This window comes from Homarus americanus, unplaced genomic scaffold (assembly GCF_018991925.1).
Source record: "Homarus americanus isolate GMGI-L3 unplaced genomic scaffold, GMGI_Hamer_2.0 scaffold30535, whole genome shotgun sequence".
Lineage (NCBI taxonomy): Eukaryota > Metazoa > Arthropoda > Malacostraca > Decapoda > Nephropidae > Homarus > Homarus americanus.
In genome coordinates, this window is record NW_024732440.1 from 1527924 (window position 1) to 1649819 (window position 121896).

General features: G+C 38.5%; 9 protein-coding genes across 9 annotated transcripts in view; 6 read left to right on the forward strand and 3 right to left on the reverse strand.

Moving 5' to 3' along the window:
* The window catches only part of LOC121868683, a 2190-nt gene extending 1602 nt beyond the window's left edge, over positions 1-588 (forward strand). The window contains exon 3 of the mRNA XM_042369518.1: positions 222-588. Within this exon, the coding sequence (XP_042225452.1) occupies positions 222-462 (241 nt within the window). The 3' untranslated portion in view covers positions 463-588. The remainder of the gene's footprint in view (positions 1-221) is intronic.
* Positions 589-4732: 4144 nt separating this feature from the next.
* Positions 4733-6911, forward strand: LOC121868684. The gene is made up of 3 exons (XM_042369520.1): positions 4733-4835; positions 5327-5418; positions 6545-6911. The coding sequence occupies exons 1-3, from the start codon at positions 4827-4829 to the stop codon at positions 6783-6785; spliced, it is 342 nt and encodes a 113-aa protein (XP_042225454.1). The 5' UTR covers positions 4733-4826; the 3' UTR covers positions 6786-6911.
* Positions 6912-11135: 4224 nt separating this feature from the next.
* LOC121868746 lies at positions 11136-15464 on the forward strand. Its single transcript, XM_042369623.1, has 3 exons — positions 11136-11238; positions 11739-11830; positions 15098-15464. The coding sequence occupies exons 1-3, from the start codon at positions 11230-11232 to the stop codon at positions 15336-15338; spliced, it is 342 nt and encodes a 113-aa protein (XP_042225557.1). The 5' UTR covers positions 11136-11229; the 3' UTR covers positions 15339-15464.
* Positions 15465-18451: 2987 nt separating this feature from the next.
* Positions 18452-22738, reverse strand: LOC121868745 (proline-rich receptor-like protein kinase PERK9). The gene is made up of 3 exons (XM_042369621.1): positions 22632-22738; positions 21457-21545; positions 18452-19119 (listed from the first exon to the last, which is right to left on the reverse strand). Exons 1-3 carry the CDS (start codon positions 22638-22640, stop codon positions 18642-18644), a joined length of 576 nt encoding a protein of 191 aa, XP_042225555.1. The 5' UTR covers positions 22641-22738; the 3' UTR covers positions 18452-18641.
* A 7626-nt stretch (positions 22739-30364) lies between these two features.
* Positions 30365-31804, forward strand: LOC121868744 (proline-rich protein 36-like). The gene is made up of 3 exons (XM_042369620.1): positions 30365-30430; positions 30959-31047; positions 31192-31804. Exons 1-3 carry the CDS (start codon positions 30422-30424, stop codon positions 31709-31711), a joined length of 618 nt encoding a protein of 205 aa, XP_042225554.1. The 5' UTR covers positions 30365-30421; the 3' UTR covers positions 31712-31804.
* Positions 31805-33723: 1919 nt separating this feature from the next.
* LOC121868685 (translation initiation factor IF-2-like) lies at positions 33724-35570 on the reverse strand. The gene is made up of 3 exons (XM_042369521.1): positions 35506-35570; positions 34646-34734; positions 33724-34455 (listed from the first exon to the last, which is right to left on the reverse strand). Exons 1-3 carry the CDS (start codon positions 35512-35514, stop codon positions 33831-33833), a joined length of 723 nt encoding a protein of 240 aa, XP_042225455.1. The 5' UTR covers positions 35515-35570; the 3' UTR covers positions 33724-33830.
* Positions 35571-37382: 1812 nt separating this feature from the next.
* On the forward strand, positions 37383-39702 carry LOC121868686 (actin cytoskeleton-regulatory complex protein PAN1-like). Its single transcript, XM_042369522.1, has 3 exons — positions 37383-37443; positions 38703-38791; positions 38955-39702. The coding sequence occupies exons 1-3, from the start codon at positions 37435-37437 to the stop codon at positions 39595-39597; spliced, it is 741 nt and encodes a 246-aa protein (XP_042225456.1). The 5' UTR covers positions 37383-37434; the 3' UTR covers positions 39598-39702.
* Positions 39703-41126: 1424 nt separating this feature from the next.
* LOC121868747 lies at positions 41127-89565 on the reverse strand. Its single transcript, XM_042369624.1, has 10 exons — positions 89417-89565; positions 87191-88310; positions 51643-51923; positions 49419-49676; positions 47523-48464; positions 46990-47186; positions 45164-45370; positions 43593-43818; positions 43139-43319; positions 41127-42249 (listed from the first exon to the last, which is right to left on the reverse strand). Exons 1-10 carry the CDS (start codon positions 89477-89479, stop codon positions 42137-42139), a joined length of 3588 nt encoding a protein of 1195 aa, XP_042225558.1. The 5' UTR covers positions 89480-89565; the 3' UTR covers positions 41127-42136.
* Positions 89566-89919: 354 nt separating this feature from the next.
* Positions 89920-114038, forward strand: LOC121868748 (UPF0047 protein YjbQ-like). The gene is made up of 6 exons (XM_042369625.1): positions 89920-90293; positions 96051-96145; positions 96817-96858; positions 105452-105535; positions 111174-111327; positions 111859-114038. The coding sequence occupies exons 1-5, from the start codon at positions 90119-90121 to the stop codon at positions 111300-111302; spliced, it is 525 nt and encodes a 174-aa protein (XP_042225559.1). The 5' UTR covers positions 89920-90118; the 3' UTR covers positions 111303-111327; positions 111859-114038.
* Positions 114039-121896: the final 7858 nt, after the last annotated feature.

The following is a 121896-nucleotide window of genomic DNA, read 5'->3' on the forward strand; positions in this document are numbered from 1 at the left end:
GGTTAGGAATTGAAATAGACAGAAGTTTTGTGTGAGTTATCTTATGTGGTATTTTGTGGGTTGATAAAGTTAAACGTTATATTTTCTAACCAACGGAAATCTCCCAACGGAAGAAAATGTCTTATAATTGTGATATATCATATCTTGCCTTCATTTATTATTTCTGTGTCGAACCAAGGTAATTTCACAAGTTTTTATGACCTGTTCTTATATCATTCAAGGACTTCGGCGGAAGAGACAGATACTCCAAAGTTAAGGTCGTCTTTCCTCGAGAAGGGATCCCCGCTGTCCCCAGAGTCTGCCACTGCCCTGGTCCTGCCTACAGCATATAGGAAAGTAGATCTCTCTGAGTCTGAGATACCCGAGCTAAGGTCTTCTTTTCTTGAGAAAGGCTCCCCGCTGTCTCCCGAGTCTGCTACAGCTCTGGTCCTCCCTACTGCATACGAAAAGGTGGATATATAGCGAGAAAGATAAATGACCTTACGGCAACGAAAATTTTGTACATTCCGAATCTTAGATGTTTAAGAACAAAGAAACATATGAGCAGCATTGTAATATAAAGAGTTTTGTAATAAAGTCTCATTAAAACTAAATTGTTTGATTGATATTCTTTTAAGTTTCATTTCAAACAAATTTACAATAAATTTGGATGAATGTTTTTGATTGGTTAGTCAGAGGCGTAGCCATTTTTTTATTTCTGGTTTAATATATATATATATATATATATATATATATATATATATATATATATATATATATATATATATATTATATATATATATATATATATATATATATATATATATATATATATATATATATATATATATATATATATATATATATATATATATTTCATCTAGAATTGTTTTAATGGATAAGATAAATTTTGATAACAATCACACAGGAAAAAGGGAATTCATAGGGGCACCTTAGCTTTATCGTTATTCAAGACATCTTCACTGTTTAACTTAATTACAAGGAAAAGAGAGGCTTATGTACTACCTTACAAAACACTAATCCATAACCACCACCACCGCATAATAAGAGGAGCTTATAAGAAAGGGCGAGGGTTAGGTCATGTTAAGTCAGGTAAAAAATATGCACACCACTAATCATCTATCCTCAAGGGTTCAAAATGACAAAAAGTATTTTTAACCTTGGACATTTGAAAAATTGAATTTGTGTACCAGTTAAAGAAATTTAACACCAACATTATACTTTATGGAATAATTAACTGGGGGACTTGATTCAACCATAGCCTTTCTGTGACACACGATGATTTATACACTTCGTTTTTGTTTTCCAATCAATCACTGATTATTGTTCCTTTTAGACGAAAGTGCACTGGTGGTAGATCGGTACTAATATTGTATCCTGGCTGTTTAATTGTTGACCTCTGACCCAGCTTGGAGAAGGTCGTGCCCGATCGTGCTCCCGTTAGAGACCAAGGAAAATGGCCGCTTTGGATCGTTGTGTCGTGGGGGAAGAGGAGGGGAGTGTGGGGAAAGACGACCTCCTTGCCACTCTGTTAAGGCAGCTGGGGCAGTTGAGGAGTGAGGTTGACACTCTAAAGGGGGAAAATGAAGCCCTCAGGACGGAACTCCTTCAGGTAGGTGTCCTGCCTAGCAGGACACCTGCGAAGGAGGAGCAGGCGTGGAGAGTGGTTGTCTCCAAGGGGACTAGGGTCAGGCTCAGGAAAGCTGACCAGGGTGTGGAGTGTAGTAACCCTTACCAGGTGCTGCAGGAAGCTGGCGAGGAAGAGAAGAGGCAGGACGGTATGGATCAAGGAGAGGAAAGGGCAGTTGTACAAACCCTGCCCACAGGTAAGGTCGTGGTAGTTGGTGACAGCCAGGTGAGGTTTATGGATAGGGCTTTTTGTGCGAGAGATAGGAAACGTAGGACTAGGGTGTGTTTTCCTGGGGCTGGGATAGGGCATGTAGCCGAGAGGTTAGACAGGGTTTTGTCAGGGGAGGGTACCAATCCAGTAGTGTGTCTTAGTGTGGGAGGAAACGACATAGGTAAGGTTAGGAGTGAGGAACTTTTCAAGAGGTATAGGGAGGCGCTGGGGAAGATTAGAGATAGGGGAGGGATCCCGATAGTATGTGGTGTCTTGCCTAGAAGAGGGGTTGGTCGTGAATGGCTGTCCAGGGCAATTGCTATAAATTGCCGACTGGAAAAACATTGTGCAAACAATGGTTGGGCATTCATTGATAACTGGCAACGATTCTATGGCAACGACTACCTGTACTGTCGCGACGGAGTACACTTGTCTCGTGAGGGGGTAAAGACGTTGTCTGCATCCCTGGAGCGTGAAATTGTCACTCCGAAGGGGGGGTTTCGCCAGTAGAGAGGGGTCGGGGAAAGTGGGAGTCAAAAAACAAGCAGGTCCTGGGAAGTAAAATTAGTTGCTCAGGACAAGGGGTAAAACAGGACCAGGGAAGAGTAGGTTTAAATGTATACTATACAAACAGTAGGAGCGTTAGAAATAAAATAGACTTGCTGAGAGCGGTTGTATGTACCGAGAATGTAGACGTCATAGCAATCACCGAAACTTGGATGAATCTGGCGAGCAAAATTTTTTTTATCAGAGTACCACATAGAAGGGTACAACCTTTTTCACAAGGACAGGGAAGGTAGGAAGGGGGGAGGGGTCGCACTCTTCGTCAAGGATACATTAAAATGTTGTACTAATAATTCAATAAAGGGTGAAATAGGAACCGAGTCTGTGTGGGTAGAAATCACGGAAGGAAGAGAAAAACTAATTATGGGAGTGATTTACAGGCCCCCAAGTCTTGGCAAAGAAGCAGCTCAGCCCATATGGCAGGAAATGAGTAGGGCAGCAAAATATAACAACCTATGCATTATGGGGGATTTCAACTTCAGAAATATTGACTGGGACAACATTGTAGGCGACTATGAATCTGAAGACTTCCTAGACGCAGTACAGGACAATTTTTTGAAACAACTAATTACAGAACCTACTAGAGGTGACAATATATTAGACCTAGTATTAACAAATAAAGAAAATATTATCAGAGATATCACAGTAGGGGAAGAACTAGGTAACAGTGATCACAGAGAAATCAGGTTCACCCTAAATTGGGAAACGAAAAACAATGACAATATGGTCAGAGTCCCAAACTTTCGGTTGGCGGATTATCAGGGGTTAAGAAGGTACCTAGGTGAGGTCACCTGGGAACAGTCACGTCAGTTCCCAGTAGGAAGGGGTGAGGTCATAGATGACACAACAATTGATCATGACTATAATATATTCACTAGTATACTACATAAAGCACAAGAACAAAATATACCACACAGAAAAATTAGGTCAAATAAGAATGAGCCAAGGTGGATGACCAGAAAACTTAAACATGACATAGGAATAAAGAAAGGAATATATAAGAAATTAAAGGGAGGGGAGGAGCAGCTCAGAAACAGGTATAATGAACTATCTAAAAAAAAAAAAAGTTTTGAGAAGACTACAGGAAATCAACATTTCATCATGAAATAAAGCGGTAAATTAAAATTTGTTTGTATCCGGGAATTCAGCCAAAAGCGCTTCAGCCTAGTCCCAAACTCAAAAATATGTTTGCTCAGTAATTCGTGGCATCCATTTTAAATTACCTATCTACATCATATTTTAACGCCAAAAGACTACAATGAGTAGGTGGATGAAAAAAGTTTTGCATGCATTCTAATAATCATAAATCTTGGAAATGATTACATCAGCTTTGAGAGTTACGTTACTAGCGAGTTAATATGGAGTGGCATTTGTATGGTTGTACGTGATATTGTACATAAAACATTTATAAACAACATCACATTACCTTAATCCTACTACTTTCTTTACGGAAGAAATCCTTTCATCGATAAGAATATCGTTATCACTTCATAAAATAAATTTAAGTTAGGAAAATAATTATTCAAGCATAACCAAAAATGCTCAAATGTCAACCCAAAAGAAATTGCAAAGTCTGTCATTCGTATCCATGTAATACGACGTTATTTTACATATTTAAATGAACTCGTAATTAGAAAAATTAGTGACGTGAAGCAGCGCCCAAAAAAGTACACCGGTGATGGACGAATTTTAAGTAAACTTTTGTCGTTTAAAATTTTTAATTGTTTGGTGTAACTGTAGCAACTGGCAGAGATATGTAAAGTTTGCTTAATTTAATTTCAGAATAAAATCGACTCAGCACTTGTACTTGGTTTCAATAATTTACATGACTTAATGGAGTCAGCTTATCACCTGTACTAAGATTAGACAATGAAGTTCACAACAAAGACCACCCGAACTACAAATAAGATGTTAATTGGTGAAATTATACTATATAGATTTAAACATTAAATAAAAAACATGGATTTAAATTGACTATTTCAGTTAATCCACCAATCTATTTTTATTAGTAACTTTAAATACTGGGCAAAACATTTGATATAGTCGCGGCAGCCACAAATTCAAACATCCCTTGTCACTTGCAAAACAAAAGAGAAGCAGTTAGTTCAAGGATGTAATGGAAGGCCAAGGCTTCTGTCTCTCTTCTTGGAACTACACCTGCCGCTGAGGCTTCTGTCTCTCTTCTTGGAATTCCACATGCCACTCCGCCCAAGTCCCGCCCCCACCTCCAACATCGCCAATACGGACTCTTGAAAGGTGGCCTTGAATGGATCCCTCCCTAACCAGCCATAGTAACGATCGTCTCCCATTTCCTTGTTGCCACACACAGGTACAGTATATAAGGACGGATGGAAGGCAGCTGAAGGCATTACGATCCTTCGTTTTACTCTTTGTGAGGTATTCTCTTAACCAGATCTCCACCATGAAGTTTGTAAGTAACATACCAGTTTTAAGATTTTTACAGTTTTCATCATTTATGAGAAAAACTTTCTATTTTTACATTAAGGCTTTGTATGTGTATATGTCATGGTAAATAGAAATAATCACCGATTAAGGATAACTCTTTTGTTTCTTTATATAACTTAATGGAGATTAAAATAAATGTGATATTTTTAGTTTCATTTAAGAAGCCGTTTACTATCATAAGACAGCCAAATTATACCTAAAAAAAATACTAGGTTTATTTAAGCTTTGTACAAAAATATTCATTTATATGTATTTTTATGATCTACAGTACAGTACATGATCGTTAACGGCCAGTCAAGAGTTTCCAAATAAAGATAATAAATATATAGAAGTTATAGCTAATAGGTAATTATCACTAATTGTTGGTATTTCCATAGCAAAACAGATCACTATTTGCAGTATTTAGAAATCGTATTGTTAAATGGTGGTACAATACTATGAGGTGTGTGTTGTCAGGTGTTGATGCTGGCGCTGCTGAGTGTAGCGAGCTGCCGCAACTTGTACCATTGTGGAGAGGATGACGACAACGATGACGCACAGTTCAGGATGTAAGTCACAAACACAACCGTTTTCCTGTGCATTATCAACTCTTTCTTATTTTTCATATAGATCAATATAATACGCATAAATATAGAAAATCTAACCTACCTTTCTTTCCCTCTACAAATCCACCGACTATCCTTTCTATGTCACCTTGGCTTCTATTTTCCGTCTCCTGCTATATAATCACAAACACCGGATGGATTATGCTGATGTGGACTATAGCCCCCCTACCACAGACCTGCAGTCCCTCACTCTGTCTCTGGTAACATTAAACAATTAGCAAAGCATCTCAGTCTTGCACGATTCCCTGTTTTGGCAAGTGCCAATCCATTTTCCCCCACAAGCTGTCTCATTCTCACACTGGCATTCCACACCTCTGTATATATCCAAATAATTCCCAGATACTACCTCCAATAACACTCTACTGTCTCCTTATGAGTTCTTCTGTAAACCTGACTATATACACATAACCTTAAACGTTGTTACTATGATCCTTCTTTTCCATCTCTCTGCCTTGATTACTTTTTACTGACGTGTCAATTAACATATACTCTCTCTTCATATGTTGTTCCATCTCTTCCTGCCTGCTACATCTTATATCCCTCATCAGCTTCCCCCCACCACCGTCTCCACTTCTGCACACACAGCAACATCTCTTCTCATCTCTGTTCTCCTTTTCGTCATCGACCCTAAACTGAGTGAGGCTATAATTATACTGTACACTGCAGGATGGCCGAGCTGATGTTGATCTGATTCTTATCATTCAGTAGCTAGTGGGGTTACTTCTTAGACAGGATGCTGGTCCACCTAAGATTTATTCAACTGTTGACAAGTGAACCCGATAGTGAACTCATTTATCGTTTAATGCACAAAAGTTAGTGCACAGGGAGAGAACTCGGTCCTCCACTCCGGTTAGGAATTGAAATAGACAGAAGTTTTGTGTGAGTTATCTTATGTGGTATTTTGTGGGTTGATAAAGTTAAACGTTATATTTTCTAACCAACGGAAATCTCCCAACGGAAGAAAATGTCTTATAATTGTGATATATCATATCTTGCCTTCATTTATTATTTCTGTGTCGAACCAAGGTAATTTCACAAGTTTTTATGACCTGTTCTTATATCATTCAAGGACTTCGGCGGAAGAGACAGATACTCCAAAGTTAAGGTCGTCTTTCCTCGAGAAGGGATCCCCGCTGTCCCCAGAGTCTGCCACTGCCCTGGTCCTGCCTACAGCATATAGGAAAGTAGATCTCTCTGAGTCTGAGATACCCGAGCTAAGGTCTTCTTTTCTTGAGAAAGGCTCCCCGCTGTCTCCCGAGTCTGCTACAGCTCTGGTCCTCCCTACTGCATACGAAAAGGTGGATATATAGCGAGAAAGATAAATGACCTTACGGCAACGAAAATTTTGTACATTCCGAATCTTAGATGTTTAAGAACAAAGAAACATATGAGCAGCATTGTAATATAAAGAGTTTTGTAATAAAGTCTCATTAAAACTAAATTGTTTGATTGATATTCTTTTAAGTTTCATTTCAAACAAATTTACAATAAATTTGGATGAATGTTTTTGATTGGTTAGTCAGAGGCGTAGCCATTTTTTTATTTCTGGTTTAATATATATATATATATATATATATATATATATATATATATATATATATATATATATATATATATTATATATATATATATATATATATATATATATATATATATATATATATATATATATATAAGTCTTCTGAATTGTTTTAATCAATTAGAGCCTAAAACTATTAAGGTTACATAACCTAACCTAACTTAAACATACCTAATCTAACCATATATTCTAGACTACCTCTGACACAAAATTACCCCACTAGAATGCAGGACATGATAACTCCTTCAGTTCTGTTGAGGCATTCATAGTTTTTGGTTCTGAATATATGTTAGTTCTTGTGTTTCACTGTTTAAAGTGCATAGTAATAAAAATAGTTACCATATTTCTAGTGATAAAATGTTTTTTGTGTTAAGTGATTTTTTATGCATAATAACATACAGATTTTGTATGTTATATTTGGTTAGGTTATATTAGGGTGTGGTTTTGAATATGCACATCCAAATTTATGATTTTTCTCAAGGGTTCAAATTTGACAAAAAATTTACTAAAACAAAATTTAAAGTTTCTTTGAAATAAATGTGGAGTTAAAGAAATTTAACAATTAGTAATACTTAGGCTTCATATTATAACGTGGGGGAATAATGAGCCTTGCTCTGCCTGGAAGCATGCTTTATTTGTATGTTTTTATTACTGCATGCATCTCACTAACACTGCTGTCCTACCAGTACTAGAAACCTCGCATTGGTAATGTCAGATACTGAGGTGAATCAAGGCTTATAACAATGTTGACCTCTGACCCAGCTTGGAGAAGGTCGTGCCCGATCGTGCTCCCGTTAGAGACCAAGGAAAATGGCCGCTTTGGATCGTTGTGTCGTGGGGGAAGAGGAGGGGAGCGTGAGGAAAGACGACCTCCTTGCCACTCTGTTAAGGCAGCTGGGGCAGTTGAGGAGTGAGGTTGACACTCTAAAGGGGGAAAATGAAGCCCTCAGGACGGAACTCCTTCAGGTAGGTGTCCTGCCTTGCAGGACACCTGCGAAGGAGGAGCAGGCGTGGAGAGTGGTTGTCTCCAAGGGGACTAGGGTCAGGCTCAGGAAAGCTGACCAGGGTGTGGAGTGTAGTAACCCTTACCAGGTGCTGCAGGAAGCTGGCGAGGAAGAGAAGAGGCAGGACGGTATGGATCAAGGAGAGGAAAGGGCAGTTGTACAAACCCTGCCCACAGGTAAGGTCGTGGTAGTTGGTGACAGCCAGGTGAGGTTTATGGATAGGGCTTTTTGTGCGAGAGATAGGAAACGTAGGACTAGGGTGTGTTTTCCTGGGGCTGGGATAGGGCATGTAGCCGAGAGGTTAGACAGGGTTTTGTCAGGGGAGGGTACCAATCCAGTAGTGTGTCTTAGTGTGGGAGGAAACGACATAGGTAAGGTTAGGAGTGAGGAACTTTTCAAGAGGTATAGGGAGGCGCTGGGGAAGATTAGAGATAGGGGAGGGATCCCGATAGTATGTGGTGTCTTGCCTAGAAGAGGGGTTGGTCGTGAATGGCTGTCCAGGGCAATTGCTATAAATTGCCGACTGGAAAAACATTGTGCAAACAATGGTTGGGCATTCATTGATAACTGGCAACGATTCTATGGCAACGACTACCTGTACTGTCGCGACGGAGTACACTTGTCTCGTGAGGGGGTAAAGACGTTGTCTGCATCCCTGGAGCGTGAAATTGTCACTCCGAAGGGGGGGTTTCGCCAGTAGAGAGGGGTCGGGGAAAGTGGGAGTCAAAAAACAAGCAGGTCCTGGGAAGTAAAATTAGTTGCTCAGGACAAGGGGTAAAACAGGACCAGGGAAGAGTAGGTTTAAATGTATACTATACAAACAGTAGGAGCGTTAGAAATAAAATAGACTTGCTGAGAGCGGTTGTATGTACCGAGAATGTAGACGTCATAGCAATCACCGAAACTTGGATGAATCTGGCGAGCAAAATTTTTTTATCAGAGTACCACATAGAAGGGTACAACCTTTTTCACAAGGACAGGGAAGGTAGGAAGGGGGGAGGGGTCGCACTCTTCGTCAAGGATACATTAAAATGTTGTACTAATAATTCAATAAAGGGTGAAATAGGAACCGAGTCTGTGTGGGTAGAAATCACGGAAGGAAGAGAAAAACTAATTATGGGAGTGATTTACAGGCCCCCAAGTCTTGGCAAAGAAGCAGCTCAGCCCATATGGCAGGAAATGAGTAGGGCAGCAAAATATAACAACCTATGCATTATGGGGGATTTCAACTTCAGAAATATTGACTGGGACAACATTGTAGGCGACTATGAATCTGAAGACTTCCTAGACGCAGTACAGGACAATTTTTTGAAACAACTAATTACAGAACCTACTAGAGGTGACAATATATTAGACCTAGTATTAACAAATAAAGAAAATATTATCAGAGATATCACAGTAGGGGAAGAACTAGGTAACAGTGATCACAGAGAAATCAGGTTCACCCTAAATTGGGAAACGAAAAACAATGACAATATGGTCAGAGTCCCAAACTTTCGGTTGGCGGATTATCAGGGGTTAAGAAGGTACCTAGGTGAGGTCACCTGGGAACAGTCACGTCAGTTCCCAGTAGGAAGGGGTGAGGTCATAGATGACACAACAATTGATCATGACTATAATATATTCACTAGTATACTACATAAAGCACAAGAACAAAATATACCACACAGAAAAATTAGGTCAAATAAGAATGAGCCAAGGTGGATGACCAGAAAACTTAAACATGACATAGGAATAAAGAAAGGAATATATAAGAAATTAAAGGGAGGGGAGGAGCAGCTCAGAAACAGGTATAATGAACTATCTAAAAAAAAAAAAGTTTTGAGAAGACTACAGGAAATCAACATTTCATCATGAAATAAAGCGGTAAATTAAAATTTGTTTGTATCCGGGAATTCAGCCAAAAGCGCTTCAGCCTAGTCCCAAACTCAAAAATATGTTTGCTCAGTAATTCGTGGCATCCATTTTAAATTACCTATCTACATCATATTTTAACGCCAAAAAACTACAATGAGTAGGTGGATGAAAAAAGTTTTGCATGCATTCTAATAATCATAAATCTTGGAAATGATTACATCAGCTTTGAGAGTTACGTTACTAGCGAGTTAATATGGAGTGGCATTTGTATGGTTGTACGTGATATTGTACATAAAACATTTATAAACAACATCACATTACCTTAATCCTACTACTTTCTTTACGGAAGAAATCCTTTCATCGATAAGAATATCGTTATCACTTCATAAAATAAATTTAAGTTAGGAAAATAATTATTCAAGCATAACCAAAAATGCTCAAATGTCAACCCAAAAGAAATTGCAAAGTCTGTCATTCGTATCCATGTAATACGACGTTATTTTACATATTTAAATGAACTCGTAATTAGAAAAATTAGTGACGTGAAGCAGCGCCCAAAAAAGTACACCGGTGATGGACGAATTTTAAGTAAACTTTTATCGTTTAAAATTTTTAATTGTTTGGTGTAACTGTAACAACTGGCAGAGATATGTAAAGTTTGCTTAATTTAATTTCAGAATAAAATCGACTCAGCACTTGCACTTGGTTTCAATAATTTACATGACTTAATGGAGTCAGCTTATCACCTGTACTAAGATTAGACAATGAAGTTCACAACAAAGACCACCCGAACTACAATAAGATGTTAAGTGGTGAAATTATACTATATACATTAAACATTAAAAAAAAACATGGATTTAAATTGACTATTTCAGTTAAGCCATCACTCTATTTTTATTAGTAACTTTAAATACTGCGCAAAACATTTGATATAGTCGCGGCAGCCACAAATTCAAACATCCCTTGTCACTTGCAAAACAAAAGAGAAGCAGTTAGTTCAAGGATGTTATGGAAGGCCAAGGCTTCTGTCTCTCTTCTTGGAACTACACCTGCCGCTGAGGCTTCTGTCTCTCTTCTTGGAATTCCACATGCCGCTCCGCTCAAATCCCGCCCCCACCTCCAACATCGCCAATACGGACTCTTGAAAGGTGGCCTTGAATGGATCCCTCCCTAACCAGCCATAGTAACGATCGTCTCCCATTTCCTTGTTGCCACACACAGGTACAGTATATAAGGACGGATGGAAGGCAGCTGAAGGCATTACGATCCTTCGTTTTACTCTTTGTGAGGTATTCTCTTAACCAGATCTCCACCATGAAGTTTGTAAGTAACATACCAGTTTTAAGATTTTTACAGTTTTCATTATTTATGAGAAAAGTTTTCTATTTTTACATTAAGGCTTTGTATGTGTATATGTGTATATTTCATGGTAAATAGAAATAATCACCGATTAAGGATAACTCTTTTGTTTCTTTATATAACTTAATGGAGATTAAAATGAATGTGATATTTTTTGTTTCATTTAAGAAGCCGTTTACTATCATAAGACAGCCAAATTATACCTAAAAAAAAATACTAGGTTTATTTAAGCTTTGTACAAAAATATTCATTTATATGTATTTTTATGATCTACAGTACAGTACATGATCGTTAACGGCCAGTCAAGAGTTTCCAAATAAAGATAATAAATATATAGAAGTTATAGCTAATAGGTAATTATCACTAATTGTTGGTATTTCCATAGCAAAACAGATCACTATTTGCAGTATTTAGAAATCGTATTGTTAAATGGTGGTACAATACTATGAGGTGTGTGTTGTCAGGTGTTGATGCTGGCGCTGCTGAGTGTAGCGAGCTGCCGCAACTTGTACCATAGTGGAGAGGATGACGACAACGATGACGCACAGTTCAGGATGTAAGTCACAAACACAACCGTTTTTCTGTGCATCATCAACTCTTTCTTATTTTTCATATAGGTCATTATAATACGCATAAATATAGAAAATCTAACCTACCTTTCTTTCCCTCTACAAATCCACCGACTATCCTTTCTATGTCACCTTGGCTTCTATTTTCCGTCTCCTGCTATATAATCACAAACACCGGATGGATTATGCTGATGTGGACTATAGCCCTCCTACCACAGACCTGCAGTCCCTCACTCTGTCTCTGGTAACATTAAACAATTAGCAAAGCATCTCAGTCTTGCACGATTCCCTGTTTTGCAAGTGCCAATCCATTTTCCCCCACATAAGAACATAAGATTGGAGGAAACTGCAGCGGGCCTATTGGCCCATACTGGGCAGTCCCTTTTACACCCAACCCCTATTGCTCATATGAGCATCCAACCTATATTTGAAGCAATTCAGCGTATTCGAGTTAATGATGATATTTGGTAACCTGTTCCATTCATCCACTACTCTGTTTCCAAACCAGTGTTTACCTATTTCACGCCTAAATCTAAATTTGTCTAATTTAAAACCATTGTTACGAGTTCGCTCCTGGTTGGATAGTTTGAGTACCTTTGTAATGTCCCCTTTGTTTAGCCCTGCCTTCCACTTATACACCTCTATCAGGTCGCCCCTCGCTCTACGTCTCTCAAGGAGTGCAAATTAAGATGCTTTAACCTGTCTCTATACTCAAGGTTCCTAATGCCCGGGATTAGTCTTGTCATTCTCCTCTGAATTCTTTCCAAGGATTCTATATCCATTCTGTAATACGGTGACCAGAACTGAACTGCGTAATCCAGGTGTGGTCTCACAAGAGCAAGATACAGTTTTAGGATGACCTCGCTAGTCTTGTAACTAACACCCCTTTGTATGAACCCAAGTACTTTAATAGCCTTGTTACGAGCAAAAACACATTGTTTACTTGGCTTAAGGTTCCTACTTATCATTACTCCTAAATCTCTCTCGCAGTCGGATTTCTCTATGGCATCGTTGTTCATCTGGTATCTGGTTTCCCTGTTTACATCTCCTATACTGAGTACTTTACATTTGTCGACGTTGAATTTCATCTGCCATTTTTCAGACCCTTCGAAAAATTTGTTTAGATCTTCCTGTAGTTTTGCCGAGTCCTCGTCAGATTTGATAACACGTCCTATTTTATTGTCATCAGCAAATTTACTTATGTTGCTGTCGATGCCGATATCTATGTCGTTTATGTATATAATAAATAATAATGGTCCAAGTACTGAGCCTTGGGGAACTCCACTTGTGACGTTGCTCCAATGGGACTTAGTGCCATTAATGCTCACTCGCTGTTTCCTGTCCTGTAACCACGCCCTAATCCATTTAAGGATGTCACCTTTGATGCCATGAGCTTCTACCTTTTTAATTAGTCTTTCGTGGGGGACTCTGTCGAAGGCTTTGCTAAAGTCGAGATATACCACATCATAATTGTGCCCCTCGTCCACCGATTCGAAAACTGATGAAAAGAATGTTAATAGATTAGTTAGACAAGAACGTCCGCTTGTGAAGCCATGCTGGGAATCATTGATCAATCTGTGCTTCTCCAGGTGATTTCGAATAGAGTTTGAAATGATTGCTTCCAGTAATTTGCCTACTATTGATGTTAGACTGATTGGGCGGTAGTTAGAGGATAGTGATCTATCCCCCTTCTTGAAAATCGGTATTACATTCGCTATCCTCCAGGATTCTGGTACTACACCTGTTTTTAAGGACATGTTAAACAACTTTGCTAAGGGCATACTAAGCTCTTCCTTACATTCCTTTAATACTCTGGCAAATATCTCATCGGGACCAGGTGACTTATTAGGCTTTAGTTTGTCTATTTGCTTACTAACATCGTTACTAGTCACTACTATCTCACTTAATTTGTTTTCTTCACTATCTCTGAATAGAGTCGGTGCCTCGGGTATCATGTTTAAATTTTCGGTGGTGAAAACTGTTGAAAAATATTTATTCAAATTATTGCTCATTTCTCCGTCGTTATCAGTGAGCTCGCCGAAGTCTGACCGTATTGGTCCAATCTTTTCTCGTGTTTTAATTTGATACATTTGGTAGAATCCTTTGGGGTTTGTCTTCGCCTCCCTTGCTATCCTTACCTCATTATTCCTCTTTGCTTTCCTTATCTCGGTTTTAACCCTACTCGCCAATACCCTATAATAGTCCCGGAGGTGAATTTCGCCACGATTTATCCTTCTACCTATAGCCTTCCTTTGGCCAATGATGTTCTTTAAATAATTATTTATCCATTTAGGGTCATTGTTGTCTGATCTGAGTTTTTTGTATGGTATGTTCTGCCTTTGTGCATTAAGTAACTCACTATTTAAATTGTCGTGGAACTCGGCAATCTCAGATCTCGTTATCAGGTCGGTGTCATCTGTCAGGTTCACAGCCAAGCGCGACATCCCCTCTCTCAGCTGCCTCTTAAAACTGTCTCATTCTCATACTGGCATTCCACACCTCTGTATATATCCAAATAATTCCCAGATACCACCTCCAATAACACTCTACTGTCTCCTTATGAGTTCTTCTGTAAACCTGACTATATACACATAACCTTAAACGTTGTTACTATGATCCTTCTTTTCCATCTCTCTGCCTTGATTACTTTTTACTGACGTGTCAATTAACATATACTCTCTCTTCATATGTTGTTCCATCTCTTCCTGCCTGCAACATCTTATATCCCTCATCAGCTTCCCCCACCACCGTCTCCACTTCTGCACACACAGCAACATCTCTTCTCATCTCTGTTCTCCTTTTCGTCATCGACCCCAAACTGAGTGAGGCTATAATTATACTGTACACTGCAGGATGGCCGAGCTGATGTTGATCTGATTCTTATCATTCAGTAGCTAGTGGGGTTACTTCTTAGACAGGATGCTGGTCCACCTAAGATTTATTCAACTGTTGACAAGTGAACCCGATAGTGAACTCATTTATCGTTTAATGCACAAAAGTTAGTGCACAGGGAAAGAACTCGGTCCTCCACTCCGGTTATGAATTGAAATAGACAGAAGTTTGTGTGAGTTATCTTATGTGGTATTTTGTGGGTTGATAAAGTTAAACGTTATATTTTCTAACCAACGGAAATCTCCCAACGGAAGAAAATGTCTTACAATTGTGATATATCATATCTTGCCTTCATTTATTATTTCTGTGTCGAACCAAGGTAATTTCACAAGTTTTTATGACTTGTTCTTATATCATTCAAGGACTTCGTCGGAAGAGACAGATACTCCAAAGTTAAGGTCGTCTTTCCTCGAGAAGGGATCCCCGCTGTCCCCAGAGTCTGCCACTGCCCTGGTCCTGCCTACAGCATATAGGAAAGTAGATCTCTCTGAGTCTGAGATACCCGAGCTAAGGTCTTCTTTTCTTGAGAAAGGCTCCCCGCTGTCTCCCGAGTCTGCTACAGCTCTGGTCCTCCCTACTGCATACGAAAAGGTGGATATATAGCGAGAAAGATAACTGGCCTTACGGCAACGAAAATTTTGTACATTCCGAATCTTAGATGTTTAAGAAAAAAGAAACATATGAGCAGCATTGTAATATAACGAGTTCTATAATAAAGTCTCATTAAAACTAAATTGTTTGATTGATATTCTTTTAAGTTTCATTTCATACAAATTTACAATAAATTTGGATGAATGTTTTGATTGGTTAGTCAGAGGAGTAGCCATTTATTTTATTTCAGGTTCCCAAGCGCTTTCATGTAATTCACATCTTCAGGGGTGAGTATAAACTAAGTAGAAGTTCAGAACAATTTATATATATATATATATATATATATATATATATATATATATGACCTACCAGCAGGAATCGAACCTCGACCTACTGGGTGGGACTAGGGAACGCTTACCTAGTCCCACCCAGTAGGTCGAGTTCGATTCCTGCTGTTATTAGGTCCGCGTGTTATATGGACTAAAAATGAAGTGTATATATATATATATATATATATATATATATATATATATATATATATATATATATATATATATATATATATATATATATATATATATATTGTTACGAGTTGGGGATTTAGAATATAGTTAAAAGTCTACCCAGATCCCAACAGGCAACGACAAAAAAAAACAAAGACAATCGGACTATAAAAGGGTAGACAAAGGATGCGAGTTTTTGTTGTGTATAATAAAGTACCATAAATTCCTTAAATTATTCAGCTATCTATAAATTACCCTTAACCATACTTAACCTAAACATTAACAGTATATACATATTTATACAACATACAATAATTTGAAGCAAGGTGGAGGTGGGAGAGGCAATACAAGATTACAAATACTTAAGTGCAGAGCTGAGATGGCTGACGAGCAAGGCTGAGTATTGTAGAAGACGGTAGGTAGTCACTGTGCCGTAGGTTTAGAGGATAGGTGATCCTGTGGTCACTTCCCAGAGTGAAGTCAACTCTCCTCGAACTCGAGCTGACAAAGAAGACTTGGAGGAAGTGACGCAACAACCAGGATATGGAGAAGGGAATCCCCGGAGTGGTAACTAAGACGAGTCATACTCGTGTCTCGTCCCTAGATGGCGTTGCTCGTGGTGCTGGGTAGGTAGATCAAGACAATAGATGGCGTGGTTCGTAGTGCTGGGTAGGTAGATCATGACAATTGGTGGCGGGGTTCGTAACAATATATATATATATATATATATATATATATATATATATATATATATATATATATATATATATATATATATATATATATATATATATATATATATATATATATAATCAACGACCTCACCAGCAAGGACTCGAACCCTCGACCTACTGGGGAACGCTTACCGGCTTACTGGCCTAGCCGGTAAGCGTTCCCTAGTCACACCCAGTAGGTCGAGGGTTCGAGTCCTTGCTGGTGAGGTCGTTGATTATATGTTCAAAGTCCGCGTGTTATATGGACTAAAAATGAAGTATATATATATATATATATATATATATACATACAAAGGAGGGTGAGATCAAGTCCATAGAGGTATAGGTAATGACTCTACTAATCTTCACAAAGGCACCGCAGCGGTCGGTAGTCAGGTCAGAGGGAGAGACTGGCCCAACCTTCTCACCTGGTTACAAATCTTCTGAATCACAAAATTGTCCAATTTGTACATACCATTACTCAAATTCACGTTAACGGATTCGGTATGTTTAATGAGACTAGATTCTATAATGTTGGATGCAAATTTTAAAATTTTATAGGTGAATGTGTACAAACCATATGTAATTCTTTCTTTTTAACAAACGCAAAGTTCAGATGAAGGTAAAGTTCATGTACTGTATATATTTTAGCGAACAGAAAAGTACAGCTATTTCCAGGCAGTTTAATTTTACTGGTATATAGTACATGTGCCTTTAATTGCAATAGTTGTGCAACCTTCACAGGTGAAGAAAGAGAATAATGTATATCTTCCTGTTCAGTACAAATACAAGTTTTCTTATTCATAGGAAGAATGAGTAGAAACATAACAGTTTGTTTAAAACACTCAAAAGTCGCCACTCTTACAGTTAGATGGTGTATCCACTGGTATTGTACCAGCGGAATACATTGCTAAGAATTTAAGCCTAGATTACAAAGTTGAAATTAGTATACTAGACACAAGATTGTCTGATTCCTCCTTGATTGAAAAGTCTGTTCATGTCTTACACTTCGATTGCTTTCTCCGATTTGATGAAAAACATAACTGCGATAACTTCGTTTAGGTTGTCTTTTGACTGTTGCGTTACCTTTCTGGTGCAGATTTGGTGACGACTGGTGGATGGTGGGTTTGGAACGAGGCTGGCGATGAGTGTCGGGCGATGGCTGATGTTCTCCCACTGGCGCTGGCGTTGGGTTGCGAGGATATTCATGCTTTTGCTATGATTTTGGGAGGGCGGGTGGCAGCTGGTGGTTACCCATATTGAAGTTGGTGTGGTGGTTGTATGCTAGAGGCCTCCGAAAATGCCGTTTTAGTGGTCTGTTTTACAATGTAGTAATGTAAGCACTGTGAGGTGTTATGCTTATTAGTGTAATATTCATTATTGGGGTATATGTTATCATTAGAACTGTTAGCTAGTAATTTCGGTACAACCCTACAAGATCAATAAGCAGTTATATTGTTTGGACTGTTAGTATTTCTGTAACGGTTCCATTAGGTGTGCCCTTTGTGGATATACTTGTTGATAATAGTCATAGTTGGTTCAGTTATATTTTATTATTGACATATTCAAGATGTATTTCACACCCTGTATCTGATTTACCTGGGACGTCTCCAACTTTGCCCTGGTGGTGAATCAGTAATTTTCAAGTGATCGAGCAATTTCGTGTGGCTTTTACTTTACAGATTTATTTTTATGATTTAGTTAATAAAAAAAATGATTATCTGGTATAGATGATGTCCTTTGGCCATTGTGATTTTATTTTCTATCAGTCTATCAGAATCGAAGATAGCATTTAATTTACTACACGTTGCAACAAATCTCATTTTTCTGTTTTTTCTTAGATTTTCTCTATTGAACATCTATTTTTGTATCTGAGAAAAAAATATAGGAATTAAAAGAAATGTGGTGATTGATTTGTTATACAATTCTGTATTTTTTTGAAGAAGTAAGCAATGCTAATGCGGAGTTTTGTCAAATTTGCCATTTTGATGCAAATAAAAACAACAATGTATGATGTCTTCAAAATATATATATGACATTGCCTCCACACAAATTGTTTTGCACTGGAAGAAACGGAGATGGCTCAGCGTAAGACGAATCTAGTCTTCATCGCTGTCATCAGAAATCATAAAAGTGGGTTTTGCTGGAATAGGATTAATGGCTGCCATGGTCTTGCGGACGGCAGCAAGAGGCTGAGCATGGGGTGCAGCGACAGGGACGATGTCCAGGGTCTCCTCACTTGAGTCATCATCGTCAAGAGAGATGTAGGGGGTGATCACCTTTGGCTTCGAAGCAGGGACAGGGTTGGGCATTATCTGAGAGTAACGGTTTGCTACTGGAGGCTGGGGTTCTGGGATGGTGGCCACTTGAACAATGGCGGGTGGTGCTTCGAAAGTGGGATTATACATGGCCGCTGCAGGTGCCAACTTGGGAAGCTGTGGGAGCGGGGCCGTCTGCATGTAGAGGGTGTTGACGGGTGAGGCTGGAGCTGTGATGGGGGCAGCATTTTGGATGGCCAGGTTCAAATAATCAGCTTCAAACTTTGCCTCAATTTCTTCTCCATACTCATCTATATACCTGGAATGGAATATGTGAAAATTATTGTTTACTCAAGCTGAACCAGTGTGAAATACTGAGATGTTTTATTTGGAACTAAATTTGATAATGTTTCTTAATAATTACACATATCCTGTTTAGCATACCCATGATCTTATTTGCGTAATGAAGAAGGGTTTAACCCTTCTATAAACAAAAGCAAATACGTCTGAAAACAAATCCATGTTGATAACTGAAGTATTAATTAGGTGAGAGAATATTTAGTCCGAATGTTTGAATAAGTAATTGGCAGCTCTAGTGGTGGTATATCTTTTGAATCCCTCAGTATGATAAGACAGGGGGACACTTCAAGCAGGACTTGGAAACGTCTTCGAGTATAGTGAGTGTTGGTTGATAAATATGTGGAAATAATCACCTGGCAGTTTTGTCGGCTATCCTTGGTCAAGTTGCCAAATTGTTTACCAGTGTCGTTTACCTGCTCTGTCTCGGCACATAGGAAAATGTATACTCGAACAGAATCGATGAATGAAGTAAAGTGTGAAGAGGTCTTGGTCCGCTGGTGTGTACATTGGTGGTACGGGAACTGGACTTGAAGATTGGTGGCGGACTTGGGGGGACTTGGGGGTTGGTGGACAGTACAAGAATAATGGTGGAGAAATTTGAAAATACTCGTAGATTATTAGATCTTGCGGGTCAACCTAAGTGCTTCTCTTGTTTCATGTTTGTGTTTCAGCTAAGTTTCGTCGGAAAGTGTATACTCCCACGTGCGCCGTACACCCATTGTGTCTATAGTCATACTAAACTGTATAACTGCATACAGTAGTTTATAAACATGCTTATCCAATTATAAACCTGCATGGCTGCTTCACTGAATATTTATTATTATTATTATTATTTTTATTATTATTATTATTATTATTATTATTATTATTATTAATATTATTATTATTATTATTATTATTATTATATCACAATGAGATTAGGTTAATTTTATAACTAAATAAAAGTATCCCATAAATAACGTCTCGTAATACAAAACTAGATAATGTTCTCAAAGAAAATTAAACGGTTACAGTTTTGATCGGTAACTTTAAAAATCTTAAATTTTCAAAACATCATCTTATATTCCGGTTTGACGGGAAAAGGAAGCAAGTGACTTGTTTAATTCTATAACGTTCCCGAAGAGTTCGTCCATCTGACACAAGGTAACCAGATATAACATGCTCGTAGGCCGTAGGGAAGAGCTAAAACTTTTGGTGTGTGTGGAGCATGGGGGGATACATAGCCCTGTAGTACTTCATAAAATACATGGGGGAAGTTATAGCTTAATTTGGTCACTATCTGGTATTATCAGCAATAAGATATATCGACAACTGAAGAAATACCTCGTGTCTACCGAGATTTCTGATGAATCGAGTTAATATATTGGACTAAATATCAATAAGAACTTGTATTATACCTCCTGTAAATGATACAATATATAACTACACAGAAATTCTTGGGGGTGTACCCACCAGCCAAAAGTTTGTGGGCTTCAGCCCTTCAGCTCCTACGCCTCTTTATAACATAAATATCTTCACCTAACCTGATCTACGTTAATTTTAATAGAGTATAGTTAACCACGGCTCGTTCGTGTCTGTTGTCGTGGCTCCAAAGACTAAAATTGTAGAACAAGCTGTGACTGTCCTTGTACATGCACTCTTCGTGAAATCACATTCGTTTTTTTCCTGCCACCATCAAATGTTTATTATTATATGACTTCTAATACAGCTCAGCGCGCCTGCGCACTACTGCCATTAGCTTTGTTGGTGTGAATTGCGCCGTTAAGCTCTAGTACGGCAACTTTAGGTGAAGGTGGAGAGGACGAAGTACTGTAGTGTTCCATCAGTAAAGGCAATAGATGACCTAACAGAACAAAACTGTGCTTACATTAAAGTACGGCCCGTTCATACACTGGTGTCCAATCTATCCCCTTTCGAAAATGTAATGTTACTCTAGTTAGGGCTTGAACATACTTTGTTGTGTCGACAATAAACAACGCCAAAATTAAAAGTAAATTTGCATGCTATCGGAAACTAGACTCCCCATTTACAAATATTCTCAATTTGTCATTGCGTCCATTCAATTGATGTACATCATGGGTAGTAGGCAGACACACATGCAGGGTCACTATTGTCTGGAGTACTGTGTATAATACTTTTGTTGAGTTACGTTCAAAATGAATACAAGTCTTTTCAGAGAGTTTATAATATTGCTTTACAGACGTACATAAAATTATATCCTAACATGCTTATAAGTATAAATAAATGAATCAATATTATAGTAACAGTAAAACAAGTGTGTTTTTTTATAACTTACGTGTATAAGATGGTAACGTCACGAGCGTTGTCCCCTCCGATAAGAGCGATGCGGCAGCTCGCCAGACCAACCAGCGCCAACAGCACCAACTGTATACATACACCCATACAGTATATTGGTTAAAATATATACTCATAGGAACGCGAGACTAAAACACCAGCATAAATAATAAATTGTATAAAATTTGAGTTATACCGGTTTGTAGATTTTGTTATTGAATCACATAGGAAACATTTTGGCAGATATGTTAAACGATTGTGTATTTGAGTAGTTAATTATAATCTTATTTAAAAAAAAACTACGCGTGGTAAAGTGGTGCGTACAAATATATTTTAAAGTTATGAAGAGTTACACAAAAGTAATAAAGCAATGCTTATAATTATAAAAGTGTACAGCAGCAACATTCATAAAGAAATCATTATTATAATAAAATTCGTGAAAATCTATCCTACTCATATGTGTAAACTCCCCAAATTGTTAAGATTTTGAATGTTAGTGAAAAGTTGCTGTAACACCAACAATATTTGGCAGCGATTATTTAGAGTAAGTAATAATTCATTGTTACCCACCACTGGAAAAATATGTTTTGCGAGATTCTTAGATAACTAATAGATATTCATACTTCTGTATAGAGATACAATATTGACATTCAAGTCCATGACACAGACACCTGTAATCAGCGAGTATTGAAAGCGGGGTGTTATGGGAAATACGTCACACGTCAATTTATGATAAAAAATTAATTATGTTCAGATTAATCTACATGAATAGCCAAATTGAATATGATTGCGAAGTACATTATTTTTTTGTATGATAATGTATTACGATAACCGATAAAAAAAAATATATATATATATTATAGTTAATGGTGGAATTCCCCAGCAATTCTTTTGTCAATCGATAATGGACATCAATTTATTTGGTTTTGGTATCTATGACAAAATAAAAAAGACGTTTGAAATACGACAATAATCCACATAGAAAATGAAATCATTTTGTAAGCAAAACCCCCACCAACATGCCAAAGTTCGTCAAAACTGGGTAACTTGTTTCGAAGATATTGTGTTTCTGCACACACACACACAGGTAACCCAAAACAATAACCTCGTGCCTCATGACAAGTAAAGATTAATAACACCCGCGTTCTATCATGGCTCACATGCTCACATACTTACACTCTTCATGGTTGAGGGTCAGTATAGGGGAGTGGACACAGCGGTGAACGGGAGAGTCGAGTCAACTGATAACCCAACTTCCTCCCGCCTCTTTATATACCAATAGCAGAGGGTCAAGAGCAGACAGGAGTATAGGGTCGTGTGGGTGTGACGTAAGAAGTGGGTGATCAAGTTTTTGTTTTTGTAGATGTGTGTTGCTAGGCTCGTGGTCCTTACCTTAAATACTGTAGGTGAAGGATGTTAGTCCTGCAACTGTTTGTATGGTTTTGTGTTGCATGTGTGTGTTTATGAGTATTTTTTATTTTTGTGTATTTCATGTGTCTGTGGATGTATTTATATATACCTGGTATAATAATAATAATAATAATAATAATAATAATAATAATAATAATAATAATAATAATAATAATAATAATAATAATTAATGGTTTATTGAAAGAGCATGGCAACCAGAAGGCTGAAAATATAGTTATATAATTGGGGAATGAGTCACTTGATTGACAAATAATATACATGTAACATAAGTGATACAAATATGATATATATTAACAAGGCTGGGAGAAGGTCATACTACAGGGCATTTCAACATAAGGACAGTGCAAAAAGGTAAGATTGACTGGAAGTTAATACACTGGTTGACTAAGAGTTGTTGATAATTTTTACAATCGTTGGAACTGAGCTGTTCTTTTAACGATCAGTACGTGCTCGTATGGGCTGGATGCGGTTGTGGTGTCGAACAGCAATTCGTGTGTGTGTGTGTGTGTGTGTGTGTGTGTGTGTGTATGTGTAAAGATACATTCAATTAAATATATAAAATCTTTAAAAGTTGGGAATCGAAACCTGGACTCTGAGTCTGAACTGGGATCGCACCACCGAGTCACCGAGTCACAAAAGCACCGACCGCTGCGGTGCTTTTGTGAAGATTAGTAGGGTCATTACCTATACTTGACCTCTGTGGACTTGATCTCACCCTCCTCTGTATATATATATATATATATATATATATATATATATATATATATATATATATATATATATATATATATATATATATATATATATATATACAGACGAGGGTGAGATCAAGTCCACAGAGGTATACAGTAGGTAATGACCTTACTAATCTGTGGACTTCATCTCACCCTCCTCTGTATACATAAATGGATAAATAATTATTTAAAAGACATTATTGGCCAAAGGAAGGCTATAGGTAGAAGGATAAATCGTGGCGAATTTTACCTCCGGGAGTATTATAAGGTATTGGCCAGTGGGGTTAAGACCGAGACAAGAAAAGCCAAGAGGAACTATGAACTGAAGGTAGCAGGGGAGGCGAAAACAAACCCCAAAGGATTCTACCAAATGTATCAAACTAAAACACGAGATAAGATTGGACCAATACGTTCAGATACCGGCGAGCTAACTGATAACGACGGAGAAATGAGCAATAATCTGAATAAATATTTTTCAACAGTTTTCACCACCGAAAATTTAAACATAATACCCGAGGCACCGACTCTATTCAGAGATAGTGAAGAAAACAAATTAAGCGAGATAGTAGTGACTAGTAACGATGTTAATAAGCAAATAGACAAACTAAAGCCTAATAAGTCACCTGGTCCCGATGAGATATTTGCCAGAGTATTAAAGGAATGTAAGGAAGAGCTTAGTATGCCCTTAGCAAAGTTGTTTAACATGTCATTAAAAACAGGTGTCATACCAGAATCCTGGAGGATAGCGAATGTAATACCGATTTTCAAGAAGGGGGATAGATCACTATCCTCTAACTACCGCCCAATCAGTTTAACATCCATAGTAGGTAAATTACAAGAATCAATAATTTCAAACTCTATTCGAAACCACCTGGAGAAGCACAAGTTGATCAATGATTCCCAACATGGCTTCACAAGCGGGCGTTCATGTCTAACTAATCTATTAACATTCTTTTCATCAGTTTTCGAATCGGTGGACGAGGGGCACAGTTATGATGTGGTATATCTCGACTTTAGCAAAGCCTTCGAGAGTCCCCCACGAAAGACTAATTAGAAAGGTAGAAGCGCATGGCATCAAAGGTAATATCCTTAAATGGATTAGGGCGTGGTTAAGGGACAGGAAACAGTGAGTGAGCATAAACGGCACTAAATCTCATTGGAGCAACGTCACTAGTGGAGTTCCCCAAGGCTCAGTACTTGGACCATTATTATTTATTATATCCATAAACGACATAGATATCGGCATAGACAGCAACATAAGTAAATTTGCTGATGACACTAAAATAGGACGTGTAATTAAATCTGACGAGGACTCTGCAAAACTACAGGAAGATCTAAACAAATTTTTCGAATGGTCGAAAAATGGCAGATGAAATTCAATGTGGACAAATGTAAAGTACTCAGTATAGGAGATGTAAACAGGGAAACCAGTTACCAGATGAACAACGATGCCATTGTGGAATCCAACTGTGAGAGAGATTTAGGAGTAATGATAAGTAGGAATCGTAAGCCAAGTAAACAATGTGTTTTTGCTCGTAACATGGCTAATAAAGTACTTGGGTTCATACAAAGGAGTGTTAGTTACAAGACTAGCGAGGTCATCTTAAAATTATATCTAGCGCTTGTGAGACCTCACCTGGATTACGCAGTTCAGTTCTGGTCACCGTATTACAGAATGGATATAGAATCATTGGAAAGAATCCAGAGGAAAATGACAAGACTAATCCCGGGCATTAGGAACCTTGATTACAGAGACAGGTTAAAGCATCTTAATTTGCACTCCCTCGAGAGACGTAGAGTGAGGGGCGACATGATAGAGGTGTATAAATGGAAGTCAGGGCTAAACAAAGGGGACATTACAAAGGTACTCAAACTATCCAACCAGGAGCGAACTCGAAACAATGGTTTTAAATTAGACAAATTTAGATTTCTGCGTGAACTTGGTAAACACTGGTTTGGAAACAGAGTAGTGGATGAGTGGAACAAGTTACCAAATATCATCATTAACTCGAATACGCTGAATAGCTTCAAACATAGGTTGGATGCTTATATGAGCAATAGGGGTTGGGTATAAACGGGACTGCCCAGTATGGGTTAATAGGCCTGCTGCAGTTTCCTCCATTCTTATGTTCTTATGTTCTTATAACTTGTTCTGAACTTCTACTTAGTTTGTACTCACCCCTGAAGATGTGAATTACACGAAAGCGCTTGGGAACTTCGTGTTTTCTTTTTCCTTGTGGTTATCAGCATATACCTGGATCACGCGCACCTACAGTGATTTATTTGCATATATATATATATATATGTATATATATATATATATATATATATATATATATATATATATATATATATATATATATATATATATATACTTCCTTCGGTTGGTTGTATTTAGGGCAAGGTCTATGTATTTAGGGGATCCTTCACTTCGAGAAGAGAAGGGTCGTTCACGAAAAATTGTGAGGATTTTCCCTAAACTGTGAGTAATTATTTCTTCTACTACCTCTTTTATACACACGCGCGTGCGCGCGCATTGTCACTATCAGCAAACGAATTTGTTCTTAAATACTGCAGTTAGTTTCATCATTGACTGTCTAAACAAATAGTGTAATGCGGTGTTAAGGCCCACAGCCTCATCAGTGTTCGAGGAGTCAGTACAGTACAGTTGGACTGGGTATTCTCTTGAGTTGTTTTCGAACAAGAGCATGTTGTCGTCGCAGTAGTCTCTGTATTTTATTGTAACTTTACTTTCCTTTCAAATTTTGTGGCTGTTTTATACATGGCAAAAACTGGGAAGTGACCTAAGATGTTGCTATAAATAAATCCACTTCCAAGATTGTTAGGAGTGTTGTTCGACCAGATAATATTATGATCTATCACAGTGACAGAGGTGGCAGCTACTCTGGTGGGTTTGTTTATTGTGTTGAACAAGAGCTTAGAATGACGGGTAGCGGAAGGTCTGCTGAGGCGTCCGTCTTTGATTTTAGTAGTTCAAGGTTGAAATATCCTGTAATGTAGCAAAGTTTCCTTTCCAAACTTAAGATAAAGATAGCTCCGACAATTTATCAAGAAAGTTCCTTACATTGGTTTGGGACCTTCTGTAAATTATCTCCTGCTAAAATATTCCGTGTTATACTTTGCACAGTATTAACCTTCACAGCCTGACACCACTGTGTCGTGACGTAATGCCGCAACGACTAGTAAGGGATGTTATACAAATGTTCAATATCGGCAATGAGTTTGGTCTCACAGTGGGCAGTAGAAGATGTACACTGATCTATAAAAGTTTCTTGGTGAGAGGGAATACTCCTGATATTATGGCACATTAAAGTGAAGGAATGGGGTGGCAGGAGACTAGAGCTAAACTCAGGCGAGTCAGGAAAATAATAGGTACAACTGGGGATGGTGTAACCCAGTGAGTGTTGTAGAAACGAATTAGTATCAATATGAGGGAGTATTGTGTCGTCACCATTGGTAAAGGGGGTGTAACACATACGGTCCAGTACATCCAGGGTAACAACACCAGCATCATCAGTGTAGGAATATTGGTACTGATTAAGGAACAACAAAAACTCAGGGTCACTGAGTTGTGAAAAAGGTAAGGTTAAAGAAATTTAGAACAGAGAAGGGGTAACGCATTCACGAGTGCTACAACCAACACACTAAGATGTCTGGTGCTGGTGAGGTGGACTCCTGGTTTGGGTGGGAGGGACAACTTCCTCTTGGTTAAATGGGCCGTCTAAAATAAGAGAGACGTTACCTTCTATATCATCCGGCTTCCTTTGTCACAACCCGTCTTATATGAGGTGTTTAGAGGGGAAGTAAGGAAAGTTTAAGTGAAATGAGATAAACTTGTATATATTTTTATTAAACGATCAGTATGACGGTGACTCTAGACTCGCGAGTGACACTTACTGTGGACACCCAATAATGGGACCAGAAATGTCTTGTTTAGTCCTTATCGCTGTCCTCAAGGATGTTGGTGGTGGGTCTTAAAGGAAGAGGATCGATGGCGGCCATGGTCTTGCGGACAGCTGCAAGGGGCTGAGCTGGAGGGGCGGCCATGTCATAGGGACACCAGGAAGGGGCTGGGCAAGAGGTGCTGCCATTGTCATAGGGAGAGCAGGAGGGGCGGCCATTGTCATAGGGACAGCAGGAGGGGCGGCCATTGTCATGGGGACAGCAGGTGGGGCGGCCATAGTCTTGCGGACAGCAGGTGGGGCGGCGGGAATGACTTGTTTCATCTCTATGATAGCAACATCATCTTCAAAAAGGATATATTGGATGACCTCCCTGGGCTTGGGTGTAGGGACTGGGTTGGCAGCCACCTGAACATGGCGGGTCTCGATGAGAGGGGCGGGAGTGGCAGCTGGTGTGGGGGCAGTCTTCCTCAAGGCGGGTGGAGGAGCAGCCTTATTGAGTGTCAACCCCAGCTGATCTGCTTCCACCTCTACCTCCACCTCCTTCCCAGTGTCATCTATGTAACTAGAATTAGAGAGAATTATATTTTTGTTTAATAACTATTACCAGCAGTAGTCTACCTTGCTTGGTAGGTCGTGTCTAATAATGTATTTCAAGCAAATTGTTATGGTCACTATTGGAAAGTCTAAATCAAGATTTGTTACTCACGAGTATAGGATGGTCACGTCACGGGCGTTGTCCCCTCCGGTAAGAGCGGTGCGGCAGCTCGCCAGACCAACCAGCGCCAACAGCACCAACTATACACAACACAACGGTGAGTTAAGTGCCAACAGAAATCTACCAGCCATTAATGTGAGAGAATTCATCTCTGTCTTTTAAGCTCAATGTAGTAAAGATACAACCTTTTATTTGGGTTGTGAGACCTGAATAATTCATGAACCATTTACTGGATGATAGTTTGTGTATTAAACCATTGTTACTTCAGAAGGTTTCATTATAATTTATTTGTTCATCTTATTTTCTCACTTACAGACTAAGCGTTTCAGTTTCCATGATCCACATTTGATGTCTGTTTTTAAAATAATGTTTATTCATATGTATTAATAAATTAAAAATGGGAAAGTTCTTATTACAATGTTTTCAAGTTTAAAAGCTAATGTCTTTTGTTATAAACGTATGAGGAACATTAACAAAGACATATATTGGCAAGTTGTACTTACACACTTCATGATGAAAACGGGAAGGTGGGGAGAGGACCAAAAGAGGTGTTGGGTTAGCAGAGGAGTAGCGTCAACAGATGACTGCACATGACATGACATAAAAGCTAGTGACAGGGGGGAAAGAGGTTCAGGGGAAGGATAAAGGGAAGATAGAAGTGAATTTTAGAAGGAGAGAATAGGTGCAGTGGCTAAACACCGCTTGCGTGAGGGGATATGACTGCACCTCTTGCCGCCGCCTCATATACCAGCTGGATGGGAGATGGATGGGACTGCTCAGTTACAGGTGGTATAGAGGACAAGTGGATGACCACCAAATAAGGGAGGTTTTTGTTTGGGTTTTGATGCTAATATTTTCTTTCATGTTGTTCCCTAATAAAAAAAAATATTATACTAGGGATACTGGAGAAGTGTAAATAGCTGTGTGTATGCTACGCTAAAAAGGGACAATTGGCGAAATAATGATAACTTATTTATATTTTCCTTTAAACTTCTGACTGGCCATAAACGATCATGTAGACAACCATAATGAAATAACAGGAAATTTTTGCCATATATGAATAAAGTGATTAGGTATATCTTCTATGCAGCTATACATTTCTGCAGGAACCGGACATATTGGAGGGTTGGCTCTCTTAATAAATCGGTTTACAGATGTATGCACTTCTCCCTCAATTTTGTCAGGATCTTCTTACTGTTTTTTCCTAACATGTGAGTTTCTGGATCATTTTACTCATTATTTTGTCGATTTCATCTTTGTTTTCCTTCGCCTTCTCTCACTCACGTTATTATTATCTAGTATTACCGATATCGAGTTCGTGTTTTACTTCTATAGTTCATCGTCTATAAGATAACTACTTCTTTAGTGATACTAGCTTCTGTCGCTTGTTCGATAGTTACAAAATATAGTTGAGTTAATAACTTGTGGCATCCAGGTTAAAACGCTCATTATTTATGTAATCAGTGCTTATTATCATTATCAAATTATTAAATTGTATTCCTTGATTGAATAACTGGAGTCTAGTGTTACAGCCAATAATTTTGATTTACAAACTAAGGGAAACAATAATTTAAACAAAATGCCTGAAATAGAATGGTGCAAAACATCAATACAAAGGAATAAACTCAAGTTCGAGACTCTCTCCACTGAACTTGAGTAAGTTGTTTACATTTAATTTCCGGCAGCCTTGAAAACCAAATAATTTTGTCACGCATCATTTAATTTCACGGATGCAAGTTTTTCGAGTAACATTACTTATACTTGAATGATGGTGTAACTGTCACTCATCTTACCTGGTCGAGGATGAAGCTCAGGTAAATCTCTGGTGAAGCTCCAGTTGTATAATATATAGTTAGCAAGAAACATTTCCTGTGGACACATACACGTATTTTGAGATGTAGTGACAAGAATATACACATTTCTCCAGTATCGCTTATGTAATGTGGTTACCAAGGAACAACAGGTGGGAAGGCATACATTAGCATCAAATCCCTAACAAAAACCTAACATGCCTGGTTCCACGCCCGTCTGCTATAACCTTTTTTGTACCATTCTTGTTAGTACATAAGGCGGCGGCAGGAGGTGCAGTCATCTGTTGACGCTACTCCTCTGCTAACCCAACTCCTATTTTGGTCCTCTCCCCACCTTCCCGTCTTCATCATGAAGTGTGTAAGTACAACTTGTATGTATTTTGTTAATGTTCTTCGTATGTTTGTATAAAGAAACGTTAGCTTTCAAGTTTCATAACTTAGTAATATGAACTTCCCTCGTTTTAATTTATTAATACATATGAATAAACATTATTATAAAAACAGACATCAAGTGTGGTTTATGGCAACTGGAACACTTAGGCTGTAAGCTAGAATATAGGAAGGAAAAGCAAATTACACGAAACCTTTTGAAGACTAAATGGAACATAAAATTTTCATTACTAGTAACTTTATCTTGTAACATAAGACATGAATAATTCCATTTTGTTTTCTTATTTCATGTTTAACATACAGCTTTCAATAAGTAACAATGGTTTAATACACAAACTATCATCCAGTAAATGGTTCATAAATTATTCAGGTCTCACAACCCAAATAAAAGGTTGTATCTTTACTACATTGAGCTTAAAAGACAGAGATGAATTCTCTCACATTAATGGCTGGTAGATTTTTGTTGGCACTTAACTCACCGTTGTGTTGTGTATAGTTGGTGCTGTTGGCGCTGGTTGGTCTGGCGAGCTGCCGCACCGCTCTTATCGGAGGGGACAACGCCCGTGACGTGACCATCCTATACTCGTGAGTAACAAACCTTGATTTAGACTTTCCAATAGTGACCATAACAATTTGTTTGAAATACATTATTAGACACGACCTACCAAGCAAGGTAGACTACTGCTGGTAATAGTTATTAAACAAAAATATAATTCTCTCTAATTCTAGTTACATAGATGACACTGGGAAGGAGGTGGAGGTAGAGGTGGAAGCAGATCAGCTGGGGTTGACACTTAATAAGGCTGCTCCTCCACCCGCCTTGAGGAAGACTGCCCCCACACCAGCTGCCACTCCCGCCCCTCTCATCGAGACCCGCTATGTTCAGGTGGCTGCCAACCCCGTCCCTACACCCAAGCCCAGGGAGGTCATCCAATATATCCTTCTTGATGATGATGTTGATATCATAGAGATGAAACAAGTCATTCCCGCTGCACCTCCTGCTGTTCGCAAGACTATGGCCGCCCCACCTGCTGTCCCCATGACAATGGCCGCCCCTCCTGCTCAGCCTCTTCCTGCTGTCCCTATGACAATGGCAGCACCTCTTGCTCAGCCCCTTCCTGCTGTCCCTATGACAATGGCCGCCCCTCCAGCTCAGCCCCTTGCAGCTGTCCGCAAGACCATGGCCGCCATCGATCCTCTTCCTTTAAGACCCACCACCAACATCCTTGAGGACAGCGATGAGGACTAAACAAGACATTTCTGGTCCCATTATTGGGTGTCCACAGTAAGTGTCACTCGTGAGTCTAGAGTCACCGTCATACTGGTCGTTTAATAAAAATATATACAAGTTTATCTTATTTTACTTAAACTTTCCTTACTTCCCCTCTGAACACCTCATATAAGACGGGTTGTGACAAAGGAAACTGGAGCACATAGAAGGTAACGTTTACACTTTTGCTTGACATTTCAAATGATTACCAACACTAAATACCCGATCTAGTTATAACAGATGAAAGTGTTACATGAAATCGCATATACAGTAAAAGAACAGATTTAACTTCTTTTGACCCGAAATATTGATTAACTCAATTAACAAAAGTAAATATTATAAATGATTATATATACACGTTTAAATTTCAATCAAAACAATTCAGAAAATATAACAATAAGGACTATTCTTTGTTATAATTAGGTTCTATTCTAAATGTGATATTGTATAACATGAGATTACATGCGCTGCTCAGGGAAGAAAATATTAATAAAACCAAATTAACACTTTATCACTAACATAGAAATTTGCTTCATTCATATGACAACTGGACCCAACAGGTTATCGACAAGTTATGATGACTCATTAGTGAAATAAATTTTCTACGCCTCTCCATCATGAATCCCGTCCAGCCCCTGGAATTAGAACTGACCTTTGTAATGCCTGTTGACATTGCTGCGATGCCATTGTAGGCCCATACAACAGACACGCCTCTAGACGTATCCCCAAATATCCCGAGGGTTGAGAGACTACCCTGGCCAGACTTCACATTGTTCACTCTACACTGACTCACAGTCACTTGATGGCCCGGAAACAGCAACCATTATATATCAATTACTTCATTCCCTTGACTATGATACACTTGCTGTTCGAGTGTCCCAGCGTGGAGACCTTAGGAGGAGGCATCTGTTCAGGACCCGAGGAGAGAGTGGCAACTATACCGCCTGTCCTTGGTTCTCGCGGCAGATGTTTCATTTTTAGAGGACTGGAATTTTAAGTTTACCGATAAGTCTGGCCTTTAGCGTATATTAAAAAAAAAATCTTTCAAATATAAATGCGCCTTGGGTTTTCTGTTTCATCAGGTTTGGAACAAGTGACTATAAGTGAATATGGGATCACATCAAACTTACGACGCCAGATGTGTTACCCCCTAGGCCTAGATAGTAATGATAAATAATAACAATAATAATTAGAATGGCTTCCCCCCATCTGCAATTTAATAGTTTCATCATGGTAATATGGTTTTCATAAGTTATACCAGTTATACCTTCATGTGACAGGATAAACATCAACTGAATGAAAATGTTTCAGAAAGATAACATTTGCCAGGACATTTGGTCGGTACATGAAAATCTGGTACAACAACAAATTGTTTTATGTCGTCTGTGTGAGATGCCGAAAGTTTATCATCACTATTGTCGTTATTGTCCAAAAAAATAATAAAATTTCTTGTCCTTAATCTTGTTGACCAACATACAGGCTAATTTATTTTCTTTTGACAACAGTTGGCAATTATAACTGTACTAGGTCTTATACTACACTCGCATTAACACATTTCTGGATCTAACCACATAATGTAATAACTCGTAAGAAAATGACTATTTATTTCTTCTCGGTCAATTATCCTGTCGCCACTACTTCTATTTACCCAGGGGTGTTTGTAGGACATGTAAACTGAAGGAAGCACAAGGTAGACTTAAGCTGCAGGTGGTGGAGGAGCCACAGACAAGTTGTACTGAGTCAACCAATACTAACAATATAGTGAAATCCAATTATGACAATATAAAGTATGGGTAGGTTTGGTTAATGTTATAGACATGTTTGTGACTTACAGTATGATTTTTAGATAAAGATTATGAATGAGGTCTTTGTGTTTGTCAAATTTAGTTATCTAAGTTGGTTAAAGATTCATTGCTATAATTCCTGTCTCAGAAGTTAACCTACAATGAGTATTTCAAAATGTAAACAAGGACACTTAATCAAAGTAAACAGAAAATTTCATAATGTCTTTATTAAAGGATCAGTATGACGGTGAGCATAGTCGTGTGAATGGCGTATGGTGGGAACACTTATAAGAGTGAATGCAGACAATACTTGTCTATTCTTCGTCGCTGTCACTTAGGTCTTTGGCAGCGTGTTTTGAGGGAAGAGGGTCGAGGGCAGCCATGGTCTTGCGGACAGCAGGAAGGGGCTGAGCTGGTGGTGCGGCAATAGTTTTGCGGACGGCAGGTAGGGGCTGAGCTGGTGGTGCGGCCATTGTCATAGGGACAGCAGGAAGGGGCTGAGCTGGTGGTGCGGCCATTGTTATAAGGACAACGGGAAGGGGCTGAGCTGAAGGGGCAGCCATTGTCATAGGGACAGCAGGAGGTGCGGCCATGACCTTGCGGACAGCAGGAAGGGGCTGAGCAGGTGGCGCGGCCATTGTCACAGGGGCAGCAGGAAGGGGCTGAGCAGGAGGTGCGGCGGGAATGACTTGTTTCATCTCTATGATATCAACATCATCATCAAGAAGGATATATTGGATGACCTCCCTGGGCTTGGGTGTAGGGACGGGGTTGGCAGCCACCTGAACATAGCGGGTCTCGATGAGAGGGGCGGGAGTGGCAGCTGGTGTGGGGGCAGTCTTCCTCAAGGTGGGTGGAGGAGCAGCCTTATTAAGTGTCAACCCCAGCTGATCTGCTTCCACCTCTACCTCCACCTCCTTCCCAGTGTCATCTATGTAACTAGAATTAGAAAGAATTACAATTTGGTCTATTATTATTACCAGCATTGCGAGTTATAAAATATATAGCAATTTAAACTTTAAAGTAATGCCCTATTTGTTAATTTTTATTAAATATTTTTAGCTAATGAATTGTATGGGTATTTTTATTGGTCACTATTGGAAAGTCTGAATCAAGGTTTGTTACTCACGAGTATAGGATGGTCACGTCACGAGCGTTGTCCCCTCCGATAAGAGCGGTGCGGCAGCTCGCCAGACCAACCAGCGCCAACAGCACCAACTGTACACACAACGGTGAGTTAAGTGCCAACAGAAATTAGAGGAATTATTATATTTTACTAAATATTTGTTCCAAGTGGTCATTAAATACGATTAGTGTTTTTGAAGACGAAGCCTGAATAACTAAAGAAACAAAATTAGAATCATGTACGAGTATTTGTATTGAGCAACTATCTGTTGTCTAACTAACTGAATATCAAATAGGAAAGTGATAAAACATGAATAATTATATGCAATGTTGTTACTTAAAGTTTTTAAGATCTTTGCTCTACAATGTCTATTTTTGTCTTGAAAAGAGTCATGCAAGAGTAATGCAATATTTACATCTTAAATGTTGTCTTTGTAACAAATTTGATGCTTTATATATATATATATATATATATATATATATATATATATATATATATATATATATATATATATATATATATATACATATGGATAACCACAAGGAAAAAGAAAACACGAAGTTCCCAAGATGTGAATTACACGAAAGCGCTTGGGAACTTCGTGTTTTCTTTTTCCTTGTGGTTATCAGCATATACCTGATCACGCGCACCTACAGTGATTTATTTGCATATATATATATATATATATATATACACACAATCAGTGATTATGAATAAGAAACAGGAAAGGAGAATCCACATTATACTGTGAAGAGAAGTGAGTGTAATCGGGTTTCATGAATGATGTAGTGAACTTTGAAAGTCAATGATTTTTATAAGTTGTTATTGAACAAAATTAATTTATATGTACACCAAATACTTACACACTTCATGATGAAGAAGAGAAGGTAGAGAGGACCACAAATTAACAGAGGAGTATAGCGCCAACTGATGACTGCATCTCCCGCCGCCGCCTTTTATATTAGCATGGGGAGAAATAAGGATGGGACAAAAAAGGGGCAGACGGTGGGCGTGGCACCTGGCAGGTGGGGTGTTTATCGAGGATTTAGTGCTGAAGTTCACTTCCTACTTATTGTTCCTTAGTAACTAAACTACTTAATGAAAACTGGAAGATCCAGAGATGGATTTTCTCCCAATCTTCATCGACATTAAATTTATAGTCATACATCTGAACTCATACTCCCAAGACAACCAACTACTGCAGTTAAAAGAACATTTACATATACTGCCAGGAAAAGTTTGCCCATGACATCAATTTTCAAACACCGTGAACTATACAATGATTCCTCGGATTTAAGGATTCGATACTCAGTCGTTTATTGTTTATCATTATTAGTGTGATACCTGTAGCGGTACATACAGTATACCGGGAAATATACAAGGAATCCTATGTGTACAGTTGGGATACGAACACAAAGAACGATTGCTGAGAACAAGACAACTTCTCTCCAAAACACCTTATTTAGTGATGAGGAACCACAGCCACGAGCACCACCCATATACTGTAGTAGACTCCCCATTCACTGTCCACTCCAGTCGGAGCCAAGACAAGGAGTTCCGCATGATAGAAATTCCGACGTTATCCAGAAATAAAGTCAGTTGAACTCGTGTGATATTGCTCAGGGTGTCAATATTTCTTTCTTTCATTATCGTTGTTTGCAGACACAGATGCCTCACTCAAAAAAAAGAAAAGAAAAAAAAACTACAGGTATACGTGCAACCTGTCCTTATGGCGCCCTTGAGTAAGTAAAAAAGTGTCCTAGTTGGCTGGGTCATCTTTTTGTATGCCCGTCTCCGGACAGTCAGCAACCGTTTTCCAAGGACAAAGTTACTACAATCCTCTGACCAAGGCAAATCACCATGGTAATAGTGAGAGTGAAGTAGTTGACTTGAAATCCTGTTTTGACTATAAAGAGCAAACTTTAGTCGTTATGATAAACAGGCGTCGAAGAAGAGGTTACAGTCCCCATATAATCCTGTTCTCTTGTTGTGTAATCTTTGCAAACTTATAGTAGAGAAACAGTTACATAAGCCATTAATGCAGTTATCAAATATACTCGTACCTTCAGGTTTTAGAGGAGAAGGTCTCTACTGTTTTTTTTTTGTTTCATTATGTGTTCTCTCGAGATATCGAGACCGAGATTTTATGGTAATTGTACTATTTAAGTTTGACAAAAGTGAAAGTCATCAGTAAATATAAAATGTTGAGTGGTACATTACGGTACTCAGACACAAGACTGCCAGTGCCATACAACCTAAGGATTTTATATTATCACAAAAGTAATAAAGGTGAAATTTCCTGACTTTTCCTGACCTGAGCGGAAACCCTGGTATTTCCTGACCATTGTAAAATTTCTATTCTTAAGAAATATGAGTATAATTTTTGCTGCCTTTTTCTTGGTCGTGAGAACCCAATGGGGTGCTATCCTGGGGGGTACTTAGGCTGATCACGTGAACAGAAACACTCGATAATCGATAAAGAAGTGAAGTAGATAAAAATCTATATGATATACAATATATAGCCTTGAAATACCATACACGGATCTTCCAGTGTCTTTTTTTTTACTTTGAAAATATAGGTAGGACCAAAACATCAGCAATAAATTCCGAACAAAAAACCTTACTAGATTGCTGGTCCACCAGTTATCCTCCACACAACCTGTTACTACGCTGTCCCGTCTGACTCTTCCCTCTGATACTACAGTATATAAGGCGGCGGCAGGAGGTACAGCCATCAGTTGGCAATGTTCCTTTACTAATTCATCACCCCTTTCCACCTACCCGTCTTCATCATGAAGTATGTAAGTTTAACTCACAAAATACATATAATTTTTTCTTCTATAACTACTCTTATTTTATATATATATATATATATATATATATATATATATATATATATATATATATATATATATATATACACACAATATTGAACTTCACAGCTCACTGTAATTTTATGAGCTCCAAGTCCGTCTCAGAACAACTCATTAGTGTTTCTCTGTGTTCAGATTATAATAGGAATCCTTCTGTGGCTTTTATACGAAAAGAGAAATATTTACTCTGAAAGAGAAGATTGAAATAGATATTGCAGAACAATTTTGGACAATGTTTAGTAGCAACATTATAACATAGGTGTGATTTTACTTTATTTGGTCGTGTGCAGGGGGTTTGGGGGGCGCTGTAGTCCACAGATTTTATTTTTAATTGGCCAATATCATGGGTATTTTGCAGCCAGATGCACTAAATATTAGGAGATATGCTGAGGTCAACAGTAATTACTTTTTACTATACAAATTGCCTGTTTACAAAACTGCATTAAAGAAAAAGTATTGGAATTTTATGATGAGAAGGGGGTCTGGACCCCCTGGATCCGCCCCCTGATTGTTATTATATTGGTCAAGGGAAAATGTGACGAGATATCTGACTAATAAAATTTATTTTCAACAAAAGACATGATATGAAGTTATATGTCTTCTCCCTATTTCTAACTAGATATACCGTGGGGCGAGGAATTCACTATACAGTATACCCGTATGATTACAGAGAAACACCCATCAGCCTTACCGCGGCCGATGCTCTTGTTGCCGGCCCAAGCGAAATGCCCGACCAGACCACACCACACCTAACGCTAAACTGACTGTACATCTAACAATATCTCTTAGCTGCAGAGAGTATACTGTGTTCTGAGTGTCCAATCAGAGCCTGTCTCAAAGATTTTTTAGGCACTTTTTCTCCTCTGATTGGCTGGTTCACAATATCTATCTGGTCACCCTTGAGAGGATAACGAATGGTGACGAATTGGGGTAGTTGTCGCTTGATGTGCACTGTAACCACACAGAGTCCCACAGATCAATTTTCAAGTTTCACTCGTAAAGGTTAGCTATCATGGGTGTAGGCGTGCGTGGGAGTGTGTGTGGGCGTCCCTTTTATTACAAGATTACTCATGAATAGTTTCAGTCACGATTAGTTCTTATGCGGTTTCTCATAGATGGTCATTTAAATACTGTAACATTACCTTTCTATAGTCTATCCACTTAATTCACCGTTGTGTTGTGTACAGTTGGTGCTGTTGGCGCTGGTTGGTCTGGCGAGCTGCCGCACCGCTCTTATCGGAGGGGACAACGCCCGTGACGTGACCATCCTATACTCGTGAGTAACAAACAAACCTTGATTCAAACTTTCCAATATTGTTCATTTAAATACCAACTTGATCCATTACTTTGACTTACATTATTAGAGACGAACTACCAAGCAAGGTAGACTACTGCTGGTAATAGTTATTAAACAAAAATATAATTCTCTCTAATTCTAGTTACATAGATGACACTGGGAAGGAGGTGGAGGTAGAGGTGGAAGCAGATCAGCTGGGGTTGACACTCAATAAGGCTGCTCCTCCACCCGCCTTGAGGAAGACTGCCCCCACACCAGCTGCCACTCCCGCCCCTCTCATCGAGACCCGCTATGTTCAGGTGGCTGCCAACCCCGTCCCTACACCCAAGCCCAGGGAGGTCATCCAATATATCCTTCTTGATGATGATGTTGCTATCATAGAGATGAAACAAGTCATTCCTGCTGCACCTCCTGCTGTCCGCAAGACTATGGCCGCCCCACCTGCTGTCCCCATGACAATGGCTGCTGCACCTCCTGCTCAGCCCCTTCCTGCTGTCCGCCATACCATGGTCGCCCCTCCTGCTCAGCCCCTTCCTGCTGTCAGCAAGGTCATGGCCGCACCTCCTGCTGTCCCTATGACAATGGCTACCCCTCCAGCTCGGCCCCTTCCTGCTGTCCCTATGACAATGGCCGCACCACCAGCTCAGCCCCTACCTGCCGTCCGCAAAACTATTGCCGCGCCACCAGCTCAGCCCCTTCCTGCTGTCCGCAAGACCATGGCTGCCCTCGACCCTCTTCCCTCAAAACACGCTGCCAAAGACCTAAGTGACAGCGACGAAGAATAGACAAGTATTCTCTGCATTCACTCTTATAAGTGTTCCCACCATACACCATTCACACGACTATGCTCACCGTCATACTGATCCTTTAATAAAGACATTATAAAATTTTCTGTTTACTTTTGTTACGAACCCCGCCACCAATTGTCATGATCTACCTACCCAGCACTACGAACCACGCCATCTATTGTCTTGATCTACCTACCCAGCACCACGAGCAACGCCATCTAGGGACGAGACACGAGTATGACTCGTCTTAGTTACCACTCCGGGGTTTCCCTTCTCCATATCCTGGTTGTTGCGTCACTTCCTCCAAGTCTTCTTTGTCAGCTCGAGTTCGATGAGAGTTCAGTTTACTCTGGGAAGTGACCACAGGATCACCTATCCTGGAAACCTACGGCACAGTGACTACCTACCGTCTTCTACAATACTCAGCCTTACTCGTCAGCCATCTCAGCTCCGCACTTAAGTATTTGTAATCTTATATTGCCTCCCCCACGTCCACTTGCTTCAAATTATTGTATGTTGTATAAATATGTATATACTGTTAATGTTTAGGTTAAGTATGGTTAAGGGTAAATTATAGAAAGTTGAATATTTTGGTTAAGGAATTTATGGTACTTTATTATACACAACAAAAACTCGCATCCTTTGTCTACCCTTTTATAGTCCGATTGTCTTTGTTTTTTTTGTTGTTGCCTGTTGGGATCTGGGTAGACTTTTAACTATATTCTAAATCCCCAACTCGTAACACTTTGATTAAGTGTCCTTGTTTACATTTTGAAATACTCATTGTAGGTTAACTTCTCAGATAGGATTTGTATAATGAATGTTTAATCCAACTAGAAATATCAAAACTTAAATTTCATGAACCCTGAAAGACATGATTCATATTTCACTACAACGCTCACATCATCCTTCATTTGCCCACAGGGGCCGCTTAAGGCTCGATGGACCCTTTTGACATTTGAGCCTTGTTACAGTGTCTGCGATGCTCATAAAATTTGTTGCATTGCTTCTCTGTGGAGGCGAGAGAATGGAATGTCTGTAGGGCATCTGTGCCTCTTTGGGATCGGTATGACATGAGTTTGGAAACGTTCAAGATGTCCAAATTTTACTGTATACTTATAGCTACTTTTTCATACATATATCTGCTGTGACTTTGGTAAAGTTTTCACGTGGATACTGACATCAACAAGTACTTATAACCTCTGTCTTATATTAATGTGACAAAATGTAAGAAAACATTGGAGGGGCGAGCCATCTCTGGAATGTGAAAGTGGATCTTGTAGGCCTCACAGTACATAAAAGGTAGTGCATAATACAGTAGTGTACAGCACACTGCAGTACAGTACTGTGTATAATCCTGTTGATCGTTTTTCTGGTGGTAATTATGAATGAATCTGGGACTGTACTATTGTAACCTGTTCTTGGATACAAATTCCCCTGACAAACTCCATCTTCCTTTTGTAATATTTTCTGTAGTAAACATAATCCTAACCACAACAAATCAGGGGACAGTAATCACAAATATATTTTATTTTTTAATTATATATTACTGGTGGTATCCACTTTATCATATTATACAAAGATATACAGTATTTTTAGATATTGTTCATAAAAACTGCATCACCATTTAATGCTTCCAAACATAACAAATCAACCAAACCATAGGACATATTCTGAGGAAATAATATGATGATGTAAACTATATTTTTAACTCCTGTTTGGGAGGTTATAAGATTATCACTTTATCACAAGGTACATTTGACACACAGTAATGATATTTCAAGTCAAACACTTTCAAAGTTTTGTGGCAAGATTCAATATATCCGAACTATTGAAGTAGCCATAGACACAAACAATGACATGGGTGCCTAACTGCAGTATGTTGTATACAGCATCAATTTTAAATATGCACATGCAAAACAAAATAAAATCTTATGATGAAGAGACAGTTGGCTTTACCAAACGATAACACAGGTGGTTTAATTCATCAATAGTTTGTTATGATTACTTACATACAGAGATTAATAATGAATGAAATAAAAAGAATCATGATTAATCTAACATTCATATAGTATTTCTTGTATTGAAATAACAAAATCAAATCAGTCTTCTGTTATTAACATGACAAGGTCCACCAGTGTTATCCAACATGAAACCTGTGAGTACAATGTTGAAGAAAAGCACATTCACAATGTTGTTCACTGACACCCAGAGGAAGCGGGAAGATGAGGAAGGGTTCAGCCGCGACACTTTTTCCCAAGTTAACTATTTCAAGTACTTTTTTAAAACTTTTTATTTCTTTAGAGGAAAGGGATCCTTCTTCATTTAATTCTTTGTTTTCCAAGCACTTAGGACCAGAGAGCCTGTGGGGTCTTTATAGTCTACACCATATCGTTTGATGAGTGTAGTCCCTGGTCCTAGAGTTACCTCCCAGGTCCTTATACAGTTTGTCACTTAACTCCACTACCTAGTATCTCAGACTGTGTTCAGTGTTCATCCAGCAAACACCATCACCACTGGAATAAAAGAAAGTTTTCTAAAGGATTGGATCTGTTCCATTCCACATCACTGATGCATTCTTCCATTTGGTTCTAATGCAGTGCTCTAGAGGAGGGGTGATAGCCAGATCACTTTCCTCTCCATTCAATTCTGGAAATATATAAGATTATGTAGGTATTGTGTGTGAAACAGACGTACACACCCAAACAAAAAAATGGACTGAGGTTTTGAAGTGAAGGTGACAGAGGAGAGTGTCCATGTAAACTTGTGTACCCAATCCATGTTGATTTAAAGATAAGGAACATGTGAATAACAAAAACAAAATATAATGAGACTTGGTGTTTTTCAAAGGAGTGTATTGAGATATTATAGGTATAAAATAATGTACAGGGAGAGGATAAATCATGTAGATATGTTAAGGAAGAAAAAAACTGATTGAATGAATGACAAGTGTATAAGTTATGCATAAAAGGTAAGAGATCATATATAGGGAAGTGTAAAAATGATGAAATAAATAAATAACCTACGTAATAAGCTTGTGAAATATATTTGGAAAGCTTTATGGCAGAGTATAATTGAGAGAACTGCAAGTCATTCAGAAGGAGCACCAGGAGGAAAAACAGTGAGAGTGCAGGAAAGGTCAATGATGTCTGAATGATGCGTTCATGTTGAAGAGTGTCAGGGAAAATTGATAATAAAATGAACTTGATGAGGGAAGAACGAAATATATATGGGATGATGATGAAAATATTTAATGCTGCCCAAAGGTTTTATAGAGAATAAAGCAATTGTCAGTGTCTCAGAATATTGTACTGTACTACATTGAAGGCTGCTACGATACTTCATTATCTTAACAGAGAGAGTTGAAGGCATAAGTGATGGAGAGGGTAGCACCTCTGACTCACAAAAGAGGTGGGGTACTAATGGGAGGTTTCAGTTGTTGTTTGTAGTATAAATATATAATATAGTAAATCAAGCTTGTATAAATTCCAATAATTTATAATAAATACGGTACTGTAATATGATTACAAAGACTTACCAATATTAAGTCTTATCTCGTCTTCTTGAAGTGCAAGTCCATCATAGTAATAAATGTCAAACTTGTTGACTGAGGGCAGGTCTGACGTCACAGAAGTATCTCGGCTAAACAGGCAGCTGTAGTGACTCTCACAACACACTACCCATATTGGGTATTGTGGGCTCTTGAGGAATGTACCAACCTGTGGGACATTTTATAAACATATCAATTTTCCCAGTCCTCATGGTTTTCAAATTGTTAAAATGTAAAAGAATCCCAGTTCAGTATTTAAATGTATATTATTTTTTCATATTTGCCAAACATACATACTGTACAGTATAGGCTCATTGCTTAATCTCCATAGACATGTAAGGATTTTATCTCCACATTCCTTTATATGGTTTAACACTTAAGTTTACAATGCCTTATTAATGTTTTAAAGTTGTGATCAGTAAAGTACTTTAACCTCACCTACCTTGTAACAGTCATAGTGTTCAAACAGCGATAGAAGCCCAATTTCTGCTTTATGGGTGATGCCATGAAGTACAAGGCTCTGACCATCGTTGTTGCCTAAAGTCTGATCTCCGTTGAAAGTGTTGGTAAAAGCTCTTCCCGTCAAGAGAAGATTTACAATTTCTTGTGAAGAGTAACCGTGAGCATTTATAAGATGTCCTCCGCCAGAGTCCATATCAGTCTGGATGCTGAGAGAAGTAAACACAGCGCTATAATAACAAAAATACTGATACTGAACAGAATTGTAAGAATAAGAAAATAATGACTACGTATTCTTAACTTTTTATTGTGTCTTGCTGCTGAGTGAGTTGTGCAAAACAACTTATACAAGGAAGAAGTTCGCTAGTTTGACCCCCAATGATAATAACACAAGGTTTTTGGCTTTATGATTGAAAAGAACTACAGTATTCTAAACAAGCAAACTAGGATTTATATCATCAAATTTTACCCAACTCTGACTACTGTTGTGAACCTCTAGTATCACACTGATATATAACAATAATCTTAAAGGATGAACAGCTAAATCCTACTAAGATATAAGCCAAGATCCCAATACAGCACTAATTCCATAAGAGCCACTGAAGAATATCCTCCTGTTAGCTAAGGCCAAAGTTGGTCTAAATTTTCTAAGGCTGAAGGATTGAACCAGCATTACTGCGCTGTTTGGTCCACTCACCATCATATATTAGCGTATCATTACAACTAGACCATACTTGACTGCCATCAAACAGACCACGCAGCAGAAAGTTGATGATATAACTACCAGGATTATGAAGTGTTTGTTAAAAGGATGTAGCAACACTGATGAGACTTTTAACAACAAACATGGTACAGTTTGTCTTCAGGGCATGAGGATTATAACAACATCCCCTGTATGTTAGTTTATCAAGTTAAATGGGAAGAGAAGACTGGACTGGTTAACTGTGTAATCAGGACAAGTGACTGAAATATTGATGATGGAGAAATAACCAGGATGTCTTTCTTTTGAGTGTCGGAAAGTTGAAGGGTAAAGAAGTTAGTGAGAGAAGAGTGCAGGTATAATCATGAATATCTGAAAGAGTAAGAGTGAAAGAGGTACAGTGTTATTGTCAAGGTGATGTAATATGGGGTAACAATCCCGGAATACTTGGGATCAAACTAAATATGGGGTATAAAAGAGGGTTAGTTTGTGTTTATGTATATACCTTGGATGAGAGAAGCTTATATCTCTTGTATACATAATAGTCTCTAGCAAATACAGTACAGTATACTAAATCTTACTATCCAGCGGTGTGTCTCGATATAGTATACATAGCTTGTACTGTACTGATGAAAATCATCTTGGATTACTCCCTGTGGTAATATTTTGCTCCACTCATGCATTAAACACAGTAATACAGTACTTTACTTGAACTGGTTAAACCAATGTGATTTCAGTCAAACAAAAATATCATAATATTGAATTTATCTTTTAAGACTAAGGACTAATACAGTACAGTACTGTAACTTCTAGTCAGATATATTTTCAAAGTATAAAAGTGCAGGGTAACTTACTTTTCAATCCCTCTGGTGAGTATAAGTGAATACAGGAGAACAACACAGCCTGAACTGCTCTCTGAGGTGAAGGCTGTGATGTGCCGAGTTACAGCATTATACAGGTCTTGCTGCTCAATAAACTCATGTATAGTGAGGTTCTCCGTCATTCCATCTTGGCTGTAGCGACCAATACCATGCTCCGTGAAGTGGGCAAATGAGCCAGGCCTGTGAATTTAAGACTAGTGTTTATACTGTACAGTACAGTCATCCCTTGGTTATAGCCCACTTGGTTATCGCGATTTTCGTTATCACGCCTCCATCAAAATCTGCACACCTGCCGTTATTGCGCATTTTTCTGGCAGAGAATTTGGTTATCACGCATTTGCCTCCAGGTGTAATGTTACCCCCTTGCTTCACCTACATCTATTGAGGATAAAATCTTTCACCTACAAATTGACAATAACACATTTGCTGTAATCAGACATATCTAGTTGCCTCAACAATTGCAGCCCCAGTTGCAATTGGGGTTGCAATTTCAAATTCTGTGTCATTACTAAGGAATAACGAAGTCTCGGGTGCACTCTAAGATTGAGAGAAAACGGAGGACTCAGGCGTCCTGAAGCGGGAGAAAACGGACTCCTATGACGGGGGACTCGAATAAAGAAAGCATCGCTACATGTTTTGTGGACTACAGTGTTGAGCGTACCCTTTTCATCACTTTGTAATAAACCTAGCCATGCCTATGTGTGTTTCTGATACTTACCATAACATTATCTATATCTTTAGTGGGTCTAAATGGTCGTAAAATGGGAAAGTTGGGGTTGGGTCTAGGGTGCCTGGAACCAATTAGAATAAATTCCATAGGTTCTGTACTTTCGTTATATATATATATATATATATATATATATATATATATATATATATATATATATATATATATATATATATATATATATATATATATATATATATATATATATATATATATATATATATATATATATATATATATATATATATATATATATATATATATATATATATATATATATATATATCGCTTACAGTAAGCATACATTTACCCTGTATTTTCAAATTATAAACATTACAGTAAATTTCTGAAGTACAGTACTGTAGTTAATTTAGTGATGGGTGGAAGACTTCCTTCACTTTCATGCCTGATACCTTACAACAAGACTGGTGGTCTGTGCTACAAATTTCATATTAGTCAAAGTATAAAAATTGCATACAACGATGAGAGAAATAATGTAATGGATTACGAAAAGATAAAGAAGTGGGTATTAACGTAGCATATATTACACTGACATATTTTAAATAAAAATTAACATAGCACTAAAATAACAGTACACGTACATGTAATCACTAAGTTAAAAGGTACTACAGTATGTGAAAAAAGTCCTGGAATAGTTTTTTCTCTTTCATTGGAACATATAATTATTATGGATCTAAATGCAAGTAATATACAGTACTAAATAAAGTGAAGGTATCAATGTTATATTGAATAAAATATTTCTTAAAGGATAAGGAAATGTAGCAAGCCAATAACTTAAGTATTAGGAAGGTGTTTGTCCGTAACCAAAACAGGCCAGAAATCTAGGAGCTTTCCTTGCTGGGTGTGGCATAAAGAGAGATGGTAAACGTCATTAAGACTTACTACTTATGAAGGTTAGTCTGACTTTTATGGGAAGAAAGGCAACCTACACTGATTTTCTGTCTGGTAGATCCACCCCTGTATTAATTCAGCCAAATAAATAAGATAACATTCAGTATTACTCTGAAGATTGGTAATTTAAATTTAATTTACTGTGTCAGCACAAACTTACATAGCCAGCACTGCTTTCTGTTCCTGACCAGCTTTCCAAAGGATCTCTGTGATTGCCACTCCTAGGGCCCATAACCATTCTCTCTCTGAAGGTCGAAGGGGACTTATTGGACTTGTTGTTGGAGATACAGTTGTACCAAATATTAAGCACTTCATCATGTATGCCTGAATACATGCTAATACTCCACATGGTCCTCCCTGAAAAACATAAGAGACACTTTGAAATCTTACTAATAATTTATGACCTAATATGTAACATGGAATATGAGTTATGCGAAAGTGGTAGTAAAGTATCCACGAGAACACTAACTAAGTTTTTAATGGTCTCCAGAGTTAAAAGATTGACCATATATTTCTGTTACCATTCTACCAACCACTCACCAATTATTTATATTTAGCAATATTTGTCAATCTAAATATTCATGTCACACTACCTTATTCTCATATTAAAAATATGAAAAAAAATTGTATATAAAGAAATCAATAGTAAATATTATAAAGAAAAAGATAAATTTCACTCATTAAAATGCTAACCTTCTTTTGAATAAGTCCGTATGATAAATTGGGATTGGGATTCTGTTTGAAGTTTTGAGACAGCCATTCAGTTGGAAGAGGCTGGGCTGGACTGCCAGTAAGAATTGTTCTAAGTTCACTCGCTTCTTCTAGGGTGATGGGTCGTCCTAGAGATTCCTTACTTACATTTTCTGGTCCTAAGACAAGCCCAGCTACCTTATTGTCCAGATCATCTATATCCTTCAGGATCATCTCTCCATCATCATCACTCAAATGGCTCTTTGATAGTCTGTGGTTCCTCTTCCTTCGTGACTTGGCGTTGAATTTGTAGGGTTCTCTCCCCTTGTCTAGGTGTCCCATTTCTATTCCCCGTTTTATTCTCTTCTTCTTGTTTTTCCGCTTACTGTTGTTACTTACATCACTCTTCAACGTCGAAGCATCCATGAAACCTTGAAGATTTAGAATTTGAATATCCTCATGGGAACTAGGAATGAATTTGGGTAAGTTCTTTCTCTTTGCTTCACTGAGTTCTTGATCAGCGTTGGAATATTTGCCACCTTCTGGGCTCACGGGTTCCATACTTAGTCTTGAGCTTGTGTTGGAATCATAACTGCCAGAGTTACCATCTAAGAGAGACTGTTTGGATCCCCTCAAACTCTGTCGCCTAATAGACTGGGCCATTATATCATGATGTCTATTAGTTTCTAGATAGTCCACAGGTGGTCTCAAACTAATACTACCCAGAGCACCGAGGATTTGACTACTCATTTCTGTCCCGCCTCTTTTGCCTTTGAGATATCCAGCCATGTGTCTCTTGTCTCTGTTTTCTGTGTGTTCGGTGGAAGGAAACTTCTCGTCCTCTTCTTCTTTCGACTCAGACACGTCATGGTCTCCAAGTATGGATTCACTGCGCTGTTTAGTGAAAGTCATCCGTCGGTGGGCACTTCTGGAATGCGAGTCCTCCTGTAAGAGCGAGAACAGTTTAGTACAACAAAATTGATCATAAATATTCATTGACACAACACTTAAGTTCTTGGGTGGTGGTACTTAAAGCTTTCTTTTGCCTTATCACTTTACAGTATTTAAAAGTTATATATCAGTTTCCTAAATTATTAAGAGGTAATCCCTAATAATTAAGTTAAATATTTTATTCAGCAAACTAGAACTATTGACCTTTATATTCTGCTATTACAAATTTGCATACTGTGGTGGTGAGTGAGGTGAGGAAGTCTGTTTTTTTTTTTGGCCTAAGTCTGCGTATAGGTTGTGCTACATGACATGAGGGTTCAGAGAAAAATTTATCAGTTTGTTAACCTCTTGGGTAGTCAGCCACTGGCTCCAGAATGTCTCTGAACCTGCACCAGTGTTGGTCAAGTCTGGTCTTAAATGACCTCACACTCGGTACTGTTACAACATTCCCTGACATCTTATACCATGAGCTAACAACTATCACTCCAAAGAAGTTAGCTTTGACAATTTTCTGTAATGATAACTATTCTTTTTTATGGTAAATATTTGCAGTCATATATTTTGTTCATTTCAATTATAACCTTTGTGTTCAATGTGCAAAGACGGACTTTTACTACCATCTTAGACTACCCTTTTAAATCGAGGAAATTACTCTATCTGTAAGAATTACTTGCAACAATCAACGATCAAGAACCTTAGAGTAATCCTTAAATTTGTTTTGGGTCACTGATAAAGATGGCTTGGCTCCATGGCAACACCCACAACTGAGAATAATTTTTCAAGTACAGTACAGGTATACTGGAGGGAACATTTCACACTGCACTGTTAGCTTCATATGCATCAGCTTTGGTGCAAGATAAGCAAACTTCCCCTTCAGTAAATAAGTTCCCAAAAGCAGCAGTAATGGGGAACTACTTACTCCATAGGCCTTAAGCACCACACACGTACCTCTTTACTCGTAACTGGCGCCATCATCCCACGTATACTTCTGGCGCCTCTTAGCTGGTCCCTCTGAGCAGCAATGGTGGCAATATCATCATCGGGGTCGGTATCAAACACACTCCTGCCCTGACCACTTCGAGGTACAGAGCCATTATAATAACCTCCATTTCTCCGTGTGTAACCATTCATGGAGCCACGTAACGCACTGCCAGGGATGTGACCGTTGCTGTGAGACTTTAGAGGACCGTGGAGACCATTTTTCAGCTGTAAAAAAAGATAACATATAAAGGGGCGTTTTGTAGTAATTCTCATTAACATTCTATGGGTAAAATTCTATAATAAAAGAAACTATAAATATTGAGAATACTTGTAATTATAAGCTGACTCTCTAGACACACAAGAGCTATATACAATTAATAACCCACGCACACTCACCCATCCTCCACTTGCTTCCTCACGTGACGTCAGATATACCGGCTAATTATATCCTTAATATAATGGATTACCTACATGTACTGAAACTGGTAATGACAACTCTGGCATGCGAGGGTAGTAGAGGCGCCCCCCTGCCTCCCTCCCACCGCGACCTCACTGTCACCATTATATTTAGGGTTGGACCTGGGGGGGTGGGTCCTGATCCCCCGTTTCATCAGAAAATTCCAATACTTTATCATTAATGCAGTATTGTACTCAAGCGTTTTTTAATAGTAAAAGGTAATTACTATTGACCTCAGAATATCTCCTAATATCAAGTGCACATGGTCTCAAAATGCCCATGATATTGGGGGATTTCACAAATTTTCCGGGGGACTTACAGCACCTCCCAACCCCCCCCTCCCCAACCCCCAACCACCCCCTCCCAAACCCCCCCAAACCCCCAACCCCCCAGCTGGGCGGGCTCACTATTCCCCCACCCACACCTTCTTGGACCCCCTCCCTTTTGATATTCCTGGATCTGCCCCAGAAATTACTACTGCTGCTGGTTCACGCTAGTTATCAAGCACACATTGCCTTTTCAATAAAATTCTACCACCATATACATCATGTAGTTTATACTAATACCATTTAGGTCACTGAAAGCCAGAGATTCCTATCTAATTTGTAGTGAATTTAGATGGCCCACTTTCACCAGTTCCCTTAATTACTAGCAGGGGAGTCGTGCTTCTCAATCCTCACGCTATCTGACCATTGACCCATGTAAGGGGGTAATACTGTATATTGATGCTCCTCTGTTAAAATGTTACTCAGCCTCAAGTTGTAATATACAGCATGAAAATCTGTGCGCTAATTTCATGTAAAAACTAGACAAAAAATTATATAAATTATTTATCATTATGTTTACCAGATAGATGTATTAGGTTATTTAGCTTTGAGTTCTCTTTAATGTACGACTAACAGTTCAGAAGATAAAGCAACTTGAATGGCAGCCTAAAAACTACAACATACCATTGAATGTACAAGAAGAGTTCTCCTTATATGGAAACATCATCTCCCTTACACTACTACAGTATACCCACTCTCCCTCCAATAGGCCTTGAGTCGTGGGAGATACTGCTTCAGCGTGTATGGTAATCGCACTCCCAATTTTGATAATGAGATTTTGAAGTTTGTACACCCTCTACTGCCTTCTGCTTTTCTCGGTAACAGGCACTAATTTTACCCCGCCCCCCACCCCACCACGAGCGTCCCCAGCCCTGTGATAGGATCGAAGTCTAGTGGAAGAGCAAGTATCCCCTCCACCGTGCACGAGAATGGGAACGGGTACAAACATAATTACAGTATACTAGGTTAAGCGTGACACTGGGACAACTAGGATTAATTTGGTTGTAGCAGAGCAAGGCAAGTTGGATGGTAGAGGTAATAGCAGTACAATAATAGTATTACAATTTGCAGTTAAGGATAGCTTACACTACTCTAAACGTCAACAGTTGTATAGTTTGTCGCGGAAATCAATAAACTGCAACACAAATACCGCGAACAGAATTACCACACACCCTGAAGACATTCCCCTGACGCCCTTCCTCTCGCAGCTCTTTTAACACCAATATTTTATTATTTGTGAGACCCAATACAAGAATGATGTTTTGGTGGTTGAATATTTCAGTCCACGATTGGTTTGTTTTCATCAAATCAGGATAGGCTTACTTGCATTATGATAGACAATAGGCTAATAAATGTCCATCTGAGACGCCTTTGAGTACATTATAGTAAGTCATGGCCACATACTCACCTCAGGGCCAGAACGGTAGGTTTCCAGCGGGTCGTCGAGAGTGTGGGCTGTCCTGAAGTTTGGTGCGTGAGTGTTGAGTCGCAGCAAATCTGGCGACCTCCTGCTGCCTTCCCCACTGCTCCCGCTCCCTCCTCCGCCATGACGGAGACTTCCTACATCTTCGTGGTGTGAGTTTTGGTGTAGCAACAGGAGGTGCTGGGGTGTGTGGCCCAAGTCCTGCGTACCCGGACGAGAGAGTGTCGCCACTCCAGCCCGGGACGGAGCACCCGACCCCAGCTCCTCTGGAACGCGAAAAAATGTGCCAGAATATGATTAACTTGTAAATTGGAAACAGACTGGTTGTAACGGATGGTACGTGCTAAAACACTAAGGGGACCCTGGGGAGGGGGATGCACCTGCATGTTACTTTTTAGACTCGCCTTAAAAATCCCCCACCCCTTGTACGTGTAGTCAGGATTTCTTTCTCTTACCCCCCAAAAAAAAATAAAAATTTCTTTCATTAGGAGGAAGGTTGGTTAGGTTAGTATTATGATAAATATATACAATGCGAATGCATAACTTTAACGCTAAATTATTTTTTAATGCTGGTATGATTAAATATTATTATTATTTTTTTAATTTTCTGGTAAGATCAGAAGCTCAAAGTCTCAGGCTGTTTCACACAGGTAAAATGAGAAAAAAAATGAACACACACTCCCCGTTAGGAACCACTTTCACTTTTTCATCATCTTTGTCAGTTAAGGTTTTCACAAAAATACCTCCCCCATCAACGCTCCTGTAGACCTTCAACTGTGTAATAAAACTGGCCGCCTCGATGAGAATAAAACGTCAACATCGCCTATTAGTAATACATTGTGTTAAGTTTCATCAATTTTTAATTCAGATGTTATTCCGGGCTTGTGGTAGATAATAAAATTTTAGTTCCAACAAGATACCATGAAAGATCACACAAAGGAAATTTAGTTAACAAATCGGAATCTATTTTTATGTTAGTTTAATCGTTTTATGACAGAATGAAAGCTCATTACAATTTGATACATTCTTGTTACGGGGAAAATAAACATCAACGCCATCAACACAAAATATGGTTCATGGTCGATGTTTTCTTTGGTGATCACGTGATGTTATTGTTGACCTTAGATCTGGGTTTCAAATCATGACCTCCTGACTGAATACAATTTATGAATTAAGAATTATATAATGATTATGAAAACTTGACGACCTGATGTAATCGTAAATACCATGGACTTTTTAGTAGCTATAACCTATTTAAAGAGATCTAAGCCGTAATAGGAATAATTGTAGGTATACCACAAGCATTTTTCCCGTCCAAAATGACGAGCGCTGCCTAATTCAAGGTTAACTTTTAAAATTTGCAGCGTCTGAGAAGAGAAAAAAAACATAATTATGACAATGGTTTATAACCACCTTAATCCTAGTTAAAATAAGAAAATTACTGTTATTTTGTTATGAAAAGAAACTAAAGCACTCTACTGGTGCCACAACAGAGTTCACTCAGTTACGGAGGGTCACACCTATACACAGAGGTCCTCGTGTACACGATATTGGAACAAACCGGTCCGACTCAAATATTGATTCCAGTATTTCTGAATATAGAGAGAGGAGATATTATCAGTTACCGTGACTGCACATTTACCAACACCCAATATGTAACACCGTGAGCTGAGATTCCGAGTTCTGAAGAAAGAGAAGCAACCAAAGTGATATTACAACGTTGGGAAATACTTATGATTGCAGAATTTAATAATACTCAAATTACATTTGTGGAGGACACGTATAGGAGAACTGGGGGAGGGGCGGAGGTTGAAAAGTATTTTTAATTTTCATAAAGTTTTGAGTAAATTTTCTTGTGTGAGGCAAGACAGTAACCCTTGTGTCATGAAATAAATCTAACGTTCCCGTAAAGACAAACATATTTAGTACTTGTATATTGTGAAGGAATCCACACCATTGTACCGAGTGACTTGCGTTTTCACTTAAATACCTAAAGAAAATTGATATGGCATGTGAAAAGATTACTATACACAACATCCTCAGTCCTCATGGCTCCCTGAAAATATCCGCAAATCCTCTAACAAATCCAATAAATAAATAAATTCTTTTAATATACCAACAACACCCAACCACACTGAAAGTAACAAATTTGGCTTCCACGTATCGTTAAAGTGGCGGGAACTAACTAACTGGTGGGGTGAACAATGTATATATTCTTTAGACCATGGAGGTATGAGAAGGCAACAAGTGAGAGACCAGAGTGCGTACGGCGAGAAACACGATAAGAAAGATCAATAGAGCAGTGGGTCAGGAGGGTGGTGGGTGGTGGATGGTGGATGATTACGGTGATGGTCACGACACTCTCTCACTCACCAGGACATGGAACAGACACTAGGGTTTACTACTATACTCTATTTACCCTTCACATTCCCGCTGCGGCTAATGAGAATAGTCCTGTGACCTAGTGACGTCTTATTTGTTTACTACTGAATATTCTGGAAGAGTGATGAGGTTACATAACAAAGACGGTGTTAAAAGGGTGTAAAACTACCCAATTACAGTGTTAACAATAATCCAAGTGGTTAGTATATCTAGGCTTTAAGTTAATAAGAGTCGAAGTACATAAGGCGACACTCTACTGCTCTTCGTAGACTAAATATATATATGCGAGTAGTGTTGGAAGCTCACTTTTAGCGTCTTACTGTAGGCAGACACGCACAGGCTTATACAACAGTTACCCGATTAACATAATGTGTCTATAAGCCGTTGTTTTCTGTGTCTCGGTAAACGTAAAAAAAGCGGCAAAAACCTCAAACGGTCTCCTGAAATCTGACCAACAAAATGGGGCATTAAATCTCACAGTTACAATTTTTTTATTTATGTTTTTGGTTTTATTTTATCTTCATTCTTCTCCCGCTCCTTTATAGAGTAGATGAAAAGATTAAAAACCACAAGAAGAAGAGTGGGGGGGATAAGAAGGGTGCAGATCAAGTTAAAAATGTGAGGGAAAAGTGAAGACAAAATTACTCGTTTGATTTCGTCTTCATCTTCATTTCTTTCCTCCACTTCATCATCATCATCATCATTGTATCTCACTTCCACTTATCATCATCAATCCTTTGCTTCCTCTACATTAAAGAGAATTATAGTATCTTTACTTTTATATTCCTTAATCTATTTGTCTTATTGTTTCGTTCATTTCTCTCACATTTCCTTTATATATCGTGTCACCATCGTTTAGGGTTTTCGAATATAAGTAATATGACCCTGAATTAGTGATGTTTATATTCACTCTTTTGATATTCTGGAGACAAATATCCCAAAGTCTGAGTAATGAGGCTTTATATTAACCAACCAGGTAAGGTAGTCTTTGAGGGGCTCTTGATTGTAACGTAGGGTCAGGTTAGGTCTGGTCAAGTCAGGTCAGGTGGATACGATGAACGGGTCATTTATGTCTTAAAACGTTCAATTATTTCCTTCGTTTAAAGCAGGGGTCACCAAACTACGGCCCGCGGGCCGGATCCCAAGTCCTTCCCCGGCTCGTGGTAGCTCCGCCTACGCTCTGACGTTACCAGAGCTTTCGTTCTGGCTTGCAAGTATTGAACAGAATGATTATGCGGCCCGCGCTCGTCATTCTTTCAGTTATCCGGCCCACTGTAAAAAAAGTTTGGTGACCCCTGGTTTAAAGTATAGTGCATTCCTTTCCAGATATAACTTTCCAGGGTTACAAAAATTAAATAATATGTGGTTTCTTGTGCTTTATTAATTCAACCAGTCACCCCATACCAACACTGGCGATCTTCTCCACCTAACCTAACCTAACCTATACAATACAGTCACCACACACACACACACACCATTGACGATCTACCCTACCGCCGGAAATGTTAAAATATCTAACCTAACCTAACCTTAACTTATCCCGCTGGGGCCCGCTAATAACAAGATCATGACACAGCGTTCCTATTCATGTCAGGGAGCTACGATTATCCCGGCCAAACCAGCATCATTGGCGTTAAAATATAGATTCCCTGCACGCCGCGCCACAATTTAATTATTTATTACTTAAATACCGTAATGCATGACTCCCTAGGCAAAATCACGTAATTGTGAGTTTAATTCATAAATAACAATTATATACCCCAAATAAGAAGTTGCTTCCTGGTCTGCCTGCCTCATTATAGGTAAAAAATACTCTCTCGTTTGTCCAGCGGCTTGTTGCTCCGGCTGAGTTGTGTGACACCCGGAATTAAAACTGACTAGTCTCGATCACAGCAAAACAATTTAAATATTATGTCTTAACTGATAAAATTGCCTTAAATTTAAAGGTTAGAGACTTTTGTATGTAATATAAAAAAAATCGACTATCCATCTAATATACTATAGGACTAGGCGTGTGTGTGTCTGTTTGTGTGTGTGTCTGTTCTGGGCAGCTGAAATGGCACAATCGTTTTTCATCAAACTTGGTGGAAAAATCGCAAAATATTCGTAGAGTGGAACAAACCTGATCCCATGTCGATGGTTTCTTTAGAAAGGCATTAATTAACAATTTTATTTGCGATGGAAAACGATGCAAGTCTACGGACTTGGCGCACCCTCATTCGCTGTACGCTGTCACGAGCGTTAAAACCTTCACAAGGGCACAAAGGGCCCGAGATCACTTGTGTCAAACTATAAAAAGTACAAAGTATTTTACAAAAGGTCAAAAGCTACTGAAAACAACATCAAATATGAAAAAGCAAATCCATCAAGGTAGAATGTCAGATGCCTGGAAGAGAAGAGAAAACTAAGTTAATTGTATTATAACTGAAGAAAAAACTATTGGAGGTGTTGTCAAAATATCGTCTGAAAGTTAAGCTACTTTAAGAACACAGATAATTAGTTCACAAATCAACTTAGGAACAAAATTTATCCAAAATCAATATAACTTTGGTTAATAAAATAGAGGTACATTAAAACTAAAGCAATTTGGGTTGATGGAGTTGTATATCACTCATTTAGCATTGATTAGTTTCCAAAACGGCCACCAGGAGTCAACACCACTTAGAAACAATACAATGAACAGCCACCAGAGGGACAAGAGTCACAAGACAAGCCACCAAGGGGAATAAGACAGACCTTTTAACTACCACTAGGATCATTATATTCATGAATAATAAAGGTTACAGTATGTTCGTAATATCTATGTGTTCCAGAGCAATAATCTCGTCCTATTAGGGAAAGACAAAATAATTCCCAGCACCGCCGCCAAAGAATAACATCACCCTAACTCAAATAACCCAACGATTGATACCATTTACCAAGTCGTAGATGGAGATGATATGAAATAATTACCAATATATACCACCAGGCAATATAACTTCACCCTAAACACGAACAAAATATAATTGTTATCTAAAAAAAAAAAAAACTTACCCCATCACATAAACCTCGGCCAGATTATATACATGTACGATGGTAAGATATGTGTTCTGGATATAGTAGGTTAGGTTAAACGTTGGTTAAGTTAGGTTAGGTGTTGTGGTGATATTATTTGTCCTGGAATGGAGACACACAAATGGGAAACATTCAGTACATGGCGTGGTGCTAACTAGTCTGCGTGTCATATCTGAAGGGGATCAGTAGACGAGGAGACTAGACAGCGCCACGGTATTAAGGATCACATAAGCTACAGAACACAGACTAGGCTAAGTCCCAGACACGGTCACCAGGGGGCTCTTTCATCTCTAACTATATTATGTTCTTACTGTATTGAAGTGTTTTATGTTTGTGAATGAATGTTTTGATTCGTTCTAAAGATATCTGGAAATGAAGGAGGTACGAAAAATTATAACACGGGATGTTTAATTATGAGGGAATCTGCTTTCATTACTTATTAATTACTTTGGAAATGCAAGAGCACACATACACACACAATAAAAACATTATTTAAATATATAAATTTCAGGTAGACATACACATAGACGCAGTGAATCCCAACCATTTTATTACAGGGGCCCTAAACTGGCCACCAGCCGGAACTCCCGACTCAGGCTTTTGATAAAATTGTATTGTATACATTTGTAAAACCCCATTGTTAATACAGGTCAAAAAGTTAAGATGCGGGTTTTTTAAGTGTTTCTTTTGTCAATCTTTTTTTTTAAACTTCCATCAATATTTTCGAAAGTTTAAAATTTACTCTAAGAAAAATTAATATTGCAGAACTAAAATCAACATTACTAAAAAAAAATATCCTTCATTTTATCACAATATACAGGTATAGTCAAAATTTTACCTCCATGACCCATAATACTGATTCAAGTTAGGGTCAAAGGTCAAATTAACTTAATTATTTGTAATCAGAACACTCTCTTACCTTAAGATTACTGTATATAGATTTATTAACTTCATATACAGAGAGTATTGGAGAACCCAAACCTCTCCATGTCCCTGACCCACAATTTTGAGCTCAGGTGCACCGTCATTAACCTGGTGAATCAGACGGGCTTGCCAACACCTCCCTCCCTACCAGGTAATATGGGTCATATAATATTGAACAACAAAATTTTTAGACTTTTACACCAGATTTTAGATTCAAATTTTTTATACCAAATGCTGGAGTAGGTCAAGTGAGGTCAATATTTTTATACATAGTGTGAGGTCAGCAGAGGGCGTTGACCACAGATGAAGGAAATCCCACAACATGACCTGATTGCTTTAAGGACTATCTCCATCTATCTTATTAAGGTCTTACGAGGGTCTAGCTTGATCTGTAGGGATGAATGACCGCTAAACCTTAATACGTAAAAATAAAATTAAATAAACAGCAAGTGTATTTTTCTCCAGTTCTCGCCATGGGATAAATAATAACACTGCAATGGCCAACGCTTGTAAGATCACCTGAAGAATCTCCACCCTAGTTTATTTTACCTTAAGATTAATTAACTAACCACCGTAAGGTTATTTGAGGGATGAGGTTAGGTTAGATTAGGTTAGGTTATGACTGAGTTATTTTATGTTGGGTTAAGTTAGGTTAGGTTTGCGTTATGATAGGATATGTTGCGTTAAGTTTGCGTTAGGTTAGGTTCGGGTTTGCGTTAGTGAGTTTCTTAAAGGGAAGGTCAACTGCAATACCCGCGCCATCGTGTCAGAGCAAATTACGCGTGATTAGAGGCGCCGGTGAAGTATGTCGGGAGGACCAGTTCGGCGAGTCCTGACCACGGTGAGTACAGTAGCTACAGTACATGGCATGCATTACACCCCCTGAACCACGCGTCAGTCATCACCAAGTATCAGTCGTCACCAAGTATCAGTCATCACCAAGTATCAGCTATCACCAAGTATCAGTCATCACCAAGTATCAGTCATCACCAAGTATCAGTCATCACCAAGTATCAGTCATCACCAACCATCAGTCATCACCAATTTTAATACTTTTAATGTAAGATAATTTCGTTCACATCTGTAACTACATTTTCATATATATTGTGCCAATTTAATGTTTATGAGTCTGGTCTAACGTATGTTTAGTAATTGAATATTTTTAGGTTCTATAACTTGAGCATTTGATGTCATATTAAATAAAATCCCCTCCACTAGCTTATTTCACCTGATGATTAAACACCGTAATGCTAACCTAACTTAACCTAATCTAATCTAACGCTAATCTAATCTATTCTAACCTAAAGTAACGCTAACCTAACTTAACCTAATCTAATCTAACCAAATCTAATCTAACGCTAATCTAATCTATTCTAACCTAAAGTAACGCTAACCTAACTTAACACTAATCAAACTTATTACTTTCTAAAATATTACAAATGGATTTAGATCACTGCATTCCGTTAATATCATGAAATACAATACGACTGACTGCTTCTGGTCAATCAAAAAAGCTTCAATGTGGGCCAATCAAAACCATAGATATATTATGTATTGTAATGTGGATAAACTCTGACGAAACTATATGAAATGAACAAACTGATGTAGTAATTGTTATGTCTGGTGGGTGTTTGGTTCGAGTTTTTGCATTCTTTCTTCCTTCAGTATTGCTTAGGGTAAATGTAGTAACTTCAGTATGGTATTGAGTTAATTAAATCAGATTGCGTGTAGGTTAAAGAAATGTATGTCTCTCTCTCTCTCTCTCTCTCTCTCTCTCTCTCTCTCTCTCTCTCTCTCTCTCTCTCTATTTCTCTCATTCTCTCTCTTTCTCTCTTTATCTATTACTCATTTTGTCTCTCATTCTAGTTCTCTCTATCTATCTCATTCTACATCTCTCTCTCTCTCTCTCTCTCTCTGTCTCTCTCTCTCTCTCTCTAATTATCTCATACTCTCTCCCATTCTCTCTCTTTATCTATCACTCATTCTATCTCTCATTCTAGTTCTCTCTATCTATCTCATTCTACATCTCTCTCTCTCTCTCCTATACCCCACCACCCCACACACGACAGAATATCGTGATACACAACAACACTGTGCGTGTGTAGATGATGGTCGACCCTCCCCTCCCATTGACCTGAGCACACGATACATAACCTAACCTTCTGTAGGTGTTGTTGGCGATAACATTATTACGTCACATGTATGTCAAGGCCACAACTCACACACGCGCCCACCACCAGCACCCACCACCTCACACATACTTAATTTTTTCTAGAGTTACCTTGCAGTTTTTCATACCGAAACACGTAAGTCATGTCACTCTGTATTTTACCAACATATCAAGGGCGGATCCAAGGGGGGTCTTGGGGGTCCGGATCCCCCCTTTTCACCAGAAAATTCCAATACTTTTTCTTTAATACAGTATTGTACTCAGGCATTTTTTGTTTAGTAAAAAGTAATTATTATTGACCTCAGAATATCTCCTAATATCAAGTGCACATGGCTTCAAAATGCCCATGATGTTGGTCAGATTAAAAAAAAAAAAAAAAAAAAACAGCTGGGTGGGCTCGCCATGTTCCCCACCCACAACTTCTTGGACCCCCTCCTTTTGATATTCCTGGATCCGCCCCTGAATATCGATGTGTACGGTGCAGCGAAATAATGATGTACCTAATGCATGGTACAGTGGTAATGCGTGTATCTCTTGCTATTATGTCAAGGGTTCGAGTCTTGCTTGGTCCGGACACACGTGAAGGGTGTTATACAGTGTGACATTCACTTTCAAACATCACAGGTTTCCTAGAGTCTGGTTTCCTTCTGTACTAACACTGGGTAGACCAACCGCCCGAACGGCGAGTAAGCTTGGTAAATAGCCGGAAAAACCACAATGGTGTACATGTAACGAATTAATAAAGATCAATAATTCACCTGACAGGTTCATCGAGCAACTCTTATATTAAGTTACAAAGTGATAAATAATCATATAGGCACGTACCTATGTCATGGAGAATAAGTGAAATAAGGTTTGACATTCACGGGACTCCTCACGAACTCAAACTGAAGGAGTCGTTGACGAAGGCGCTGCCAAGGCTCCCGCGCTGCCGGACGATGACGATGGAGGAAATTCAGGAAAACATATCGCTTATAGTTTAATTAGAAAAGTGGTTCTCGTTGAGGAAATTGCGGCGTGGCGGGCCATTTAAAAGTCTCGCGTGTGAACTGTTTCGTAATTCTTAAAAAAAAAATAGTAAGATATTAAAAGTGAGTTAGTTTAGTTGAACGTAAAATAGTTATGTTAGAAATACCAAGTGGCTATACAGACAGGTGCCAATACCATCACCGTCAAAAGAAAAAAGTAAAGTCTAACAAACGGACAGACTGATGGACGGACAGACAAGTTTTCTGTACAATATAAAAACCATCAACTTATTTTTACCACTTCGTTAATCCTTCTACTTTTATTAAAACACGTAAGTTTTACATGTAAACACTATTGAAGGTCTGGACAGATATCTATACAAAGTGAAGTGAGTCAATGACACCCCGAGACCTCAGAAATATTTGATAACACACACGATCCAAGTCACTGAACCAGAGGGCTGAGGACGTACCGTATAGGAGACTGTGATGTGTGTTCAAATTTAACCAATTTCTTACATACAAAGTCTAATCAATCTGATATATTACCATTCACTATATCATTACATAAAATCTATAATGCTTTCAAGAATATACACCCCACAAAGCAAGCAAATTCATCACAACATAATACTCCACCATATCATACTCCTCTCTCGGAGTTTACCAAAAGCATGATATATAATACTTATTAAAACGTAATACTGGAGTAGTTTAGTCAAAAGGTAATCTGGTTGATGGGGTGGGCCGTGGGGAGGCTAAAAGACCGTCCGTAATGATAGCGATTATAGTTGCCTCAGCGGGAAGGTTCACGCTAACCCCACCAGAGGATGATGAGCGGCTGTTTTGACCTGTGGTTGTGTCGGTTTATTTTTACGGTGAAACTTCTATATAACGGACTAAAGGTGAGAGGTTAGTCCGTTAGATCGAAGTCCGTTATATACGAAACCTCCTTCTAACGGACTAAAGGTGAGAGGTTAGTCCGTTAGATCGAAGTCCGTTATATACGAAACCTCCTTCTAACGGACTAAAGGTGAGAGGTTAGTCCATTAGATCGAAGTCCGTTATATACGAAACCTCCTTCTAACGGGCTAAAGGTGAGAGGTTAGTCCGTTAGATCGAAGTCCGTTATATACGAAACCTCCTTCTAACAGACCTAAGGTGAGAGGTTAGTCCGTTAGATCGAAGTCCGTTATATACGAAACCTCCTTCTAACGGACTAAAGGTTAGAGGTTAGTCCGTTAGATCGAGGTCCGTTATATACGAAACCTCCTTCTAACGGACTAAAGGTTAGAGGTTAGTCCATTAGATCGAAGTCCGTTATATACGAAACCTCCTTCTAACGGAAAGGTTAGAGGTTAGTCTTAGATCGAAGTCCGTTATATACGAGGTTAGTCCATTAGATCGAAGTCCGTTATATACGAAACCTCCTTCTAACGGACTAAAGGTTAGAGGTTAGTCCGTTAGATCGAGGTCCGTTATATACGAAACCTCCTTCTAACGGACTAAAGGTTAGAGGTTAGTCCATTAGATCGAAGTCCGTTATATACGAAACCTCCTTCTAACGGACTAAAGGTTAGAGGTTAGTCCATTAGATCGAAGTCCGTTATATACGAAACCTCCTTCTAACGGACTAAAGGTTAGAGGTTAGTCCGTTAGATCGAGTACGTTATATGGAGGTTTCACTGCACTTGATGACGCGACGAGAAGGGAGGAGGTGCTGTTCATAGATCTGGAAAAAAAGAGGAAGAGAAAGGAGAGGAGGAGGAGGAAGAGGGAAGGTTAGAATAAAGAGAATAAAAGAGAAAGATAATTAAGAGAGACAGAGAGATTTAACGGTTGTAGAAGATCACGTAAACATGAAACGACAAGTTGAGCTAAATTACCTACGTGTAGGTGTGTGTGTGTGTGTGTGTGTGTGTGTGTGTGTAAGTATACAGTAGGTGCGTGCATGTGTGCGTGTGTAGGTGTGTGTATGTATGTGTGCGTGTGTAGGTGTAGGTGAGCATGTGTGTGTGTATATGTATGTGAGTGTGTATATGTATCTGTGTGTGTACAGTATGTTTGTATGTGCGTAGGTGTAGAAATGTGTCCGTGTCAAGATACAAATGACGTCTTGCCATATAGGAAAAAAAATCCATTCATAACTAAAACTTATTGAAATATACTATAAAATCTAATATATCTAACAAAAGAAATTATGACGAGAATTACCTAAGTGACTTGAAACTGACTCAAGGAAGAAGCCCTTACAAATCACGACTATTGTAACCCAGTGAATTGTATAAGCATTCTTCTGTGTCTGTATCACCTTAGGAATAATTATCTACGTTATAAACAAGGGTCACAAAGGGGTGGAGAACTGCATCGTGGACAGCTAAATGAAAAGTTGGATTCTCTCATGTATATCACATTTAGAAACTCAGAATATATATAAAGTTTGGTATGGTGTGGTGGGCGGGAAAGTGAAGTGAGTGGGAGGGGGTAAGTGGGAGGAGTGGGGAGTGGTGTGGGGAAGGAGTGGTGTGAAGGGGAAGACAGGTGGAGAGGGGGGAGGGTAGAGAGAGGTGGTGTGGCGGAGGAGTGGTGTGGTGGGGGAGAGGGTGGAGAGAGTGGTGTGGCGGGAAGAGGGGGAAGTAAGGTTGGAGAGGGAGTGTTGTGGATCTAAATAAAGTCATGGGGTGACTATGAAATGGTGCTGAGGTGGAGTAACGTGGAGTAGGAGTTGCATATGGAGTAGAGGAGGGTGGGGGTAGTAAAATGATGAAGGAGTTGGGTGGTGAGAATGGAGTGGGGTGGAGTGGAATTGGAGGAAAGTTGGAGGTATAGCGTGGACAGGAGAATGAATTAGAGGGAGTGAGGACTTAGGAAAGGGGAGGGGGTGGATGGAGGGGGTACACCAGCAGTAGGAGGAGGGCGTGGAAGGGAGGGAGGGGGGGGTTTCCTGGAGCTTATATTGATCTCCGGCATTAGCTGTGTGCGGGAGGGAGGTGAGAGGTGTGACCTTCAAAACTTAGGTGGTCTGGGTGTTGGTGATTATACCTGCTGGGTTTTGGGTGTAGCGCTCCAGTAACTTTGTGTACCACGCTAGGCTAGGTAGTGTGGGCGACTCATTTTACTGCGAGTGTCCCAAGGTAAATCATGCTCCGTTCTTACTTGTGGTGTGAAGTCCTCTTGTTGTGGTACTGTTATAGTTCAGAAGCTACAACTTTGTTCATAACACTTTACAACCTAAATGATTATCAATGACTGAGCTAAATAGCCTAAGGTCATAAGAAATCCCGAACTTTATCATAAACTCATTACTATTTACCAAGTACACCCACTTTTCTCATGCGACAACTGTAAAATAAAAGTACTCTTCTTATTATGCCCTCGTGTTTCAAATCTGATATTAATAACACAGTTTCACGTCATAACTGTCAAGAAGTACGCACACACTTTTATCAACGACAAAAATATAATTATTCTGCTTATTGTTCAACTTTATGCTGATGACGTCACACGAGGTATTAACGCTCAAGTAGACTAAACAAAGAGCCTACAACACTGGCTTGTTTTAATTAGATGATATTCGTGGGACAAAATTGTCTTAAATTTCACAATAGATGGCCACTAATTTGTACCTAACGCAACATTGTTTTTGCAAATAATAACGAGGTAGCGCTGTATCTGCCAAAACCTCTACTGTATAACTGTTCACAGCCAGGCAGCAAGATATGCACAAAGAACTCGTCAGTTTTAAATCCCGTGGTGTATATCAAATGTACAACAACAGTACCTGAAGTAGTAGTAGTACATATACCACTGTCAGTACTAACACCAGAGCTATTGTACAGTCCCCTTCACTAGTATGTTTACAGGGGCTCATCAGGATTTGTGCAGTGTGGCACCCTGTGTTTGTTTGCATTCGACAGAAGAAAAAAACAATTGTAAATATACTATGGAATCAAATTAAAATAATATTTAAAAAAAACCTTAATTGGTGTGGTGGATGTAATCCTAGACAAGGTTCTTGAAACTCCAGGGCACGAGCAGTAGGTATATTCAATAAGTGGTACAAGGCTGGGCGTGATAGCCAACCGATACAGGAGCGATTACTAGGGACCCCGGACCGTAGGTAGGCCGAGGCCGATCTGAGGGAAATTAGCTAGCCAGGCAAGGGGAGTTGCTAGACATTCCTAGGACAATAAATGAGGTCTTCTAATTACTCGACTAGCGCGGTACAGACATAGTACATCGGGACATAGTAAATGAACATAGGCATTAGACATAAGCATGGACATCAGACATGCTATAATAATATGTAGTAATACAGACATGCGAATAAATGGTACAACGAATGGTAACAAGAGTCCTGGTGTCAGGCGCGTTCACACATCTTGGTATGTACATATCTATACATTAATGATTTGTGGAATGTTTATATGACGAGCCCCTGTAAACGCACTAGTGAAGGGGACTGTACATCAGAGCAATCATTATTTTATTTCTGAAAACGATGGAATTCGTTAGATCAATAGTTAAACGGTGTACAATACACCGTCTCGCACCTCAAGCACCACCTAGAGACGAGCATGATGGGGGGGGAGGTGTACACTCGCTACAAAAAGTATCAATAAAAAATTTTCGCTAAACAATATGAAACAACGGACGAAGGATTTTGACAACCCTACTGGGACAATAGGAGTCGCCGTCGGATCCACCTTGAAAATACTTTCTGTAACCATTGAAAACAAAATAAGGGAAGGCTATATCATTATCATATCTTAACCTGGTATGTGATAATCCTCCAGCTGTAGTTCAACAATTACCTGTTACCGCCTCCAACGCCGTGCGACACAAAGGGCCTCGACATACTCGCGCCAGACATTTCGATCTTGAGCCCTTTCCATGGCTGTATTTAACTCTTCCTCCGTCTCCCTTCTTATAGTACCATGTAAATCAAGGAATTGTCCGTGTCAAACTCGGGCCTCAGTAGACCTATCCCATAACTACGTCATTGTCTGTTTACCAATCTGGGGAAAACTCCGGGTCGATTCCGCCAGCTTTGTTTACATCCAGTGGAATCAACGAGGGCTGCGAAACCTATCTGCAATTATTTGCCACTAAAATGTCAAACGCCGAATAGTGTTTCAACGACAAAGCTAACACCTTCTTTTAAGTTTCTATCAGCTACCGATCAATGATAAAAGAAGACTCTGGAAAACTTTGATCAGGGTCAGTGGAACACGGTGGCACGAGCAACCCAAATATTAGTTGTTATAAGAGTTTAATGTTGTTATATTGTATTTCGTTAATTAAAAGTGTTTTGAAACAAAATAAAAATACATTAAAGTCGCGTTATATTTGGTTTATTCTTGTCGCCTGGAATACATCACCGAGCATTAGCGGCAATGACCCAAGCACAGGCGTGTAATGGTGTGTTCTGTGTTTACATTATACAGTATTATTATATTGTCTGTTGTTCTAAGTGTTTCGATATGTAAGAAGAAAAACAGTCGCGTTATATTCGTGTATATTTGGGTGATATCTGCCGCAGTTAACGAAACACTGAACATCATTACAATCATGTCTGCAGTGCAAGATATATATATATATATATATATATATATATATATATATATATATATATATATATATATATATATATATATATATATATATATATATATATATATATATATATATATATATATATATAATGTGTGTGAGACTAACCATTCCTGCTGCGCCAATAGAGTTTGGGCATGGTCAGAACATGCTGGTGCTGAGCAGCTGCCTCCTCCCGATGGACAATCAGGCAGCGCCACCCTCGAGGTCCAGTCGCAGCATTTCGTTGTTCCTGCGGCAGGCACCGTTGGGCATCCTTCAGTCTTGGGTCGCTGACACCTAACCTCCCATGAGTCGTCTTCCTACAAGTTTACGATCTCTTTTCTTGCCATGGGATGAATGTCACGAGCGCTGGGTTAATTTTCACTACTTAAACTCTGATATTAGTGTTTAATGACCATATGTGGATATCTTTTACCAACACTGTATTATTTTTTTTTATTGTTATTATTAAAATAAATTATGTGAAGTCTTAAGCACTGCTCAGTCTTGTACATTATGTCCACACTTTTAAATTTTCAGACATAGTTGATCAGAGTTAAGAGTTTTTCCTTGAGAAAGTTGGATCACATGTATGCGTTGGAGAGTTTTCTCAATTGCTTCTCGACACACTAGAAAGTTCTAGTTTTTCCATCACTCTTATTAAAAAATCAATAAGACACACATTTTCACTTAAATATATTTTCCTTTATATAATAGAAAGTATATAATATTAATAAGCACGTTAATTTATCCCAAGTAACACCTCAAAGTTAATTTCACTCACTAGCACATACTGAGACTTGCTGCTACACACACACACACACGTTACATGAAGTTGTTATTGGGTTAGTTAGTTTAGATTAGGTTATGCGTTCGACTTACTAACTAGCGCATGACTATAATTTACCCTCAAGACACATCATTATTGGCGGTGACGACTACGTAAGCACCCATATGTTCGCTGTTTCCGTGTGATACTACGATTTTGTTGTGCATTTAAGGGTGGAGGCTGGACTCGTCGCTCGCTGTACCTATAGAAGTACACGTATTGGCTGCACGAAAAATGACTTAAACAAACTGATATATAGCAGACATCCTTCCCATTGGTATTCTTCCCTGAGTAGCTACTGACGCGGCGGGATAAAAAGTTTTGATGTCTTCGATCATGCACACCCTGCGCCTCCTTCATGAGAGAGAGGTAAATAACACTGACAAAACTCTTGGTTTAGATCAATAAAACTAAGAAAGACTCAAAACACAAGTTAACCGTTTACATTAAGGAAACCAAAAGTTACAGCTATAGACCAAGAATTTACACAAACTGAGCAAGTACAATAAGTAAGAGAAATTACTGTTAAAGTCTTGATCTGTCGGGTCTTATCATCCAACTTATCGATTTTCTAAGTACCGTTTTTAATCTCAAATCTCTTGAACGGGACCTCGGTGGAAAAACTGAAAATGAGCCGGACAACAGCGTACCGCAATAACAGTGATAAGTTATCTAAAATATTACTGTTCCAAACTATATTAGTTAAACTTCAGCATCAAGGTATTCTCGTCACCAATGTATTTAAAAACCTAAGAACCTTTTAACTTTCATCCAGGAATTAACCTCGAGGGATGTTGTTTTTATGCACACATATAATAAGGTAAACGACTCACTGGCCAACATTATTACCCTGGTGTTTGTCCCACAATTTAGACACGTAAATACGACGTCATTCTCTAAAACGCAGCGAACGTGTACTAAGTGATTACAAACATACACGCTGAGTGAAAAACAACACCACTTTTATTACTCATGAACCAACTTCCCATTACATTTAATTCTTCGTATTTAATGGGATCCTTTTCACTCCTGGCCCTGACATTACCTAATTTCATTCAAAACTCTGACATTTGAAACGAGTGGTCAATTTTTCGCTTGACTCACCCCCTAAGACAAGTACCACTACCTTCACTGGTTCCTACGTTAATGTACGCAACAGGTTCATAAACATACCGAAATGAGACTAAGCGAGTTGCATAAACCTGAAATTAAGCCCACCCTCGCCTTAAAGCCATCTCACTGCATTTAATAGCCACGCTGGTATCCGTGTGTCACTGTTTGTTGCCTAGTAACTGTAACCGTATGTGACAATCATTATGCCCGTCAGGTCAGTTGCTTGAAATGTGTTTACGTCTGTTTACATCAAGTTGTAGTATATCATTGAGGGATTAGTCCGAGTAACATCCCTTTATGTTCTATAGTCTGCCAGATTACAAGGACGTAGTTACATATCCTGCAGCCATAACCTACTGGACTAATGACTAAGAATAGTTTTGTATATTAATGGTACAGTAGGTGTTGTTGGTACTACTACATCTCACCACCACCACCTCCTGGGTTCGATGCCATGTGGATGTGAGAAGGGTGTTGTCCAGTGTAACTCTACCTGGCAATGTCTTGTTAATTCGAAAATTACACAAATAAAAAAATGCCTACCACATTTTGCATATACGAGTTATTTATACATGCTGTTTAGGTGTTGTTTTCATGTTTTGTTTATTCATATTTGGACACGTACTAGTAATACATACACGCTATACATATTATATTTACACATACTATTTACACTTTCTGGTTGTTATTTTCTACATATCTTATAATAATAATAATGTTTCATTTTAAACTAACGCTGTTTACACAAGCTGCCGGGCCTCCCTGTTTCATATTATGTTGAAATGTCCTGCGTCGACTTATTATTATTATTATTATTATTATTACTTTTCTATTGTTATATTATTATTGTTGTTGTTGTTGTTTTCATTATTATTAACAGCTTAACTGATGATTGGCGTAAAATAAGAGAAAATAAGGTAGAAAAGCCAAATAAATAAGATAAATAAGGGAAGAAAAGTCGTGGCAATAATACGAGTAATAAAACAGAATAAAGCATAAACCTGATGTGTGAACCTAGAGATTTATGGTTAGTACAGGAATGTTTAGGATAATAATGTATTACTTTCAGTGTACCTAAGTTGAGATTATTAAAGAGACATAGTGTTGATATGAAGGGTTTAACGACCTTGCAGGGGATTATTTACATATATATTATACTCTCAGTGTGGGGTAACTATAACTCTACTCTTTTACGTCAGTCAGTCATTTAGATAATTATAAGATGGTACTTGCGCCTTCCTAATTAAAATTATTTTTTTTATCTACACTTGATGCCTTAAAACTTTATTATTGTAGCTGGTGTAAACTTGTCTGCATTAATGTATGCAAATTTAGGGTGAGGCGGCCGGGTGAGTGCATTCACCTCCTAGCTTAAGGGTGTTTGTAACGTCATCCAAAGTTCACCTAATTTTATAGTTAGAGAAGTGAAGGATCGTCGTGAGCAGTGACGGCGCGGAAAAACTCAGTTGTCATTGAGTTGCGTCCGCACTGTCCTTCAGGCCTCAGGGATCCATTATTTTATATACACTAATAAAATACTTGGTCTCCTGTCTAATATAAGTCTTCATGTACACCGAATAATATACAAGGTGTAATATCTATACATACACATCTGATGAATATACAAAATACATGAATTTGTTTAGAACTTTTAATTTAGAAACAGTGAAGTTTACCCCGAACAAGACTAGTGGCTGTTCAACTGGGGATTAACTGAAACAGGTAAAAGGTGTACCCTACTAAATGGGTTTACCTATTATACTTTAAACTATTTCCGACAAGCAAATAATATCAAATACCTGAACCTAAAGACCACGAAGCGAGCTAACAAAAATGTCTCAGTGTGTGTGGGCGTGTGGGCTTGAACGGGCGGCTTGGGGGAGGGAGGGAGGGGACGGTGACAGGGTGAGTTTTAGTCGCGTGATGAGTCTTCTTCTCTGACGGACTTATTGACCACCTGAGAGGGGGAGAGGGGTCGAGGATGTGTATGTGTGTGTGTGTGTGTGTGTGTGTGTGTGTGTGTCAAGTATCTATAGAGAGAAGAAGAGTTTGTTTATGGCATTTATGAATCTGGAAATACTTAATCAGTAAAAGAGGGAAATAGGGAGAATTACAGAGAGAGAGAGAGAGAGAGAGAGAGAAGATGTGTGTATATAGTTACCATGGTTCTTCAGTAATTTTTTATAGGTAAGAGAAGTCGAAAGAAAAAAAAGTGATACTTACACACACACACACACACACACACGCGCGCGCACACACACACACACACAGTCAATAGCTAGACAGATGCTCGAGAGAATCGGCAAATACCAATAAATGGATTTTCTTCTACAATTAGACCAGCTGACTACCACGACTGAATCTACTGCTACTGATGACTGTTGCCTCGTCAGTCACTATAGTACTGGTGACTGTTGCCTCGTCAGTCACTATAGTACTGGTGACTGTTGCCTCGTCAGTCACTATAGTACTGGTGACTGTTGTATTAAAAAACTATAGTACTGGTGACTGTTGCCTCGTCAGTCACTATAGTACTGAATTTCTGACCCCTCGTCACTATAGTACTGGTGACTGTTGCCTCGTGTCACTATAGTACTGGTGACTGTTGCCTCGTCAGTCACTATAGTACTGGTGAATCACTAAAACACTATATACACTGTTTCAGTACACTATAACTAAACAGTCAGTACACTGTAGTCACTATAGTACTGGTGACTGTTGCCTCGTCAGTCACTATAGTACTGGTGAAGGTAACTAGTCACTATAGTACCTGAGTCACTATAGTACTGGTGACCCGTCAGTCACTATAGTACTGGTGACTGTTGCCTCGTCAGTCACTATAGTGACTAGTCACTATAGTACTGAACTCCTCGTCAGTCACTATAGTACTGGTGACTGTTGCCTCGTCAGTCACTATAGTACTGGTGACTGTTGCCTCGTCAGTCACTATACAGGTATTAAAAAAAATCCTACCAACAATTTCTGACCCACATAGCGATTTTTGTCAACAAACTCAATAAAAACAATATTTATTTTCATCAACTTAACAAACAACAAATACTGTACATACAGTTAAGGGATCACCTGAAGATTTCCTCCGCAGCTTATTTCACCTAAAAATTAACCACGCAAACCTAACTCTAACCAAACCTAACGTGACGCTAACCTAACTCTAACCAAACCTAACGTGACGACAACCTCACCCTAACCAAACATTAACCTGACCTAACCTAACACTAACCAAGCCTAACCTGACGCTAACCTAACTCTAACCAAACCCTAACCAAACCTAACCTGACGCTAACCTAACACAGGCTAGGGGCTATCGATAACACAGGCTATGGAAGGAAGTCTCACTAAGGGCCTATAGCAGCCTGGCACTGTACTCCTGTAACTATTTATCGATTAACACACACACACACACACACACACACACACTTTAGTACATCAACTTTCCTGGAAATTTATCAAAAGTTATTCAATTATTATGAAGAAAAACAAAATGTATTCGAATTTAAACGAAAAAAAAAAGTTTGAAGTATAATTTCATGTACCAGCAGATGTGTGTATAGCTTAGCGGTGAGAACATCTGTGTCACTACCTCAAATAGGCCGTCAATACACCACCATTAAAACAACTATTTGGTGTTAATACAATTTAGTACACAGTCTTATTATTTCTTTAACTTATTTTCATTTTATTTGTTAATATTTCACTCCAACACTCATGGATGGTTAGTGGTTATGATTATATATTTACAAAAACACTGGTATATAAGGACTGCCACACGTACACACCCCCACACACCACAGCCCTCAACACCTGTGGTACACACTCGCATAGTTCACCTGGCTGCCATCACTGCGACGTCATCAAGTTGCCAATTTGTTTTTTCTTACTTACATTTCGTTATTTTAGTTTACATCAGCAATTACGATGAATATACTCATAAATACACATACTATACATATATTGATATCTATTTAGGTATTAAACTATAAGAAATCGACTTAAATAATTATAAAATAGCAGGAAGAGATAATAACTAATAGGGTCATCGGCAACTGTGAGGGTTGTCCAGGCCACTGAAACACAAACATGTGGCCGCTGCAGGAGAACAGTTAATATCGATGATTTTTAAAGATTATCGATGAACTATCAGTCAAAATTGAACTCAGTGAATACCAAGGATGATAATAATGTCAAGATATATAATAACTCTGGGCAGTTAGAGAAGTAGGATTATCAGGTAGTTAATGGCAATATTAACCTTGATTCATAACTACCGGCTGATAGTTAAGTATGAACTATATTACATCACCTGAAGAATCTCCACCCCAGTCTATTTCACCTAAAACTCAAGCAATCTAACGCTAACCTTACCTAACCTAACCTAACCTAATGCTAACCTAACCTAATGCTAACCTAACCTAACCTCATGTTAACCTAACCTTACCTATCCTCATCCGGTCACCGACCAGACCAGACCAGAGAGCTATGTTTAAATACTGTAAGCATAGCGATGGCGTGAATCACAGAGTCGATCTAAAACACCTGACTGTCAATACTGTACAGTCTCCGGGCAGGCACTAGGGGGGGCCCTCACACCCTGCAGGGAAGGGAAGCTCGACGGTGTTACACGAGTCATAAGATAACATTAGATAGCGGATTTGCTTGGTTATTAGGCTATCATGTCCCACTAAGGAACAGGGACGCAGTTATAAGGAAAAACAGTGATAAATGGACGCAGTGATAAGAAGAAACAGGAATAAACGGACACCACGATAAGATTTGACAGGGATAATCAAGTACACAATTACACGGACAATGTTTTCTTATTTATAGTCAGACCAATTTACTGCAGCTGACGTGAGACTAATTACGCGGTAAAGTATGCCTGGAAGTCCTGACACGACTCCAGGTGTAAACAAACTCACCTCACACTACTGTCCTCTTGTCCGCTGTTATTTATTGTAAGTAAACAATTTCCAGGACGAGAGATATCATTCAGTGTATTTTATCATTAGTTTGTATTGATAACACAAACAAAGCGAGAGGTAGAAGATGGTTTAGTAAAAATTTATCAGCATTTTAAACGATATTTTAAACCAAGACTGTCAAACGCTGATAATCTTGCACCCGAAAATCTTACAAATACGAATATAATCTTACAGATACGGATTATCTTACAGGCGAGGATTCTCATATAGCTATGATCTATGGATAATCTTACGGGCAGGAATAATTATCGTTGTGGGGGGTGGGAAGGGGCAGGGCAGGTATCTAGGGTAAAGTGGTGTTATGAACTAGTTTCCTTACCCAGGCACCCGATAATTAGAGAGAAGTCTGTAATTATGACGTCACTAGGAATTTATAGTATCCTACATTTAACAAAGAAAGTGAGAAGAACGGGTCGGTGGGTGAGGGTGGGGGGGGGTGTAGAATCATTGTAGTTGGACTGTGTGTGTGAAGGTCTCTCTCTCTCTCTCTCTCTCTCTCTCTCTCTCATTTTCCTCTTTCGATCCTGTTCAATTTATTACTATTCAATATTATTTATCCTGTGGCCACTTAACTCTTTCGTGTTTCGATTTTATACTTAACATTCTTACCTTGATCTTGACGTGCTGGCTATGTTACTTATTATTGCCATTAAATAATTTAAAATTTTCCATATTTAACAAAGGAGTTGTCTGTTCCACGCACACTGACCTAGTTTAACCTGGCATTTGTAACATACAATCTGAATATAACATGACTCTTGCACGTAATCCATATTATGAACTTGAATCCTGAAATTAAACATCATCTCGCTTGACCTTGACCCTTGTTGCCATTCCGGGGTCTGGATAACTATAAGATTCCATCTAACAACAACCAAAAAATTAGAGCAATTATGATTCCCCAATAGGACATTTTGCGATAGTTAGCCTTGTTTCCACCCTTCACCTGAGTTTCGCTATTCTTGTACCTGCCCTAAGGATAACATAACAATAAGTCATCTTTTCATTACGCCACTGTGATATACTGTCTTGCCTGACTTTAGATATACCTGTATCCACAAGAACACGCGAACGTCGTAAATCCACGAGGATCTTGGGGGAGCCTTGAGAGTATTACCCGTTTTCTCTCATTACTGCAGCCATTCCGTTTTCTGTGGTAAATCCGCGTCTGTTTTTCATGTACACGTACTGGATATAGCTAATAATCTTTAAATAATCATTACAACGTAGGGTAATATCCATAAAGTAACAACGTAAACTTTATTTGTGTAACTTACAGGTATATTATTGGGAAAATGATTACCCTGCGTAACAACTCTTGCATGACTACTTCCCATATACCACTGAAGAACCTTTTTTTTTTGCATAATATATTATATTCAAACATTACAAATCTGAGTTAACGAGGATAAAAGTGTAAAAGCGAACGGTTTGTCAGTGGGGTACATCCAACCAAGGTAATACATACAGTACACAATCGCATTCGGTGCTGTTCCTGTGGCAGTTTATGTCGTGTAAAAGATACGAGACACTTTATCTGATCTGTAATGGCTTCTGTTTTAATATATAACTAAATTGATAACGTTGGAAAAATCATTAAAATTAGAGATATTTACCATCTTTTTAGTAATGGTTTCAATATTGGCAAAACTGTGAATATGTGTTTTCCAATAATTTTACGCCCTGAAGCTCCCACGCCAGCCAATGAACTTGTTAGTGGTAAAGTAGATATTTCTCGAACCATTTTTATTAATTATTCAGTCAATCTGGATAGCTATTTCCAGATTTTCTAACACAGGTAAAAACAGTGGTGAAATTAGTTAGCTCTGTGTCTTTCTATCTAGCTAAGTCGTTTAATTAACAACGTGGCCAGATAAGACCCGATGTTGAGCGAGGTGTCGTGAGGAGAGGGTTGCGCTGCCTAGGGTGTTGTGTTCGTTTTTACTCGGTGATAAACAACTGGTGCAAGATACACCCAAGGAAGGTGAAATGTCTCTATTAATTCTTCCTGTTCTCTTCATTTCTTTATCCAAGGCTTTCTTTACCTCACCCTCCTGTACCTCTACTTTATCCAAGACTTTACCTCACCCTGTTTCTACCTCTACTCGTGTACCCTCCACCGGGCTCTCCCCCACAGCATAAGGCAAGGGTGGTGGTGTGTCCTGGTCACATGAGGGAGTCTTTTTTACTGCGGCCGTTCCTTTTATTCATACTGCAGCTTTTACAGTTAACGTCAAGTGAAATTAAATGCTTCATAACCGAGCAAATTACAAGGCAGTTATTTTGGAGTAATACAATGTAATCAAGAGACAAGCTTAATTACAGATGATATGAGTTATTATGGGAAATATTCAGTATGTAAAATATGAATGTATATTAACTTAAGTTTTTTATGATAGCAGCTATATCTATGTATTTTTTAAAGACAAACTCTCTTCTTTCATTTTGTTTCTAGATTTTCGGCTTTTAATGCAATAATCATTAACGGTGTTTTTACCTTCTTCCTATACTTTATCGGTTTATTTTTTATATTACTTTCTTTATCTCCAGTTATGTATTTTTTCTTAACCCTTATATACACATCCATACCTCCATCATCAATTACTCCCTCCAGTGCACTCAATATAGCCGACACCCCAGCCTATAGACACACGCATCCCTCCTCCCACCACTAACACGAACCAGTCTCAATCGTCAACAAAGTATGATGTATTCTCCTTGTAATATTTGTTCCCGGTGATTGATGCTCTTTGCCCTAGACAGCTTATTCATTGTTATCGTCTCTTCTCGGCAGGAACACACCTCTATATAACGCCTTTGTACTGTATACCTACCTATACCCTCCTCATTCCTACGTCGTTTAGTATTACCGTGTCCATTCCCAGACATAATACAACCTTTCCCTTCACCTGAAAAATAATACCTTCATGCTATTTATCTCTCATCCTTGTCACAAAATACACTTATACATTAGGGTCGGAGGGGGTGGTGGGGTTATAATATTTGTTAAGGAGCAAAAAGTGTGAAGTTACTTGAGTTTTAGTTAAGTGAGACAGCAAAACCTGGTAATAGAGAGATATGTTAAAAAAAAATACTTCAAATAAACATTGAATTAAAGACAGAGAGACAGACTGAGAGAAACTACACAATTATATTTAAAGTGAATCTTACTCTTTAGTCTTTATCACATACAACTTGCAGCTCTTTAACGATAAGGGATACATCTTCCAGCTCTTATTGTCCATTTTCGTCTTTCTCGTCCACAGTGAACAGTACCAGGAAGCCCGTCTTGTCTCCCTCATTTAGTTCATTACACAGTTAAAAAATACTCATGTTATAAGTTCAGGTACCAAGTATATGAGAGAGAGAGAGAGCAAAATATAAACACAGGTATCGCTGAAGAGGTAATACAATGGAAGCGAAGGGTCTCCATGTAAAGGGCACCAGACTGCAATATTCATGCTGAACTTTAAACAAGGGGATGGCAGCTCCCTCATCTCGTACTGCCTTCTTAACTAGTGCATTCCTTCACCCGCCAAGAGGTTATTAACCCCTACTATACAACACCAGGACTTTACTGATAATGTACAAAAAAAGTCAGCCACCACGTCAACAAAAAATCACTCATGTAGGTATAGAAATTAAACTATGAAGATATCTCAACACTGAGGGCAAGGAAAATTAACCTTTACCATATGAGAGCTATCTGATAAACAAACAAACAAACAAATAAACAAACGAACAAACAAACAAAAAAACACTAAATACACATAAAAGGGGCACTGCTGTACACGTCACAGAGTTTAGGCCCAACACAGGTGACGGTAAACGAAGAAATGGGGAGAACCTCTGTTTAATTAATATGACACAACCTGTAAGACTAGCGGTAACAGTCACCTGCAGTCACACCATAGTTCCCAGTCACACCATAGTCCCCAGTCACCCACCATAGTCCTCAATTACCCACCATAGTCCCCAGTCACCCACCATAGTCCCCAGTCACCCACCATAGTCCCCAGTCACCCAACATAGTCCCCAGTCACCCACCATAGTCCCCAGCCACCCACCATAGTCCCCAGTCACCCACCATAGTCCCAGTCACCACCATAGGTCCCTAGTCAGTCACCACTAGGTCCCCAGTCTAGACCCCAGTCACCACCATAGTCCCCAGTCACCCACCATAGTCCCAGTCACCCACCATAGTCCCCAGTCACCCACCGTAGTCCCCAGCCACCCACCATAGTCCTCAGTCACCCACCATAGTCCCAGTTACCCACAGTCCCCAGCCACCACACCATAGTCCCCAGTCACCCAACATAGTCCCCAGCCACCCACCATAGTCCCCAGTCACCCAACATAGTCCCCAGCCACCCAAGATAGTCCCCAGCCACCCAACATAGTCCCCAGCCACCCAACATAGTCCCCAGTCACACCATAGTCCCCAGTCACCCCACCAGTCCCCAGTCACCCACCATAGTCCCCAGTCACCCACCATAGTCCCCAGTCACCCTAGTCACCTCAGTCCACCCACCATGGTCCCAGCCCACCACCCACACACCAGTCCCCAGCCACCCACCATAGTCCCCAGCCACCCACCATAGTCCCAGTCACCACCATAGTCAGTCACCCACATAGTCATCACCAGTCCCCAGTCACCACCATAGTCCCCAGTCACCCACCATATCCCCAGTCACCCACCATAGTCCCCAGTCACCCACCATAGTCCCCAGTCACCCACCATAGTCCCCAGTCACCCACCATAGTCCCCAGCCACCCACCATAGTCCCCAGTCACCCACCATAGTCCCCAGTCGCCACGCGTATCACCACGATCACTGAGCGCTACTATCCCTCACATCAGACAAGGCTGACATGGAAAGCCGAGTTGTCAGGCAATATTACCACGCAAAGTTGCTTCATTGGTGCTGTAAGGTAATGTGTTGCTGAGATAGATAGATAGATGGATGGATGGATGGATGGAGGGAGGGATGGATGGATGGATGGATGGATGGATGGATGGATGGAGGGATGGATGGATGGATGGATGGATGGATTGATAAGAGTGAGAGAGAATCAAGACTAATCCTTACCTGGGTTAGGTGAATGTGTGTTGTGGGAGTAAAAATCCCATTTGTTCTTGACTGGGTTCCTCACCGTAGACATAATACTGCTCTCACTGTACCAAAAAGTCCAAAGCCTCTTATCCACTTCTCTCTTTTTATGATTTTCAAATACCATACAGTATCTATCAGGCCAATAAGTCGCTGTTAACATTTCAACATCTTAGGCTGCAAATATACTGTACAGTTACAGTACAGTAATGAGCTTTCATTACGAGACATTAACTGTCTAAACACATTAAACTCACTTTCAAAACATAAAAAAAACACAATGCGGTAGTTACGTTACTTTAAACAATACAGGAAGCTATAATACTATAAAACACCCCAAACACACAGCAGCAACCTCCTCCTCCTGCAGAATTAGCAGAGATACTGCTGAAAACAGAAAACTGGAGCGAGCGAGAGCCAGAGTGCAGGTGGATAGGGGCTGGAGAAGCATCAAGGCGCGCGGGTCAGGTGTGCATCTTTCATCACCACAAAATGTCACCCGAGAACTAATCACATGCGTTTTAGGGTGGTAGAGTGCATTCCATTTCCAGGGAGTACAGTAATGATCGACAAGCAGCTCATATGAGATCATGGACAAGAGTAACTTATGCTGAGTATTGTTGTGGATTAAAGGGAACAGAAGAGCAAAAGAAGTCTCTTGTGTCTGATCTGGAGATAATGTATCAGACAATTATAATGGGAATATAACTGATTACAGTTTATTTACATATATTCAAATATAATTTTCAAATGAAGGTATTTGATTACAATTAATTTGAGTAATTGAAGAAGATTGAAGGGTGGGGGAGGGCGGGATGGGAGTACAGTAGTAATGTGGATAAGTTTATGTTGTAAATCTTAAAGGGTTATCTTAGACTTTTTTTTACGGGGATTAGCCCACCCAGGCACAGGTTACTGACCCACATCGGGACCTGGGGGGAGGGGGGTTATAGTATAGACGAGTAGAGTAGTCAGATTTCGATTCCAAAGTACGGGATTTTTTATTTATTTTTTTTTATTTTTTTATTTTTTTTTGGGGAGAGGAAAGGTAAATAAATTACAAATTTAACAATGACAATAATTATTGCCACGTGGGTAATAGCAGCAGCAAAAGCAGCGATGACAATAACAGCAACAAAAACAACAAGAACAGCAGCAACAACCTGTACAGCATAATAAGTACCTGTTCAACAAAGGCCTGCTAGTGGTTCACCAAGTACTGTACACCTTTTATTAAGAAACAGTGAGGGTGTCATTATATGGGTGAAATTAGACATTTTAAACAACATGAGTAGTTAAGGAACAACAGTCGATGATTGGTCATGAAAGAGAGAATACGACTCACAAGTTTCTCAATAAATCATTCATTACCACAACTTATGCATTTTGTTCATGCATTCTTACAGTTGTTTAATGGTTATTGTTTCAAAATTATCGAGTGGTAATACTGTACTGTAATGGGTGTAGATGGATGTGCTCAAGTGGTGGCCTGCTGTGGTGAGGGATAAGGTAATATTGTACTATGAGTGCTGAACTACCCATCATAAGGTACTATGAGTGCTGAACTACCCATCATAAGGTACTATGAGTGCTGAACTACCCATCATAAGGTACTATGAGTGCTGAACTACCCATCATAAGGTACTATGAGTGCTGAACTACCCATCATAAGGTACTATGAGTGCTGAACTACCCATCATAAGGTACTATGAGTGCTGAACTACCCATCATAAAGTACTATTGTACTATGAGTGCTGAACTACCCATCATAAGGTAATATTGTACTATGAGTGCTGAACTACCCATCATAAGGTAATATTGTACTATGAGTGCTGAACTACCCATCATAAGGTAACATTGACCAAGCCAATTTATAGTTGAGTTATGTATTTGCCGATGTGGTACAGTACCCACAACTCATTGCTTTCCACTTTAACTGCTAAACTGGTGCTTCTAAAGGAGGTGGTGCCATGGCCCATGGTCCAGGTGTGGGAGAGACTGCTGGAAAGTTGCTTCTAAAGATATTTTTTCTGGGACTTGTTTGTTTAGGGTAGGCCTATTTGTAGTTATATGTACTTTAATTAATGAATTACTGAAAGTTTAGTCCATGATGGCTATGAGCAAACTTGGGTTTAAATCCCAGGAGTCAGTACTGTACTGTAATTCACAAGTCATCTAGTTTTGGGTTTAGCAATAAAATGTAATTTCAGAGTTATTCCTTTATTAAAACTTAACAAAAACGTTCTGGAGGGACTAGAATTAATGGTTGAATATTGCAAAAGGTCAGTTGTGAAACTGTACAACTAAGTGTCTAGGATGGACTAAAATATATTAATGCCTTTTTTATGTCTGTAGTTCACAAAAATATAAATTTATACATTACAGATATGCAGTAATAATATTCTTGTTTAATACAAATGTACTGGAGGGATTAGCATTTGACTATATTGTAGTATTGTACTTAGTAGTGACATCATTTATATACACTTCATGATCAAAGTACATTACTCAAATTTCTTATGTCTTTCCACATGTATTCATATTTAACACAAATATCAATGCAGTCAAACCTCAAAAATCGAAACCCCAAATGGTCCATACTTTAATTACCGTACTGTACAAGTATATTTGCGGCGTATAAGACACACCCCACAAGGGGTCACAGCTCAAGATTGAAGAAGCCGCAAGTCTAGAAAACTGTGAGGGCAAACTTTTTCGGAGTGAGGGTTGTAAACTCTTGGAACAATCTACCAGAGAGTGTTGTGACGGCACCGAGTGTGAGCTCTTTCAAGACAAGACTTTACCAACACTGGAGCGGGTTCAAGTACATTCAGGAGCCGGTGCATGCCCAGTATTTGCCAACAGTGCGTGAAAAGAGACATGACCGATCGCCCGGGCGGCTAGCGAGCCGATCTTTTGGTGAAGAAGATAAATGAAAAGAAAAAGTAATCAGAGACGGGACCGATCGCCCAAGCGGCTAGCGAGCCAATCAGTGGCAAAGAGGATAAAAGTAAAACAAGGATATTTTGTGAGGAAAGAAAAAAATTAGTACGTTTCATCATACATTTATTGAAAGTGATTTTAAAGTGGTTTTGTTGGGGGAAAACATATGATTTTGTGCATGTAAATACAATATATACTGGAATCAAGTAGGAAATCATATTGGTGTATAGTAACATTATTCTAACTTTGAAAGAAACATAAATTAAATTAACCATAGCTAAAAAAAAATATATCGGTAAAAACTGGTACATAGCAAGCGGCAAAGTACAATAAATGTGAATTAATTCCAATACAGTACTGTAGATACAATACGTGCAGACAAAGCAAAAAACGCAAAAAAAATATATATGGTTTATTTAATCATCATCCGCAAAACCTATAATATCATCATCTTCAGAACTAGGTAAATCAGCATCCTCAAAGCCTGAAAACCCATTCTCACTGCTGACATCCATATTACTCTCTTCATCACTGGAATTCTCTACAATAGGATCTGGGTCATCAGTATTTTCTTCAAAAAATAAATCGTCCTCAGTACCATCAAGGGCATTACTAATACAGTACCACATTTTTTGAATGAGTTCACAACTATCTCTTCTTTTACAGCATTCCATGAACTTTTTACCCACTCACACACCTGTGAAATAGTAGGCCTCTTCCTTCTTCCTGACAGTGTTACTTCAAAATCTGAAGCCTGCATCCACTTGTTCTACTCCTCCCTCATGAATCCTTTAAATGGCTTATTGACAGAGACATCTAAAGGCTGCAACTGACTGGTTAGGCCTCCTGGAATTACAGCTAACTGAGTCTTCAGTTGTCCAACTTTCCTCTTAACAAGTTCAGTCCTATGAGCTCGAAACTGGTCCCAAACTAATAAGGCAGGTTTCATTAATAGCCCACCAGGATGCCTGGACCACACTTTATCAATCCACAATTTCACTCCTCCCTCACCCATCCAACCTTTTGGATGGACATGAACATAAACTCCATTGGGTATTCTTTCTTTAGGTAATGTCTTTCTTTTAAAAATTAGAAAAGGTGGCAGTTTTGTGCCATCAGCACAGCATGCTAAAACAACTGTGTAGTGTGTCTTCTCGTGGCCACATGTTTTAACAGTCACAGATTTAGCACCTTTGGAGTCTACCATCTTGTTTGATGGCACATCGAATGTCAGAGGGATTTCGTCCATATTTGCTCTCTGTGAAAGTTCAAAATTAATTTCTTTTCTGGCATTAATCACATACCTGTGAAACTCAATGATTTTATCTTCGTATTCAGCGGGCATTTTTTGTTCTATTCTTGTTCTAGCCCTCATACATTGGTTATTTCTCCTCATAAATCTGGTGCACCCTGATGTTGATCCTCTAAAATCATCGATATCTCTGTTCGTTGCTATCAGTCTTGAATGGTGAATAATCATTTTGGTGGATACTGAAATGCCCAAGCTTCTTTGGTCTAACACCCATGTTTTTAACTCTTCTTCTAGTTCTGGCCACTTTACAATTCCCTTACGGAGACAGTGTTTGCTACGTCCAGCAGCTTTCAGCTGATCTTCTTGTTTCCTCTAAGTCCTTATCATTTTCTCGGTTGGTGGTGGACCAAAATGTCGCGCAGCTACCCTATTACTGTACCGTGTTCTTTCGCATAGCCTACGACATCAAGCTTAAACTTGTATGTTATAGCAATGCCTTCGTTGGTTTTGAACTCTGTAGGAAATTTAAATAAACACTGTTAAGGGAATAACCCAACTCTACCTTGTTTATATTTTGGTCAAGAGAATTACCGACGGGATGTGAAACTCGTATTTTTGGCCGTGATGTTTTGTGTTGCCGCGATCTGCCACCAGGGTGTAGCACCATTGCTATTGTTTTGGTATCATCGACTCATTGCAAATGGCTGACTGGCGGCTGAACTTTCTGTTAACATTTCTTCAATCTTTCTTGGGTCATTTTTCATTTAGATAATAAACAAATGTTTCTTAAAGGTAATACAGTCCTTAAATAATGTAAGACATGTATCTGGTGTGGGTTAAGTATACTGGGGAGGAGGTAGAGTGAGATGTTGTGAGCTTCCCTCTGCCGTTAAGCCAATGTAAGCCATTATTTACGTCTTCGGCAAATTTACCGTAAATTTGTGATACAGTAATTTGGCTTGTTTTTCAGTATTTTATTATTAGTAATATTATTAGCAACACAAGTTTTGTGCTTAGTGGACTACTGCTCGTCCCAGACTCCCAAGCTCGGCACCTTCGCCTACGGCGCTCGGCCTCCCATCCGTAATACCAGCGCATTAGGCGTAGGGTAATTTGTGATACATTTTTGGGGGAAAAAATGCGTCTTATAAGCCGGCAAATACGGTAATCTGGACTAGGTCCAGTCTGGTATCAGTTAGTGTAATATATCCATGGAATAACTTTGCAGAGATCTGAGGTACTGTACTGTAGTACAGTACTTTATATTTCAAAAGGGTGAAAAGAAAAAGAAACATGTTTCCATAACTACTGCAAACAAGTTAAAAATAATAAACTTAAAGAGGTGTAGCTAGCTGCTGCAGGAATAATTGTGGAGGAGTTCATCATATTCAAACAATGTCTGATTAGAAAAGCAAAGACAAGATAAAGAAGTTTGCTTTAAACTTTGATGTCAGTGCTGGTAAGGAGTACAGTTGGTGTCAACAAGAATTACTTTGAAACAACTGAAGGCTGCACAACTGGAAGAAGCTCTTTGTATGTGGCAAGTGCAGGATCAATCAACTGGTGTTGTTCATGGTGCTGAGCTTTAGTCTGCTACCAAAAGACTCGTTAAACATCTGGGTATTCTTAATTTTGTGGCCAGAGTTGGGTGGTTGTGACATTAATATAAAGTACTGTTTTGGATTTTACAAGTTTATTATGCTTCATGTACAGTGAACCCTCACTTTACGCGGTCAACTGAACCCACGGCGGCCCGCGTAAAGTGAGAAACGCGTAAAGTGAACAACATAACATATGGGATTAATTGAAATAGAGACCGGGCCGACCCCCAAATTCCACTTTTTCAGACACAATACCTACGTTGTAGTAAAAATAACTTCTTAATTTTATGATGGTATGCACACACAATTAATAATTAAGAGAAATATCAATAATATTAGGTTTTTTAACACTTACATTAGTAGAAAAGATGGCTGGGCACACGGGGACAGGGGGTTGGTTCCGAGGCAGAGGGCAGATAATTATTGGCCCTCACCTGTATCACTTGTATCAATTGTATCGCTATCCACCACAGAGGCTTGCAGGGCCTCTTTGTCAAACCCCTCAAAGTCCATATAAGTCCATATCCTCACTATAATTATCACTATCACTGACTTGGGCCGGCTGTGGTGGGTGGCGTGTGAAGAACTCGGTAATGTTTTGATGACTGGGCGACCTTGTGCGCACCCTGCTCGCGCCGCTCTCCGCGTAAAAGGATACACACACCGCGGAAAGTGAGCATTCCGCGTTCGGCAGGGTACTGCGTAAACGTGGAAACACATAAAGTGGGACCGCGTAAAGCGAGGGTTGACTGTACACTCACGTGCCATAGTTTCGATGCACCCTCTACCCCTACCCCTGACTCAATGGAAGTTGTAGCCTTAGATTCATACCTAACGTTCCCCCCCCCCCATTGTTCAGGGTTGCAATGTGGTAGCTCGAAGCTTCGCTGTATTGTACAAATAGCAGTTCGTGATGCAATATTTGAGAGAATATATGCACGATACAGGTTTTTTAGTGTCTTCACAACACTTTATTTACCATCACTATACTATACGAACGGTCCGTTTGGTTTGCAGCCCTGACTATGACTTCCGTCGAGCCAGGAGTAGCGGTAGAGGGTGCATCGAAACTATGGCGCATGAGGGTACATTTATAATTAATTTTTTTGAATACATTAGTCCAAACTTTCAGCAACAGTGGGGTATGCTATAACGAATCTAATTGGTTCTAGAACCTTGTTTGTTATAGCATTCGTTCGATATAGGATTAATCCGTTCCAGGCCCCCCAAATACAACCACTTAACACTGAAAAATATAATATAAAATTGTAAAAATTGTAAAAAAGTGCATAAATATGCATCTAAACCCCTGAAATAAAGAATACCATTAATACTTGTAATACAGAAACAATAAATTAGTAAAAAATAAAAAAAATTTTTTAATAATGTTCGTTGTAGGAGTTTTGTTCGTTATAGCATTCTCAATTTTATAGGTAAATCCGTTCGTTATAGGAATATTCGTAGTAGGATCCGTTCGTTATAGCATACCCCACTGGTACTTTGGACCCCTCCCCCTGGTGTTTTACAGTACAGTGGTGTAGTGTATACTGCAGGGGTGGGGACACTTTTTAAGGTTGGAGGGTCAGATTGAAATAATAAAGAGTTTTTCGGGGAACACCTATTATTTTCAATGTTAATAATAATCTATGCAGATTTAATGGGTATGATCACTACCCTGGAACATCATCCCGCTGTACTGTACTGTATATATATGTGCCAAACCAATTGTTAAGTTGTATGACGATTTCATTCAATAAATATTATTATTATTACAGTATTATTATGTCTGACAGTACAGCTGTACTACTATACCAGTAATTTGAGGATTTACTGTGATACTGTACCAGTAATATACCATAAGAAAATCATTATAAGACGTACAACCCTAGAGGGAACTCACCAGTCCTGCCTGCATGTGAGGTGAATCACAACCACCTGTAGTAAAAGCCAGCTAGGCAAGAGCTGCTCTTACTGAGGTACTGTACAACACTTACATGGGCAAAGAATAGCAATTGTGAACAGGTGTACAGTATAGTATGGTGTTTAAATCAACTGGGACAGTTCAAAATGGGTAAGAACATTGATGGTGAAGATAAAAGTCAAGAAGTAACAAGGTTCTACAGTGCTGCACAAGGATGAACTGTCATACTCATAGTGTTTAAGTACTGTACTGCAGACACAATTATTAAAAGAGCATATTCATGGTAATAATCACCACAGCATTTTATTTTTCCTGGATCTGCCCCTGACTTTGCCTTTTATATTTACAGTACTAACAAGTTATTCTCTTTATTCAAAGCTAAGGCTCAATACATAAAAGTTGTGAAAACTAATTTCGTACAGTACTTAGTTTTTATGCTTTTGCTTACCCTGAATGTGACGGTGACATGTGATGCTGTGAATAGCATCATGTTTTTGTGAAAATATCTCTGGGAAAAACAAACTTTGTCAAGAAACTGTCAGGTGTGGGTTGTGACCTTCATGTCTTTTCCCCCTTTAATCCACCACGACATTTCACATGATACAAGGCAAAAAATAATATGACTTTCCATTCTTTGATGATAAATTGGTATTACTGTACAGGTAACTTACCTTGAGATGAAAATTTCAGCTCATTTGGTTCTTCCTTCTCATTTTCACTCCTCTGTTCTCTTAAAATTTTAGTAAATCCTTTGTGTTTTTCAGATCTCTCTTTCAACCATTTTTCAGTTCCCTCAGTTTCATCTTCTGAGGTTTCATATTCGCATGTTTCTAAGGTCTTACAAGCATCTCTATCTGTTCTCTTATTCTCACTTTTCTCGAGCCATGCAACTATCACTTCAACCTTTTCGTGGTGACTGTCAGCAGCTAAACTTTTAGGAGACAAGTTTGGCACTCCTAATAATTCTGAACTATCTCTTTTTATTATATTCATTGTTATATTGGAATTATTCCCACATCCACTTGGTTTATCCTTCAGAAGCTCAACAACAGATGAAACACTGATTTCAGAGTCTGAATATGTCTCTGATTCTTCCAATGAAGATTCAGTTGAATCTTGCAGGGATAGAAATAAATTTTCAGCATTTTTAAAAACATTGACAAATGGTAAAACATTCCCAGTCTGATCATCATTTACTTTAGTACTATAATCATTAACAGCAAAAAAATTCTCTTCATTATATGCATTTTCAACAGCTTTAACGGGTACTGTATTTTCAACAGCATTAACTGGACTTCTAATTTGCAGTTCCGATGACAAACTTTGCTCTTTATCTTTACTAAACTGTTCTTTCACATTACAGGGTTCTCGGATATGTTGGCACTGTTCCTTGGCACCTTCACATGATTCTTGCTCATTTTCTATATGTGTAGCACCATCAACTGTTATACCAGAATTTCTATTAGTTATATTACCAGCAAGTAAATTGTCACCATCATTTCCTGTGACAGTAGTGTCATCAAGACCAGAGGATCTCACAAGTTGGTCTTCCATACCCTCAAAAATATGATTGTTCTCTGGTGTTTTTGTTCCCTGTTTGGATGCACGTACATGTCCAAGCAAAAATTGGACAATGACTTCAATCATGGATTCCAAAGGAGAATCCAGCTTCTTATTGCGCTTCATGAGTTTCCCAATGTGCAACGCCTTCATGAGTTTGAGGCGATTGCGAACACACGTGGTAAATACACTTTGTTCCTCATCCATCAGCTGCAGTGTCTTCATCAATCTCTGAATGAATAGATAAAAATAAATTAAAATTAAAGGTTGATGTATGCATAGGCCTTAGTCACTGATAATGGTAAATGGAGAATTGATACTAATATCCTATATTAAAATAGAATTAAGGTCAAGTAACCCAGTAGAGACAGGAGGTCCATGGGTTGATACCCCAGGGCCCTGACTCCCAGGGGAGTGATTTGAATTTTTGCTGGCACCCAGATTTGTATAAGTTGGGTAAGCTTTCATTAAATAAAAAAGAGGTGTTAATTTAGGATATTCATACAAGTTAATTTTCGTTTCTTGAACATTCGTTAAGCAAGGGATACCTGTATAATAAACACATCTCAAGCTAATTTATATATACTGTACAGTATATAATACAGCTTAATATACTGTACTTTAGCATATACACAGGTATCCCTTGTTATTCACATGGGATATGTTTAAAAAATGACATATACTATAGCAAAATTTGTGAATCCCAAAAAACTACCTTTTGAATGATCTACCTTCAATCCTAAATAAGCACTGTAATATATGATACCAGTAATTATCATAATCAAATAAAATACCTGTAAAAATGATTGTAAATTAATTTACCTAAAATCACAATAATGATGAAAGATGGAGGATACAGTGGCAATGATTATAATGGTTGTCATTAGCCAACACCATCATCTTCCTATTGTCAACATTTGTTTCTCTACTTTTTGGTAATGCTCAGTGGTTCCTTCCAAATAAAATCAGTTTAATGACACTTGTTTCAGTTCGCTGATATACATGAAGGCACCACTTATCAGCCTACTGTAGGCTGCCTACAAGCCATTGAGATGGTCAATCTGTTCTTTGCCACGAGCTACATTGTTCAGTGTTAATACAAGAGGAAAACAGAACACCCAAAGAAAACCTGCCATGTTTGGTAGGGGAACATTGGATAACCCTTCTCACATTTGACCCGTATAGGGGTTCGATTATACGTGTTCTAAATGTGGTAGACTTAATAAGTTGACATTTCAAACTTTAATTCTACCTGTCATGCTGACTGGTATAGTAAGGTAAAGCTTAATATAATATTTAACTTCTTAATTTACACGATGACCTTAATATCAATTTACCTTCCTGGCAAGATACTCGCGGACAAGAGAGGCACTCAGTTTCTCGACGTGATGATGGTCCATGTTGAGCCAGGGTGGGTGAGGTCAGCCAGGGTGGGTGAGGTCAGTCAGGGTAGGTGAGGTCAGTCAGGGTGGGTGAGGTCAGCCAGGGTGGGTGAGGTCAGCCAGGGTGGGTGAGGTCAGCCAGGGTGGGTGAGGTCAGTCAGGGTAGGTGAGGTCAGCCAGGGTGGGTGAGGTCAGCCAGGGTGGGTGAGGTCAGCCAGGGTGGGTGGGTGAGGTCAGCCAGGGTGGGTGAGGTCAGCCAGGGTGGGTGAGGTCAGTCAGGGTAGGTGAGGTCAGTCAGGGTGGGTGAGGTCAGCCAGGGTGGGTGAGGTCAGCCAGGGTGGGTGAGGTCAGCCAGGGTGGGTGAGGTCAGCCAGGGTGGGTGAGGTCAGCCACCAGTGTCAGAGGTAAACACGCTGACGCTTGTCTGCCGTCAGCTGCTCCTGGCCGGGCCGTCCAGTGCCATCTGTCGGGGATAATTTTCCTTAATCCTGCATCTTTAATGTTTTACACTTCATCTTTCCCTTTTATGTCATTCTTTATCATTATATTACCTCGACAATGAATTCTTAATCGGCCTCGATGCATTTTCAAGGATGATGAAGTGGTGAAGTGGTGTTAAAGGACGTGATAGAGCGTAAGGTAGACCTTCTGCTGTCAATGGTCAGAGCAAACATGGCTTCCTCCAGCAGAGGAATACAAATTGGATCAGCGTGGTTTCAAAGAAAAATCAAGCTCCGACCACAGCATAGAGGGATTCATTTAGTAACTGACGAAGTCCTGAAGGAAATTCCTGAACTCAGACAATTTGCTGTAGGCCTACTACACGTACAGAGTGAGTACATGGACTAGTGTTTACATGTGCATATCTCTGGCACATGAGGGTGTCGTCTGCATTTTTGCTTATAAATTTAATACTGGGCTGTACACAACACTGTAACCCAGTAGAATTAACTCATATATCTGCAACGTACAATTCAGCATAAAAGATAATTTTAAGGCAACTCGGTAATGCAAAATTTTCACAGCTGATGGGTTGATAGTGACATTTGGCTGAGATATATGATAAATTCAAGAAATAGTTTTACTAATGATATACTCTGTAATATAGATCCATTTATTATATTACTGAACCATTGTACTTAAAATTTGCCTGTGAGAAAGACTGTTTAAGTGTTGAGATACATAGCCAAAGTATCATCAATTTTATTCCTAATAAAATAATTTAGGGAATGGAGGTAAAATGCTGGTTAATCTGTACGGTGCAAATTGGAAAAATACACAGAAATAAAGGTGATATCCAACCATACATACATGTTCACCTCACGCCTTCCAAGGAACAGTAGTTAATGCCTAACCTGATTGACCACCTGACCCACCTTCATGGCAGGAAGATGGTCACACCTGATAGAGTATACAGATTTTGGTAGCTTATATTTATGGACAGTTTCTCAAGCTTTTAGAATTATTTAAGGTATTACTGCAGGAAGAAGTACTTAACGGGGGTAAGATCTCTATATATTCACTCCTGATTATAGTAAGTCATGTCACAAATTGTGCATATTCCTCATACTTCTGGTACAAAAACTACTTTTGGCATTACAACCTTTAATATGGATCAAGTAGCCCCAATTTCACTATTAACCATCATTTATTGTTCATTATTAACATGTTTCACATGAATTGGACATCAAAGTTAATAGTAGTATAAAGTATGAGGAAATAATAAGTGAAGGTGTGTAACACAGGCTGAGGAACCTTACTCCAAATTCAGAAACTGAAAATATTGATAAACCAAAAGTGATTTGACCAGCCTTACTGTATATGAGTATGATGACATGTCTCACACTCACTCTTCAGGCCTCGGCCAGACCCCCAGTATATTAAACCTACAACTATAGAAAAGACTCCATTGAAACTCATAAAAGCAGCAGTGAGTTGTATTATCATTGATAAATTTGCAGTCGGCTGACCTGACTACTGGTGTCTCCACACATCTTAACCTGTAGCTCACAAGTTTCAGTGTTCACAGTACCTGTACAGTACTCACAGCTAATTTTTTTAGGTGCAGTTTTAAAAATATATCCAAAGAAATAATATCATAAAGTACAGTACAGGTAAAGTATATACTTTACTGTATAGATGAGTAAACCAACAGGGGTGTCACTGAGTGAGAATGTCATTGGCAGAATCAACAGTTTTACAACATCTGTTGAAGAAAACTTATTTCTTATCTTTAGAATAAAGCAGTTTGCATCGAGGAATAGTACTTTGCCTATTAAAGTTTTTATCCCAAATTTCTCATAAATTGAAATGTCATTGCTGCTGACATGATGCCACCCCAACTTTGTTTACGTGAGCATCAGGAGGTGTCGTCCCAACTTTTCATTGACATTAATAATAATGTCAGTTCATTTCATACTCACTAAGAAACATCATCATCAGCATTAGGAACTTTAGAAAAATTTTCTGTAGCTAGACGATGATAAATTATTCTTTCTTATAGCAAGAATAATAATAATATCCCAAAAGGGGGCACTTCTTATTAGTAATATAGTGGTCCCTCGGTTAACGAACACAATTCGTTCCAGAAGGTCGTTTGTTAACCGAAAATTTCGTTAACCGAATCCATTGTTTTAATTGGATATTGGGTACCCGGTAATTGTTTCCAGATCACCGAAAATTACATACAAAGTAAAAAAAAAAAGCAGTAAAGTACACTTACTTTGAGGTGCGTATGTAGAAGGCTCCTGGTTGATGATGATGGGAATTAGAAGTGGGGGTGGAGGAGAAGGGAGAAGAGAAGGAAGTGGGGGTGGAAGAAAAGTCACCCCATGTTTCATGCCACCATTTCACCCATAAAATTTTAAGTTCACTTGGTGTAGTTCAAGATTATTTTCTTCAAATCAACACTGCACTGCACTATATATTGTCAATATGTTAAATAAATTTCAGAATGACCAATAATTGTACTGTAAAAACATAAAAATACTCTTGTGTTCAAGAGACCCACAAGCAAGATGTTTCCTCCACTGAACAGAGACACAAACTGACGCCTTGGTGGGTGAGTGAAGTGGCTGATGGGCGCATCAAAAACTAGTTCCTTGTACTGCATTTATGTTAAATAAGTGTTAAAAATATTGAATAACAGCCTTCTTGATATTTACTCTAATGGAAACGAATATAAGCCCTAGAACCGATTACTGTATTGGCGGACTAATCTTCCAGCTGGTGAGCAAGCCAAAACATGTTGACATGTTTTCGTAAGAATTTCATTAACCTAATTTTTGTTTTTTAACCGAAATGATGCATATGGAAGGTAATTCGTTAACCAAAATTTCGTTAACCGAGGCGTTCGTTAACCGAGAGACCACAGTACAGTAGGAGGAATTGTAATTTTCATAACTTTATGTACAGTAGCTAAAACAACTATGTGCATACTTTGTGGGAAACAGTATGAGACCATGGACGATAAATTTTGGTATATGAAGGCTGTCACTAGTCACACGTAAAATTTCGGAGCATATCGACTCCCACCTGCATAGATAGTTGTTTTAGCTACTGCACCTGTATTGGTTTGGTGATACACATGAATACAGAGGCAGCAGCATCCTTGTCCTTTCCATACACATGAACAGTTGCAGCAAATGTTATTATTATGATTATGATAATTATTACAGGTATTATTATTACACATAGATAATGATTTATCATAGGTAAGGTGAACCGACAAAACCTACCTATCGTAGGTTGAAACTACTGTATACCTGTATATAATTATTATTATTATTATTATTATTATTATTATTATTATTATTATTATCAGCATCATTATAATTAGTACACACCCTCTTATAACAGAATAGGGTTTCTTATACTGTATCTTATTGTCACATTACACATCTATATCTCCATTCTTATTTCTGCTCACTCAAGCTTACATTTGCCATCCACTTTAACTGCCTATTTTAACTGCCATGACTACATCATCACATTTCTGATGTGTAATCTGCATACTCGTCCACTTTTTAAACAGCTTGCATATACTAACCATGTTCAGTGCGCCCCCAAACTCGAGTATTCTTTCACCTTGAATATGCCTTGTAGCAAAGCCTTTCCCACCGTGCACACCAACATCACTGTTTAGATCACCACCGAGTACTACAATTTCTCTTTAACTAGAATTCATGCAGTAGCTCATCCCAGAACTTGTTCTTTTCTTCCTCATTTACTCCAACCTATGGGGTACATGCAGATACTAGACCCTTTCTACACTAACCTGGTCTGTAGGCACCGCCCCTCTTCTATACTAATAGCTGATTGTTTCATAGAAAATTCAGACAAAATGTATTCATAAATGTATTCACAATTTGTAAACAGACCTGTTATTATCTAAAATAATGTTATATACAGTACAGTATATGGATTATCAAAATCCAAATCATTTCAAGGCATTTGCACTTCAGAGAGGATGTTAGAAAATTTTAAGTATGCAACATAAAAGGTCGATATAAACTCACGCTTATATACGTGCAGTCTGGGGGTAGGTAAGACACTCAGGGGAACCAATCCGCTATTTGTAGTTATAGACGAGAGGCGGAGCTTACGGAGGCCAGCTTAGCGTGGAAATACTATAGTCACCAGATTCCTGCCTACCAGGTGCTTCAAAACTATGACTCTCACATTCACCTTTATCACCTTGAGCACTTTCTCTTCCTCATTTTCCACAATCAGAATTCCTACATTACCTGATCCAGAATGATTATTCTTCCAGAAGATTTGTACCCGCCATTCTTACCTTGCCGATCCTTCTTTGCATCAAGTTTCTGTTTCTTGTCCACAGCAGACATCCTGCTTTCTACGGTTCAATGTCTCGACAATTTCACTTGATCTCCCCTGCTTAATATGAACACTCATACTTCCAACTCAAATCCCAATTACCCGCAAACCACGATAATGGTGCACTAGCAAACCTGAAGCTGTAGGAAAAGCAGAACTGTTCTGTACCGTACATTAGTGTACTACAGTGGTCTCGGGTAGTCCACCACAACCAGCTTCTGGGATACTCTTCCACGTACAACTTGGCACTAAAGCTGGCTGTGGTTTTATGTGCTATATAATGGAGCAGCCACTCGGTATGCTAGCCTTGAGTTTAGGCTCCTGTATTATCAAGCATAATTGCTAGCCAACCCAGAAAATGCAGCAGAGATCAGGGGAGAGAGACAGTTCTGATATCTCATTTGCCATTTGGCAGGTTTAATGCAGGTTTTACGTCTGATGTCCTCCCTATCACTAACCCACTTTTACAGAACGAAAACTAGGCATTATATGTAGGACTCCCATATGCTCCTCAAGCTGGCAAGGTAGGGTCATTATTCCCACAGATAATCAAAGAGTATGCTTCTACCATCTGTCACATATTCCTTTCCGATCTGTAATTAAAGAAAGTCCATTAAAATGTATTTAAGACATTGACGTACAGTGTAGAGGTAAACCCTGATTTTCGAAAGACTTCGCTTAAAAAAAAGAAAATTGTAAATCAATTTTTCATAAGGTCCATTTCTCAATAGACTCCCATTATGAAAAACAAAAAAATTACCCAAATGTCTTACGATGCCACAAAATGCTACAAGGCATGTTTCTAATGACAGATTTGTTGTACACAATGATTATAAGCCAATAATTAATATAATACTGTATTTTCCATCATATTAAGCACACTGCCATGTAAGACATATGATACCCCTTTAGTGGCTTCAAAATTTATTTACACTATGATTTATCCCACTGGTCTAATGTTCCAGTCACATCTCCCAGTAGATTTACCAAACACCACTCTTGTCCTGAAGACGAGTCTCGAGTCCATAGTAATATTAGACACAAGTACTGTAATCTTTTTGCATTCACTGTCACCAAAACACAAATTCATGCAGCATCTTACTGGCAAGATCATTACCAGTTTCCACTTTCATTCAGTATTGTCCCAGTTACACCAACCACCAATACAGTGCAATTCAGTACAGGCATATACGTTATACAATCTCAGTATTCTTAAATTAACTCCAGTTGGATTCTCACATAGACCCACCACATCTGTAACATTACAGATCATGCTTCCAAAATACAGTACAAGTCTTTTTCTTTTGGCCCAACTTCTACCTTTTACAACACAATATTTCTCTCACATGTGGCATGGCACCCTACAGCTTTACTTATTCATAATACTGTACTCATTAACTGCCAGTCCCTCACTCCCCCTCCCCTCTTTGTACCTTGCACATCAGACTCCCAGTTCTTAGAACATTTATCCTCCACTTTTCACAACTACATTTACATTTAATTTCTCTTATTCATTGAATGACTGTCTCTTTGTTAGTAGCATTGTTCTTCAGAGGGAACAGTATCATGTGTACTACTCCCAGTTTACCTCATTATTAAAGAAAAAAATATATATTTGTCTACCCAACACAAAAGTGGGAGATAGGTAAAGTTAATAGGTATCTTTGTTAGTGTCTTATTCCTTTAACTTAAACCATTGTTAACCGTATGTCATCTCATTTATTAATTAATCTCATTTTATGGTCTCTTCCAGTCCTCCACACATCAGCCAGTTTAGCGCTGAATGAAAACTGGGACCCTTACGTCAGAGATGACATGGAGATGATGCTCAACAAAATAGTGCCTGAGGTATGTTGCACCGCACTCCTTCTGTGTAAGGGGAAGTTCAGTTATAAGCCTTGTCAATCTCTCCTAAAAATTTAATATAGAAGAAAATTCATTACAAACAGCTGTTGATGCTGTTACAATTATACTGTACTGGCAGTCATTTTCAATAGAAGTTAAGCTTTATGGACAGTGATTGAATGTACCGTTACTTGTGATAATGCATATTGAAGTTGCATTTTTTAGGGTAGTTGGTGCTAGACTCATGCTTAATACTTTCCAAAGAATATAAAAAGATTATTATTATTCCCATAGACTGAAGCTCTCCTTGAGTAGATTTTCTAGGTGAACAAAAGCTGCATAGCAAGTGCATTATTCTTCTTACTTTTAAAGATATCCGCTGGGCTAATATGTCCCAAAGAACTATTGTTGATGGTAAAACCTCATCTCCAGATACAATTACAAACTAGTATTATTTGCTGGTACCCATGGATGGTTATGCTACTTGTTTAGATTAGATTCTGCATGAAATAATATATTTTTTACAAAGTGTGCAATATTTGCCCTTTTCCTTTGATTTGTGTTGATAGTGACTTTTTGCATAGAGCAGTTTTCCCTCCCTCCTTCAACACAGCCACCCACCATAGAGTTTTGGTTTGGTTTGTTTTTTTAACATAGATTTCCATTTTTTCCAGGGGATGCCTTACCGACATTCCTGTGAAGGCCCTGATGATATGGTAAATTGTTTTTCAAATTTTGCACATCATCACATTAACCGTCCATAAAATTTTTCCCAGTATGATGTTTATGTAATTTACAAGGGGGCTACATTTTACTGAACTGTGTGTGTGTCTGTGTCTATCTGTATGTATGTGTGTGTGTGTGTGTGTCTGTCTGTCTGTCTGTCTGTCTGTCTGTGTGTATCTCTGTGTATGTATGTGTGTGTGTGTCTGTGTAAATTGTATATTTATAGCCTGCTGTTAGCCAGAGGAGTCTTGTATGTTTACCCATCAAGTGTACGGGATGCAACAGCTGTTAACCCATGACATTAACTAATGGTACTAATGAAACACTTAGTTCAGGTACTCCTGACTTACGACCCACTCGACTTACGACCACCCGGACATACAACCACCGCAGTCGTATAAAATATTTTTCAAATTACATATTTTCGAGTCCCGACTGTAATGATCGCGCTGTTTACTGACAAAATTTTTGTTTGTATTTCCATTTAAAATGGCTGGCAAGCGTAAAAGTGTGAGTTTTGTGGTGCTGAGAAGAAAAAGAGACCCATTTTAGATTTTCTATGTATTATTTTTGCCTTTTCGACTTGCGACCAATTCAACTGGTCGTCAGTCCGGAACCCCGTCGTAAGTCATGGAGAAACTGTACAATTCTCCCATCATAACTCTCATCCTCAGAGAGGAGTTCAAGATGCAAAAGTTTACCATTCAAGTCTGCAAGCTCACCGAGTCTTGATGCTACAGTAGCTTGCATACATAGACCTTCCCTTGTCTTTTGTCAGCTACATTTGATAACTGATAAAAAGTTATTCTGGTTGTCTCCCTGTCCCTCTTCAGAACAGGTAATTCTCTAAATACAGTACAGTAGGTCGGTTTCTTAACAGGGCAGACAGTTCTCTAAATAACTCAGTTTCTTAACAGAGAAGTTTTACGTATGTACTCTTTGTAGCACTAGGGGATATACATGGCTGTTCAGCATAAACTATATATTATGATGAATTCTAGCTTTTATTTAATTCAAGGTGCAAGAATTGTTTCTTTTGTTTTGTTGATCCAATTGCCTAGTTCATTCAGCTACTGTCTAAGGTGCTGATTTTACCTACGCTTTTTAACAAGTACGGTACACCTACACTCGTTAAAAAGTGTAGCGCTCTGACCCTATTGTCATTGTTGGTATGGTCAGACAACACAGTAAACCATCCATAAAATCATCTTTCCATAATTGTCTCACATAAACTAACAATGTTGCAGTTTGAAATATCAGGATTTCATCAAGTTGGATTGCAAATATTCCAGCAAACAATTGACGTGTAACCAGCCGATATTCTAAATCCTCGGCAATAGTACATATTCTCCAATACACTGTGTCACCACTGAGAGGGATACTATTCAATTTTTCATAAAACTTATGATCGAAAATTGTACACTATATCTAGAGTGCCTGGGAGAATTAGTTTTTCAGTAAATGTGTAGGGCAATGAGATATATACAGAAATTAAAGGTTATGGCAGTTGTTGTTGTTCATTCGGTGGTTGACTTACTGAGAAATTGAACTGATAACTTAATTCATTCTCTGGAAATATTCAGGGGTTTATCATCAAGTTCTGTGCGTTTTGTTTCTAAGTGTCTTTTGTTTTGACGGTTTTAAACTCTAGCCTGCAAGAACTTCATAACAAATATCACACTGTGCCTTGGGATCTTTGTTTCCCTTTTCACAGTTTATAAAACCATACTTAATAAAATATCATCACTATACCTGTACTGTCTTGTCCACAATTTAGTTTTCTTTCTGGCAGGTGGTTCATGTGAGGCTGACATGGCAAAGGCCTCTCTATTATTTGTGACATTTCCTTCTACAATTTAATTTAATTTACTTAATTTTCAGATGCAGATAATTAATTGAATGCCTTATTTGTTTTCTCTTTCCTCATAATAAAATGATCCATTCTTTTCTTGGGGTAGGATAAAATAAATTTCTGACTCAAGTGACAGCTGTATGCTCACCTCCACACCATAAACAGGACTGAGAGGCATTACAAACTTTGCCACACATTGAATAACATCTTATGACTTGTACATTGAAGAACTCTGATTTAGGATGGCATTCTATATCAAAACTGTAGTTCTGAATCGTGCTATGTCAAGGGTCTATTTTATTTGCTCATTTATTCTTTATTGAGAGTCATAGGGTGCAGTGACAACAAAGTACAACAATTAATTTTTTCTTATGCCAGAAAATTACCCATTTTTTCATTGCATGAGTGATGTTAGCAATGAATAGGGGCATAAACCTCCCCTGATTCTATTAATTCTATGGGGAAGAATTCCACGCTATTAGTCGTTTCAGGATTCATTCTTATCTTCTACGATGTAACCCTTAACGAATAACGGGGACCCTCTTTATTGTTTATCTCACTTTAGAATCTTCTCGTAGGTTCCCCTCACAGGGGGAAGGACACTGGGACAGAAGTCAGCCATTCCTCCTCTCTAAAGTACACACAACCCTGACTTTCAACATAGGGACACTCCCAGATGTCTATCACCACCTCAGCATCTTCCAGTGATACAAAAAAAAAAAAATACAAAAAATTGTATACAGTAAGTCCTCCCTTAACGTCGGGGTTACGTTCCTAAAAATGCGGATAAATTTTCCCCATAAGAATTAGATAAAATACGGGAGTCATGTTCCTGAGCCTCCCTTTGCCCCCATGAAATACATTATATATATACAGAAAATCATTGCTATTTCTATAGAAAATAGTGCACGCATATACAACTACCAATTTTGTATGGGTACTCACCGATGGGCGGAGGTGGTAGAGCGAGTCTGTGGTGGGTAGTGAAGCAGAGGAGGTGGATGGCGGGAGCGGAGGAGGAGAGTGGGAGGGTAGGAGGGTGGTAAGTCACTGAGACTGCGGCTGCCTCCTCCTCCTGCGCTGACTGGGGTTCCTCGGCCGCTGCTTGCTCCTCCTCCATTGTTATTTGCTCCTCCTCGGCTGCTGTGTGCTCTTCCTCGGCTGCCGGCTGTTGTGAAGGTGCTGCTGCTGCTTCTGCCATCCCGCAACAAAAAATTGAATACAGTGTTGATTGCTTGGTGCTACTCTTCTTCTTCTCCTTATGCATCTCAGTGGAACAACCAAGACTTTCATCAATGCTGCGTAGAATCTTTGAACTTCGTTCTCTGTTTGGGTTGTCATCTACAAGGATTTGCATTGCTTGCTGGAACATGTTGAACGATTCTGCCATCTTCTTGGAAGTTAGTGGTCTTTGAGGTTCTTCTTCGTCGTCTTCGTCTTCAACGGGACTGTGTTCTGTTAGTTGTTGCAAATCCTCATTGGTGAGCTCTTCTGTATGGGATGCCAGGACGTCCTCAATATCCTCTGATTCCAGCTCATCACAGCCTGCCTGTCTGGCCAAGCTGAGGATATCCCTATTCACAGCTGGGACTAAGTCCGTGAATCCCGTAAAACTGTTGACGCACTCGTGCCACAGTTTACCCCACACACCATTCAGGCAACTTTCCTGAAACCTCTTCCCATGCCTTGTCAATGTTGTCAGTTGCATGAAGAATGTTGAAGCCACGCCAGTATTCTTGGATCGTAGGTTTATTATCTCCGTCTGTAGCCTTGAGCAGCTGGGCCATGGTACGGCGTAAATAATACGCCTTGAATGCGGCGATGACACCTTGGTCAATAGGCTGCATCAGTGCTGTCGTGTTGGGAGGCAGGAATACAACTTTTACTCTCATGCAAGTCGTCGAGATTGGGTGGATGAGCTGGAGCATTGTCAAGGATCAGAAGAATTTTGAAGTCAAGGTTCTCCTTGGCACAGTATTCCTTCATTGCAGGGATGGCGTACACGTTTAACCACTGGCTAAATATGGCGCCGGTTATCCATGCCTTCTTGTTTGCCTTTTAAATGACAGGGAGGTGATCCTTAGAGTAACCTTTCAGGGCCCATGGGTTGGCAGCACGAGAAATCAGCATATGCTTCAGCTTGAAGTCACAGGCAGCGTTCGCGTCAAGCAGCAGCGTCAAGCGGTCTTTTGCTGCTTTAAAACCTGCTGCTTTTTTCTCCTCCTTGGAGATATAGGTCCTCTCAGGCATCCTCTTCCAAAAGAGACCAGTTTCATTCACATTTAAGACTTGCTTCGATGAGTAGCTTCCTTCTTGGATAATCCGTTTGAATTCTGGCAGGAATGTCTTGGCAGCAACCATATCTGAACTGGCAGCTTCACCAGTCTTCTTAATATTGTGGAAGTTATAACGATGCTAAAATCATTGAAACCATCCTTGGCTGGCCATAAAGATCTCTTCCTTTGATCCTTCACCCTCTTCTGCCTTTAAGTCATCAAACAAGTATCTGGCCTTATGCTTGATAACCATAAGGCTCACAGGGGCATTGCTTGATTAAGGTCCTCCATCCACGTTGCCAGCATCATTTCCACCTTTCTATCACAGTGCTTCTAGTACGAGTTGTCTTAGTTGCACTCAGAGAAGAACTACTTCCAGCACTAACCTTAATCTTGTCAGCGTTGGTCCGGGTATTACGCACTGATGTGGGGGTTTGACCAAGCACAGCGGCTATGTCCACAGCACGTTCCCCTTTTTCAAAACGAGCTAATACATCCATTTTCGTACTCAGGGTAATGGTTTTACATTGCCTCTTCACTACACTAGCATCAGTAGCACTTGATGGGTGCTTGGAAGCCATTTCGAATGGTTAGAGTACAATTTTAGAGCAAAAGCACTTAAGCAGCGTAACAAAGATTGGCTCGGCGTTGCTTGGGGACACTGTGACGTTCAGTGAGTGAAGGCAGCGCGCCGAGCTGAGAGAGCGTAGTTTGGCCAGACGAGAGCAGGTGATGCACCGTAGAAAGTAGTCTGTGGCGACGCAAACCGACGTAGTATCGGATCACCGGGACGTTAAACAAATTTTTTAGTCTCTAAAGTTTAGCGATGTATTACCGAAACATCTTTAAGTGGGCCGACGTTTTACGAGGACTTAGTGTATATATACAGTGTATAATAACTTGGCAGAGGTGGGAGGGGGGCTGTTGTTCATATAGCAAAATAAATGTTAAAAATTGCCTACAATAGAAGTCACTTGATACGATGGATAAGTTCCTGACCTGACACCCTGGGTTGGCTAAAGAATAGTACCTGTGCAGTAAACCCGATTCATTGAAATGGCATAGGTTGTAGCAGATTGTTGCAGTGCAAAGGAACTTAGGCGCAACTTTTGAAATTTGCATGACAGTAAAAAATGCGTACTAGCAAAAACACAAAGAACATTTATGATTTCATATACTGTACAGTCAACCCTCGCGTTATGCTGTCCCACTTTACGTGTTTCCACGTTTACGCGGTACCCTGCCGAACACGGAATGCTCACTTTCCGCAGTGTGTGTACCCTTTTACGCGGAGAGCGGCGCGAGCAGGGTGCGCACAAGGTCGCCCAGTCATCAAAACATTACCGAGTTCTTCACCCGCCACCCACCACAGCCGGCCCAAGTCAGTGATAGTGATAATGATAGTGAGGATATGGACTTTGAGGGGTTTGACAAAGAGGCCCTGCAAGCCTCTGTGGTGGATAGTGATACAAGTGATACAGGTGAGGGCCAATAATTTGCCCTCTGCCTCGGAACCAACCCCCCCCCATCCCCGTGTGCCCAGCCATCTTTGCTACTAATGTAAGTGTTAAAAAACCTAATATTATTTATATTTCTCTTAATTATTAATTGTGTGTGCATACCATCATAAAATTAAGAAGTTATTTTTACTACAACGTAGGTATTGTGTCTGAAAAAGTGGAGTTTGGGGATCGGCCCGGTCTCTATTTCAATTAATCCCATAAGTTATGTTGTTCACTTTACGCGTTTCTCACTTTACGCTGGCCGCCGTGGGTTCAATTGACCGCGTAAAGTGAGGGTTCACTGTACTGTACAGTATATAAGAATGTGTACAATGGGAGTGTGTATAGTGAAGGAGTGCCTTTGATCACAGTTTTTCTCAATACCTGCACAAGTTTAATAACTTATTTTTGTACTTAATCCTTATTATTTCTAAAACATATGTTACTGTATACAAAAGTAGATGATATCCATGCAACTACGGTACCGTACAATAAATCGTGCAGTAATTTTATTCTCGATATCAAATGTTGTATGTTGATTACAATTCGGAATTGCTTTATTTCAGCAAAGCTAGAACCTCTGTTATTCCAAGTTATGGAAAGTTTTACTGTAATAATTTGTGCACAAGCACTTTAGCAGCAGATAATGTGCAATAGCCAAACTACAATCAGAAGATTTACTATACATTTGTATACTGTATATTTTTTTAAACAACCCTTGAATAATCATTGCACGTCACCTTGTTCTGGTTGAGAAATAACTAAAATGTATTTTCATGAAATTTATTTGGTTGTTAGCCCAGGCATGAAGAAGATGGGTTTGAGAGATTCGTGAGCTTAAAAAAGAGTCTAGTTTTATGTCCTTTGTACCATCTCTTAGTTGGAAAAGCCTTAGATTGAATCTTAAATTCCAATGGAAAAAGGAGACCCCTCTTTTATTTTCCCAAAACATAATTATACAGTATACAGCACAGTACTTCGTATAAGCACAGAAAAGGTTTATTCATCAAGCACGTCTTGATCATAGATTTTAGCATGATAATTGGACTTACATAACCAAGCTGCACTTTCAGAGTACATGCTCTTGGATTTTTGGGTTTTGCAGCATCTTCAGCTATCCCCAGAGGAATGTCTTTGGGTAATGCAGGTGCTCACTAATGTTTGAATTTCATTGTGCTAGCTCGCCCATTCATATGACAGGTTTTGAGTACACAGGTCTCCTTGGCCTGAGCAAGCTATAGATAAGGGATTGATCCTGGATATCCCATTTCACAGCTGTATTGGGACAAGGAGACCTGGAACCTTCACTGTTTCTTTGAATGTGATTGAGAACTTCAGCTGGACTGAGGCTTTTTACTGGAAATCCAGTACTGCAGGTGATGGACAAGGGAAGGTCTACATGCACAAGCTGCTATAGTTCCAAGGGTCAATTCGTTTTCAGGTTTGAGAATTAAACTTTCCCCTCCTATCCTGAGGCTTTCCAAAGGATGGATTTTTTAATTTTAATGAGGAGCCTGGACTTCTCAAGCATACACAACAGCTAGGTTTATTATAATATTTTAAGTATGGGTGCATCTTTACGTATGTATTATATCTATACAGTAGCCTTATGTTACATTATATTTAAATAGGAAACCGTCTGTGAAAGACTTGATGGGTAAATACAAGCATCTCCTTGTCCCAACTCAGTCAATGGGATTTCCAGGGTGAATTCTTGGTTTTTCTCATAAACTATTTAACTTAAAAGTTGATTACATATATGTGCTAACTGAAGTGCTTCTTATTCAGTCATGCAAAAGAAATATCCTAGCTATAACCTTTACAGTTCTTTCTCTTGTTTGGTGTACTGTATATGCAATATATAATGCATTGATAAAACAGTTATTTATGAATATATTTTCATATAAGCAATTGTTCACTCTAACATAATTATCACCATCGTTGTTGTCATCACCATTTTATGGCCATTTTCCATGCTAGCATATGTGACAACCTGATGGCATGGTGTCCCAATTGCCATAGACCACATAAGTGTATACTGTACATACAATATACGAGAGGATTGAAGCATGTAATCTCATTTGTATACCTGAGGGAAAGAGATGATTACCTAATATTTTTCTGTCCACCCCAGTAAGATTATTAATCAGCAGGATATATAAGAATTTGAGGCATCTATTGTGACCATAAGGGATAATATTTATGGGTAACGTTCAAGGTTTTCATCTTTGTGTTTCTAAAGTCCTCTTGAATCCTATAGCAACTTGCTGGACTAGGAAGTTTAAAGTATTTAAACAGTCTGAGCTTCTGAGCAACACATTATATATATGCATTAAGACAGTGTAGCTTACTGCTAGAACATGTCAAACCCCTGATCATGGTAGGCTCTACTAGGGGGTGTCAGTGGGAGTCTCCTTGCAGATCACTTGTCTCTTCCCTCGACTTTAAAGTGAATTTCATACTTCAGTCCTCATGTTTGCATTTTTTTTTCTTAAGATGGAAAACTTGAGGGACGACTGGTGATATTTGTACTGTGTATCCCCAGAAATTAGTTTAACTGTAATTGCTTAAGTATTGAGAAAATTTATTGGCTTAAACTAAAAACAACATTAATTTTTCAATACCTGTAGCTTCTTTACCAGACTAAGAATTGCTGATAAGCTCTTTCTCCTTTTAATATGCATCAAAATTATTATTCAGAGTAATGATGATAGGAAGGTACTGCCTTCTTATGATAGGGAACTGTATCATATTTTAAAACTCATGATAATGAATATAATTTTTGTCAAAATGTCATACACTAACCAATTAATGTATTAGGAAGACCTGAAATGGCAAAAAAAAAAATAAAGTCACGTGTGATAGAATTTTAATAAATTTCTAGATGATTTCCATTTCTGAAATACTGATCATATCTTCTTGCTTCCTCTCTTCCCACACCATTCCAATTCAGCCGGCCCATGTCAAGGCTTGCTTCATAGGTTCCTCTCTTACGCTGCCCATTTCAGAAGGCAAGCTCAACCTGGGAACTTGGCAGGTAAGATTGTATTCATTTTTTTCCTCTCTCTTTCTCCATATTTCTAAGAAATCATTTTATAACTTGTCATCATTCAAAGAAGACTCATTAACACTATTTACTCAACAGATGTATGGGTTACAACCAAGGGTTACCCACAACATTAATGGCTGGCATTGATTAGACACTTATTAAAACTTACATCATAAACCATAGCTCTCTGAAAGGAATCTGAGAGGCAAAGATACTGTATACCACTTAAGGCAGGGAGATAAGCAAATCAACTGTAGATTATTTTTGTGCATGCAGATCTCCCCTTGTCATATATAGCACCAGGGGATGTGCAGCTATGCCACACAACTCATTCATTCGAAATTCTTATCAACATTTATTAATCTTGACTTAAAAAAAACTGACTCAGGAAATTAAGCTGTAAGTTCACATGCAACTCTTTTAAGGTGTGAACCAAATAGAAATGTATGGTAATGTTTGATAAACCTCATGAATAAGTTATTAAAGTTACAATACAGTACTAGTAATACAATACTGTATGCCTTTTTATGCATAGAATATGGGTTTTGAGTTAGAGCATTACTTCCATAGGCATTTTTAATACAGTACTGTATTGCAAATAGAATCCATGATGGAGGTAGCCTTGGTTCTGTTCAGTAAAATGAATTCCTCCTCTCAGTTGCAGTAATTACCTCTCCTCTTGTTCGAATTCACAAACCGTAACCGGTCCATGGTTTTCTACAGTAGGTCAACTTGTCACACTCCTCACTCAAGTACTTTTTTCTTTTACATTTTGAAGCCTTGTTGATGCTTTCACACTGAATTGTAATTTTTGAATGACAGAGATCATTAGCTTCTATTGTCTTTATATATAGAGAGATGATGCAGTGTTTGCACCTTCTGATAAGCCATGATGCAGTATTCCCAGAAGATGATGCATTGCAAGCTTTGGAAAAGGAGGTAGATACATGAAATTATTTAAGACTGAATGAACCGAGCCACAAAGTCACATCTTGGTACATATGAATGCTAATCATATTAAAAAAGTTAATTGTACCAGGTAATTGCCCACATGATCAAACCACCCCTGGTATGAAGGCACAGTTTTTCCTATTATTTTATTTATTTTTATTATTTATTATTATTTAGACTCAAGCCACACCTTAATATTTGACTTGATTCAAGGAAGCTTTCTTTTAAAGAAGCATGTAGATTTATCATTTAACCACTTACCAGCTTACTAGCCATTTGGGCAATTGGTTTGCTCTTTATTATTTTGTTATGAACTTTATTGTCCAGTGTTAGTACAGGAGGAAATCAGAGTACCCAGAAGAAACCTGCAATATTTGGTAGGGTCACACCTTTTCACGTGTGTCCGAGCCAGGACTCGAACCCATGACATAGTGGTTAGAGATATGTACGTTACTGATGTACCTCACATTTAGTGGCTCTGATGAAAGATCAGGCAGTAGTGACGTTCTGAAATCTGAACAAAATATCTGAAATGAACAAAAGTCTTATGGTGCCTCTGTCTGAAATTATCATTGATATGCACAAAATTAAGTGAAGTTCAGATTTCTTAGGTGTGAGTATTGTAGCAAATTGCAGCTTAATGCCTTTGTTGTTACAGGTTGTACCTCTCTAGTCCGGCATTCTGTGGTCCAGAAACTGCCGTGGTCCGGAACGATTTTAGTTTGTCCAATAGGTAGATAGGCAGCTTTTTTTTTTTGTCTGAATTATTATTACAGGAGTATTAAATTTTTGCCCCTCAGGCCCCAATGTGGGTCAGTGACCTGTGCCCGGGTGGGCTAATCCCCTTAATAAAAAACAGCCGCGGGAAATTAAGGTTTGTTTACATCCGGCAGTTCGGCTGCTCTCTCTCTCTCTCTGCTTGTCTATACAGAGTACAACATTTAACCCTTCAATATATATGATCAGTAAATAAGTGTTGCTTTCATATTCTTATGTCGAGTAATGACGATATGTTTTCACATGTGCACACTTACATACGCGCAGTCTCACTTTTTTTGTACCATTAATGGTTAGCTACTTATATTGTTCCATTTATTAACATTAAATAACATTACAGGTACTTCAAACAACCATATTATTTTTTTTTACATTAATTTTACTACAGCTAAAATCAGGGTCTTATTTTCTTCAGTTTTATATGTAGAACCAATCAGTCACTGGTTTCGTAAGCTTTTACATAAACAATGCCGGCAGCCGTCTCATCTCCTCTAATATTCCACGTATTATTAATAAATTGTATTGTTAATTTTGCACACACATACATTAATTCAATAAAAACAAATTCAGAAACATAAATTAAAATATATATGAACAGTAAATAAGTGTTGCTTTCATATTCTTATGTAAAGTAATGACGATATGTTTTCACGTGTGCGCATGCGCACTTACATACTCGATCTCTCTTTTTTCTTTACCATTATCGTTAGCTACTTCTATTGTTCCATTTATTAACATTAATTAACATTACTTAAAACAACCATATTAATTTTACTACAGCTACAACCAAGGTCTTATTTTCTTCAGTTTTATATGTAGAACCAGTCAGTCACTGGCTTTGTAATCAACGAAAACAATGCTGTGTCATTTCCTCGTGTGTTTTAATATTCTACGTATTATTAATGAATTGTATTGCTCATTTTGCACACAAACATTAATTCAATAAAAAAGACATTCAGTAATAAACAATAATGAATCTTTTGTACATAAGAGAAATGACGCTGTTTACACGATTATGCACGTCGTCTGCACGTTGGCGGGCCGTTCAAACCCGTCGAAATTCAAGCTTCTGCCGTCAAAATTTTTATTTATTTATTTTTTTGTGTGTTCCAATAAAATACGTTAAGAATTAAAAACTCGCGAAATTTGAGAAGCTACTATACGACATTTAACCCTTCAATATGTCTTCAAAGAGACCATGATGCAGAGAAAGTGGTGCTAGTGCTTCCAAGCATAAGCACAAGTCACTATCTATCCAGGAAAAGGGTGAATTTCCATGGTCCGGCACCGGTCAGGTCCCGAGGTTCCTGGACTAGAGAGGTACTACCTGTATTACAGTATACTGTAGTACTTATGTATCCTCCAAAACCATTTGCCAGAGTCATGATTGCAAAAAGCTCCCATACCACCCCCCTCCCCCCATTTAATTAGTCAGAATTTGCCAGCTGAAACTGAATTACAATATGACAGATGGATCTGACATCTTCGACGTTATAATGTTATTTCTGCACTTCAACAACTAAGGTCCTTAAATGTGCTTGGTAATTTAGTAAATTCAGTAATACATCAACAATTGGAAATTCTCTGAAAATTGTGGATTGTACACTGTACTTTGACATACCTTGTTCCATAAGACCTCCCAGCCTGTAGAAAATAGCCGTTGCACCAGATCACACCTCTTAGGGGACAGTGTGATGGTACAGGCATCCCTCGTGTTATGAACGGGATGTTTCCTTGAAAATGTTTCCATAACGTGGGACCAATTTTCTCATTGATTGCCATTATATAATTGGACATGCGTTCCCAAGGAAATATTTTTTCCAATAATGCATAGTACAAGCACACACATGAATAAAAAAAAAAATTTAAACACGTACATTGATTACTTCATGAATGATAATAAATGCACACAACATGTGAATTTAACTCACCACAAGCAGTATTAAGTGCTGCATGAGGGAGTGAGGTGAGGTGGTGTGATTTGAGTTATACAGTAAACCCTTGATATAACTCAGCACATATGGGGCTCTGGTCCTGCCGTGTTATCCCAAATTCCTACGTATCGTGGCACTTCCCCCTCCTACAAAAATACAACAATAAAAAATTATCCACCCATGTATGTGTACATGTAATTACTAAATGTAAAAAAGTAACACTTACCAGCACTGCAGGTGAAGAATGAAGCATCATAGTAGGAGACACAGATGCATAGTAGGTGACACAGAGGTATGGTAGGTGACACAGAGGCATGGTAGGTGACACAAGCATGGTAGGGGATGCAGGTGGCCAGATATGCCTAGATTTTCCCAGATAATTTTATATATATCTCGGCATTTTCCGAGTTATACTAATACGTACATTCCGAGACCATAATCATGCCATGTTTTTATGAAATTCCAAGTTATCAAATTCCGAGTTATCGAGGGTTTACTGTACTGGGAGTTACCTCCTTAAAACATCAAGTTTAATGTCCAACATAATTCCTTTATGGGATCTTTTAACATCACTGCTTTCACTTGAGCTTGATGGTCTCTTTCCACTCATCATGAAAAAGGGTACACAGTAACACAGTCCTGAACACACACGTAAAACCGAACAAACTGGGATTTGATATCAAACTGAGCACCATTGGTGTGGGTGCACCGTCCTCCACTGTACAGGTATTGTAACCCACACAATATAAATTTTATAATTTGGGTGAAATTTGTTAATTTATGTCGCAATTTTTATGTTTGAAAAACTAAAAAATTTACTCCAAATCCGTAAGGGAGAATTCTTTGGCCGTATCCCGAATTTTTTGGTCATAATTTCCAAATTCCTTAAGTGCGAATTTCCATAACCAGAGTTTCCGTAAGCTGGGAGATGCCTTTACTATAACCCCCAAAATTTAAATAAAAATCAGCTCCAGCTGTTGTCAGAGGGACCTCACTAAAGATAGCAGACTCCCCTAGTAAGTCGTCCTATATTACGAGAGCTGCCTGATTATGAGCTATATTATGCTATATTCTTGTTGAAACTTTAGTTTGTATTCACCTCACCACAACCACTTGCACTTGCCATGGTGATTAAATATGAAGCACTGCACACAAAAATACTGGTGTCACAGTACAGTACATGTGTTTACAGCATGGTGCAACTAATACAGTACGTGTGAACAAAGGTCTGGGGAGCATGAAGTTTTGAGAATGCACCTTAGCAGGTTTATTGAAACTATCGCCTGAAATGATGTCCAGAATTAGCATCAAAATTGTATCGCTCTCTGCCTTAAGTAGATATGCTCACCTATGATCAGATAGAATTAAGAATAGCATCCTTTCCAATAAATTTACTGTCTTCGTTTTTATCTCCTTATGTTTGCTAAGTAAATGTATCTAGTTAAGGTTATCTCATAATTTTGATGTTGTTTTTGGAAAATCATATTTTAGTATTTTTTTATTTTATTTGTGGAACTTTACCCAACATTCCTTCATGTTTGTGCCCTTAATGGGCTGAGTGGCTAATGTAAACAAGATGGCTGCCAGTGGTGCTCCATTTATCAGCTTCTTAACTACAGGTAATAGTACACTTTTGATCTGTATTATTTTCAAAATTTCCTTTTTTTTTTAGATAAAAAGTGAAAATGGACTATGAACTGACGAAGTAGACTAGAAGATTTCTTCATTAATTTGATGTTTCATATTATTGTACTGTGTTTACTTTCTTTAAAAGAGTACCACTTGCCAGATAGGGTCTGAATTAACTTGGTTTTACTGTACAGTCACACTCTACTAAGGGTTAAGCAGTACTGTATTATTATTGTTACTGTATTACAGTTGTAATTGATATTTCAAATATTTTTATTTGTAATAATTTTATTGCTTTCAGGATAACATAGAGATGTTCTGTTTTCTCGTCACAGGGAATATGGTTATGTGAACACCGAAATGAAGCTGGGCCTCGAAAGATTGTTGCGACTATAAATGGGTGCTTACGAGATGGCCGAACTCCTGTCTCTCCAATGTCCCCAATGGCATCAACGAGCAGCTAGAAGAACCCCACACGGGCATCTTAAGGTGTCTAGTGTGGTTTTATTGGCTGTGCCAGGAATGCAACCAATTATGGTTGGCAATTGGCTAAAGCTAGTTTGTTGTGTCTCATTTTGCAGCCCAATTGAACCCTTTTTCCACAACCCATTGTATCCCATTCCACCATTATGCCACTAATAGACAAAATGTACCTAGCCTTCACCTTAAGTCATTCATCTCTTGCATCTGGCCCCCTGTGGCTTGGCATCGCTCACCTCTTCATCTGGTTTTCTTCAAATTATTCTTATTTATTCTATACTCCAATTACTCTTTTTTTTTTTCAGGAGACTTTTCAGTTATTTGCTTTACCTTCACATATCTACATTCATTTACTTAAACAATATGCAGTTGTTTTCTTCTTGTTCTAGTATCACATTCTTCTCTACTCAGAAAATTCATAGATTCTTTTGTTAAAAATGTTCTTGTTATACTTTTGGTATGTCATCTTATTCTTAATCTCCTTTCTTTGTGTCTTTGTTCACTGATATGCCACTCATTTCTCCCTTCATCTTTTCCCAGGCTGTGCACTCCTCTCTTCCTTGCCAATGGGATATGGGCTGAGTTACAACAGTGCTGAAGAAAATTAAGGCACATACTGGTACAAACCCATTAAGAAAAACTTGTGGTGGAACCTTTATTCTTCAGTGAAGGATAATGTTACAATGCAAAACTTACCACAGCGGTTTTTCAGTTGTGATTTTTCATACTTTTAATGAAACGTGTATATCGATTGACTTATGTAGCCATAAAGCTTTGGCAGTTTACATTTCTAGCACTAAATATCCTCCAGGGTCCCAGACAAATAGAAACTCAAGGCAGTGAAAGCCTTGACCCTGAAAGAAAGAACTCCCATTAAACAACCTGTTAACGCCCCGCATATCAGCAGAGACGACAACTTCAGGGTGTGTATCAGGTTTCTTACCCTACTTCGGGCACCAGCATATGACAGTGTGGTCAGATTGACATTCGTGGACCTTACAAAGTCTTTCCATAGAGGTTAATTTCCCAGCTGTATGCAATGCAAAACTTACTGTAATTGGAGAGGAGGAGGTAGCTATGCATCCAGTTGGAGGATATTTCTGTCTGAGGTTACCAGCATTGGCCATCTGTACCAATCCTCAGAGATATAAGTTGTGACTTGATCGCTTTCTTTCACTTTGAGTATGTATGGTCTACTGAAGAAATATTTAGTCTTCTTATCTGAAAAATACTAGCCAATTTATCTGGACGTACTCTCAGAATTGACAGTTTACAAAACATTAAAGAATTGTACAGTGCTACTCAAGCTGAATCCGCTCATTGCCTAAATAGCGGCCTGGTCAAGTCACTACCTTACCCTTCATCAATTGGTAGCCGCCTCCCTCTTGCCATATGTAGGAGCATTTGGGCCTTTTTATTATTGCACTCAGATGGTATGGTTGGCTTATCTATATAGATTTATAAGTGTAGTTGTTAATTCACCAATTTTAAAAACTTGTGAACTTCAACGAAGGAACCTCACATGTAAAGAACTACTTTGTTTGATTCATTAGATACACTGCCATTGAAGGAAAGTATTTGTGCTCTTTTCATTGAGCTTTGTGGTACTCTCTTAGCCGAATTCTTAGAGGAAACCTCAATAAAACGCAGCAGTCCACAATGTTGCTGGTATGTAATATACAACTATTAGGACAGTAGAACAATGCTGCAAGATGTAAAATAATATTTGAGGAGTGCTTTAGCATTTTAAGAATTCGGATTTAGATGGGCTACAGCATTGGAATTGGGAGTCACATAGAATGTCAATGCTAGCAACCAGTGATCTAGATGATGATAGTGGTGTTTTGGATAAGATTCTGTGTGGGACACCCTGTTTGGAACGTGGGAAATGGCATGTTAGAAATCGATAAACCGTGTTTTAAATCTCAAAGAGAAGGACTCTTAAACTGGATGTTCAGAAGGGACATTTCAACAAGCCTTAGAAATTAACTTGAAGATTTAAAAAGATATAGTGTTACTTAATGCTTTTGTGCCATTTTTTTATACCTAGATATGCTTAATATATGTTAATGACTTTTGAATTTATTTGGAAATTTTATTGTGGACATGTAAACTTGCTTCATGAGTATATCTTAATTCTTGATGTGTGAAACAGTGCTAATGCAAAGGGAAGTAATCCTCACACAAACCTCTGTAGAGGATTGAGTTTTTATCATCTTATTTAGAAATGCTGGGCACTGATTGGCCCTATAAGTATGATCAGTTGCCACACAATAACTTGGAGAGCATTATATTGCTGGAGGCCATTCAGTCTTCCTCCCTTAAAAAAGAAAAAAAATAAGACTGTTTCTATTTTTCTCTTCTACAAAGTAAAGGGATGTTGTCTTGGGCCTCTTGCTTGTAGCACATTCAAAGAAAGTTGATTTCTAACAATGTATTTGGGTCATGTTGCCATTATGTGATGGAAGTGGTTTCATTGACAAAAATGCATACTAGATGACATGAGAGGTTAACTTTTGTGGGTAAAAAGAGGATAAGTGAATTATCTTAAGTGTCCAGTGTTACTTATAGACAGAGTAAACAACCAAATTGGTCACTAGAAAATTCACAACAGATAAGACTGCAATTACAGCTGTGTAATATTCATTCATATGTCTTGTTTTTTATCAAGGTGTGGGTTTGTTTTCATGAAAAATTATAACTAAAGTTATTTCATTTGACATATTTTGTATCAATTTTCAATAATTTCATGATGAAATTTTAGACTTGCTTAGTTGTTTCAGAGATTTACTGTTGGTAGATGAATCTTTATATTAGTTATAATTTATATATCTTGGTACTAGTGTAATAATTAGGAACTTGAATGGTGGCTGAACCCCAGAATTTTGGAGTAAGCTTCTCCTCTTTAGCTGAGCTACAAGTAGTGACTTTTGAGATGAAGCTCACACCTTTAGATATCCTTTATGTTTAATTTACCAAAACAAATAGTTTATTCCCAAATTACTGTTTGCTGAGGTTTTGAGATGACTAGAATTTGCAAAATATCATGTGTATTTGAATATTTAGAGCAGCTTGCATGCATAAAGGCACCATAATTCAATTGGAGGGTTGTATATTTGAACTAGTTATACAAAAAAAAATTCTAATGTATACAACATTATCACAGGTTTTGGTACATACCGGCAAGTAGCAATAGTTCTTCTTTATGAAGGGAGAGTGGAGAAGCATCTTGTCTTCCCAAGGAATTTAGCACTTTATTCCTTGAAATTATTAAGATTGGAAATATTGATCTTTACATTAGATTATGGAGATCATAACTGAAGGGTTCAGAGCACCTTTATGATTTATCTAATTTTATGACCTACAGGACATCAACAAGAAACCTATGAGATCCATACCAGTAGAACACCTGCCTGAGCCTACCTTTTGAGAGCTTGATATGTTTAGTACTGGGATATGTCTCCATGTAGATAGATAAAACTTGTACTGCATATAGCTTCCTCACCCATTTGAATTAGGGATAAAAATTTGATCTTTGATTTGGTGGTTGTCTTAAAGACTAGCCAGACTCACATTTTGAACCCCTTCTACCTTTAAAAGGAAGTTCATGCTATGACCCTTTCAGTTCCTGCGAAGTCATCAAATTTAAAAAGAACTCCTCTTGGTCTTAGTTGTCAGTACCACTGCCAGTGCCTTCATTGGGATCAGTGAAAGAGGATCAATTTATTGTTCCTAACTTTAAATATTTTTTAAAGATGTTGGTGAATGCTGCACCTACAGAAGTAACACTTTCAGAATTTAGAACTTCGAGATGAGTACAATAGTTTCATCGTGTTGCTGTGAAAGTGTTAAATGAATAATTGTGCTCAACACATGTGTGTTCCTGATAGTGCTCAGCAAGTGGGGCTGTTTGGTCATAATGATTCCTTGCCTGAATAGTTTGGCCTTTCATTTTGTAGTTAAAAGTAATCTTTTATGACATACCACATGAGTTCTTACTCCCTTCTTAAGTGCAGCAAACACTTTTTGGCTTCATGCTAGACTGATTCGAACGTGCATGAACTCATTGTGAGAGATCAAAAAATTTCTCCATTTTATATTTGCCACATGTTGTATGAAGAACACCACCACAAAAATCTCTAAGGGCCGCCGAACAAGCACTGACATTGGCAATAATGGTTATGAACGGGTCATCCCATGAAGACTCTGGAATACCCCAACATTTACCACAAGTAAATAAAGGTAAATGGTTCTTAATTCTCGTACACACTATGACATCATAGTGAGGATCTTCCTAGTCCTCCTTTGAGACTCGGTTTTATTTGTCTTTCCACAGTGCTCATGGCCAGTATACACACTACAGTCCCTTTGTGTGCACTGACTTATTTTAGCAGTGGTTCACATGATTCTTACCCACTACAAGAATGTTCTTTCATCAAATTTCTGCCAAAAATTTGAAATTTTAACATACTGTACTGTGTCTATTAACATATAATTGAGACTGATTACTGAGGATCAAGACTATTCATGACAATGGTATTTAAATAATCAGGAGATAGTCAGGTTCACTGAATTGGGGCAACTGCACTGAAGTAGTACAGTCTGGAGTCAATGGTCTACATCAACTGAGGTCTTGGTAGATTGTTACTGATGATACTAAACTAGATGATATAAAGGAATCTTGGAGAAATTTATTATTTGAAATCCCCTTTTATAAGAATAAATTTATAAGATAATTAATAGCATTAAATTTTGGCACTGCACATAAGCTTTTGTTAGATAGTCACTATAATGAACAGTAGTTCAGCTGCACCTGGTGTAAATCTTTCTCGAAATTCCCGAGTTAGTAAGTTTAGGTTAATAATGAATTTATAACCCAAGGTTCTCCTATAGCAACCAATTTTTGAGGCATGGTGAATAATTCTGGGCAAAAAATTACATTGATTATCTGGAAGGTACAGGTACTATATAAACATACGAGATAAATTGGAAATTGTTTAAGGCCATTCAAAACTTTTATGGGTAAATTGAAGCATACCATAGAGTGTATTTGGAAGTGGAAAACTACTGGTGGTTCAGGATGGGGCAATAAGAGAAATGTAAGCAAGAGTAATGGAAAGAGGGAAAGTTTGGTAGACTAAGTTCTCAGGCAAAGGTAGGCAGGGCCAGAGGAGTACTTGCTGGTATGGGTCTCGTAGGTCACTTGTTTCTTCCTCTCGGTCACAAGATAGGATTTCATACTTCAGTCCTTCATTTCTTGTTGTTTGTGTATTGTAGGGTACAACAGAGTATATATTATCCAAAGTAATAAAAAATGGAAATATAAGTAAAGTATCCAGTTGGCAAAAGATACTATAGACCTCAAAATGTGCACACTTTTCATTGTACAGTTTATTAGGGTCTCCGTCACTAGTGAACTGTTGGTAGTTACGTCTCAAAAAGTAGCAAAATTTAAATATATATATATATATATATATATATATATATATATATATATATATATATATATATATATATATATATATATATATATATATATATATATATATATATATATATATATTGTATACACACACACACACACACACTGTATAAACTCACACAGGAACAGGAATCCCATGATTTCATGGAATGAAAGTCTGTCAGTTTGGTGCTCTGGTATATTTGCTATATCAAATGGGGTAAAGCATCACATCACCTTAGAAAATTAGTATTTGCAAATTACCACAAACTGAGGTTCTATACTTTAGCTACTGCACCTGAACACATATCAGCTAGTAATCATCTTCACTACTAAGTTTTTCTTTAATACATTATTACCTGACACTATAACGTGTATTAACTTACACATTTAATTAGATTGCACAGATTTAACTATAACGTGATTTCTCTATATCGTCTCTGATGGGATACTATCCACTCTTTTTTCATTTATATTGTGATCATGAAATGGGAGCCTTTGAAAGCATTTCAATAAAGCCCTTTTTTATATATGTTATTAAATAGACAAATGTGCTACTTAGAATTGCTTAGTTTTGCTCATGAAATAATTCATCTTGGCACACACATGCACTGGTATTTCTGTAAGAGGCAAATATCCTACATAGGTTTGAGAATCTTTGTAGAGGAAAAACACCTCTTCCATCCACTTGCTTATTTACCACATTGTCAGCAGTCAACAAGTTTTTGGGAAAGGTTCAGCTAGACTCGTCTACTTGTTCATACTTCACGTAGATGAGTTTTGAACTTATGTCCAAGAGCAGTTACTGTTGGCATTATCACACTTACGCCTTTTGTATAGTTATGGCAACATTGACGTAATCTGTGAGGAGCAAGTTTTGGGTGCAAGGAATGGAAGGCATATCGGTGCACCTAAACTGATGCTTGTTAGGTCTTTGGTGATATTTTATCAACATTTATGGATCTGATGTCAGGTTAAAATCTAAAAGCAATTATGTAAGATTGAATGATGTTGGTGTAGGCTCTTATCAAACAAAACTCATCTCTTATTTTGAATTAAGAAAATATATTCAGTATCTTGAGAGGGGACAATAAAGAGCAAATCATCCAAGAATTAATACTGTCTTGAAAAGGTCTGTGATAAATACCTTCCATTGATTTTCCAGCTGAAACTATCCTCAGGCATTTATATGTGTGAAGTGATGAACAATTCTTGACCTTATCATGGGTGTGTATGAGGCATAGTCATTAATTATATTACTCTCATTGTCTTCACCTAAACATATTATATTACTCTCATTGTCTTCACCTAAACATATACAAACTCGAGTATATTTTTTATTTGACTCGTGCAAGGTGCAATAATTGACAATTGGAGATGTGTATGGGTTTTTTATTGTATTTTTTTAATGTGAACCAAACTACAGTAGTGCAAATGAGTAACAGGCAGTCTGATTTGGATCTTACTATATATTCAACATCTTTAAAAGCCTTTATCCATTTGCAGATTCATAAGAATATATATATGTTAAGACAGAAGAAGAAAAGGCTTTGTAATTATTAAAATTAAAATCTATTTTTATTGCTTTAATGTATGCAAAATTATACATTAACTATTCTAATTCAGCAAAGGGAAAGAGGAATACATAGAGGAGAAACTAATTTATGCTTCCATTATAGCAATTTTAAGACAGTATATCCAACACAATAAAAAATGGCATAAGAAAAATACCAACTATCATATAGATATATAAAGTGAATTCAGAATATTTAGAGACATTCATTAAGCAGGGTAGGCATTAGATGATTGTAGAAGTACTGTACTTGAGGAAGCCTTTATCGAGAAGTGGAGCAATACAGGTTGATGGTCATATAATACATACATACATACTGTACATACATATTGGCCCAGTCAAAATGTGCAAATAATCTGAAATTGGAGTCACTAGTGATCCCTCCAAAGACAAGCAAGGGTACTGTCCTCTCACCTGTCCCATGCACAAATAACCAGCCAATGTCCTGTTTTCTACACTATCCAAAGACTAGATAAAGATTTAGATATATAGAAAATATATTAAAATCCAGCAGTGCACACAACTTCCACAGTTACACCATCAGCCATCTGCTGCTGGTACCAACTCCTTGGCCTCCCCCAGACATATGGTTCTTTGAAAATGAACTACAGGTACTTATTAATTTTCTGCTGACTTTTAGATTTTGTCAGTTTCACTTCATCCATAACAATATCATAATAAGTGTCCTCCTTCAGTTTACAGTATATTCTTGTTCAAGCACTATAGCATTTACAGTCTTACATGATAGTTCACTATGACCATCAGAATTTTATACCACATGTTTGAGATTTCAGACTTTCCAAAATTATAAATATTTAGTCATTAGCCCCAAACACTCTGAAATTAGCCAAATTCTGATATGTTGATCTCCAAAGCCATTGTGCTTGTAATTTTCATTCATTAATTCTTATTTCTGCAAGAAAATATGTTCTGCTTCTCCAAAAAGGCCTTAATCACAAACCAGCATCACCCATCAGCAGCACATCTTACCCCATAAATCACTTGACATCAGGCTCTCTACTCATTTCTGTAGATTACTGCTTCCTGGATGTCTATCCATTTCATAACTAATGCATCCTTCATCCTAACTTTCCATCTTCTTGGTCTTATCATCCATCTCTGACTTACACTACACACTCTTGGTACTAATCTTTCACTTCTCAGTCTCGTATTATGTCTAGCTATACCACCTGAACAGATCTGTATGCTCTCTCCCCGTCATATTTCTCTTCCACATCTTCCCATTTATAGCGTCATACTTGTTACAGAACTCTTGTCTTTTCAGTTAATCCATAAGACTGGAACTAATCTAAATTGTAAACTACACTTTCCTATCCTATCAGAATTTTCAAAAGAAACCTAATGGATGCAACCTTTATCACTGAAGGCTGAAAGCCTGCTGTTGCACAAGCTCCAGTGCACTTTTCAGTCATCAATGTTTAGCTACAAAGTGCCATTTCCTTATAAGTCCTTTCATATCTTGTCACTTGCTTGAGATGAATGATTATGAAGTATCAATACACTTAATCCTCTCTAGAAGCTTGTAAGTGCTTCCACAAGAATAATATTTGGTACTTGTCTCAGATTAGAGTTTGGTTTTTGCCACGTATTAAGTTTTTTATTACAGTATTGTTATTAAATTACATAAATGTTTAAAATTGCATAACAACCCAGTTTGCGGTTATCTGGCAAGATGGTTTTTAGGGCTGATACCTACCATTGTTGTGCCATTACTGCACAGCCCAGCTGGTTTGAGAATACAGTAGTGTACTGTAGTTTATTTTTAGATGCAGGAGCCCATTCTGGCACAGTTTTTGTTGGGTACTCCAGGATTACTTGTAGGCAATAGGAAATTTGGATATACTTGAGGATAATGAAACCAGACGTGATATGGCATCCTTTGTTATGTACAGTACCTGTACTCTATTCCTTTATTTGGAATTTTCAAACATGCTCATTATCTGATACATGAATTTGTTTTAAATGTGCATTAGCATATCCCTAAGAGTACTTTCTGCTGTTGGCCATCGTTGAAGGTATTTGTAGATCTTTCTACCTTAAGCTTCTTTATAGGTTTCTGGATTCCATAGGCCTTCAGTGCTTTGAAGAGAAAAGACTAGTGTAATTCAATGATGAGGGCATGGGTCCTTCTTTGGCCATGACCCTATGGTTTTCTCCTTCATTAATGATGACATGGGGTACAAGGACAACACGAGTTGAATACTGTACTAGTAAATATCTTTAGAATTGTTCATTTTGATTTGGATTGGAGAGTCTCATACTGTACTTTGGTCAGTGTATGAATGACAATGTAGTGGAGGCTTGAGTGGTTTATGGGTAAAATGAAAGGATGTACTTGGGGGGGAAAAAAAGGATCTGGGAGCATAATTAGGTTTCATGATCTACATGATGTGGTCTCTTCTTTGGCATTCATATGAGGGATGTCACTGAAATTCATGCATGTATGTTTCTGTCTTGATTAAACCACTATACCTTTGGACTTCAATGAATAGCAGTTTAGTAGTAAAGTAGTTCATATTATACAATGTATAGTTACATTGGCACTTGGAACTTTAAATTGCTTCCTACTTCCCTCTCCATTCTGCTCGAGATACATGGGTCACCCAAGCCAAACATAAAGTACAGGTAGTTCTGCTATAACGCGATAATTGTGTTCTTGTAAAATATCGTGTTATAGAAAATCGCGTAATAGAAATAACAGGGCTTATGGAGAAAATAGGGTTAGGTGCAGATTACTCGAAATCGAAAAAATTTAGTAGTTAGCCTAACACAAAGGATAGCACAGTCTAAATAAATGTTACATTCATATCTAATAATGAAATCATACAGTAAATGTAACACTTTACCTTGAAAAAATATGAATGTAACTTGATGGGGGAGAAGGGTGATTTTGAGGTTGATAACATCGAGCTTCTCTTCAAGTGTTATATCCTTTCTTTTACGATAATCACCGGGAATTCTATCATCAGAACGCTTTTTGGAGATATTCTTCTTTACCATAATCACAGTTAATACCACAAAATTGGAGAAATAGTAAGCAAAAATCGCGTTATAGCAAACAAGCGTTCGCGTTATACAAATATTGTTCCGAATTCATAAATCGCGTTAGAGCAAATTCGCGTTATCAAAACACGCGTTATAGCAGAACTCACTGTAATTGTTTAGGATTGATTGTTGATCTTGAAATCCCATTTTAAAACCAAATGTAGATCAAATGACTCTGGTTCCATCCCTCCTTTGTTTTGGGGCTACTACCATGAACTGGAACTGAGGGAATGATTATGAAATGCTACATTGTAGCCAAGTAACGACAATTGAGATGCATTGTACTGCAGGAAAGGCAAGGAGATGAAATGCTTTTTTGCCTTTTCGTGTTAACTATTGAATCTGTTGGGTCTTTTCAGAGACACAATTGAGGGGTAATGTGAAGTAGCACTTTATGACAAGACAATGATGATTGAGAAGTATACTGTCTTGGTATAATGGTGAGAGTTAGGGATTTGAGCAATTAGGGGTAACTGCT

Bases quoted from the DNA above. Each gene is read 5' to 3' on its own strand.
- LOC121868684 (XM_042369520.1), top strand. The intron at 5,419-6,544 runs GTAAGTCACAAA...ATATCATTCAAG, and splicing joins GATGACGCACAGTTCAGGAT to GACTTCGGCGGAAGAGACAG.
- LOC121868746 (XM_042369623.1), top strand. The intron at 11,831-15,097 runs GTAAGTCACAAA...ATATCATTCAAG, and splicing joins GATGACGCACAGTTCAGGAT to GACTTCGTCGGAAGAGACAG.
- LOC121868745 (XM_042369621.1), bottom strand. The intron at 19,120-21,456 runs GTAAGTTATAAA...ATTCCATTCCAG, and splicing joins GACGTTACCATCTTATACAC to GTATATAGATGAGTATGGAG.
- LOC121868744 (XM_042369620.1), top strand. The intron at 31,048-31,191 runs GTGAGTAACAAA...CTCTAATTCTAG, and splicing joins GACGTGACCATCCTATACTC to TTACATAGATGACACTGGGA.
- LOC121868685 (XM_042369521.1), bottom strand. The intron at 34,456-34,645 runs GTGAGTAACAAA...TTCTAATTCTAG, and splicing joins GACGTGACCATCCTATACTC to TTACATAGATGACACTGGGA.
- LOC121868686 (XM_042369522.1), top strand. The intron at 38,792-38,954 runs GTGAGTAACAAA...CTCTAATTCTAG, and splicing joins GACGTGACCATCCTATACTC to TTACATAGATGACACTGGGA.
- LOC121868747 (XM_042369624.1), bottom strand. From the start codon at position 89,479: ATGGACCATCATCACGTCGAGAAACTGAGTGCCTCTCTTGTCCGCGAG. The intron at 47,187-47,522 runs GTTAGCATTTTA...TATGTTTTTCAG, and splicing joins ACGGACTTATTCAAAAGAAG to GGAGGACCATGTGGAGTATT. The intron at 42,250-43,138 runs GTAAGTCTTTGT...ATATATTTCCAG, and splicing joins CGAGATAAGACTTAATATTG to AATTGAATGGAGAGGAAAGT.
- LOC121868748 (XM_042369625.1), top strand. From the start codon at position 90,119: ATGGTCAGAGCAAACATGGCTTCCTCCAGCAGAGGAATACAAATTGGA. The intron at 90,294-96,050 runs GTGAGTACATGG...GGTCTCTTCCAG, and splicing joins AGGCCTACTACACGTACAGA to TCCTCCACACATCAGCCAGT. The intron at 96,859-105,451 runs GTAAATTGTTTT...ATTCCAATTCAG, and splicing joins GTGAAGGCCCTGATGATATG to CCGGCCCATGTCAAGGCTTG.